The sequence below is a fragment of the Pygocentrus nattereri genome, chromosome 11 (assembly GCF_015220715.1).
Source record: "Pygocentrus nattereri isolate fPygNat1 chromosome 11, fPygNat1.pri, whole genome shotgun sequence".
Classification (NCBI taxonomy): domain Eukaryota; kingdom Metazoa; phylum Chordata; class Actinopteri; order Characiformes; family Serrasalmidae; genus Pygocentrus; species Pygocentrus nattereri.
Genome location: NC_051221.1, coordinates 28,993,548 through 29,101,724, shown reverse-complemented (window position 1 = coordinate 29,101,724; position 108,177 = coordinate 28,993,548). Strand labels below are relative to the sequence as shown.

Genomic DNA, 108,177 nt, shown 5'->3' with positions numbered 1-108,177 from the left:
AGGAGCACATTCAGTGCAAGACTCATTCTACCAAAATGCACCACAGTGCTCCACAGGAAGTCATTCTTACCTGTGGCCATCAAACTCTATAACACCTCCCTCAATGTGTGAGACTATGGTTCATCTGTGCAATGCTCAATACTAAACTGTCTTGTTAATATGTGTAATAATAATAAGTATGTGTGCAATAACTCATAGGTGCAATAATTTGAACTGCTTTATACAGTATGTCTCTTATTTATTATCACAGTCACTGCCACTTTACTATATTCATAAGAACTTAAATCTCATGTACATATTGCTCTTTAAATAAATAAAATAAATGTCTCTTTTTTGTTTGAAATTATTAAAGTGTTTATTCTTTAACATAAAAGGCTGCAACCGTAATAACTGCAATTTCCCTCTGGGGTCAATAAGGTATTCTAATTGTGATTATAATGAATCTTTTAGCTGTAGCCATGGTCTGTAAAAAGTCCTATAGTCTTGACAGTTTTGAAGATATCTGCAGCCCCTTTGTTCTGTATTACTACTATAATAAATTTGTCCCTTTTTTTAGATATTTCACTAAATCTGGTGCCAATAAAAGCAAGATTACAACTTGTTCATTAAGAATTAAACAGTAAGTCCCAGCATTGTTTCCACTGTGATGCTTAATTTAAAACAGTAAAGAGAGCACATATTATAGATTCTATTCACACACTCCTGAATATGTAAACAACCCCTTACCAATAATTGTTTTAAATATATGTATACTATAGGTGACACTGTACCTTGTATTGAAGTTTTGCCTCTCCTTGAGATGGGAAAGGTTTTTCAGGAGGTATGAACACCCTTTAAAGTCAGATGATTACAACTTTTAAAGTTGTGGGCTGTACACATTTCCCAATTCACACTCTCAAAATATGGAAATTAAGGCACAAAAACATTCTGATTTGGATATACTGTTTCGGTGATGCCATGAAAACTGACGTGTTTGCATTTATCTACTTATTTTGCCTACATTACTTTAGCCCCACCCTTTGGCATAAAAATTGTAATAATAAAAATATATATGAATTTATATAATAATTGTAACCTGAACATTCCATAGTCAGTCAGACATCATGTACAAATATCAGTCTTAAAGGCACAGAAACAAAAAAGATTCTGGGGGGATAACAACAGATTGTTAATAGTGATGTACAAATGAATTATGACTGTATTTGGTACAAAAACCACAAACATTTTCTAAGTGGACCTTGAAGAAAAAAAATTAAAGACAAGGAAATTGCAGACTACAGTATGTTTAAGTGCAAGTTATTTATTTTACAACCCTGTTTCCAAAAAAGCTTGCTGTCTAAAATAAAAACGGAATGCAACGATGTGCAAATTATTTAAACCCTGTATTTAATTGAAAATAATACAAAGACAATGTAGCAAATCCTGAAACTTAATTTTATTGTTTTGGTTTTTTAAAATATGTTTACCACTGAAACTAAATCACTTCTTCTTTTAACAACACTCTGTAAGCATTTGGGAACTGAGGAAACCAACTGCTGTAGTCTTGATAGTGAAATGTTTCCCCATTCCTGCTTGATATATGATTTCAGCTCAACAGTTTGGGGTCTCCTTTATTGTTCTTTTTTTTGTTTCATAATGCACCATATATTTTTAATGTGTGGCAGGACTGAACTGCAGGCATACGGTGGCCGAGAAGATCCTATTCACAGTACAATTAAAAACATGTTGCTGCTGTTGATGCAACTCATTAACACACTGCAAACAGAGAACACATGCTGAAATTACTACATCTCAACTGCATTTTACGAACGCACTGCAAATACAGAAAACACTTTCAAATTTTAATTTTTTGGTTGACGGAACACTTTTCCACTTTTCAATGTACTTTAAATGAGCTTGAGCCCAGAGAAGGTGGCAGTGTTTCCGGATCCTGTGTCATGCATTTGACTCCTTAATCGGATTCGAACTCCAACTCCCAGAATGCGCTGGGAGATCATGTGACTCTGGACTAAAGCTTGCACTCCTATCAGCACTCAGTGTCCAGAATTTTAACTATCACCTGTGTCTCGTTATAGCTTAGAGTACAAAAGCCTGGGCTTTAGAAACGTCCAGTGTGAGGTATTGTTTTTCACCTGAAACTATTGAATGTTCTCTCTGTATGATTATTTGTTTGACTGTGTTTATGACCTTTTTGCTTCGTGTTTTGTCTACGTCTTTTTCCTTTCCCTTTTGGTACTTCTGCTGGTTGTTTTGACTTGTGTTTTGACATTTGGCCTGAACTCTGACTACTCTTTTGTGTTTTGTCCATTTTGGCTTTGGCTGCTTGGTTATTGAGCCAAGCCATCTCTCATCCGCAAGCGTCTGGGTTTCTGTCACTATGTAACATCCTGTATAAATGTGATTTCTTCTTTGTATCGTAAAGCTTTAATTTGCATTTGTGGATGTAGTGACAAACTGTTCACAGACAGTGGTTTTTGCAAGTGTTCCTAAACTCATGGAGTGGTTTTTCTTTTTACAGAATTGTTTGTTTTTAATGTTTTTTGACCTTGTCTCTTGCACGCAGAGGTTTCTCTGGATTCTATGAATCTTATATTATGTACCACAAATGATGAAATCGAATGAATTGATGCACTATTTGCTCTTGCACTCTTTCACAGAGTGATGAAATCTTCACTCCCCGTCTTCACTTCTGAAAGACTCTCTGGGGTGCTCTTTTTATACCCAATGATGACCTGCTGCCAGTTAACCTAATTAGTCGTGAGATGTCCTACCAGGTGTATATTTTTTTTATGCATTACACAACTTTCCCAGTCTTTTGTTTCCCCGTCCTGACTTTTTTTCATGTGCAACTGATTGACCCATTTGAGTTATGTAAATTCAAAGCACCTTTTTTCAGTATATTTGCATAGCATTTGACCTGAGTGTAACTACTGTAATTAGTTCTCAAGCCAGGGGTGACCACACATTTGCATGCAAGTATCCCTATTCATATCTGAAATATTTGTGAGGCTTTAGGAAAGCTTAAATAGCAAAAAAAAACTTGTTTCAAAGGGGTAGAAATATGACCAAACATCTTTACTCATCCAATAACATGGAGAAGGTTGGAGAATACACAGGTAAATTAAGGCAAAACATCAGAAATAAGGCAAAGTCTATAAAAATAGCTTCACACCTGCAAATGCCCATGTACACTAGGGATCTGGATGAAGCTGCCTGAAATGGATGCAGGTGTATTTTGCCACTGTACACACAGTCAGGAGGTTTGAAAGGCAAAGCTGCCTCTAATCATCATTTAGACAATCACAGGATTCGGGGGCTCACCAAGTCTCTAAAATTACAAGTAGATGCCACCACCATCCAAACTACTTGTAAGGTTTGTTAGGTGATGTAGGGAGTTTCAATACTTTTTTCTTCTGAATGCAAAGCCATATGCAGTTTGGTACACTTGATCATGTGTGAAAGCTGGTTAAACTTCATGTTTCAAGTTCTTCTTTCTCTTTATTTATACAAGATGGGTCAAATAATATTTTGTACATGCACAATGCAAACATCCCACAGGTGTACTTACACAAGACATGCGAAACAACCACTAATATAGTATATATTATACTTATATAATAACCACTGAGTTCGTCACACCTCAGCTGCTAGTAGAGTACAGAACTGGGCAACAGATCCACAGTACCAAAGGATTTCTCATTGAGTATTATGAGAGAAGACTGTGCTGACTCAGGTAAGGCAAGAAAACATATTTTTGAGATAAAAAGGTCATTATTTTATGAATTACAACCTCTGTGAAGATTATATTTCTCTAACATGTTCAGTGTAAGATAAACCATGAATGTTTTTCTTTTCTGTTTATTATCGCTATACCCTTTAAATAGGACATCACAAACCACAATGGGCAAAAACCATCAAGCATGTTTTGTTATATGCTAAAATGAGTATAAAATGACAAGCAATTTTGATCGTTAAACTTTTTAGCTCAGAGCTAAAAACATTGCATAGCATACAGCACAGTAAAGTGTTGAATCGATGACTTGAGTGGCCACCAACAAATGAATAAATAAAATCAGAACAGTCAAACACAGTTTAAATTAGTTTTAAAACTTTAGCAAGTATAGGGGAATAGTAACCATTGCAGTGGGTTAAATTTACTGTACAACGATTATAGGCAGCATCTTCACAATCAGACAAACACAGCAACACTAACTTTCCAACTCCAGCTTTGACAGTGTCTGCTACAAGGCATCAAAGAGCAGTATGCAAAGTACTCACCACCCCAACCTAAGCATACTATTCAAACACAAGTGACAACTATCTTAGGAGCATTAACAGCAGGACCAGAGACTTGACTATATAACTGAACTATAAGCAGCATAAATAATAAACAAACAAATCAAAGTGAAAAGTGTAAAACTATTTCAAACATTAATCAAAAATAAATATTTCAGTAGAAGCCCAAGAGTTCATAAAGTAACAATAATAATTGTATGAATCTTGTGATCTATTTTTGTAAGCATTATTTATATAAATAGATCACAAAGCCATATGTTTTGTGTTTGCAAAAATCAAGACATCATGCAGATGGGCTCGGTTGGGGTTGACAGCAGCCTTCATACAATCTCATGCAGTGAGTAATGATGATGACAATCATGATGACATGGCAGTGACAAAATTTCAACATATGCTTTACTGGGGCGTTCAGCTCTAATAATGGACAAATATCAAGACGTTTCAGCAGTCATTATAAAGGCATGGGGGCAGTGCCCTGTCCCATGCATTTAACCAGTATCACTTACGTAGAACAGCAATGGATTCAGGTGGCTAGCAATATGTATATATAAATATGGTTTTAATAACCCAATTCCCTTATTAGTTATAAAGTTAACAAAACTGGGACTCCACATCTCCAGGTGACTTGGTGTCATCACTTTTCAACTGATCATCTATTCCTTAGAGAACAGATTATGTTTTTCTAAAGTTAATTTAACTTGTATCAACATAACGGAAAAGGCTGCTCTAGAGGTTCTCTAAAAATTGTATGATTAGTGCAATAGCATTGAGCTGATGATCAGGGATATGGTGCTGCTCAGCACTAGTATGACCCTATGGCTGAAGGGCCTAGGCTTCTCTCCACCTCCTCTGAAAGACTCATCACCACTGCTGCGGTCTTGGATCTGCTTCTGAGCGTGATGCTCTGCATAAGCCATGTAAAGTTCAATACAGCGTCGTGCTTTCAGTTGCTCAATCAGCGCTGGATAGCCGATCTCCATTATGCTTACAGTATCATCTTCCTCCCTGTCCTCACGAGGTTGAGGTGGTGGCTCGGTAGCACCAGTAAGCTTTGCAGCAACGGGTAGAGGGCTATCTGTACTGTTAGCGGATTTGCTCTCTATTCCAGGGCTCTCACTTTGTGCACTGCTATCTGACACCTGAACCTCTGCTGCTCCAGCTGGTTTCTCCCCTTGTGTGATGTTTGGATCACCTCCTTGAACACTGTCTGATGCCCTCAGTGGCTGTGTATCTTCAACAGCTCTCTTACTTCTGCCAGCCTGTTGCCCTCGCACTAAGTCTGTTCTATTCATACAGTGATCCATGTATGTGTCATACGACTGCGGTGGAGGATTCTGGAAGATACTGTAAGCATCGCTGACTCCTGCGCTTGATCCAGAGCTTGTGGAGCTTGATCCAGAATCACCTGCTCCACCACCTGGAGAGCTGGGGTTCGTGTTACTGTCAGAGGGTCTAGTGCCGTAACGTCTGTACATGTAGTGGTTATAGTAATATTCTTCCTGTGGGTTGTGAAATGCAAAATGTGGGCGCGGGAAACTGCCCAGGCCATAACCTAATGCCATGCCTGCCACAGCACCAACTCCAGCGGCCATTACTGCTTGCCTTCCAAAGCCCTTTGACTGTATAGAGGGCCTCATACCCATATTATGCACAGACTGAGCAAAAGGAGAGCCTCCAGCTCCAGCATATCCATAACCACCATGCCCAAAGTTTCCACCATAACGAGGGCTGATAATTTTATTATTAGGGTTCCAGTAGGGGTACTGTGCTGCTTCAGGGTATCCTCCTGCACCTGCCACACCACCATACTGGTTGGGAGCGGAACCAGGATAAGATGCGCCTCGTACTGGGTAACCAGGATAAGATGCGCCTCGTACTGGGTAACCAGGGTAAGAGCCTCCTTGAGGATAAGGGTTGCCCCCACGTCCTGGGTAGTTGTTGGGGTATGAACCTGCACCTGGATATGATCCTGCTCCTGGATAACCTCCTTGACTTGGATAGCGTCCTTGTCCAGGATATCCTCCTGGATTAGGGTAGCCTCCTTGATTGGGGTAGCCTCCTTGATTGGGGTACCCTCCCTGATTGGGGTACCCTCCCTGATTGGGGTACCCTCCTTGATTGGGGTATCTTCCCTGACTGGGGTACCCTCCCTGGTTGGGGTACCCTCCCACACCACCTCTTCCTGGGTAGGAGCCTGGGTACCCTCCACCAGTGCCAGGATATGGTGGTGGATTTTGGTTAGGCACTTGAGGTTGACGAGGGTAATTTGCTGGTTGTGAGCGTGTTCCGCTTGATGATGACCCTTTAGTGCCGGTTCCTTTACTACTTGAGCTACCTCCTTTGCCCCAGCTGAAACCCCCTTTAAAGCCACCACCTCCTCCTCGTCTTGCCATGACTGAAGCCACCAAAGCCAGGCAAATGCACACCACTCCAAAACGATTCATCTGTAGAGAGAGAGGAAGATTTAGTTTGGAAAAATGTGAGCAGAACATCTGAACATTAGAATAGTAAGAATTACATGTAAAAATGACAAAATTCAGAAGAACAAAATATTTCTATTATATAAAGTCAATATTGCGGCATGTGCAATATTGGCTTTATATTATTCTAATGACACAATTAATTATATAAGTTAAAAACAAAACTGGCAAAAAAGTATAAAAAAGTGAATAATGAACATAGCTGTAGATGTAAGGGTGGGCAAGATGCCAAAACTACAACTGGGGGAGGGGTATTTTCACAACACATGTCTCACAACAATGCCTCACGATATTTCATTTTTCAGAATTTTATCAAGTTGGAAAAGACAAAATAGAACCTGTCGTGTCACATTTACTCTACCACTACAATGACAGCCCAGCTTGGCTTAATGTTAGCCAATTAATTATCTCCTTAAAGTGTTGGTAATGAAACTTACATTAATATAAGGGAAAACTGTTAAGGTATTTTAGCTACTCTCCTAACCACATTAGCTACTGTAAAATGTTCCTTCAAAATAAAAGAGCTTTATTTTACAAATACAGCACAATTTCTCTGAAACAATTTATTAACAAACTTTTATTCAGCTAACAAACTTGTACCCAGTGTTAATGTCAGCTACGTCATCTGGGCTTTAGCTTCAGTGCTCTTGCTAACTAATTGGCTAACTTCTGCCCAAGCTGTGCCTTTGTCTAGCATGGGTCTTGGTCAGCAGGGCTACAGCTTGATGTCGTTCAAAATTAAGGCTGGCCCAGTTGTATATTACATGATTCAAATACTCATTGTTGGTTCCGCAGCAATAAAGGTTTTAAAGGTATTATTACTTTAATAAATTATATATTATTATTAATTATTATATATATACCACAAGCATTTAAATGCATATCCTGACATGTTGTGCAAATACCAAATAAACTTGTAACTTACTACCATTAAAACAGTAACATTTAAGTTTCATAATTCAGCTTGATTTTAAGTATATTCATTACTGCAGTTCAAAAAATATATAGTAGTAAACAATGATGTATTAGTCTATACCTCTGATAATGCAAAGACAAGGATCATTAAATCAAATCAAATCAAATTTATTTGTATAGCACTTTTTACAACGGATGTTGTCACAAAGCAGCTTTACAGAATTTCGGAAAAGACAAAGTTTCAACAGGACTGTAAGAATGTACAGAAACCCCCTGGTGGGCAAGCGGGCAATTAAGTGGGCAATTACACTTAGGCCTACATATATAATGATAAAAGCTCCGCAATTATTGGCCCCTTTATTGAATGGAGATTAAGGTCATGAAAAAATGTTTATTTAGATCAATTGCACACTGAAAATATGAAAGAAATGTAACTGACAAAAAAACGTCTAAAAGCATCACCTCGTCCCCGGAGAAATTCCTCTCAACAAAATGAACTAAAAGGAAACCTATGTCCACTTGTATTTCTCCTTTATTTCTTCTTATGTGGTCATCACGAATGTCCTGTTTCATTGGAATATAAGTATGAGAAGAGGAAGAGGCCAAATTCCCTTTCCATGTATCAACATGAGGAGTAGACAAAATTGTGCTAACCTTTATAAATCATCCAGTGGTTATGAAAACATAGCTACGCTCCTGGAAGCGCCGTATTCACTGTTATGGTAATTGGAGCTTTGAAGGCGCCACAGAAGGGTAAACTGTATTTACATTGGCATAGTTGAATAAGGGGAGCTCGATATAACCTCAAACAATGTTGTAGAAATGCTGCATTTATAAACGAGGGGGTCAGAGGTCAGATTATAACAGCCTAAAATGTTATGTAACAGTTTTGACTCATTAATTCAAGCTACAGCTTGTACAGGCACTAGAATATAACTGTGGGACCATGTAATAAAAATTTGCAAAACAAGCTGGCAAACAGGAAGCCAGCTTCAGCCTCGTTTAAAGATAAACACCAGTCCCCACATTTTAACAGGATCCTGGACAACTCTGAAATTTTTTAGTTTGCTCTGCACATTTCACTCTGAACAGCTTCTTAAACCTTGGAAGATATCGAGCAGGCTTTGCTCAGCGTTTCACACTGTGAAGACTGAATAGGGGGCAGTTCCAACTTTATTAGCATCACAGCTCCCAACAGCAACCTGTAAATAGCCACGAAGCCAGACCATCTTAAATGTAAAGTTTCATAGTGAGCGAATAACTTTAATTTACAATCCCTTTTCAATAAAGTTGAGACCCTGTAAATGTAAATAAAAACTATATTTATTTGAAAATAGTATCAACACAACATATGAAATGCTAAGCAACACGTTCCAAAAAAAAAAGTTGGGACAGAGGCATGTTTACCTCTGTGTTTCATCAACTCTTCTTTTAACAGCGTTTGAGAACTGAGGAAATCAACTGCTGTGGTTATGAAAGTAAAATGTTTTCTCATTCTTGTTTGATATAGGATTTCAACTGCTCAACAGTTCTGGGTCTGTTTTGCTGCATTTCTAGTTTCATAAAGTGCCCCATGTTTTCAGTGGTGACAGATCTGGATTGCAGGCAGACTCTTTTACTAAGCCATACTGTTATCACACATGCAGAATGTGGTTTGGCACTGTCTTACTGCAATAATCAAGGCCTTTCCTGAAAAAGACATCATCTGATTGCAAAGTGTTGCCAAAATCTGTTTATATCATTCAGCATTAATTTGTCTTTACAGATGTGCCAGTCACCCATGCCACATGCTCTAATGCCCCCCAACACCATCACGGATGCTGGCTTTTGAACTGTGTTCATAACAAACCTGATAAGTCTTCAGCCCGGAGGATGCAGTGTCCATGATTTCCAAGGATTTAAATTTTAGATTTAGCAGACCACAGAACACTTTTCCACTTCGCCTCAGTCCATTTTAAATGAGCTCAGGCCCAGAAAAGGTGGCAGCATTTCTGGGTCCTGTTTATATATGATTTTTTCTTTGCAGAGTTTTAACTTGCATTTATGGATGGGGTGATGAACCGTGTTCACAGTCAGTGTTTTTCAGAAGCCCATGCAGTGATTTCCACTATAGAATCATGTCCATTTTTAATGCAGTGCCTCCTTAGGGCCCATAGTTCTTGGCCAGCCAATACTAGTTTTCAGCCTTATCCCGTGCATAGATTGCAGAGATTTCTCCAGATTCTCTTAAATTGTTTAATGATATTATGTACTGTAGATAATGAAAAGCAAAAGTTATTTGGTATTTTACATTAAGAAACATTACTCGAGTTGTTGTACTATTTACCTACGCAGTCTTTCACAAAGTGGTGAACCCCTCCTCATCTTTATTTCTGACTTTGCTTCTCTGGGGTGCTTTTTAAACCCAATCATGTTACTGACCCATTGCCAATTAACCTTCAGGTGTTCTTTTAGCATTAAACAACTTTACCAGCCTTTTGTTGCCACATCCCAACTTTTTGGAATATGTTGCTGCCATTAAATTTAAAATGGGCAAATATTTAAAAAAAATATTTTCAGTTTTAATATTTGATATGTTGTATTGCAGTATTTGCAACTAAACACTGGGTTTAAATCATTTGCACATCATTGCATTTTGTTTTTATTTACATTTTGCACAGCATCCCAGCTTTTTTGGAAATGGGGTTGTACATCAAAGAACTGTTTAAAATGCTGAATAAATGCATTTAATGGCACCTTTAATACAATCAGAACGAACAGAATAGTGAACTGGACTGGAAGCAAAAATAAGCAAAAATTCTTTAAGGACAATGACTGGACATCAGCAGAAGTAATACTTTAAGTAGGTTGTAGGGAAGAATCATTTAAATGAACAAAGTACTTAGTGTTACAAAGGTGTTGGAAATAGCACCTCAGTTATGGGTCCCCAGGAGCGGGGGAAAAAGAAACACTCCTCTGTAGCAAATTGTTTAAAACCATTTGAGCGATATGTGTTTATGCTTGTAAATTTCTTGTGTTCAGGAAAAAAGACAACTATGTTGTGAGCTAGTCAGAACACCACAGGTTTGGTTCCCAACCTTGATGCCCCTGGCCACTACATTAATTGGATCAACTTTACCAACTAGAATTCATACTGGTCTGACACGAGGGGAGGTTAAGAAATGGTCAAACAGACACACAAACACACTGACATACATGAATACATGACTAAGTGCATTAAATGTTAGTACTTATTCTAATATTCTAACAATATTGTGTTTTTCTAATCAAATAAGTACTTACGGCCCAATGAAACCGAATAAGGAATACCTCGTACTGTCAAAGCGTGATCAGGATAGGTTAGCAAAAATGCAATTTAAAAAAAAGACATTGTTTTATAAAAAATTCTTATTGTTTCACATTATTGGGTTCTTTTTAAATACACACTGTGTAGTTATTATTGAATACATTCACAAAAAAGCATCAAAACGCCGAGTGATTCCACGTTTGGGCCTCGAGGTAACGGATCACAGGAGGGAGCTGCGTTAATATTCACCACTAAGAACTATTTAAAATACCTAGACAGGTTACGCACCAGGAATATTTGGTTGTTGTCCTCACAATATTATCGGTCCCACCCGCGAATGGGCCACATACATCAAAAGATAAGGCTTGCTAATGAAATACTAGAATAATGCAGAATGGCTTGCTATATAAGCATTGCACGGGGATTCACATGTATTCATTGCAGACTTTTTCGAACAGTATACGTAACCGTTTGACTCGTTCTAGAACAATCGCCGTTTAAAAACTACATGTCCCATAAACACCAGCACTGTACCCTGGCTCGCGTGGCTAATCGTACCACGATTGACAGATTTATTGAGTACATTCACTGAGAGCAGTCAGGGACAACGCAGGGTCACAGCTCTAATTCTGTACCACTGTTTAATTCAAACTGTATCTTCATGGTGGTTGTAGCGTAGCCTAACTGCTTGTTATCTATCATCGTCTTTAGCTATAGCTAGGGTAACTACATGCACAACGCCCGGATGAAACAGCGGTATCCGATTTGTTCAAACCACGCCCATTTTGGTTTATGGGATGTGTAGTTTGTTTGCGAAGTTGACTACCAAAAGAACTACAATTCTTACATATTTACATTGACGAACATATGTATATAAACGTTAGTCGAGTCAAGATGTAACGTACTGTTACACCACACGGGTTAATCCCGAAACTATAGCTCGTCTGCTTTCGAGTGACAGTAGATATCTGAAGCCTATTTATGCATCTCGTGCTAATTTCACTCGCATGGTGCTCTAACGGGCAAGCCCCTGTTTATGACCCATTAACCGATGTCAGCTACCAAGACAACGGCATCTCAACAGTTCGGTAAACAACTGTGTTCTTCATCTGACCCTCTGAAGCTAATTAAAGCAGCAGCTACGCGACCACTCGTTAATAACACTGGTAGCACTCATCCTTTTCAGTGTAGCCGACAGAGACTGGGGTTACATTACTAACAGACCAGTCCGTTACTTAATGTTACAGAGCAAATAGTGGTGAAAAAACAGCTAGGTTAGCGTTGTTTCCCTCCAAACACACCACATACGTATTAAAACATAATATCCGGACCAGTCTTAGCGGATTAGGAGGCTTACGTTATAGCAAATGTAGTTAACTTGCCCAGAAAGCTGTAAAGCTGGCTTTTTCACCCACCTCTGCAGTTAGCTAAAGTGACGCTCTGTCCTCCAAAGGCTGCTGTCCCTGGACGAATGAAGTTATGAACTGAAAGAAAATAAAGCTCTTCAGTGTAAAACCTCTCCGAAGGCCAGAGAGCCCGTCAGTGCTTAGCAGGTCTCCGAGTGACTATTCTCAGATGCGTTAAGTGCGGCGATTGGTCAGAAAGCCTGGACCAGCGTGAATTAATCCGCCCTAGGTCCTTTAAAACTGCACAGCTAAAGTGTTTGACGTTACAGAACAGTAGCAGGTACTAGTAAAGCAGTGGAAATATTATTTTAAAGTAATCATTCAGAGCCGCAGAATCAGCTGTGACTGGATGGGTTTGTTGCACCAAGAAACATAACGTGCCACTACGAGAGAGCAGCGCGAGCGCGCCGACGGCATGACGTACATTTTTCCGTCTGACCAGACACACTTACCGGAAATGTCAATTCACTGCATTTACCAGCAGAAGGGCTGGACGCTGCCACACCTTTAAAACAGGCCGAGTCAAAGAAATGTCAGACTAGTAAATAAAAACCAGCTAAAAGAAAAACGTCCAGGCAAATCAGTTCTTCTGTAATAAGTAGAAAGCTCGTCTGTACAGCCAGTTCATACCACAACAAAACCGACCATCAAAACTTCTCACCGCACTGAGAGGAGCACCTCTCAATTAGGCATTTAACGAATTAATTGTTAAAAAAAAAAAAAAAAAAAAAAAAAAAAAAGGTTCGGCAGGTGCAGCATTAGGAAAGAAAAACAGGGAAAAGAAGGGGGAAGGCTTTAGGGGTCAGAGCTGTTTTGCTGAATGGAACGGAGCCTTTTCTAGTGCTAGTGAAGTTGCGCATACCATACCACGAACTCTAAAGGTTTGGCCAGAAAAGCTCCAGATATCTTTATGAAGTGTAAAAATACCGTCCAGACAGGGTTTCTATTTTAAACCCTGAACACATTCCAAACACTCAGGAAAAAATAGATTAGTGTTAAGTACTGTAAATCCTGCATATACTTCAAAATCACAAACAGGTTTTAATGTAAAGGTACTGTTGCCATTACCAAATCTATGAGTACAGAACGTAGATCAGGTTCTAAAAAGTATTTACACAGCCTCATTTAACAAAAAAATAAAAATAAAAAAGATATACAAAACAGGAACTCATCAAGTAAAATCTGTCTGCTTCACTCCTTTTCAGCAACTCAAAGCTATTGTTTATTATACAGGTTTTGAGGAGGGAACTTACATGCAAGCCTTAGTGAATTTTTTTTGTCTCACAAGATTACGGGCCAAAGTGTCTCCTCTTGTGACCATCTGAATGTCATTAATAGCAGCTCCAATGTGAAGGCCATATTCCAGTGCAGGTAGGGCTAATTCACAAATTCCCATTAAAGAATCAAGAGATCAGAAAGAAACACCTTAAAAACCTAACAAATGAGGGAGACGGGGAGGGGGGAGAAAAAAAAAGAAAAAAGCTGGCTGCAAAACCGTTGATTTTGAATATATGATCCTTTTTTCACTACTCTAACTTCATATACATTTTTATAGCGCTTTATTAAAGTGAAATCCAGAGGTTTATATAAAACAAATGCAAAGTGTTTACATATAAGGTAAAAGTAAAATAGAAGACAACAGTAAGACATCTCTCTGCTAGTTGGGCATGTTACCCATACGTGGAGGGGAGTGCCAGACAGCAGAGCTAGTACGTTTGAAGAAACGTGGTTTGGTCTTTTGAAATATTTTCTCCAGCCTGGGCTGTTCAATTTCCCCAAAGTAGGAGTCCAGATCTAGTGGGTCATAATATCGCTTCATGATTGCCTGCTGAAGCTGCATACCTGTGAACAGAAATATGCTTCATTATATATAAAAAATATGCTTCGCTATATTTTGACACCATAAAATGTGCATGTGTACTAGGACAATGAAAAAGGCAGAGATTCATTCATTTTTGAAAACTAATCTAATCAAATTTCCTGTTTTGTCTCGTAAAAATAAAATCTATGTAAACCCATTTATCATTTAAAACATATTTAAATTTTTTTTATTAATTGTGATTAATGTGTACATGTTTGTTTGGGTCAACTAATTTTTGCAGTCACCCAATAGCTAGTTGGATAATAAACCCTTACATTATTACATTTAACTAAGTCACATCTGTTGCTCATGGAATTGAACAAATCCATGCAATGGCTAGAGTGCACTGGGAAGCCATGAATGGTACCAAAAGTACCCTATTAATCAAGATAAATAATTCTATACCAGTGAATACTATGTTTCTTACCCTCAGCCCAGGAAGGGATGGGTTTCCTGGGTGCTGATTCATCATCGGTCGAGTCATCACTGTTCTGGTCCATCCCGTAGTCCTCTGGATTCACTAAAACGTCGATCTTCTTCCCTTTAGGTGTAATCTGGTAGGACTGAGGAGATTGCTGTAGGAGGTTTATATATTTAACACACACACACACAAAAAGAGTGATTCAAGTGCATCCAGTCATGGCTGCACCCACCAATTTTTTTTTGAGGATATTTGTCAACACATAATTAATCGATATTTGTGTAAAAAGGTATCACTCCTTAGATTTGACCGATATTAAAATCAGCTTTGATTATGTATTTATCATTCTACAGAAACTCCCAAGGCCAGGTATGTAATCCTTTCAGGTTTCAGCTTGTGTTTGGCTATGTTTTGACAGCAGAGGGCAGCACTGTACTTCACACCCAATCCAGTTCTCAGGGTTTCCAGATTCCAGGTCCACATTTTAATTCTGTTCCTGTGTTTTTTTTTGTTGTGTTGGAGCAAAAATGTGGACCATCTGGTGGTCGCTGAGGACAGGTTTCTCTAAAAAGACATTTAGATGTCTGGTAACCAGCATCTTTTTTTGGTATTCTTGTAGGGCATCCCAACTGCACAGCTATCTGGGTGATCCAGCAGGCATCAACTCAAGGGTGTTGATGGAGGAAAGACGCTTTCCTCGTACAAGAACGCAAGTATTTTCTCTGTTAAAAAAATATCATTCAAGGGTTCTTAGTTTAATGTCATTTCAGTGCATTATGGTTGTTTTTTTTCATAACAAGCAAAAAACAAAAAAAAGCTAGCTAGCTAACTCTCATATTCCACCTTAGGTAGTCCAGCTGTGTTGATGCCTGAAGTGCCAGAATGTAACTGCTGCACCGTTTAAAGTAGAACGGGACAATTCGAACAAGAGGCTGGTGAACAGCTGACTTCAGCTTCATACAAATCGCCAAAGAATTAGTGGTGGGCGATAAATAATTGACTAATTGAATAACCCCTTTTTGACAGCGTATAATGCGTTAAATGTAACCAAAGACGAGCAGCAAGGGTGCTGAACTTTTCCCTTCTCCGCCGTCACTGAAGACAGGCCGGCTCACCTACAGAGCACCACTAGTATCCTGTTAAAACCTGTTAAAGAAGCAGGTTTTTATTTTATTTTTTTGTGGGGTATCCCATTTCATAGGGCAACATTTCAACCACTAACACTTATAACTGTTCCAAGGGGTTAGGGTGACCAAAAAAAAAAAAAAAAAAAAAAAAAAAAAAAAGTGTGAAGAGAAGAAATGGGATTGGGTCCCAAGTGTGCAATTGTATTAGCTGGCTCAGCTGTTCAGTAACCTCTGTTCTTTATTCTAAAATGATGTATTAAACACATGTTCAGAGACATATTTAACTTACTTCTACATCTACAGTGACATTCAGCCCTGCTCCCTTGTCTATCATGTCAGCTGCTCCTTTGCTGACAGGGGTCTTCATGACCGAGTGCTGAAAAAGGAAAAAAATGATAACTACACAAACTATTTAACAGCAAGACCTCTATAGGACGTGAACAATAAATAAGATATGACATTCAAAATGGCAAGAACCTTACCTCAATATCTACAGTAACATTTAGTGCAGGACTGGGTGCAATTGTGGCATTGAGAGCTTTGGTAATGGGTATTTTCATAACAGAAGTCTATGAAAAGAGTGGAAAAGTGTTTACTGTAATAGGCAGTAGTTGCAAGGTAGAAATTAGGATTAATAAAATCAGTACTGTACATTGACTGTAGGGGCCACAGCAGCAGCATGTTTCTGTTGGGCAGCCCTCTCCTCTTCAGCCCTCCTCTGCTCTTCTTCCTAAAAGAGCAGATATACACTTGGATGAACATCCAACATACAATTACAATTTGGACAGTGGGTAAAAGTGCCAATTAAAATTAAACAAAAAATTAGTTTTAATTTAAAATTATTATTTTTGTACTAAATTTGAAAAGAATTAACATCTTCCAAAATAGCCAGTCACGTTTACCACTATATCTGCTTTTTCTTCTTTGTAACCAAAACCAAATTCCATGTATGCATAGCACACCTGGCCAATAAAGCTTGATTCTGATTCTTTAAATGAATTGCTTGGAAGACAACTGTTGTAGTTGTGAAAGTGGACACCCCACACCCACGTGCTTCATAATGCATTACTTTATTTATTTATTTTTGTTTCCTTTTTAAATAGGAGACACGTTTGGAACGCAGGCAACCCAGTCTAGGGCCTGCACTCACTCCAAAGTCATACTCTCGTAACACAGAGGTCCAATGGTACGAACACACAGTCATACCATGACGGATGCTGGATTCTGAACTTTGCGTTTGTTTCTGGGCAATGCTGATATATGGCTTCTGCTATTTTAGTAGTCTTAACTTACATTTGTGGATGCAGCAATGAACTGTAATTTACTGACAAGGTTTTTCTAATAATTCCTGAACCTATATGGTTATAGGCATTGCAGCAACATGTATTTCATTGCAGTGTCAGAGGAATCAAAGGTCACATGCATTCAATATTTCTGCAGATTTTCTGAATCTCTTAAATTATATTTTGCACCATAGAGGGTGTGATACCTAAAATCTTTGCATATGCTTATGGAAGAACGTTGTTCTTAAACTGTTACTACATTTGTGTGTTACAGTGGCGAGCCCAGTCCTTGTTCATAAAAGCATGTGTGATTACATGTGTGAACACGCCAAAAGAACTCCGACCCCTCTAAACGGCCCCAAAAGTGTTCAGCTCAATTTTCAGCTGCTTTCACACTGAATGAATGAAACTTTGCTGGGTGGACTCCGTGAGGAACACAGCCAAAACGGAGCCAATCTGGGCAGATCCACAGGACCATTTTTCCTAATTTTGCCTGATGCACTTCCGCCAATCATTTCAGCGCAGCCAATAGGAGAGCAGCAGGTGGGTCTAGTGGTTATTCTATTCTCCTGATAAATCCAACTTAGAGAACGCTGCGCATATCCTGAGTGCTACGAAAGGGGGTCAGAGTTCTAAAGGAGTTGTGGTCTGAGATGAAGGACCACAAACAAAACCAAGTCCTAGTTACAGTTCACTTACAGTGTGAACACAAAAGGAACTGAGGCCATTTGCAGTTGGTTCCCTCCCAGGTTCACTTTAACAGAACTCTGTTTGGTTCTTTGAAAATGAACTACATGTGAAAACACTAAGCCTCTCCTTTTATATCCAAGTATCAACATAAAGATGTTTATAAATAAAGTGTAGCACTGGAAACGGCCAGTTAAGCCAAGGAAGAAACACACATGTAGCCAAAGAACAAAAGACTGGCCGGGGGTGAGCGAGACCACCACACAAAACAGTGGTTAAGTGGATTACTCTCAACACAGTGAGTAAGATACCTACCCTCTTCTTCTCCAGTTCTCTTCTTTCTTTCTCTTTAGCAGCTCTGTCCAGCTCCTTCTGAAGAGCAATGGCCTTCTCCCGCTCCACTCTCTCCCTGCAACAAACAATTCAAAACAAATCCACTAGCTCAGTGGATTGCTTGGTTTTGCTTAAGGAAATGCAAGCAAACTGTATTACAATCTGAAAACGCTCAAGTACTAACATGTAATCCACGTTAAAAAAAAAAAAAAAAAAAAAAAAAAAAAAAAAGAGGGGGGTGGCTGTTTGAAAAAACAAAGCAAACAACTAATGACATACTACCTTTCAGCAGCAGCCTGCCTTTCCCGCTCTCGTTCCCTCTCTTGCTCCTTCTTGAGCTCCAAGGCGCGGGCAGCCTCTGCTTGTTTGCGTGCCTTTTCTCGTTCCTCTTCAGCCTTCCGCTTGGCCAACAGCTCTTGATGCCGTCTCTCCTCATCCTCCTGAGAGGGCAAAGTCGTTACTGGTTACATTATTAAGACAGTGGATTTTGCAAGTAATGTTCTTTATCACCAGATCAGAAAGAGCTGCATGAGAACAGTAGTAAGTAAAAAAGGAACACCACTCCATTCCACACAGGTGCACTTAAGTGATATCTGGATATGGTTGATATGAAATACAACATAAACCAATGCTGGAAAAATGCAAAATGTTGAAATATCTTTTCAAGAGGACACATGTATGAGGTAGCTTACAGCTTGCTGCAGCTTCTTTTTTCGGGCTGCTTCTTCTTGTTTCCTACGAAGTTCCAGTTCTTCTTGACGTTTGGTTGCAACCTTTTTCTTGGCTTTCTCCTCTGCTAGCCGCTCTACACGCAGCTGTGGAAGAACGTGTTAAAGATTTCCATGGTAAATGCATATATTTTGCCAATAGCAATTCACCTAAGTTTTCAAAATCCCAAAACAGTTAAGAGTATCTCAAAAGTGGCCCACAAGATGACCCAATATGACGACTGCACTACTGTTACTGAGATTGCTTGAACTACAAAATATAAATAAATCCATCAACTGATCAATGTCTTTGGCGGTTTTCACAAGCACAAGTAACATGTCTGAAGTACTTAAATTGAAGTCTATTTGGTTAGACTAATTAAGTTGAATGGATTTACCTTTTTTTTGTGGAAAAATTAAATTTTTTTTTACCGTTTTAAGTACTATGTGTAAAAAGATTAGGTTCTAGACCTCTCTTTGCTATTATCCAGAATAACAAGCACAAAAACACCAACCAGGTCATGTTTCTTCTCTATTTGTGCCATTTTCTCTTCAATTTTCTTTTTCTTTTCCTGCTCCTTCTCCTTCTCTCCTTTGACCCGGGCCTCCACAACTCGCTTTAAACGCTCATCTCGTTTTCTAAAGACAAGCAAATTATTTAGTTATTCCACAAAACCCAAGACAGGCCAGAACATATAATTTCAATAAATACGCATACAAAATTGAGTTAATAGCCTTCACACTTTTTCATCTCTTCTTGTTTCTTTCTTCTTTCCTCTTCCAACCTTTTCTTTCTTTCATTTTCTTGTTCAATCTTTTTGTTTAGTGCATCCCACTTCTGCCGCTCCCGCTCCTGACAAAACAAAAGTTATTTTAGTGCAACTACAATCTCGCTACAAACAGCAGTTTTGGTCTGAGAAGCACAGTGACAAACTGTAGATGCCAGGTGATTTTAGTGATTACATTAGAGGGACAGAAATAAGGGCTTGGGCTAAGAAGAGTTTCTCCCCGCCCCCAACACAGCATTTTGTTATAGTAGGGGTGGACAACATGACAATATAAAAATCATGATGGTACAAAATCAGACAATTGGCATCACTTTTTTTCTGAGCCTGAAAAAAAGAAAGAAAAAGAAAACAGAAAAGGCTACAAAACAAATACAAATCCCTTCTTTTCATACTAAACCAAATCCATCCACTTAGACAGGCGTTAATTTGCTCCCTTTAGAATGAAACCTGCAGTTGGTCAGTGTGGACGTTAAAATACTGACTATCCTTTGATAATTTATCACAATAATGTTAGATCACATTGTCCACCCCCTCAGGTTCTTATGTATTATAGTACGACCTCAGGAAGAAATCTGTAACATACACTATTAAGATAAACTTAAAGTACTTAGATACAGAATGAACCCTATCCCACAGCTCTACAGGTTAGATGGCAGAAGGAAAGTGACCCAGTGCACGCACAAGTGATAAGGTTACAATGGCTTACGTACTGACATCAGAGTTTGCACTTACCACTGAGCCAGTACTCAACTGAGGGGACAAACAGGAGCATGATTACTAACCCAGAAAGCAACATACATTTATTCATATCCTCTGTTTACCAGTGATCAGATGTCTAATTCTGCACTATACTTCAGTCAAAATGTTTTTTTTCCTGCACATAATGACAGTCCAGCCAGACAAGCAAAGTCAGATGCAAGTAAACACCACAAAAGGCCATGCAAATTCAACGATGCAAACTTGACATTGCTATCCTATTGTAGGGAATTTTGACTGCAGTCACAAAACTTGTCAGCTTGCCTGTGTGAACATATTAACTGTGTTGTGTGAGAGAGAAACAGGCTCACCTTGATGTCGGTTTTTCCAGTCTGTTTGATGAAGCTCTTCATGATGGAGCTGCGGCCCAGTGAGCTTGGAGTCATCATCAGCAGCTGGTTCTTCTGGACAGTTTGAAGGAAGCGCATGCTAGGTGTGATGCTCTAAAGGAGCAAAACAGGACTTTAAGAAACCTTCTAACAAAAATTACACAGCTTCCACAAAAACAGATACCTGAGTGTAGAAGGTTTCCAATTACAAGTAAATCAAAGCTTAAGACATCAAATGCATATCACATGACAAAACCCAAGTGAATTATTAGATACTAATAACAACTAATAATAATCTAATTTCCTTTTTAAAAACATCCAATTTAGCATCACTCATACATTAATTGAAAGCTCAATTGTATGTAATATGACAAGCTGTTCCATGATCAAACATACGCTGTGTCAAACAAAACACTTTTTTTTAGGATTTTAGACAAGAATCATAATTTTACTTTTATAGTAAATTTGTAGCAAACTAGCCAGCTCTCTCACCTCAGGCTATTACACTAGCAGCTACTAGGTTAAGATTTTGATGGCAAAATAATTATATATCGAGAGCCTTAATAAGCATCCGCATAAGGTTCCATTTTGACTAAAATTATGCCTAGGTAAGCCGTGAGGGAAAATAAGCATTAAAATAAAACAAATATTTCTGACTTCACAATTTACGTGTGGCCTACTGGGATGCCCACTTAGACAGAACTACAGACAGAAAGTTGTATTGTGTGTCTTACAGTCATGCATTTCTTGGGAGGGGAGTGCTTCTTCTTGGGTGTGCTGAGTGCTATTGCTGCTGACTCTGCTGCACGGCGTTTGGAGCCGGAGCGAGAAGCCCTGAAAGAGACACTGATTAAACTTTAGAATGCACCAGTCAAGAAAGCAATGCAATAATAGTATTACAATTAGGTTAAAAGAATAGTTTCAAAAGTCAACTCACCGTACATCGTCCTGAGACTTTTTCCCACTGGAATCTACAGACACAAAAGGAACACACCTTTAATAAGATAATCCACATTCAGCTATCCACTAGCCTTAAAAGAGGTGTTACTTGGACATTCTGGGAAGATGTGAAATTTCTTCTAAACAAAGCCATAAGATAAACTATTGTCTGCTGTACTTTTCCCTACTCCAGAGGGGACATATAGAATGTGCTTTCAGTCTGGGCTACAGTACCTTGGCATATTTGCTTCCAAAGCATTAAAGCCAAACAATGCCATAACGAGTTTATTCATTTAAAAAAAAAAAAAAAAAAAAAAAAGTAGTATGATGATGAAAAATGGGACTGCATTTACTCTTTGCTGCTGTGCCTGAGCTTAACAGGTATTAAATCATGTATGAACCATGACCACACAATTCCTGAATTCCATTTTGACCCAGTATATTTGGTACCTACTGATGAAAAATACTCTGCCTCTGATTTCAGTTAGTCAACTTGCTATTAACATGGTTTCAGGTCCTATTTGTACAATACTTGTTGCTGTTTCACAATCAGCATGAGTTTGTGTTCACAGCAGTTACTTGTCACATCAGCACCTGATTCCGACAGCCGAGCCATGGATCGTGTGAAACGACAATTTTCCTCAGCAGTGGGAGTTGAGGGCTTCTCCTCCTCATTTGGCATCAGTGCTCTGTCTTCTACTGGTTTCTTGGGCTCAGGATCCTGTGTAAGCACAACCACAAGAGAAAACTGTGAAATGCTAAACAAATCCTTATTTGTTACACAAAGGCTTTCAGTATCTTAGGTGAACTAAAGTAATAATTAATTTTGCAATCCAGTAACCCGTTGCTGTTATCTTACCCCAGGCTGGGTTATCTGTGCTTCAGCACGGACTTCAGCTGCTGGTTCTGCTAGCTCTTCCTCAGAAAGCATTCTACACAATAAGGTAATTAATGTCTGATAAATCAGCACTACTTACAAATAAAATGTAATCCTTACTTGTAATACGATAATGAAGTAGAGGAAAGTAGATTTACTCACTGTTTAACCCCGTTCTCCATCACTACATCATTCTCCTCCATTTCCACATCCATAGAAACATCCCCTACAAAAAAAAGATTTTTTTTTTTTTTAAATGCTGAACAATATCAGAACTATTCATTCAAAACAAAAAAATAAAAGCATGTGAGATATAGATAGATGTGTGTGAATTTCATTTATTACACTGCATTACAGTACAACGGGACATTTCTCTTGAATAAATGTTTATGCATCAGCAGATACGTACATAAAAACATCGGACATCAACATTCGGCCACAATTCTCACATTGGTGAATCCCTAAAAAACACACCGACGTAAGAATTGTTACCGAATGTTGATATCCGATGTGGGATACACATATTGTGGCTGAATGTTGGTATCCACATTACCACATCGGTGTGTTTGAAGGATAGACCAATGTGGGAATTGTGACCGACTGTTGTCATTGTTGTATGCCTAGAACACACCAAAGTGTTGACTGGCCACAGGTGTGCATAAAAGTATCAGATATCAACATGCAGCCACAATTCCCACATCAGTGTATCCCTAGAATACATGCTAGCTGCCACACATCTGACAGTATTTTAAATAGCTTCACAATTTACCTTAGCATCTGCAATGCTCAAGAATTTACCTTTGTTTACTGTAAGTAGGGCTGAACACCAGATCTCAGAATTGGTAATAAGCTGATAAAGGTACTTTATTAATAAATAAGTAAATAAATAAATAAATAAATAAATAAATAAATAAAATAATAATAAAAAAAAAAAAAAAATCACACTAACAACACCTCTACTACTAAAAAATAAATCAATTAAATTTATAAGCATTGGCCAGACCTTCGATTTAACCAACTAATCTGACTGATACGGCAAACTAAAATCTGACGACATACTTATTGTATTGTACTATATAAGCAGACTGTTTAGGCACAGCTAGACCTCTCAGTTTACATTGCATATTCTTGATAGAACTCTTGTTCTCAAATTACTGCTAAAACAGTCAAATGCAAAAAATATGAACGTCCTGTGTAAACTTAACCTCTTGATTGTCTGAGCAAAGTAGTAATACATTTGCCACAATAAACAGACTTAATTGACAAAAAAAAAAGAGCACAACTTCTATTTTTGCATACTTTAACAAATTAAAATAAGTATAAAAAGCGCAAAATATGCCATAATGTTAGTACAGGCCTTTTGCATACAACTGTAATCTTTCAAAACCAAAGACATGCCTTTAGTCTTGGAATAGATTTTGTTCCAATTTCTTTTCTATACAGAGAAAAGAATGGGCTAATCAAAAACTAGTCAAAACCAGAAACATAGGATATCCTATGACACTCATCCCTAACTGTATTCTGTACACTATCTTTACTGGACCTTTACATATTATGCCAATTTCATCACTGTGTGCATTTTTGCATGTGTGGAGTCTCACCACTGACGGAGCTGCTGCACGTGGAGTTGCCCAGTCTGGCTTTCTTCTTCAGGAAGGAGCGTCGAGAGGCACGGCGGACTGCTTCCTGTGTCATGCTGTGTCTGAGGCCCACAAGAGAGTGCCGCAGCACCAGAGAACGCCGGACCGAGGTCCGTGAGGAGGCCTGAGCCCCGGCAGCTGCGATGGTAATTTTATTAGCAGAACGGCCTGGAGAGGGCCCTGACTCCAGCAGTTTATTAGCAGACAGGCGCTCAGCTGAGGGGATTTTCACCACAGCTTGGGACAGTAGTGTCTGCACCGGAGATGAAGAGCTGTTTGACTCCTTCACTTCCAGAACATTTTCAGGGACATCAGGTGGCTGAGGAGCATCAGCCACTGCTGCAACTTCTACTGCTTCCTCCTCCATCACCTCTGCCTGCTCCTTTGCTTTACCAGCTGCTTTGTTGCGTGTGCTACGTTTGACAGGCTCACTGTCTGCTGCTGCAGCTTTATTACGCCTGGTACGGCGAACAGGCTCCTCAGCCACAGTGTCCGGGCTGCTACTGGGGGCATGTGAAACTACCAATTCCGAAATTGAATTTAGAGTATTCTGGACCGAAGAACGACGCAAGTTGCTGCGCTTTCCCTTAGAGAAACTGGACAGAAGGAAAAGTGATGCAAACGAATTAAGGCTCAAAAAAAGGTCATTAAAATTTGAAGTCATATGAATCACATAAGAGAAACATTCTAGATAACAATTTTTGTACAGAACAGCAAACGTTTTGTTCTGCAGCATGTTCAAGCATATACATTCACTTTATTTAAAAAACAAAAACAATTTCCTGCTACTGACCTGCCTCTGATGCTATCGCTCAATAACTAACAACACCTACAAAAACCTTACAGATTCTCTGCTGGATTACTACAAGCACACCTCAATTCATGAAATAAAAGCACAAATATAATCTAAAAACATTATTCTTCTCAACCTGCCACTGACCGTACAAACTAAAGGTTCTTACCGTCTTTTGCTACGACTTTCATTGAGCTCCACAGAGACCCGTTTCCTGCGGCTTGTCTTCTTCTGTGATGGAGTTTTGGGCATAAGCTCTGGTTCTGTGCTAAAATCACTGTAACACAACTAGAACAATTAATCTCTAAAGCAAACAGCAACACGAGTAGACACTTGAAGTCATGTCGCATATTACACACCTGGAGAACATGCGCTGAGCCTCCTGCTGAATCTCCTCCAGCCACAACATGTGAACATTTTCAACCTCATCAGTAAAGTCCTGCAGTTTCCCAGTGAAAACCTGCGTTAGGGAACGCATGGCTTCCGGCAAGGAACTCATGGCTGTGTCCCTAAAAGCCAAAGTGAAGGTGTGCAGAAGGATGAGATGAAAAAAATGTACTACATGAAAATACAGAAATAAGTCATGCTAGTGATCTTATTCTGGTTAGCAACAGGACAGCATACATTATTGCTGAATGCCACGCATAATGTATAGCTATTTGACGCAAAAACTAAAAATGTACGTTTTAAAACGCATTAAAAGGTGAAGTGGTACAACTCAGAAGACATGTGGGTAAATCTGAACAGCAGTTTCAATGGCAATTTTAAACAGCATATATAATGAGGCTGTAGACATTACAGTACAACATTTGACACCAAATCTATGAATCGTTTGGTTCACATCTCATGACTTTTACAGAAATTAGGAAAATTTTCTTTGAAAGCAGGTCCCACCCATTTAAAAGTCAACATAAAAACAAAACTATCTGCTCAACAAACCTAAGATTTCTGGAGTTGTATGTGCAATGCCAGTGTGCAAAATGTAACCTTAATTACAACTGTTCATGCTTCTTGCTGTACTCTAACACGGAAGACAACATGAACAGCCAGATTCAGAATAAGTTTGGACTTGATTCACGTCGAACAACGCCCAGGCTTTGGTCTTTGGCCAAGAATCGCCATTATCAACCAAATAGGTAACGTCAGTATCTCATTTCCGCGCCTATCCAGACCTGCAGTACATCATTTTTAGCAGCTGGCCCTTGTCAATTCAATTTATAAGCAAATCGATTCTTAGAGCGATCAGGTAATCCACTCTGCAAAACTAATTTTGCGCGGCTAAAAGCAATCCGGCCACTTTCATTAGCTAGTTAGCTAACTTAGCTAGCCGTAGACCTAGCTCATGTCAGTTATTTACCTTGCTCTCGCAGGGATTTCACGAACGCTCATTCAGGCATAGCTGACGTAAATAAAATAAGTTGCCAGCTTCTTGTTCAGTGGTAACCTGTTAGTTAACATTAGCTAGCGTTATCTGAGTTAACACTGAATAACACACGTTGATGTGGAGCTCAAATTACGGACACAAAAACCTTAACCTGCCAAACCGTAAATACAGATAATACCCATAAAAAACACTGCTCGACTGACACTATGAAGCTTAAAGGATTAGACTAAAATGCTAAAACAATTGGCCAGACATGAAAACATCGCTCGTTAGCTAACTAGTTAGTTAGATAGCTAACCTAGCATTTCAACCACAATCGCTTAGCCAGCACAAAGCAACTACGTTAACTACATTTTGATAACATAAAAAATCGCTAGTTTACCTTCCTGTTTCAAAAAGTAAGCTTAACAGATCACTCGAATTCTTCTCCTGCCCTGTTGTTCCTTTCTGATCAACATTCAGGTCTGACTGATTTTCCACTACAAAAACACCCTGCTCGGTGCAAACTTCGAGCTGCCCGCTCAAAACGGTTTAAGTAGTTTAAATTTCTGAGCGCACCAATCACTGGTTGCGCGACACATCATTGGTTGCAACCACTGTCCTTCCAACTCAATCTGTCCAATAAAAACCATTAAAGCACAAGCTGCCAAAAGATGGGCGGGTCCTACGGGAGAAGTGTGAGAAACCCATCATTTGTTTGGACGATTTCAACGTCAATCAATTTTTAAACCGCCCAAAGCCAACGGTCAGCTCCGCCCTCAGGCTCTTTTTCCGTATGGAAACAACAACCATAACCTAACGTAGTTCCGATGTCACTCGATCTACGATAGTTGGTTAATATCACTGGCGATGTTATTTTGCCGAATCGGAGTACTTAAAAACAAGCTCTCAAAAGCTGTAATGCCATAGTGTGTGCTTCGGGGGTTAACCAGCCTACTAACCAGCAAGCTCGTACGTGTCACTAAAGGCTTTCCTTTTCTATAGCCCAGAATTAACAATAATTTAACGTAAATATTATCGTCATATTATAATTAATGGAACATGAAGTAACCGAGAGAGACTATTGCTGCCAAGTTTCACTCCAGTCTACCCGCCTCAAAGCACCGCAGCAGCTCTCGCAGCCGCTTGAATGTGATGGTCACGCAGGCGCTGTTCCGTTGCCTTGGTTACCGAGCTAGCCTAGCGTGGGCTCAACGGTTTCCAATGGGTGGTAAGCTAGCAAACTAGCCAAAGAGGGAGAGACAAAGTTATGCGCTGCTAGTTAGCTGGCTTATCGATACATTTATTATATATATATTTTATTGCTTCTTGGGTCTTATGACCAGGACTTTACGCTTTGGACCGAAGAGGATCTTTTCAAACAGCCTGTTGATGAAGGTGAGGGAGGAATGTTAATGTTAACGCTGCGTAGCTCGCGGACTAGCCTGTAGTTTAACTGGCTGGATTAATGTCAGCTAGCTAGGGTTAGCCAGTTGGCTAACAAACCCCGCAAAGGTAACCTACTTTACCAAGAAGAACATAGTTGAAGAAATAGCTTGGGAAGGATATATTTTATGTTTTCTCGACTCGGTTAAGGTGCAGAAACTACTTGCCTTGTAACGTTAGCTGGATTGTTGTCATGATTAGCCATCGTGGTACCACTTCATCTACTCAGTTAGCTACATTAACAGTTTTTCTTTAAGATATTGTTCTACACCGAGTTTACAGCTGTTAACAGGAAGACTTGGAAATCAGCCACTTGTACTGACACATTTATTGTTCCCATAGATACTGATTTTCCAGCGTTATGTGTTGGGGCTAATAAATTGCTTAATCCGCTTTGCACGTTTTATTTTTAGGAGATGGGGAAGGTGCGGTGATCCTATGTCGGCACCTGAATCTCAGGTATACTTCTCAGGAGGGCAATGCAGGCTTGCTCCTGTCAGCAGCAGTGCTCTATACAATGAAGAAAATCTTCAACTTCACCAAAAAAAAGAAAGGCTCCCCCAGTGCGTCTGACACGGGGAGTGTGCTTTCTGTGGGGTATGACCTGAAAGAGAAAGACTTGGGAAAGGTGCAGAAGGCTGCATTCACTGGCGATGTGGCAAAATTAAGACAGCTTGCGAAAAAGAATGATTTAAATCAGCTTGATAAAGAGAACAGGTGAGTTTGGATAACTTAAATCCTATCATTGGCTGTAAGAACCGCTAATTTGTGTACTATGCTTTTCAACATAGACAGCTATTTTCTTACATAATTTTCATAGTTTCTTACAACATTTTCACTTCTAATCTAATCGGCCCTTATTTTCAGTTGGTTTGTTTTTCTAGCATTTGGAGCAAAGACTCTTCTGCCTCCTCCTATTATTGTTGTTATTGTTATTATTATTGTAGTTATTACATACGCATTTTAGTCTGTGTAGCTCTGCTGTATGCTTATATTTAAACTCCAGCTCTGTCAGTTATGGTACTGATTTTATAGAATAATAAACTCAGGAAAACAACAAAAAAAGAAAGCTATATTTGTTTATCCCTTATTATACTTGCAGAACTGCATTACATATAGCCTGCGTTCATGGACATGCAGAGGTGGTTCAGTTTTTGGTGGAAAGCAAAGTTAAGCTCAACCTATGTGACAATCAAAACCGCTCCGCCTTAATGAAGGTACGATTTGTTGTCCTGATCACTAAGCTTTTGTATTATAGCTTAGTTGTTATTTATTATATTTGTTAATATTATTATTGTTGAAATAATAATTTTACAACATGTGTAGTTCTTTTCAGGGCATTAGCTCCCTACTTCTTTTTTTTCTCCAGGAGTGCTAGAAAAATGAGAGTTTGTTCTATGTGATAGTGTCTGTCTCACTGATCGTGTTTGTTGAGTTGTTGAGCTGTGGGTCTTGGCAGGCGGTGCAATGCCAACAGGATCGATGCGTATCCATCCTTCTGGAGCATGAGGCAGATCCAAACATGGTGGACATCAATGGCAACACAGCACTGCACTTGGCTGCTCGGATCCCCTCCCTTTCTGTGGCCTTGCAGCTCCTAGAACACAAGGCTAACATCAACGCCCAGAACAAGGTGAAGCCTCAGCAGGGATCTCACCAGGACTCCAGATTACCTTTATCTTTATCCCAACGCAACAGGTGTCGGATACGTGGTGAGGGATAAGTTTCTGTTAGTGGATCCGAGGAGCTTGGCAGCATGAAATTATATCCCCATGAAGCAACAGTTGATTGATCAGAGGGATGTTTAAGTTCCATTCTAACAACTACCCATCTATTATAATAACATATAAAAGTATCTTTTCAAATATACTAGACATCTGTTGGTTAGATAAAGAGACAAAAATGAATGTATTTTATTGGCTTAATCCAGGGCTGTTCATTGGCTTTATAGGAAGGCAACACTCCCTTAATTCTCTCAGTGGAGGAAAACCATGCAGAGATGGCTGAACTTTTACTCAAGGAGGGGGCAGACGTCAATATCAAGAACCAGGAACAACGGTAAGGGTGATAGTTGCTCACATAAAATATTGCCAAAGTATCAGCTGGCACTCCAGATGTGTTAGAATCTATATGAAATATTTAACTATATTCAGTATTCATTTGGAATGTGGAAATGTAGAAGTAATAATGTGTGAATAAACAAGAGTTTGCATTTTCACTTCTTGTAGTCCTTTCAAACACTTTTGTCCACATAACATATATTTGCATAGCTGAGAACATTGTTGATTTCTGTTGACTTGTTGATAAATTACAATGTCAATTCTTTCAGTTTCAGCCAAATAGAAATTATTAATAACTGCTGAATAACAGTAAAATGTTTTTTTTTCACATCCCTCTTTTTCACACCCCCCTTTTTTCCCCTCCCTCTTTCAATGTTTTGCTGTTAAGGCCCCCTCTGATGATAGCTGCTTGCAATGGACACATCAACATGGTGCGACTGCTCTTGCAGTACAATGTTGACATCACTGTGAAAGACATTAAAGGATGGTCTTCTGATGACTATGCTGTAATGAATGGGCACCATGCGTAAGCACGTCATTTATTTACCTATACAAAGTTCAAATTTGTTCTCATTGTGTGCTGGTTGAGTATAGAGCGATCTCTAATTATTCACATTTTCAGATGTTCACATCTGATCATTGAGCATGGAACAAAGAAGAAATCCTTGCAGTCCCCCTCCCATCTTGCCCCGGGTAAAAAGAAGCAGGCTTCTATGCTGGGCAGTCCTGAGGCAGGCTTCTCTCTTGGAGGTCCAGCTCTAGACAAAGATGGTGAGTGCTTGAGTTTTCTGAGCATATGATTCATCTCATGTAATATATTAGACCCGAGGAAACGGTACCTTTCTTTACAGTCATGTGCCAAAGCATGATTTTCTAAGTGAAAATAAGTTAACGAATCCTTTACATTTTAATGCACAGTTACTGTTTATTTGTTCAATTTAACATATTAGAAAAAAACATGGCCTGTGCAAAAGTTATGTCATGTTTTATGTTATGTTTTATTTTTTACAGTATGTTAAACTCAGCAAGTAAACAAAAATTGTGCAGTATTGTATTTATTCTACATATTTAAAGTTCTCCATAGAGAATTATTCAATTATTTTCACTTAGAAAATCAATAAAGTAATGTAATTTGACCAGGCATATCTGAAAACACTGAAACTCATTTTCACTTCATGTCATGATGACACATTTGGGAGCGATCATCCAGCATTTCATAATGCTTCCATTTTTGTGTTCTCATCTGTGATCAATAATGCTTTTATTATTGTACTGTGCAATGTCCTGTCTGAGGTCTTTTTATTTTCCTCCCATTCATATTGCTTGCATTTTTTGTCAATGGATAGCTGCAGAAGGAACCTCCAAAGAAGCAGGGAAAGGTACTGCAAGTATTATCAAAAGTGTTGAAGTGCCACAGCAGAGGCACAACATTCTTTACCATCTCTTAACCAAGCACTTAAATTAGAACAAGATTATACCATTGAATGTAACGGGAGTTCTTAAAAATTGTTGATGGTGAACCATGCTGTGTCATACATGTGTTAGTGAGACGTAATATTTCCTTTCTGTATTGGTTAGTCTGGTCTCTAGACTTCTTGTAGAAATATTCTAGTAACATTTTTTTTTATATGCTTTGATTCAGTGCAGTTTTATGACTGATGCTTGCTTAGTTAACAAGTGTGCAGACAAATATCACCTGAAATTGTCAAATGGTGTTTTAGTTCCTTGGTGATATTTCACTTACATATCACAAATTATGTCCATGAATATGCATTGAGAAATGTTTTATGAACCTGAAATTTACAGCATGCATCATTAAAATGCCTCCATATGTAACTTTTATTTTTCCAGATACAGAGGACAATTCTCATGCAGACTCCATTAGTAGGTAAGAAAATATACAGACATGCCTGGTACTGTGGTACAGTAATTAATCTGTGATGCTGGTAGATGTGTGTGTATGAAATTAACTTGATAATAAACCTGAATGTTTAGAGCATCAAGAAGTGGTCCTGCTGATTCCTGGCCCTCTACAGATGAAGATGATGAGTTAGATTTGAGCCCAAAGGTATTTCCTATAGCTATGCAAAGATTCAAATGATGTGAAATTTGCTTATGAACAAAGCTTTAATGTATGTTTTAGTGCACTTCCACAATGGGAACACTTTTAGCTGTAACTAATAGCTGCCTTGTTGTTGTGGGGAAGTGTGAAACAATACTGTATAATGAAGCATACATTGTGCCCAGAAACAGATAACCTGCTATAGAAAATTGTGAAGACTTGCTTTGCACAGAGTAAAATACATGCTACAGTGATTTGGCTCATTTGTGGCATATAATAGCTGGTTATATACAGACACCTATAATATTAACTTGTGTGTCCCTTATGTTCATAACATAATACATTCATAACATCACTATAAGATAATATCTGTTCTGTATGTGCAGAAACCTCAAAAGGTAAACTTAAAGAAGCTCATGAATGCCTCCAAAAGAGAACAGAAAGAGGGTAAGTATCAAGTCAGATGTCCAGAGTAATTTCCTTTTAGCTTGTGGCTGTGCTTTAACATGAAACCCCTGCCCTGTAGTCGTTGTGGATCAGGATCCAAAGAAATCTTGGAGTGGAAGTGAGTCTGAGCCCAACAGCGAGGGCAATGCCATAGAACACCGAGCATTCGCCATGGCTCTCCCTGCCAGCAGTACCTCCCCCCAGAACCCTGTAGCTCCCACACCCATCTCCTTTTCCAAATCTCCCCAGATGAACTCCACACCCCTCATCAGCTCCCATAAGGTAACTCGCCAGTAGTTCTCTCAAGGCCTTCTAACTGTTTTGCTTCTTTATATTTTTTTTGCGCTGTCCATTCCATCAACCACTTTGGGGTAGGTGATGAAGCAGGTCTCTCAGAGATGCCTTGTGGCAGCCAGCAGGATCCAGAGAGCAGTGAAAGCCCTGCGGAAGAATCAGACGAAGGTGAAGATGATGAAGATGAGGAGAACGATGACGAAGAAGAAGAAGAAGAGGATGATGATGATGAAGAAGAAGAAGAAGATGAGGAGGAGGAGGAGGAGGAGGAAGATGAAGACAACTGTTGTGACGAAGATGAGGAAGAAGAAGACAGCAATGGTGAAAAAGAGGAAGAGGAGGAGGCAAATGTTGCATTAGCACAAGAAGCTAATAAAGGGATAGAGGATCCTGATGTGGCAAAAATCACAGCCATAAAGGGAAGTGAAGACATCCCTGATCAGATGAAGCTGGGTGAGAATGCTGAATCTCAAGTACAGCCTGAGCAGTCAGATGTATTGCTAGAAGAAAGTGTTTCCAGGATTACTCAGTCTAGTGTGGTGGAGGAAGACATCTCAGAGAACAATGCTCTTGAAGAAAGAGCAGAATCAGAACACATGGGGAAAGAGGATTCAGAGAAAATAATGATTTCAGAAATCACAAGTGATGTCATGGAGATGGTTGAAGTTTATGCTAGTCCAATTCCACGACCTTTAGATGTACAGGATGACTGTCTTGTGTCAGCCATCAGGGTTGAGTCAAGGATCTCAGATGAAGAGGAAAGTGAAGCACTTTCAGATAAAAACACAGGTCCCACAGGAGCTTTCAGAACACCTCTACAAAGTGTAGGCAGTGTAACAAGGAACACAAGAAATGAGGGTAATTATGAGGAAGAAGAGGAGGAGGAGGAGGATGAAGAGGACTGGGATGATGAGGAGGATGAGGAACTCTTGGAAGTTGAGAAAAGCAGTGCTGTTGATGACACACATTTTGAGACAGATACCCCAGTATTTCAGGAACCAAATGTTTCATCCCCTCAGGGTGATAACACAGTATCTAAACAGTTTGCTGGAACAGGTGATGAAGGACATTCCACCAGTGATATAAATGAGGATTCACATAGATCCTCTGTGTTATCTAAGGTGAAGTGTGATGACAATGATAATGACCAAGAGGAAATGAAACATGAAACAAAACTGCCAAAATTACTTCTGACACAGCTGAGACCAAAAGAAGAACCTGAAAGCTTTGAAGACTCTTGGGAATCTGGCTCGGATAGTGAAAAAGATGGAGAAGTGGAAGGTGAAACATCAAATGTGGAGCCAGTTATTTCTAAGGGAGATGACACAAGTATAGATGGTTTGCTTAAAGATAGCAGTTCCCCTAAAGAAGCAAGAATGAGAGCTGAGGACTGGACAGTGGAGAATCAGGATGATGATGAGAATATGCCAGTATCCATGATTGTTGGGAGTGATGACCAAAATGAAGATTTAGAACACAATATGAATGAAAGTGACAAAGAGGATGACAAGAATCAGGATTCTGATAGTGATGTTCAACAAATGGAGTATGACTTTGCAAGTGGAACAGTCAAAATTAGTGAAAAGAGTGTTAACTCAGATGATTCCCTGGTTGAAGATGCTAATGGAAATAGATTTGAGAGTGGTGACATAAAAAGTGAAGGCCAAGAGGATAACCACAAGAAAATGGATGAATCCTTTTCTGAAAGCAGACTTTCAGTCTCTGGTTCACCAAGTCCAGTACATTCTGCCCAACACAGCCCATCACCTTCAAAAGCTATACATTGTCCTTCAGAGGACAACGACCAAGAGTCACAGATAACAGTTATTGATCGATTTGTTGGGACAGAACATACCAATCCAAGCCCAAGTTCTTTTGATGACATAGACGAGTGTATCAAGTTAGCTGACGAAGGCGAGAATGACATGAATATTGCTGAAGAAGGCCAAGTGTCATGTCACGAAGAAATTCCTCACACAGTCATTGATGACGTTGATTTGACTTCTCACTCTGATGATGATGCTAAACAGGAAGAACACACAAATTTAAAGATGCAGGAGCATCTAGATGAGTCTGCCGTTTGCCAAACTATTTCAGAGCAAGGATCATTGCAGGTAACCTGGGAAGCATTTAGTAGTTGTACATTGTGGAATTATAGGTGTAGTTGTTTGTGATAGCTGTGTAGATTAATTTAGGCAGTGATAAAGTATGTATGTGGTGTTGAGTTGCAGCAGCCTTGAATGTGGTAAGTTGTATATTGTAGCAGAAGAAAACCTCTTCCTTCTTTCCCTTTTTTGTCCTTCCAGTGCCTAATAAGTCCTTCTTCTCAATATAATTTGATATTTATTTTGTGTTTATTACTGTTTTATTTTTATGATCTATTATGAATAAACTAGAATGTAATACTAATTGGCTTTTTTGGAAAATACTTTGTCCCAAATCAGGAGAAAGCATCTTCAGAAGATGAATATGAGGAGGACAATGTAGAAGAGGAATTTGATAAAGCAGAAACTGAAAAATTAGAGGGGTCTGACCATGATGAAGAGATTGAGCAGCCTCAAAACACTGAAAAGTCTCAAGACAGGAAAAGGGGTGTGTGTTTTTTCTGGTTCTCAGACAAATTAACCAAAGTTGGTTGAAAGATATTTTCTTTCAGTGTTTTTTCTTAATATTTTTCAATAATCACCTTTCAGATTTTATGTCAGAACTGGGTATTGAAAAGGAGGATGACGAGGAAGATTCACCTTGGGACTCAGAGGTTAGTACCTAGATCTCTCTCTCGCCTACTAAATTAACTCCTGAAGAGGCAGCATCTGTTCTCATCCTGTGCAAAAATCTACCGATGTCCCTCTTTTTGAATAATAAAATAAAAGTATACACAATAAAGTGTGTGCTGTTATAGTTTTGTGCAACAAAGCTGTAGCAGCACACCTAAAATGGTAAGCTTACCACCCTGTATTCTTTTCTGTCAAAATCCCTGTTTTTTTTCTCCTTTTAATTTCGTTCCTTGCAGTTAACCAGATATCTGTTCATGAAATCTAACAGACACTTGAATTTCAAGATTACACTCTGTGCACAATTATTAGGCAAGTGAGTATTTTGACCATAATAAGATTTTTAGGCATATTTTCTAACTCCAAGCTGGATAAACTTGATTGCTTAATGGATTTAAGCATAGCAGGTGATGTGTATCTGTGTAATGAGGGAGGGTGTGGCCTAAGGAGGTCAACACGCTATATCAAGGTGTTAATAATTATTAGGCAGCTTTTTTCTTTAGGCAAAATGGGCCAAAAAAGAGATTTAACTGACTCTGAAAAGTCAAAAATGACCAAAAGTCTCTCAGAGGGATGCAGCAGTCTTGAAATTGCTAAGATATTGGGGTGTGATCACAGAACCATCAAACGTTTTGTTGCAAACAGTCAGCAGGTTCGCAAGAAACGTGCTGAGAAAAAAAGATGCAAATTAACTGCCAAGGATTTGAGAAGAATCAAGCATGAAGCTACCAGGAACCCATTATCTTCCAGTTCTGCCATATTCCAGAACTGCAACCTACCTGGAGTACCAAGAAGTACAAGATGTTCAGTGCTCAGAGACATGGCCAAGGTAAGGAAGGCTGAAACCTGACCACCACTGAACAAGACACATAAGCTGAAGCATCTAGACTAGTCCAAGAAATATCTGAAGACAGATTTTTCAAAGGTTTTATGGACTGATGAAATGAGAGTGACTCTTGACGGACCAGATGAATGGGCCCTTGGCTCGATCAGTAATGGGCACAGAGCTCCACTTCGAGTCAGACGACAGCAAGATAAGCTGGTTGGACCTTTGCGTGTTGAAAATGGGCTCAAAATCAACTCCCAAGCCTACTTACCTGTTTTTAGAAGACACTTCCTTTAAGCAGTGGTACAGGAAGAAGTCTGCATCTTTCAAAAAGACAATGATTTTTATGCAGGACAATGCTCCGTCACATGCATCCAAGTACTCCTCTGCATGGCTCGCCAGTAAAGGCATTAAAGATGAAAAACTTATGACATGGCCCCCTTCCTCACCTGATCTGAACCCAACTGAGAACTTGTGGGCAATTCTTAAACGGGAGATTTACAGTGAAGGAAAACAGTACACCTCTCTGAACAGGGTCTGGGAGGCTGTGGTTACTGCTGCACAAAAAGTTGATCGTCAACAGATCAAGAAACTGACAGACTCCATGAATGGAAGGCTTATCACTGTTATTGAAAAGAAGGGCGTCTATATTGGTCACTGATTTTTTTTATATATATCAGAAATGTTTATTGGAAAGTTTTGAGTTGTTTGTTTATAATTCTTACTTGAACAGATGAAAATAAAAAAGTGAGATGGGATAATGTGTGTTTTTCATTTAGCTGCGTAATAATTTTGCGCAATAATAGTTGCCCAATAATTGTGCACATATAGATATTCTCCTTAGAAAGCCAAAACCTCACTTTTACTTACTTAAACATTCATGTTTGAGGTTTATTAACATTTTGGATTAACCGAGAGCACTGTAGTTGGTCATTAATAAAAATAATCCTCAAAAATAAGATTTGCGTAATAATTGTGCACACATTGTAGTCAGAATGCACATTCTTAATGCTTATAGATGAAAAACCTGTGCATCACAAAGGAAAGTACATCAAACTGACAATATGAATGTAGGTGGATTTAAATAACAAAGATTCCGGAACCCATGTTTGCACTAGTTATAATTTATCAAGATAAGAAAGATAAGCTGTGAAAAGCTAATTTAGTTAGCTAACTTGTCTTAATATTGGTACACTATATTTCCAAAAGTATTCACTCACCCATCCAAATAATTGAATTCAAGTGTTCCAATCACTTTCATGGCCACAGGTGTATACACCCAAGCACCTAGGCATGCAGACTGCTTCTACAGACATTTGTGAAAGAATGGGTTGCTCTCAGGAGCTCCAGCGTGGTACTGTGATAGGATGCCATGTGTGCAAGTCCAGTTGTGAAATTTCCTTGCTACTAAATATTCCACAGTCAACTATCAGTGGTATTATAACAAAGTGGAAGCGATTGGGAATGACAGCAACTCAATCACAAAGTGGTAGGTCACGTAAAATGACAGAGCGGGGTCAGCGAATGCTGAGGTGCATAGTGCACAGAGGTCACCAACTTTCTGTGTCAGTCACTACAGACCTCCAAACTTCTTGTGGCCTTCAGATTAGCGGAAGAACAGTGTAGAGAGCTTCATGGAATGGGTTTCCATGGCGGAGCAGCTGCCCAAGCCTTACATCACCAAGCGTAACCTAAAGTGTCAAATGCAGTGGTGTAAAGCACCGCTCCTGACCTCTAGAGCAGTGGAGACGTGTTCAACGGAGAGATGAATCACACTTCTCTGTCTGGCAATCCGATGAACGAGTCTGGGTTTGGCTGTTACTGGGAGAACGGTACTTGTCTGACTGCATTGTGCCATGTGTAAAGTTTGGGGGGAGGAGGTGTTTGTGGGAACAGTTTGGGGACGGCAATTTCCTGTTCCAGCATGGCTGCGCACCCGTGCAAAAATCAAGGTCCATAAAGACATGGATGAGCGAGTTTGGTGTGGAAGAACTTGACTGGCCTGCACAGAGTCCTGACCTCAACCCAATAGAACACCTTTGAGATGTATTAGAGCGGAGACTGCGAGTCAGGCCTTCTTGTCCAACATCAGTGTCTGACCTCACAAATGCGCTTCTGGAAGAATGGTCAAAAATTTCCGTGAACACATTCCTAACCCTTGTGGAAAGCCTTCCCAGAAGAGTTGAAGCTGTTATAGCTGCAAAGGGTGGGCCAACATCATATTAAACCCTATGGATTAAGTCATTTAAATTCATATGCGTGTGAAGGCAGATGAGCCAATGCTTTGGAAATATAGTGTATATAACATTATAATAAGAGGTCACATTAAAACATGACATTTGCAAGTACCTGTACATGTTGGGCTGTGAATGTGGTCCTCCCAATAGGTTATTTCAGTTTAATCTGTGATGTTTTAGACAGGTTTGCGAATCGGTTTAAGCCGATTCATACTTTTCTCTTTCAGTCTGGCTCAGACAGTCCCAGCAAAAAGCAGCAACATGGGTCAAACTCCCTTAACAAGTCACATAAAGCCATGGCCAGTATTTGTGAGGAGAGCAATGAAGGTACGTAGGCTTCAGGCAGTTCTTGTATTTTATTTCATGCTTATTATTTTGTAATGGCAGTTCTAACTGAAAAGCATTAAAGCTTTGCCCCAGTAAGCCACCTCTGCAACCATTTCATGCCTTGGGAAACATTCAAAGCTGAAAATACATTTTTGATGTGGTTCATTGCTTTTGCTTTTTATCAGCAGACAACATTCAGACAGTTCATGCTGGCTGTTGACATGTTAACATTGTAGTTCCACTTACAATGGACAGCTCTTCTTATGAGAACATTGTAATTTTTACTAAAATATATATTCTCTGTCTATCGGACTTTGACACAAACAGTTAAACAGGTACTGTTGTTTTATTATGTAGTCATTGTTAATTGAATTCCTTTTTAGCCCTGCTTTATATTCCATCTTTCTTAAGAGGATCGAAGCACAGTAGTGTATTCAGGAGTGTTGGTTGGCCTGGAGGTCAGAAGGCAGTGGGTATGCCAATTAAATTGCTGCACGTTCTCCTGTTCTCCTCCAGGGCGAAATATAACCCATAACCCCTTACTCACCACATCACATCCCATTTCTTTTACGTCAGTTACGGGTGTCAGTCTGTAATAGTTTTCTTATGTCTGCGTATCTGTTGTCAGTATTCATGTTGAACACATCAATCTATGTGGCTTGCTTTATATTAAGATGAAGAATTAGAATTGAGCTTCTACTCCACTACCCTTGGTACATACCAACTGATGGTTACAAATAAAGTATGATGGGCTATTTAAATTATACATATTTGTAGGCCTAAAAATAAAGTCATGTGGACTACGATAGCTTCTTGACCAAGCATTGAGGCTAAATTAAATAAATTTTGCTTTAGTTCGCAGTCTGCTAATTTAAAAGACACTATGTAGCCTGTGATGCTGCCAGTGCAGTTGGTATTGATGTCTATGAAATTACTAATTTACCCTCAGTACTTTCCTTGCACATCGGATATGAGCTCATATGCATTAAGCATATTAATACATTATGCATGTGCATGTCTGCAGGCTGGCTGTACTTAGAGGCTTGTGCACTGGTTGTCTGTGTGAATTTTGTTTTCTGCTAAACTTGTTCCATATTTTTCCTTGATGTGTATCAGACTTTCCATTTTCTCTCTCTTTGCAGTTTTAAGGACCACTAAGGGTGAGGAGGAGAAGGATAAGGAGGAGGAGGATGATATTATTGATGATGATGATGATGATGATGATGATGATGATGATGATGATGATGAACCAGAAGAGGAGAAACCAGAAAAGCAGGTGAACTTTCTAAAGAACGTTTAGTTTTATTGTTATTTTATACTATTATTTTATTTAGATGGCATCAGAATTTAGTGTTTTTAATGTTAATATAACAAGTATTTTTCTTTCCTATTTCAGCAAACTGTAATTCATAGAGAGCCAGTGTCCATATTAAGTAAATTAATGGATTCCAAAGATGCTGAAAAGAAGACAGGTAATATCACAGAGGACAGTGCTTGCTTTACTGTTCCAATTCATTCTTTATTATTATTGCATAACAGCGTGTTTAATGGTGACGTTTTGCTTACAGACTTTATGGAGGAACTCGGATTAGGGGATGTTGATGATCTGGAAGGTAATTTTGGGCTGTTACTTTCTGGAGTAATTCTGGAGTTAAATAGCTGACTAGCTATTAAAATGGAGTCTTATATGTTATTCCGATATTTTGTAGTGTCAGCAATAAATTGGAATGTCTTTTTTTATGCCGAAGAAAATCATTAATACTCAGCAGAACACATAGTCTGATTGTTTCAGCCATGTTAGGACCATCTTCTTAGTTTTTGGTACGAGTGTATTTCTCAACACAGATGCCTCTGACTGGGACTCAGCTAGTACCACCAGTAAGGCCAGTAAGAACATCCCAGCCTACAAACTTGAGGAAGAGCTAGCAGGTGAAACCCAGGTGGCTCTGCCTGTCCTCCCAGAGCAGGAGCTAGATACCTCCAGCCCAGAGGCACAGGAAGCTGCCAGCACAGAAAGAAGTAGACCCTCTCCTACAGCAACTCCTCCCCTGCCAAGCCCACGGTCCTTCACAGCAATCACTGGAGTACAGTCCCAGCCACAACCTCAGCCACGCATCCGCAAAAACTCAGCCCAGAAACCAGAGAGTGATGAAGGTGAGCGCTTACATTTTGGTGACTGAAACTTTAGAAGAAAATATTGTGTGAATTTATATCTAGATATCAATAAATGCTAGAGTTAAGAGTTATTTTTTTCTTCAGAGTCAGACTGGGACACAGACAACAACTCCAATCCAACAAAAGTGATGACTCCACTGCTGAACATTGCAGAGACTGAAGCAGGTAAGTAGATCAATTCACTGTATTACTCATACTAGCTTAACCAAAAGTCCTCAAGACAAATAATGTCCTGTTGTCCCTCTGATGCCCCAGAAATTCCACCAGAAGATGGAGCAAGTGATAGTAACTCTGAAGCCAGTGGACATCCAGACCAGGTGGGTAGAGATCACAATCTTGTGCACATACTTACAGTTCATGCCTCAGATTCCAAACACTAATAATAACTCACTAGATTGATCATCAAATTGTCTGTTTTTGTTATATAGGGATGTCTTGTTGTTGGTGGTGGTGGTGTTGTTGTTTTGCTTGTTTTTGATAACCAGTGACAGCTTGCATAAAACATCTTAAGTTTTTATCCTCATGTTTTCCCTTTATCTTAAGTGAACTGCTTAAAATCTCTGTTTACGTTTCAGCACTTATGTTTTTGACAGAATTTTAAATTTTGTTGTACAGTTTAAAATTTATCCCTTAAGCATTTAACTTAAGATATGTAATTAATATGTTTTGTGCAATTGCCGCAGCTCTTTATTACCAAAGGTATGATTTGTTTTTGCGGCTTTGATACTTTCATTGGTAGGTTTGTCAGATGTATCATGACCATGTTTCTGTAGAAATTGTCTTTGGTCCCATTTTAATACAGAATACTTGGTTCCTGTTGTTTGGATTTTCAGTGTTAATTGTATTTTTTGTCCACCCATGCAATCAAAGGAGAGAGAGACATTAGATGCACCTGACTTAGACGTAATTAGTCCATGTCAACTATCTGATTATCAGCCATCTGAGCTTGAAAAGGAAGATTTGAACAAGACCACCTGGGAGGAACGTTATGAGAAGATCTGGGTGGAGAGTGATAAAAAGGAGACGAAATCCCAGTACAAAAATGTGGCTGCTGAGCTTAAAGAAAGATTTGGAGAAATAGAGCAGAAGAAATCATGTGAGTCTGACGAGGATGTAGAGGTCAAAGAAGGACAAGAGAAAGAAGAGGGAAAAAAAGAGTTGAAGAGAGAGACAGACGTCCCTGAGAGTGCATTAGAAGAAGACTCGAGTGAAGATGAGGGAGAGCCAATAGTGCGACCCACTGCCCGGGCTAGGACTGTAAAGCTGTTACCGATCCCAGAGCAGAGGGAGTCTGGGCTGGAGGAGTCCTGCTCTGAGGAACCTAAAGAAGCACCCTGCCACACCACTAGTGATGAAGGCAGTGAGGCAGATCTTCCTCATGATGACTTCACTAAAGAACAGCTACCTTCTCCGAAGCCCCTCAAAGAAGCACAAAACTCTGTCTATGGGTCTGGTCACAGTGTAGCTCATTCCTCTAATGTAAATGAAAATAAAGGAAATTATGGCTCAGCTGGTGTGTGTGATCAGGGAGCTGAATTTAAGACAAGTCCAGAATCTTCAAAAGAAGCTGGTAGAAGCCAGTTGCTTTTTGTTGGAGAACTGGAAATTCCTTCCTCAAAGTCAGAAGCACTCTCTCCCAACTCAGATGAAGAGGCTGAGGTAGAGGCCCAACAGAGATGCATGACTGAGGTAGGGAATGGAGAACTGCATGCCTGGATAAGGCGAAGGAAAATGCAACTTTGTAGAAATGATGTCATGTCATTATTTTGTCTCTCTCTCCTCGTTTTTCATTCATTCACTAATACTATGGCTGCTTGTTGGAGAATCTTTGTTCCCTTTCAATACTTTAACATGTCAATGTTTTACATCATCCAAACCACTATTGCAGCTTAAGAACCTGCTAACTTTATTGTTTTTAGTCTTACCTTAGTCTTATAGTGACTATCATCTGTTTTCCTTAGTATTTCCCATGCTGTGAATATCACTTCATTATTGTATTCTTTTCTTGGGTATCTTACTTCCTATGTTTCACGACAGAATGTATAAACAGTAGTTATAATATTGACATTGGGATTTTGGCAATGAGGTTTTCAGTTGCAATTAATCATAATTGTTATGACCCACTCTATTAAAACACATAAGGTACTGAGGCCACTATTTTAACACAACAATTTTTATTACAAATAACGTTATCAGCATAACAATTTTTTGAAGAAAAAGTAGAATCTTTTGAAGTATTTACGTGAATTTCAGAGTTTCCCAATATTGGCACTGTCCCCCCTTTTGCTTTAAGGGCCAATATTCTACAATTATCATATTTTTGTCTCCTAAGGTCGACTTGACACATTTTTGTGGTTTAATGTACCATAAAATGCTCCAACCTGTGTTTATCCGTTAAAATTAAATCGGATGTAGCAAATGCTATTTGTAAATGAGCTCTCTTCTGTTTGGCTGTCCTACATTATGCTTATTTCAAACATCTGTCTAAGTTGAAACAGTTATAACTTCAGCTTGAGTGGGAGGAGCTAAACTGCTAAATACTGTATAAGGAGATGTATGGATGTGCACTGGTTTCATGACATCATAGAAACAGTGACTTAAAAATGGGCTATTTTTGTGACTTTGTTTCCCCAAATTGACTGTATGGACTGGGGAGTGAAAGGATGTGTTTTGGAACTTAAAGTTTATGTAGTATCTTACATTTTTAAGTTATAAAAAAGAAAATTTGGTTTTCCATAAAATGGAATTTGTGCATTTAGGTTGGCGTGCACTCCATAAGTTTGTGTAAAAGCCTCCTTTGGACATAGCTTAGTGAAAGACCTTTTTGTGTAAAGGCCTTAACAGAATTTACTGAGTTTTGAAAAGTGTCCTAGTAATAATGCAAAATTTCTTCATTTTACTCATTACTTTTCTTTCACCTTTTTTTCCAAGCCAATCTTGTAGATTAAGAACCTGATAACATCACAATTTTGCTGAATTTTGAATAGTGTCCTAGAATTAGTGCTGAATCTTGAACGTTTCTTAACTTTACCTTAATTTTCAACTTTCAATTTAAATAATAATAAAAAAAAATCAGTGTGTTCTCTTTTGGACCCCACTGTATGTTTCCTTTGCATAAATTATAACTGCATCTATCCGAATATATCACAGAACATTGAGGTGGACTGTCAGTCACTCGGCCTGTGTACTTAAAGCATATGCAACAGAAATTGAAACTATTGATGTTGGTGAAGTGACAGAGAAGCCACAAAATAAAAAGCATTGTTCCAGGTTGTGGCCTTTTGTAAAAAATATTATACTAGTGGTCAGAATTAACTGATTAATTGTCCAAGCCTAGGCCTGTCTTACCTTTTTAATAGATTAGTGGGTCCTGAACTGCACTTGTTTTGTTTCCCATCTTGAGGTCAGCCTGATTAAAAATTAACAGCTTGATTTCTGCCCTGGTGTCAGGTTATCCAATGGCACACCTTAGCCTCTCTTTCAGGCATCTTCTCACACTTCAGCTGTTGTGTGTCACTCATCATTTCCTTCAGCTGCCTGACGAACACCTCTCATCTTTCCTAAGTAGTAGCTATTTCATGTCTGTGTGTTTGGTCTTGTTGGTATTGCTTGGTTTGTTGTGGGTTTGAATTATGTGTCCTTATTAGCGCTTCTTTTTACATTTGAAAAAGAAGACTGCTCTGGTATAAACTGTTAACTATTAACTCTCTTGTTAACGTGTGTACTTTATGCATTTTTGCATAATTTTGCATATTTTTACAACATTTTTGCATAAATTTTACATCAAACTAAATCCTTGGAAATGTTTTTAAGCAAGCTAACTCATCCATACACGTATCATACTTGTAACATATCTATTATGCACAAATGTTAAAGTTTCATGATCTCAATGATGAGCATTTCTCCTGTTATTAGAGTACTGTGGCAAAGACTGATGACATGAGAGAGAGGCCTAAAAGCTCTGCTTTATGGAACTCTGGTGGATCCAGGAAACAAACTGACGCTGACCAAGGAAAAGGAAAGAAAGCAGACACTAACCCTGGCAAACAAAAACCTGAACAGGAAGGGAAGTCTGAAGTCAGTGGATCTCATCAGAAGGATGATGGGCTTGAGAAAAGGGATAGTGTTTCGCCAAGATGGCAGACAAGAAGTCCAAGGAGGTAAGATTCTTTGAGAGGTAAATTAGAGTTGACAGCTTTAACAGTCTTCTTTAAAAATAACAACCTCAAGAGTTCTGCCTTCATCCATCCACATATTTTTGCCATGTGATGCATACGTATAACCAGTTAAATATAACTAGCAACAAATTCAGCAGGTTCTTACATTCTTAAGTTTTTTAAAAAGTAAATCCAAGTATTAGATTGAATTCTTAAAAGCCAAATTACATGCACAATAATCATTGTTAACAATTATTAAGGTAAAAATACATTTTGAATGAAAAAAGAGAAGTCATTATGTCAGCTATTTTAAGGAGATACATTATCCTAGTCCTGTTTAATACCATTGAGGGTGTAAGTGTCAAGGTTATTTAAGACTTTTGGATTAGAGCCTAAGTAGTATTTAGCTCTTCTACTGTTCCAAATTTGACATTCAGACTGAAGGAAAATTTTGTCACTTGTGCTGTTGCACAGTCTGGAGAATAAATATTATTAAGTTAAGGAACAACACAACCAAGAGTTTCTCACAATTTTTGGATTGAATTGGATGAAAAAAAAATCTTTTTAGGATTTTTACAGAAGAATTCACAAATTCAGTAAAATTCAGTGTTTTGTTTTTCTCTGAAAGTCAGTTGAGTTAGGGGTATAAATCTCTGACTTGACAATTTTACTTAAATACTCTAGGAAATTATTTTGTGCATCATGCCAATGTAAATTCAATTCAGTAACATTTTGGTACACAAGTCAGAAACCACACTGAAAACACATGTGACTTGAGGAACTATTTGCACAGTAGTGAGACAAAGACAATAAAAGCAATACAAAATAGTTTTTTGTTTGTTTTATTAAAATTTTTACTTTTAAATATAGACCATAAAATCTGTCAAGGGTGATGACAAAACATATACATTTATAAAAACATATATAATCTGCTCTTCCAGCATACAGTAACTATATCATCAAATATCAGTGTGAACTACTTGTCAAACGTAAACATCTGTCCAATGGCAATAATTTTTTTAAGCATTTGTCTGCTGATGATGCTGTGAGTCCAAGATCATTGTGCACCCTATGATATTTAATCAATTATATTAATTGATTTATGACATTATATAATGGATGGAGCCAGCTTCCTCCAATTCATTTTACAGCCCTAAGGATACGTAAATACCTTATGTTCTTTGTCATGTCCTGCTATTATGCTTTCACTTCATCAGAAACACTCACCCTGCTGTTACACTGTTAGTATGTCCTTGATTGATGGCTGGTGGTGGCCAGCTGTTGAAAAAGCACTATATCCTCATGATAAATGATGAGGTCTGTGATCCCCAGCACTAACCGGAGTACAACGGAAGATGAAGATGAACAGAGGAGGACTTTTGGTAGCCAGGGGAACCTTCTACATGTCCCTGTTCCACGGCAGGCTAGACCTCCCTTCCCTGTGAACCACCATAATGGAGATCCCCTGTCTGTGTTTGACGATAGTTCTTTAAGTGAGGTGTCAGAAGATGAAGGAAGGTACATATGCAGTATGCCACTGTTTTCACACTCTTAATGAATATTTACATGACTTGGACTTTTTTACTGTACACTGAAGTGCCGTATAGTACTAAATTGTAGCTGTTTTGGAAGCCACACAAATGTGTGGTGCAGAGAGAAGTATTGAACAGATACTGCATTGTACCATCAAACGTTGATAGACAGTGTCTCCCTACTGCCCAGTGTTACGCACAAAGAGCAGATATAAGCCTAGTTGACTAAAATTATTGCTGTTTTGTTGTTTTTTTTTATTCTGAAAAGGTACCCGTCGTCAAGGCATAAAACTGAGAAGGTAAGCTCTTGACATGATATTGTATAAAATAATGTGATACTTGCACTGCTATTGGTAAGGTATTTTATTATCTTAAACTTGACGAATTAGTACTTGCTAAACGTTTCTGGGCATATCATGGGAAATCATTGGTAATAAAAAACCATTGTAACTGGTCGCATACGGTCGAATTTTAAAAAATTACTCTACATATAGTTTTTGATAGCATATTTAAAATGTGGAGCATTGCTGCAACCTCACAAATCTCAGAAAAACAAAATACACTCACTGGCCATTAAATACTCCGGCAATGTGGTTAAAATATTTTATCGTTATTGTGAAAATTACATCATAGACTTTCTAAGCTTATTATGGATATTTTCAGTACTTAAAGAGCACTGACTAACTGCAACGATAGCATAATTATCCTTTATTATTGAGTGTGTTACAATGTGTGAAATGTTGAATAAAAATCATGGTTTTTTAGTCATTTTTAAAATGTGACTTCTGGTTTTGTCTGTTCCAACTTACCAAACCCAGGGAAAAAAACAACATATTATGTGGTGCATATTATGCATTGTGAAAATGTGTTACATATATTACAGATATATTACATTTTTGCATTTCCCACACCTACTTAAATTTATAGTTTAGTCGTTAAATTTAAGACTTTATATTCAGTAACTTCTTTTAAATATTTGGTAAATCTCTGAAACTAGTGAGTTTTTTATGAGAGTAAGGAACTGAATTGCATGCCCACATTTTCAGGTAAACTAAGTACTTAATTGAAATGTTACATTTTGTGACACTTTCATCTGTGTCCTGTGTAGAGTGGCGGAGAGTTGGAAATGGCAGATGATTTTGAAGACCTTACACAATCTTCAGACACAGCCACTGAGGAGCTGGACTCCATTGCATCAAGCTACCGTCATGCCACTCTGCTCATCAACCAGCTGGACGCCAGCTCTATAGGTAAGACTTTTTCAACTACCGCTAAAAAAAGCCGTTCAGCCAAGAGTTTCTTAATGCACTTTTTACAAGATACTCTTTTTTTTGTACAAGTGTCTAGACTTTAAGCTGTTACGTTACCTCTCCTTACAGATTCAGTTAGCATGGTGAAGCTGCAGAACATATTCCGTGATTATGAACACACTATCCAGAAGGAGCGCGACAGGCACAGCCGGCTAGTTGACAAGAACTCTCAGCTGGAGCAAGAGCGGACTGACCTTCGGCTCCTGCTTGAGGAGACCAGAGAGAGCAGATCCAGCCTAGAGCACCTCCGCTTAGAACTGGAGACAGACCTCAATAACCTCAAGTTAGCCACAGTCTGACCTCTAATCACTTAGATTCCTGGAATTTACTCTTTTTACAGTTTGAAAAGTTGTTGGCCCATTAATTGGTATTGTAATATTATTTTTACTTTATCTTTTCAGATACTAATCAATATCTGAAAAGAAAAATATATTATATTAATGATTATGTTTGCTACCACCAAGTATTGTAATTAAAGTAGTCTTCTCTCCCTCTTTCCACTCTAGATTTCTATTAAAGCAGGAACAGGAGAAACATCAGAGTGCATCCATGCTGTACGATAAAACCCGTGAGCAATTGAGGAGGAAAGAGGAGGAGCACCGGGCTGAGGCAGAGGAGAGGCAGAAAGTGGAGCTTAACATGCGCAACTTTGAGCTGGAGATGAGGGCTCTGATGAACACCATGAAACAGGTAATTATCTGGGAGAAGCAAAAATTGGGAAGTGATGTAAATAAATGTAACCCCAGTCATGTGTAGTCTAGTATGTCATAGTTTTTGTATTAGCTAAATATCTTATTGTCTGTCTTGCTTTTCAAAACTCTATTCTTTCTAGACTTAAAAATGTATTGTTATTTGAGTAAGTTAACCCAAGTGCAAGTAGCACCACTAATGTCGAAAAGCCACGTTTACTATACAAGTTCTGAAATGGTAAGCTTTGTGTAACAAGTATATGTTGAATGCTGCATAGCTGGAGGAGGACAGGAATGAAACTCAGCGTCTTTTGGCCCATGAGCGAAGTGCCCGGGTTTTACAGGAGGAGTTGCTAAACAGCCACCTGCGCAAGCAGCAGGACATTGAGGAAGAGAACCTCAAGAGCCTAAACAAGAGCAATGAGGTAATATTAAAACCTCTCACATTTGACCTTAGTCACCTCAGGAACCTTTAAATAGGTCTTCTTATATTTTTATTGAAAAGAGAAAACAAATTGAAGACCGCAGTGTGGATTAGTACTGGGGAAAAGAACTGTTACAAGACCAATGCACTGAAATCTCTTTTGTGATTTTAGAATCTCAGTGCTTCAATCCCCCTTGCCCTTACTGAAGGTGTTGAGAACAGTTTTTAGGCCACAACTGAATGAACTTTTAAGACATGCCACTGTTTTTGCTGTGCCCTAAGCTCTTTTAGTTATGACCCCATGCATTTTTGTGTTCATAGAAGCAATAGGTCTTAATTGTACATTATACGTAGTATGATGTAGATTGGACATATTAAATTGCTTACCTGTGTTGTTGTCCAGGTCATGTCCCAACTGACAGAGGCCAGTGATCGTGAGAGGGAACTGCAGCAGCAGGTCAGCTCTCTGCAGGAAGAGTTGAGCTGTGTGCGGGCCGAGCTGGAGCGCGCACACTCCCACAGCCAGCAGGAGGAGAGCAGACTGACTGAAGAGAGGGACGCTCTGCGGGAGAGGCTGGAGGATGCTCGACGTGACCTGAAGCTGAGTGAGGAGGCTCTGGCCCAGACTGTCTTTCAGTACAACGGGCAGCTGAGCGCACTAAAAGCAGAATGCTCGGTGGCTAGTGCCAAACTTGAGCACGAAAGGCAGGCACGGCAGCAGCTGGAGGCTGAGGCAGAGGCTAGCAGGGCACGGCTACAGGCAGCATTGCAGGAGACAGAAAGGTGTCAGGTCAGTATGTGTGTTTTGTGTGCTGTATTTTTTCCAGACCTTTCAGCTGATAAAACCACCTTTTAACCTTCAAATTTTTAACATGTGATTTTAGCAACAGTTTGAGAAGGAAAAGTGTCTGTTATTATTTAGGCAAAACTTACATTTCATACACAGTAAGAAGCATTTGTGAAAATAAAAGGTGAGCACAATATACCCATTATATTTTAAGTAATAATTAGATGTTTGTTAAAGGTAGGGTGTCTCCCTCTCCAGGGTGTATCCTGCCTTCTGCCCAATGACAGCTGGGATAGGCTCCAGCAAGCCCCATGACCTAGAAGGATAAGGTTTAGATGATGTGTGTATGTGTCCCAAGGCAGGCAGTCTGTGTTTGTAGATATGAGACTGTACAGCATGAGCTTATCTGTTGATGTAGTGGCCAGATGTAGTACCCATAAAGAGCAATGACACTGTTGCATGTAAGCGCTCTTTTCCCCTCTCTTCCTCAGGTGGCACGTGCAGATGCAGAACGCCTTCTGCAGCGTGAGCGGGATGAACACCACCGAGCTCAGGACAAGCGCTCTGTGGAGTCCGGTTCACAGCGTGACACTATTCAGTCCTTATCACAGAAACTGAGCAAAGCAGAGGCCCGTGCCAACAGTCTGGAGAATGAATGCCACCGCACATCGCTGAGTGTGGCTGAGAAGAGCGTGCTGCTGGAGACGGCGGTGCGGGAGCGGGAGCAGGCCCAGGCGCGTGTGAAGGAGCTGGAATCAGTGCTGCAGAACGAGCGAGAACAGGCCAGCCGGACCACCGCCAGGCATGAGGCTGTGCAAGAAAGGCTGGCCCAGGCACAGAGCGAGGCAGCGCTGCTCAGGCAACAGCTCGAGGAGGCCCACAACAAAGGCACAGCCAAGGAGCGGGCAGCCACGGACGCTCAGGAGCGCTTCGCTGACGTGCTGAACCAGCTGCGGGCTGACGGCGAGGATAGAGTGCAGCTGGTAGAGGAGAGGAACAAAGAGCTGGTAGCCAAAAATGCTGAGCTCAGAGAGCAGAACTACAAACTCGAGCAGGAGAAAGGCGAGAGAGAGGTGTGTTAGGCTGCTTACAGTAACTTTGTAATACATTATTGTAACATTAATGTAATACATTAAAAGGTAATATTTTAGACTCGTTCCAGATGCATACTTACATTTAAAAATATAATTGAATATCCCCTTGACTTTTCACTATTAAACCTAACACACACTGTAACCCCAAACTTCTAACACTAAACTTCAACTCAGAACATAATCCTTAATCTGTCTAGTTACAACACAAACTGTAACATTGTTGAGACTAAACAGTTTCACCAGATAGTTTGATAATGTTAATTGGTAGATCATCTAGGACTACACAAATAAAGTAGAACCAGGTATAAAGATGAGTTAGAACCTGACAAATGGTTTATTTTCTGCTAGCTAAATGTTATATCTGTTGATTATGTGCGGACATCTTAATAATTTACCTGTTTTTTTAATAACTCTAAACTGGCGTATGTGGGTGGATAATGTAGTAAAGTGCTTTTATGTCCATGGCAGAGCTCTTTGAGGCAGCTGCAGCAGGAACTGGCAGATTCTCTAAAGAAATTGTCCATGTGTGAGGCATCTTTGGAAGTAAACACTCGCTACCGCAGTGACCTGGAGGAGGAGAAAACACGCTCTCAGAAGGACTTGGACAGGCTCAGGGGAAAGGTACCCAAACGCATCTTCCAAAACATTCTTATTTATAATGAGACATTCCAGGTGACGATGTTGGTCATTACATAAACTAAAATTTTGGGGTTTGGCTAGAATGCAAGTCTCTTACAGTCAGGTGAAGAAATAATTACACCTCATGAAAACTTGTTCACGGTATTCAGACATACAGGCCTTTGGTCTTCAAACAACGCTGATAGACACAGGTTATATAATTTAACAAGTGACACTTCAATTAACAAAATAGTTCATTTTAAGTCAGACTCTTAGGCCATGTCTTAATGAACTTTTAAGTCACGCTGCTGTTTTTTCTGTGCTCGAAGCCCTTTTAGACCCCATGCATTTCCAAGTTAACAAAAAGCATATATTGGGGAAATATATATATATATATATATATGATGATACCACACACTCCAATGCTAAAGTACAAACCAGTGTAGATATCATTCAATTTGGGTTTATGTAGGACAGGTTCCTCCAAGAAATTCTCTAATGCTATTAACTGATCAGATGCACCCGACACAACTGAAGAAATGATATATGTGTAGTGGTGTACTTACCTTTTCCACATAAGTAAACAGCATTTCTGTCATACATTTGATTTATATATATATATATATATATATATATATATATATATATATATATATATATATGTGTGTGTGTGTGTGTGTGTGTGTGTGTGTGTGTGTGTGTGTGTGTGTGTATATATATATATATATATATATATATATATATATATATATATATATATATATATATATATATATATATATATAAAGACTTATTTTACCACCAAATGTGCTAGTGTAGCCTGGCCTGGACATGTTTGCAGTGGCTTTAAACCTTCTCTACTTGAAGATGATATCTGATCTAGGCATGATGATACCACACGCTCCAATACTAAAGTATATATATATATAAATATAAATAAAAGAAGTCTTTAAGAACCTAAAAAAGTATTAAAAGATCTGCAGGTAGCTCTCGCCACTGTGGATGTCACAGTGCATGCATCCACTATTAAAAGAAACTGCTCAAATTTGACCTACATGAGAGATGCACCAGGAAGAAACAGTTGCTGTCTAAAATGATCTCACCAAGATTGAAGTTTGCTAATGAACCTCTGGAATGTGCTATGGCCAACTTGCAGTCACAAGATGATGGAATATGAATTCTCTTTCATACCAGAGAGTGTTTGAGTAGAATGTGAATCCATCTGTAAAAAAGTTGAAAAAATAAACATAAATTCACCCAGCAGCTTTCTAGTTGATGCACTGATAGCACAGAGTTGATCAAACCAGTGTTGTGATGCTTCTGTTTGTTTTAACTTCAGCTGCAGGAGACTGAGGAGCAGTACATGCAGGCAGAGAGGCGCATCAACAGTTTAAAGGGCAGTCTTGATGAGAAGGAGCGAGAGGTCATCAGCACTAGCCAGAAATTGCAGGAGATGCTAGCTGCTTCAGCATGCACAGACCAAACTGTTAAACAGCTGGAGGAGGCAGTGCAGAGGTACAGCAATATAAATTCTGCAAATGCAGGATTTGTGTGTTTAAGCTTGGTACTACATTAAGGCTGTTTTGTGAAGTGTGTAATCTAAGTCTCAAGATGTTGTAATTCTTCAAATTGTTCATTATGTTTGATGGCTGAGTGTGATCTAAAGGGTTACAGTGGCTAAAGTACCTGGAGAAAGAGCTTAATGTGATTATGACCTCACCACAGGTTGGAGATTGAGAACGCCAGACTGGAGGCAGCAGCCAAACAGCAGACCAACCGCATTGAAGTGCTTCAGAAGGAAGCCCAAGAAGCTAATGTGGTGAGTAGCAGTTAACTCATAACTAAACTGTTAAGTTCACTGATTATAAGCAGTACTAAGGCTCTTAGTAGCTTTCCACCATTTTTAATGTTGAATTGTCCTCTACTTATAGTAGCTAATTAAGATTGTGTAGCTTATGTAGAGCTCTTTGGTTAAGCCTCTCAGTACCCTATTGTTTCCTTGTAAGTCACAGTAGGAGTGACTCTGTATTTAAACCCATAAAAGCACTGTTGTACAAACCCAAAGATCAGTTTATTGAGGTGGATCATATTGAAGTGATCATACAGGAAAGCTTTCTGAAGACTTCCACTAACATTGTGATAATTTAAAATATAGGAATTTGGATGTTTATTAATGACTGTTTACGGCTGCCGTAAACTGATCGCCTAAGTATTCTTTTCACAGCCATCAGACTCATCACCAAGAGGAGGGGTTGGTATCTTTCATGTAGCTGTGATGCTAGCAGCCCCTTTCACTGATTCCTTGTTGATCAAGAGATTTACTGAGTGTGGTATCTGTTATTAATTGCATTATTGTATTCAGTATTGTCCAGATTCAACCCAAAATAATATACATGATTAGAAAACAGTATCTATTATTGTAAATAGGGCTGGGCAATAAAAGTCAGTAATTATTGTTGTTTTGGCTCTATACTCTAGCTCATAGGATTCGAAATGAAATGGTATTTATATTTATGAGTGTAGAATTTCAGCTTTAATTCAAGCGCATTTATCTATACTGGAAGAACTATTTAGTAATCATAGCCATTGAATTAAAGCAAACTTCTGTACATTTTAATCACTTCATTTCATTTTAACCCATTTCAAATCCTTTGAGTACAGAGCTAAAACATCAAAAACTGTTATTAATCAGTTACTTACAGGCTGTGTTGTGTATGTGCAATCCCTATTTTCTTAATCCAACAGCAATATTATATATACATTTTGTGACTGTACAATATGTACAAGGTGTTTTTTGTGAAATACCTGTAAGCTATATCGCCCAACCCTACTTGTATGACAGCGATTCTTAAGTAGTTTCCACAAAATATTAAATCCTCTCAGGAAAATGTGTTTCATTTACATTGATTTACTATACAGTTGGGTTGTATATGGATCGTTTCTGCTACTGGTGGTGGTATTTCTATTCAAATTCAACTTGTTTCATTTGATTCAGCTTGCTGTCAAATGAACTCTCTACTCCCGCTTTAGCAATGGTTTCTTGGATCTCACGAGCACTTTAGTCTTGATTTGCCATGAAAATGCCTTTAGATCTGCATGAAGCATGTTAACAGTCTAGATATTTCAAAGTACTTGTCTTTGTTTTTCTTGTGGAGTGTGCAGAGTGACCTTTACATGCTTTTGCTTGACTTCCATTGTTTTAAAATCTTTGCAGGTGCGGCATCGATTAGAAGATTTGGTCACAAATCTACAAAGCAGCAAGATGACTCTGGAGGATCAGCTCAGTCGTGAGGTAGAGCTTTTATCCCTCTGCCTCAATTTTAAAAGTCTTGGGCTGACTTGGGTCTTGAGTAATAGCTATGATGATAAGTATGTTAACGTTGTGCCTTCTCAAGTAAGTATAGCATGGCTCCTGTAACTAACTTCTAGTGGCATGTAGATAGACTTGTACAATCCACAGGATTACAGAAATATGAAAAAAAGAAATTGTGACAGGATAATACAGCACTGTATTATTTTTATTATTCAGAATGCGCAAGAGAGGAGTTCCTTAAATTTAGCATCCAAGAGTGCTTGAAAAAGAAACATGTAGAAATCATATTATTATAATCACCACACCTCTTAAAATTTTTTTGTTCTAAAATGGCCAGGGTGCCTTGCAAAAAGATGTGTATGTGCCCAAGTTAAAAAGCTTAAAACAGCTTAAAAATGCTGAAAACAGAAAAAAGCTGGAGATGATTTTAACAGGAAAGAACAGCTCACTATAGTAATGAATTAAGAATTTTAACATGGATTATATTGGAGAATCCCGATTGGGACAGTACATGATTGTCATACCCTTTCTGCATTTAAATGAGAAAGCATAATGATCGTGTTCCTAGGGTTTGTGCTAGGTGTTGTTTTAAAATGCTGGTATGAGTAAAATCTTAAATTTGATTGTACTGGTCCTCTTCATAGGTGCAGAAGCAGAGCATGCTATCCCACAATGCCCAGGACTCACAGGCTCTGTGGGAGGAGGAGCTAAAGAGCCGGTCACGGATTGGACTGCGACTTGCTGAACTGGAGAAGGAGAAAGGAGAGCTCAGCAACCAGGTAATATTGAAACAAGCCACACTTTTGTCCTTTTTTTTTCATGTCATGCTTAAATGCAAAAGCACTGCTTGAATTGTTTACAATGGAGTATCCCTGTAAAGGCCATCATTGCACCTCTAAAAAAACAAACAAACAAAAAACAAATAACTGATTCCAATGTGAATTACATCACTACACATTTATGTAATGTTCTAGTTTTTTGTTTTTAGGATATAATATGCATTATATCCTACATACAATATACATACATACAACGGGATGTAATTTGGCAAGTGAATACATCTGTGTATTGTATTAAATACAATACAATTAATGTATTCATTAAATCTAGTATTTCTCAATATGAGATTATTCTAAGAATATATGATGATTTGCCTTTTTTTCTGGACATTTTTTTTTTGTTTTAAGTCATTTTTTTCCAGAGAAATTGTCTTTTGACAGATGATTTTGACATAATGCAGATAATTTGCTTGTTTTAAGAAATAATGCCAGCAAATCTACCTGCCAAAAGATAGGTTTAAAAAAATGATTAAAATGGTAAAACATGTATATAAATACTTTTATACTATTGAAGTAATTTCAAATTAGGAACTATAAGATATATTGACTAGATTTTAGATGATTTCAGTATATGAATTTTTTTGAAGTGTACAGATTAAAAAGCATTTAAGAGTCTTACCATATTATTCTCTGCATACGCCAGATGGAGCTCGAGAAGAAAAAGGTCAAGAAGATAGCAGAGCAGAAGAAAGCTGTGGATGCCCGGCTGGACCAGGAGATGAAGAGAAACACTGAGCTACAGAAAGAAATGTACAGGTGACACTTTAATCTCTTCTGCAGTGCTGAGAGACCCAGCTGTAGACGTGTTTGAGTACGTAGCCCCTGTCTGCATGGTGGTATTTAATGTGCAGTAGGTGGTATTGCTACACTGTGCTGATTGATTTGTATAAAACCAAGACCCTGATTTGATCAAGCTACTGAAACGTGTTTATTGCACATGATAAACATAGACTAAGACTAAGAAGTATGAATTAATATAATTATATCTGAAGAGATTGTTATTTTGCAGTTTGTGAAAGCATTGAACAACCGTTTTAAGAACTGGTGCCTCTAACTGTCATATTTTTTTCAATTCTTATGCACAGAAACTATGATTATAAGTGTACTTCTGTATGTTAGATGAGTGAATGTTACTGTGTGTACATGTTAGGTTGCGAACTTTGGTGAAGACAGCTAAGAAGAAGCTGCGGGAGCAGGATGGAGCAGAGCTGGGTTCTCCTCTGGGCAGTCTGAGAGGAGAACTGGGCCATAGGCATAGTGAGGCAGAGGGAGCCATCAGCAGGATGAAGACAAAAGTATGTTTCCACCTACACAGCTCCGCTTATCTTCAAAGATGTTACACACATAAACATCTAAATCATTATACTGTATGATGTACTTTAACAGTTGTTAAGATGTTATATACACAACCAACCATTCTTCTAGTTTCTTCTTGCATCATTTTGGCTGCTCCATCTACAGGTGGATGAACTGCAGGTACAGCTGGAGAAGGAGGCGTCACGCTGCTCCAGGCTGGAGGAGGTGAACAGGCAGTTGAAGGAGCAGCTCGGCTCGCTGAAGAGCCTGAACCGCAGCCATGAGCGTTTGGAGCGCAGCAAGCGTCAGCTTGAAGAGGAGGTGACGGGCCTGCGCAGACAAGTAGAGGCCGGGCTCATGGACCAGAGCCAGGCTGAGCAGTACCGGAGAGAGACAGAAGAGAGAGCCAGACAGGAGATACGCCACAAATTGGAGGAGGTCAACCTCTTTCTGCAGGTAGAGGGAGCTTTATATAATAGTATATTAGGAGAAGAGATAGATGTGTTTTGGAAAATGTTTACATCTTTAGAATTATTTTTCTTTTCAGATTCATTCGTGTTGTGATTTCCATTGTATGGTTTCTTGTTATTCTCTTTTATACAGTAGGACTATCTCAGTCTAGTTTTTCTAGGTATCATGTCTTGATAAAAGGTAGATGGCTTAATGCAGTTGCAGTCAAAATACAAGCGTTTCAGATATTAAAAGTTTTTATTTTCCACTTTAATAATCACACATTTACAACTTCTAACCTGAAAATGTGCTACACTGCTGCCACTTGAGGACGATGTCTTAATAACAATATATTAATATATTATAACAATAATCTGGTATATTATGCATCTGTAAAACCCTAACATTATTTATCATTAGTATATTTTTATGGAATTTCTAATGGTAACTGTCAGAGAACAGTATTCACCCTCCTCTATCAACTGTTAAAAGTTCTTCTCAGTACTGCTGCTACTCACAGAAACGCTTAACACTTCAGGCAAAATCTGCTGTGATGTTTCTACTAACCCCATTACTTTCACTGGAACTATTCCAAACGTAGCTATAGCCTATAACATTATGAGAGAGAGGGAGAGAGAGAGAGGCAGAGCGAGAATGAAATTTATATAGTCACAACTTTCAACTACAACTTCTACTTAAACGATCACTCATAGATAAACATGTCCAAGCCTGACCCAAGCCTGGCATTGGATATGAGTAATCGGGCTTCCAGCCTAAAACCCATTGTTTTGTCAGGCCCTCTCAGGTCAGGCAGCAGAATATTGATACATCAAAATATGTCTTGATTAGTTTTGATATAAATCTTTAAAATAAGATTGGGACAACCCTACTACACAGTATATACAGTATCTTGGTAACGAAATTAAGCCATTAAAGCACTAATTGTAGCCTGTTGTTTGTTCCCAGACGCAGGCTGCATCTCAGGAGGCTCTGGAGCAGATAAAGGCTGCTAACGAAGCCAGTCAGAGAGCTCAGCTGGAGCAACGCATTAAGGAGCTGGAGGGAGAACTGAGTTGTGTACGCAGTAACCAGCAGGACAGCCTGGTGCAGAGAGACTCCAGCCGCACTGAGCTTGAGCGCTACAGACAACTGTACACTGAGGAGCTGAGACTCCGCAAAAGCCTGGCTGCTAAGCTGGAGAGGTAAGGCTCACAAGGAAATGTCTGAGATAATGAAATAAATGTTGAAAATATGTCCTCTGTTTCACCACAGTACCACTGCTCTGACATACTTTTTTTCTCCTGCATATGCAGCGTTTTTGAGAACTTGCTCTACCAGACATGAAACGCCTCAACTGTATTATATATTTCATACGGGCAGAGGAAGCTAGCGACCCTGTTTATACCTGACTGATTCATTAGAACAGGATCATCCAGTCTTAAATCAGAGGCACACCTCATTAATTGTCTGAAGACTAATAGACTATTAAACAAGTGCAGATGTGCTGCAGCATATTTGATTTGGACACCCCTGGTATTGAGTATTATGGTTCCATCTGGATATGGTTTATCCACATGAAAATGCAGGTGTAAATGCACTAAAGACACATTGTACATTTGAGACCTAAACATCAAGCTTGACCTTCTTTTTTAGCCGATTTTCTTAATAAGATGAGTGCAAGCTCTGAAAAACACTCCCCCAAAATCCAAGCCAGCACCTCTGACTTTTGAATGATTATTTCAAGCTTTACAGTATAACCATATTTTAGTTTGTTTTTTGTGCTGACCCTTAAAATTTTAACAAAATATGCCACATAGTGCAGCTTTGAACTCTTTATCAGGGTATAGTTCAGATAAAAATTGCTTTAAATGATAAGGTATAAACCTTTCCCAGCATAAATGAGATACCAATCTGTGTCCTTACGTACCTTTACACTTATGCTAGTAAATACATGAAACAGCTGTGACTCAAACCTAAAGCCAAGTGGTAAGGCACTCTCACATTGTGAGTTTATTGATTGTAAGTTTTCTTTTTCAGGTCTAATGAGCGGCTTGCAGATGCCAACACTAAGCTACTAAGTGAGCGGCAGCGTAGCAAGTCTCTGCTCACTAGCAGCCTAATGAACGGCAGTCTGGCAGGACCAGCACTGGACGCAGCCTCTTTAGGCTCTGTGGGGGCGTATGGGGCCTCGCTGGGACCCCTCAACAGAAGCCTGGGTCTGGGATCCCCTCTGATGGGGTCTGTGGGGGAACCACAGAGCAATCGTGTAGAGGCTTACCTGGCAAAGGTGAGCTGTAGTAGGCTTGAGTCATTGTTGAGCAGGTGTCACTATAATTTGTCACTACAAACAACAAATTTGCAAAAATTTGCAATTTCCTGGCTAGTCAGTTATATATCTAGTCTCCATTCTACAGCAAGGAATCTTCCCTTTCCTTTCAACATCTGCAGCTAAATCTCAACCTTTTCACTTTTTAACACTTTCATCCCTCTGTTTCTGTCATATCCTTGTTTCTTGAGTTTCCTGTAGAGGGACTGTGCACATATAACCTCTTCTGTTTCTTGCTCTCCTTCAGCTCCTAGCTCAAAAGTCTGTCTCTCACCTCTCCTCGATTCAGCCTGATTCATAAGCAGGTGTGTAGCTGTGTGTAGCTCACTGGCATACAGTACTTTCTCACCGCATTACCCGTTGAATTAGCTGCTGCAAAGAGCATGTTCTTGCACAGTCTCAAATAAACTATTAACTGAGGTGAGATGTTAAACACAGCTAAACATAATGTACTCATGTTAAGAACTGCTTCGCTAGGTCAGGTTCTATGTTTGATATTATTGCAAGGATTAGGAATAGTAACTCTGGGATTAGTAAACTCAATTTTTTCCCCATTTATTTCATTTATGACACGTTCTTATACAAAATATTTTGATTGTTATGTGTAACATACATGTGTTTAGAATTTAAATCTTCTCATTCCAAATGCACTCATTCCATAATAATGTGCGTGAACATAGAGGTGGGCATGACAAATTGTCTTCAAGATGTTTTTACCGTAAATTATATCACAATATTTATTTTTCTAGCATCTGATGAGTTGCAACAGACAAAATAGTGCCACATTTTAAAAGAATAACATCAAAAACTATGAACCCAATGGTTTGTTTTCAACATTTTACACATTGTTCTGCACTAAACAAATTGTGTTGTTAATTGAACATACAATATCTACAATATGCTTGGATAAGAATAATGTAACATAATTTGTGACAGTAACGCCAATATTGTCAGATTGTCCAGCCCTACTTGAAGCTTTGTGATGGTTATATTTCATGCTCTGTATGAAGATTAGTGCTGTTTGTATTCATTTGAATGTCAAAGCAAAGTTACAATGTCAAAACTCAGTAAGTAAAAACCTATCAAATGCTGAACACAGTTATCCTGTAGCTGTAACTTGGACCATTCATTCAGGTAAACATTTGATCACAATTCAGCACTGATTTGAAATGTAACCACACAAACACTTGTTACAAAAAAAACCCAACATATTAAAGCAACATGTCAAAAAATGTCAGCCCAAGCTTTTCTCTTTATGATGTCTGAAAAGAAAGGTTCTGATAAATAAAGTACATTCAGTGCTGATTCATTTGCCCCCCCCATGTAGATGCAGTCTGAACTGGAGAAAACCATATCAAAGGAGTTGGACTATGGTGAGTGCTTCTACTCATGTGCAGTACTGTGTATCCTAATACTGTCCAGTATAATTGATTTTCTCATTTTCCACCTGTAATCTTTGTCTTTCTCTCAGCCTCTGCTGAGATGGAGGGCCACTCGGCACGGATGTCTCCAGTGGGTTCTGCCTGTGGCTCTCAGAAGAATCTGAATTTAAATCTGAACATGGAGCAGCAGGACCCATTGAGCAGAGCCACCCAGCAGTACTTGGAGGTTCTTAAGAAGAACTACATGATCTGACCATACAACGAGTGTGCATTACACACTATGAAGAGCCAATGGGGCTGAATGCTTAGCACAATAACTATGACTGAAAGATGCAGAGGGTATGGGAAGATGAAAGTGTTGTTTATTTTTTCATTGCTAGAGAAATAACAGTAATTGGTCAGTGTATTTGTGTATAGAGAGATGAGTTATTCATTTTTACTGCTCATCTTGAAAAGATGACGGACGTTATTGTTATAGTGCTAAGAAACACCCCTTACAGCTTTGATACACAATTCTGCATGTAGGCTTTGAGCTCACTACAGAAATGAAATCAGTCCAGAAATGTAATGGAATAAATCAGATATTGAAAGAAGACATTTCTTATACCAGCAAGAGACGTGAAAAGCAAGAGACAGGCAGTTAGACAGATGGGACCTCTACAAGCCTTCAGGAAGAATTGTTCATTACTGCCATTTATGGCATTTAGCAGATGCTCTTATCCAGAGCGACTACCACACTACCACCGAAAAGGGCCAAAGCATAAACACTACCACTCCACTGTTTTAATTATTTTTAGATAATATTGACAATGCACTTTGTACCTCAGATACTCAGGAGCTAAATGAAAAGTTTTAAAACTTTTTCCTTTAAAATTGGTGGAAGCCATAACGGTTTTGATGAATGGGCATGTGCAGAGTGCAGCTTTAAGAACCCCTTTTGCTGCTACATTTTTATGTCTGTTACAGCTTGATGTTACCTTTAGTTTGTATTCATTAATGCTGTTTTGTAGTGGATGCATTTTTTTAAGGAAAAAAGTATTGGATTTGGTACCATGACTATTATTGCCAAGTAATAACAGTGGTACATTCAGTCCTCTGGTGCAATATATTTGTCAGCTGTCTTAATTTGTGCAGATAACGCTCTAAATTTGGGAATTGTTTCATTTTGTTAAATGTGTTATACTTGAATTGAGACAAAACTAGAGACCTTTCCTGGTCTCTGATGGTGGACCAAGTCCAAGCTAATACAAGCAGCATACTGTATTGTGCGGTACATATTTGTGTCGTGTGCTTTTTGTGTCGATTCCAATCATTTCAGTATTGTTATGTTTAAAGAGCTGAAATATTGAACAAAATCCTCAATTAAAGGGAACAGCATTGTTTGTGTTTTTGTCAGTCTGTTTGAAAGGTGTTCTTATTACAGTCTTACCTTGCTATAAAGTATATAGATGTAAAAGGGGGTAGCAGTGTGGCATGAGGTGGGGCTTGTAAAACAGCTGTTATTCATTCTGTTTGTTTGAGTCTAGATTGTATGACTGTTTAAATAAGGCATCCAAGTTTTTTTGTAATCAGTATTTTTAGTGTGGCTTAAGACTGAAAATTGTTATAAAGACTAAAGAGAGAGACTATTCAGGTACTGAAGAATGTGAAAAAATGTTCTCGGACACTTTTCATTATTGAGACATTGCTGGAAAACAAGACCTTGTGACAAAGAATTCCCAACTGCTGAAGAAATCAGACGTTTAAGAAATAAAACTAAATTTCACGATACACTATATTTCCAAAAGTATTCACTGGTCTACCTTCACACACATATGAACTTGAGTGATATCCCATTCTTAATCCATAGGGTTTAATATGATGTCGGCCCACCCTTTGCAGCTATAACAGCTTCAACTCTTCTGGGAAGGCTTTCCACAAGGGTTAGGAGTTTATGAAGTTTAGAGGTCTGTAGTGATTGACTCCTTCAGGATCCACTGACCCCATCTGTCATTTTACATGGCCTACCACTTTGTGGCTGAGTTGCTGTCGTTCCCAATCTCTTTCACTTTGTTATAACGCCACTGACAGTTGACGGTGGAATATTTAGTAGTGAGGAAATTTCATGGCTTGACTTGTTGCATAGGTGGCATCCTATCACGGTACCACGCTGGAATTCACTGAGCTCCTGAGAGCGACCCATTCTTTTACAAATGTTTGTAGAAGCAGTCTGCATGCCTAGGTACTTGAATTTATACACCTGTAGCCATGGAAGTGATTGGAACACCTGAATTCAATTATTTGGTTGGGTGAGTGAATGTAATGTAGTTCTACTTGATGTAAAGAAATAATTCTGTAAAATGTACCAAACGAATGTATCCATATTGCTGAACCTCTCCTTATTGAAACAGCTTGATCTACTTCTTAGATGACCCGCATCACCAATGCTGCAGGCAAGAAACATTTCAGGCTACATGATGAGTATCTTACCATTGATGGTGTCTACCCATTTGGAAAATGTAGAGGCTGTCACCTCCAAACAAAAGCAGGAAATGAGCACACTGAACATATGAATTAAGTTCTAAGGATGTTACAAGAGCTTCGCTTCGCAATCCTTGTCATAAGATTAGTTACTGAGTAATGTCTGATCTTTGTGACTTCCACAGTGGTCTCACTGTCATCCCTAAACTCATCAATGATAAAACTTAGCCCTAGCTATGACCAGAAAACAGATGGAGCCTCATAGGACTGAAGGGGGGGCCCTGACTCTTTTCATTGTACAGATTGGTCATAGTGTGTCATTCACAGTCTACTGAGGCCAAGTTGGATTTTGCCTCTTTAACAGCTACATACATAATTGGATGTTTACATGCTCATTCAAAAAAGATCACAAAGACAAACCTTGTACCACAATATGATGATGTCAAGGTACCAGACACATCACCATAGTTACAACTGCCCCACGCCTTTAGATGAGACGCTTAAGCTAGCTTTGGAAGGAATGCTCACACCTGTAAGAAATCATTGGTGGACATAATCTTACTTACCTGATCAACCTCTTGGGGGGGGGGGAATTCTCCATCAGCAGTTTTTGTTGAAAGAATAAAGAGAACTGACTAGTGGATTACGCTGCATGCATTTATAGAAATCTAAAGTAACTGTGTCTTTGATACTTAATGTATATGGTGTACCGATTTTAATGCTTCTTTTGTCTTATAACCCCTTAGGACGGTATGTTTCAGAGAGGGGGGAGGTATTAAGGCAGCAGGGCACAGACCACAGAAAAAGACAGTTTGGATGGTGACAGGACCTAGCATGCGGGCTCAGAGAACAGAGGGTAATCTAGAGGCTGTGAGAAGCCGAGCGATTGTTTAAAGTATTTCCTTTTTTTGTGTTTTTTCTGTCCCTTATTTTTTTTGTAAACTTTAATAAATTGAAAAGATTTGATGGATCCTCACTTCTGCATCCCCCTGAAGTTTATGCTGAAGCCTTGTCTCATCCACCACACATGGTCACTCTACCACACACATACAATTTTAAAAATTATAAAGGCAAGACAAAGAAGAGGAAAAAACAGATAAAAATGATCTATGACATGAAGGCCACAGACCAGTGGTCACAAGCCATGTTCCTAGAGATCTACATTCCTGTGAAATCTAGTTCTAACCACAATCTGCCACACTTGATCCAGCTAATTAACTTCTTCAAAAGTCCTTGATTGGTTAGATTAGGCACATTATTGTTGAGTGAGGGGAGGGGCAGCATGTTAGATGCAAGTGTGAACTACAGTACAAGGAACTACAAGGAAAATCTCTAGAAAGAAGGTTGGTGACCATTGCCATGGACTCGAAAGAATGAATCCCAGATAACTGTAGAATTACATTAATGAACTGTGGTCATAAAAAATCAGCAAAGATAGTGAGCACAAAATTCATATTATAGCAAAATCATTCTCTAATCTTAACAACTGAAAGCATGAAACTTTCATGCTTATTGGAGGACCTAACTACATACAGGCAGAGTTCATTTGATGAACACTCATCCTCAGACTGGTGCTGTTCCAACAGGTTTGATAGCAACAAATGCCTTATCTGTGCTGAATGTCTCATATCTGGTTTTCAGTTACCTCACTGGTCAAAAAAAGTTTTAGAACATGCATCATTGATTAGTGTGTAACAGTGTGATCTCAAGCAGCGTTGCCACCTCAGCTCTGTAAAATTCCTGGACACTCAAATCAGTGTCTTGATTTTTCACTAATTTAAGTGAACAGGTAGCTGTCAGTTGCAGTACCTAATGCTCTCAGTTATCAACACTGCAGTGCAGTGCCAACAGTGCACCTTGCCAAAACAATAGTGCCTATGTCAAAGGTAATCTGAATTTCTCTGCATGCAAATGGTTTTACTGGATTTCTTTTTTTTTCATTTGGAATTATTTTATTTCTGGATAGGCACCTAAAAACCTGGACAATTCAGAGAAGGGTGACAGCGCTACTCTGAAGGTGATGTTTCTCTGCTTCTCTTCCACATCTATTTTTAAATGTGCATTTTCATGGTTTATATATTAAGTATGCTATGCTGTTTTGATATTTTAGATACAAAATGCAACAGGAAGTAAATGCATTGCAGAAATGGACGCAGAAAATATACTCCTGAATGGAAGTTAAATGAATTTGATGCCCCAAACACACTTTTCAGACCAAGTCTGGAATGTACCAGTAAAAACAAAATTCCCTTTATTTAAAATCATCCTTAGAAATGAATATATACAGTCTCATTTAAATGACAGCAATGCAACATGCCACACAATTTTCCACTAATGCCAATGCTGCTAGCATTTGGACATTAACAAAATATAAACACCCTCAGATTACTGCACTTAAAATACCTCCCATCTGCATAGCTTTAGTCCTCAGTGTGAGATGCAGACATTGTGCACTAATGATTTGACTGAGGACCATCACTAACAAAAGGCATAACGTACCTCTAACATAACTGTCACCTTGATGAAAGGGAACATTTCATTTTAAATCTAATATAATTTACTTATTAAAGAACTTGAAAGTTCTTCACACTTCAGAAATCAGCTGAATCTCAGCTCATTTTCCAGTCCATATATCTTTGCTTTTAGGGTTTTTAGTTCCCCCTGGATTTTCTTGGTACGAGCATTTGACTGTCGGACTTCATGTAGGATGGCCAGGTCTTGATCAGGTCCCACATTAAGAGTCACCTAAAAACAAAAGAAACTGATAAGTGCTTTCTGCTAAACTTAAACCTCCTGCTGTCATGAGGTGAAACAACCTTAAAATCTTATTTTTTGTCTATTTAAATGTATAAAAAAAAAGAAAAATGACTCTCCCCGTCACATGTTCTGTTGGACACATAAATGGATAAACAAACTCCTCAGACAAAGCCTACTTCAAAATGTCTACTAGATTTTCTTGTAATTATATGTTTACGCTCATTTGTACTTATTTGTCAGAAGTTGTGAAACTACCACCTCAGCTATTAGTCGGTCTATTTCTTTTTTTTTACCTAATAGCAAGCTACTTAAAATAACCATTTAAAAAATATATTATCCAGTTACTTTGCTGTAGTTTAACTAATTGTCTTCATGAGAACTGACTAATTTCAAGTTGGTTGAGCACCTTAAAGAGCTGTTTCTCCACATCTTTAAGCTTCTGTCGCAGATGTTTTATATCAGTCTTGAAACCTTCCACCTCCATAGCACGTCTCTTTTCCAAAGCCTCATAACGCTGGGTCATTAACTGAAGACGCTTGGCCATTTTGTCTGAGCGCTCCTACAAACAGAAACCAAATACATATGACATGCAAATCACCTAAAATCACCACACATAACAAGTACCACGTCTTCACATTTGACCAAAGTAGGTTTTAAAAGCAGCTTACTTTAAAGATCTCTCTGCCTACATCTCCTTCCTCTCGGATTTGCGCCAGATCTGTCTCCAGACCAACACACTGTTCTCTGTACATGTCTGCCAACTTATGGACTTGCTTTAGCTCCTCTTGTAGTGCCTATGTAAGAGACATGAGAGCATATAAGGTCAATTACTGACATCAACAATGTTACAACATTGGTTCTACAGTTGATTTGTTTGCTGTATTTACTTTATAGGGATTTTGCTAATGCTGCAATGTCAAACACTCAGAGGCGGGGTTATAAAGTCATGAACTGCACAGAAAGTTCCATGATTTATAGGGAGAATAATCCAGTGGAGGGCAAGAGAGCACAGTTCTTTTCTGTTCTTACCCTGATCTCCTCTCGATGCATCTGGTTGCTCTCTGGTGCAGGCTGGGTGAGAAGCAAGGGGGCTGCAGAGGGTCCTGGCTGATCTGGGAATTTGTGTGATTCCCTTAGCCTCTCTTGGCAGGCGTCCAGCTCTCTCAGCAGCCTGTCCTTCTCCACCATCCAGCTCTTTTCATGCCCTCGGCTTTCAAACTTGAGCTGCAGGATATCCCTGGTGCTCACATAGAGGAGGTTCTGTGTGCGCTGAAGTCTGGATGGGAGATAGAGGATGGTAAGCAAAATTCAATGAGCAAGACATATTCAAGACAGATCATTTTTTAAGACACAAAGTCTCAGATGAGATTATACTGATGTACTGCTCCTAAATGTGTAATTTTGTGAATATTTAGTAAATTGGTCAAAGCCTTTAAAACATGAGGCATATTACAATGACTTAGTCATAGGGATCAACACGTGACAAACAAAGTGAGCACAAATATTTTTTAGAAAGAAGGAGCTACTTCTCAGTGAGGGCAGTGATTCTCTCCTGGTCTCTCTGATGCTGGACCTGTCCCTCCTCCATGTGAATTCGCCTGTCCTCCAGCAGGGCCTCCACTTGCTCTTTAGCCAGCCGAGTTTGCTCTTCCAACTGTGCCTGTAGCGCCTCCACCTGACAAACACAGGCTTAGCATGCAGATCATACCTGGGATATTTTGTCTTAAAAATAGAGTGCATAAATTGAAGGCTGCAATTTTCTAATACAAATCATTCTTCTATTAGACATCAAGAGACCTTTATACACACCTGTAGCAACAGTGTCTGGTTATCTTTCCTGTACTGCTCTGAGCATGTGCTGTTTCCTCCATCCTTGGACGTCTTCTTGCTCCCCTCTACATGACAACAAAACAAAATGGTGAACTGAGGCAAATACTAGAGCAGCAGGCCAAATTAATCTCAACAGATAAGCTGATTAGTAGAGATAAGAACTGAACTCCATGGATTTTCATCAGGATTTAAGGAGTCTGGGATGTAATCTGATACATAAATGGATTTACCTTTTACTGATCCAGGCTTTGGTTTTGCTACTTTTCCATAATCCTGGGTTCTGGGCTGGAGCTTCTTTTGAGGAATTGTGACCTAAGAAAAAGTTGCACAGGAAGCAAATCTATATTGCTGTCTTTTAACTTTTGTAAAAAAATAAAGACTTTCACAATATTTTCTAACCATGTGTGGAGGCTCTTTGTGAAAATAGGTGATTTCGCCTGCATCTGGACCCACAAGGGCTAAGAGGTGCTGAATCTTCTTCCGATCTTCAAGTTCCCTGGGCAGAAAGCCTACAGTGTTAAAACTTTCATTTTGTCTGCATTACTTTATATGCAGTGAGGGTGGAAAAGTGGTGATCCACTGCACAGTTTAATGCCGCTTGTGGATGCAGAACAAGCCAAATCTTGAACAAATTAGTGTGTCACATATATCAAGTGTATCTCTGACTGACAAAAGCAGAAAATTCTCACTTGATCTTTAGGCGGTCATTTTCTGCATACAGACGGAGAGCCTGCTCTCGCTCTTGGAAAAGGTAGACCTGCATGTCACTCAGAGCTTTTTGCAGCTCTGCTATCTCCTCTTCTCGCTGACGCACCTCCCACTGCAGCTTGTGCTACAGAAACACAGTTTTACTTGCACAAACACACACTCAATAAATACTGCAGTTCACAGTGCAAGAAATCCACATACACATATCAATTTCAAGACATATATCCTAACATATACACTCTGTTCTGATAATGGTGGCCTACCTGGTCCTCTGTAGTGCTCCTGTACTTTTCTAGCAGCTGCAGCAGGTCATCGTGTTCTCCATCAAACTGGGCCACTTTCTGCCTATAGAACTCCAGCAGTTCGCGAGATGGACGCAGATAGGCCAGGCGCTCTGAAATGGGGGGCAGTGGGGAGTCCGCCTCCTGCCTGGCCTCACAGCTAATTCCCAGAGAGGATTAAAGAAACAGGCAAAGGAGATAGGTCCCAATATATTATTTGTATTTTGAAATGGAGGAAACACTTAATAAAATCTTAAATCTACCTTTGACACAAGTTTGTTTAAAGGCAAATATGAAAGAGAACTGGTCAAAGAGTGATGGTCTTGAACTATATTATACATATATGCCAACAAAAGCCTCTATCTTGGATAAAAATGAGTTAATTGCAAATAACCCTGGGGTCTTTCTTATGTGATTACAACTCAAAACGCTTTATTGTCTTGGAATACTCCAGCTCTGATTTTATGTACTTTATCAGCCGAACAAAGTTTGATGTATTTCTACAATAATGCCTCAATTCAAGGTATAAAAGTAGTGCTGTTTATGGACTTGTTAGTTTTATAAGTGCCAGAGCCCTACAACTCTTCCCATGGTGTTTTAGAACAGACCGACATGTGCATCTTATAATTCTGTACATAAAAAATACTATGTAAAACCGTTTGCTGTGATTTTACTATAGATCCTTATTGTTCCTACTGTTGGCCCCCGGACAGCCCACATTATTGCTCCAATCCCACGTGCCACACAAGAGGATGAAGAAAAAATGCGGACCATTCTGGGTGATTTGAGGACTGGGCTAAGAGCCACTATTTTTAAAAATGAGGCTGCAACTTAATTGTTCTGAAATCATTTAAGCATATATAGCACAAAATAACTATAATAACGGAACAAGGCAGAATTTCTCATTCAACCAAAAACAAGTTAGATGACGTATTTGACATTTGTTAAAAATTCCTGCTTAGTGACCTCCTCAGTTACATTTGCGTGAAGTGTGTCAGAGGAGAGACCAGGCTACAGAATTGTGTTTGGACTGAAGACAAAAACACCTACCCCTCTCTGATACGCTGGGAAGGAGAGTCCATCTCACTGTTTAATACCTGCAAAAAGCAGGTCAATTTTTCAATCAGCAACAAGTTTGACGCACACCAAAAGTATTAAAAGTAGCTAACACAGCAAAATAAATACGATCTGAATTTGATATTCCTGGTTAGCAATAAAGTAAGATACACAACGAGCAATTGAATTAGCTAGAATGTATAATATACCAGGTTCTGCATGATAAAGCATCAGATAACATATATGTGATGTAGCATCATAAAACAGCCCAGATTAGACCACATAATTAAACTGGACATGTAACATTAAGGACCACTTGTTGAGCGGCGGTGGTCAGGAAGCTCCACGGTGACGGAGGGAAATTTGAACGGACAGAAGATGAGCAAGAAGAGCAGCGCAGGATAACCAGCTGGACGAGCATGTAGAAGATACGGCTGTGATCTGTGTGATTAAAGGCTAGTTACTGAACTCTGACCAACCTGCACTTTGAACACGGATCATTACAGTTATAGGCATAGTGTGTTTGCTAACTAGCTACGCTAACCTAGCTAGAAACGCTCGGCTTCCAGCGAGATAGGGCTCTACAGCAAACTAGGCTTTCTGGCATGTAGACCAATTGAACGGACGATTATTTATCAATATGTGTGTTTTACAATTCCCTAAGTAAAATGTGTAAAAGGCTTCCATCGTTTCTTTTACCTTAAACAGGACTGAAAGTCGTGCTTTTGTTTGCTAGTTTGCTTGGGAACGGAAGGCGTTACTGGGGGTCAACACGGCGTCAACGATGCGCAGCTTATGCGCAAACACACAGCGAGAAGTCTCTGGCTGGGGTTGAGGTAGCCGGCCGGCGGAAAAGCTCGGTTTTTTTGTTTGACATATACTTGTTTTTATTCTGTCTGTATATTTGTTATCTTATCTTTTATCATATCAAAGACAAGTAATACTTCTATCAGGACCGTCGCTCGGTTTCTACAGTAACATCACGGCGGTGTTAAGCTATTGGTTTCCAGAGGACTTCACACTTTCATGAACGATGTTATGCTAACGCTGGATAGCCAGACCAGCTATCGGTCAACGGGTAAACCGATGAAGGATCGCTCTCAGGACACTGTGAGGTGTTTACTGCGTTGTATTACAGCATATCACTCAACAGCGACAGGATGGCAGAGTTCATTCCTCGGTTCAACGTGCTTAAACTGGGATGGAGAGCTTTGCGACTCAGGAAAACACCGCTAACCGCCGCAGCCCCGCAGATCCGCCGTTTCAACAGCAGCGTGAGTGGATTTCGACTGAAAGTACTTCACTGGCTGTGACAGTCGTGTGTTTTCTGTATGGTGTGGTGGCTAACAGTCGGGAACAATAGTGAATCTCTTCTGAAGCTAGTGTAGGGCTCCCGTTGCTAGTCGGTTCACATCAGGTCAGCTTTGTGTTGTCAGTGTGAGCGTCTCTAAAATTACAGGGATACCGGTCAGTCATGCTAGATGGAGTTGGCTGGGGAAGGGCTACTAGACGATTTCATGGTCTTTAACCTGATTCTCCCCCTCCTCCCCTAATGCAGTACTTTGACATAGTACAAATAAAACTAAAGTAAATAATCATCTCTTCTAATGAGGACTGTTTGTTTATTTATGTTCGCTTGTATCAGAGTATCCCTTACAAAATGATTTGCTAAAAAAAAAAAAATTATACATACTGTTGCATAATAGTAATTATAATACACAGTATATTCAACTCTTACACTATAACTTAAAGTAGTCTGTAATGGTTGTAAAGTGCCCTGTTTACTTGCTGTAAGATAGGAGTCATGTAGGAATTCCTGTAGTTTCACTATAGATCTCTTTTATTAGGGACTTTAAAGTCCTTCTCATGCTGAATGTTTTTGACCCTCTAAACAAGTTGCCAGCATTGTCTTGTTAATCACTTGGTATGGTAATCATATGCTTTATTCTTTTTATAATATCTGAGCAATTTTTGAGATCTTTTTTCTTTAAACCTTCTTAGTGTGGACCCAACTCATTTGGGCTACTTTTCGACATTGATGGGGTCCTGGTCCGTGGAAGGACTCCAATTCCAGCAGCTAAGCAGTGCTTTAGGAAGCTGGTGGATGGAAATGGAAAGTATAAAGTCCCTGTGGTTTTTGTGACCAATGCAGGGAACTGTGTCCGGCAGACCAAAGCTGAGCAATTGTCTCATCTTCTAGAAGTGGAGGTAAGAGTTTCATTTACATACATTCACATTTATTAATTTGACAGCTGCTTTTTATCCAAAGCAACTCGCAGTTCAAGTGAGCCAAGTGCAGCCCAAATTGCAGATTGTCAAAATGTTTTGTCCTGATTAATCTGTTAATGTTTTTTTTCCTTAAGGTGTCACCAGATCAGGTCATGTTGTCCCACAGTCCTTTGCGGGTCTTTAGTCAGTTCCATAAGATGTGTGTGTTGGTGTCTGGTCAGGGGCCAGTCTTGGAAGTTGCGCATAAGTATCCTCTAAATTGCTGTTTATTTTCACTCATCAATCCACTTAAACTTCTGTATGTTACAAAAGCATCTCAGTACAAAATGTGCTGACAGATAGGAGTCTTATGCTATTGCAGCACTTTTAACTAGGACCCTCACCTTTATTAAGGTCCAACAAGTGAAGAGCTGCACATACTGTATAGCTGCTTGAATGGCAAATGGATGTATTTTTCTTTACACAAAGAAAGAAAAACAGAACATGAATTTAATGTTATTGTTTTGTCATGTTTGTTGAGGTAATGTTATTAAATCCTACAGCTCAGCTGGAAATGTTTTACAGTTAAGCTAACATTTAGGTACATTTGTGCTCTTTATATGCGTCTTTTGAAATTATGCAGGATACAGTCAGAAACATGTAAACACTGACAATCAGAAAATACAGAATTCATCTTTGAAAGTGTTGGCATATCTTTTCACAGTTGACCTTAACAAATTCCTCTCCAGTTTGGGTTTTCAAAATGCTCTCACCATAGATATGCTGCGAGAGGCCTACCCTCTTTTGGACGTGGTGGATCACAATCGCAGACCCAAAGATGTGGTAAGTTCCATTTCCAATAATTGTGAACAGTTCACCCACAGTTACAATTTTTAGATTAGATTCATATGAAGACCATTTTTTGGTCTAAGATATAAAACAAAAGTGATATTTTTTGCCACAGAGGTATATTTATATATTTAAATGACAGGTTCTTTTCTGTGTTCTTCCTACATGAGTGTAAATTGTAATATGATACAATATATTTCAGGTTCCGCCTTCCAAGGAATTACCACAAATTGAGGGTAAGTGCTGTTACTTTGCACCAACATGCACTAAAGTTTCCCTTTCTCCTAATTATTAGGTCATTGCCTGCAAGTCCAGTTCCACATGGTTTCACTGAATGTTTTCATTTTCAGCTGTCGTTCTCTTTGGTGAGCCGATCAGGTGGGAGACTAATCTACAGCTGATTGTGGATGTTCTCCTGACTAATGGAAGGCCAGGAAACACTGTGACTTCAATTAAATACCCACATATCCCCGTGTTGGCCTGCAATATGGACCTGTTGTGGATGGCAGAAGCAAAGAACCCTCGGTCGGTTTTTTTCTTTTGTGGTTGATTAATGTAGTCTTTGACAGCATGTGTATAACAACCATGGCCACTTTGCTAATGATGCTATTGAACATAGAAGACAGGAGTATTGCATTAGGACTAATGCTCATTTCAAATCGCAAAAGATTTGTTATGTTTATTTTATAGATTTGGTCACGGAATGTTCCTTGTCTGTCTGGAGAGCATCTATAAGAAGATCACAGGTTATGACCTGCAGTATGAGGCTCTGATTGGGAAGCCCAGTGTGGTAACTTACAACTATGCTGAGCTGCTGATTAGACAGCAGGCAGAGAGTCTGGGCTGGACTGAACCTGTCCAGAGACTTTATGCCATTGGGTGAGTTACTTTTTGTAACAATCTTTTTTTATCTTGCCAGTTTCTTTAGTGTTTTATGTTATAAATGTTTTACTTATCCTTAAACATATAGGCCTTTATTGATGCATACCTCTAATACAGACCTGTCTTACACAGGGACAACCCAATGGCTGACATCTATGGTGCAAACCTTTATAACCGCTACCTACAGTCGATGCACCATGCCAGGGCTCAGGTGCAGGCTCAGGGAGGCTCGGCTAGTCAGGTAGCAGGTGATATTCAGTGTGAAACAGTTGATGATGCTAAAAACTCAGGTAAGGTGATGGTTGGGGGGTCATATGAGCATCGTCTGCCAGAGGGCTGTAGTTCCATCCTGGTCTGCACAGGCGTGTACAATCGAGATCAGCAGGACCTTCCTCCTGACCAGACGGTCACAGAGCAGCGCATCTTCCACGGGCACCGGGACTTTCGCTTTGACCCAAACCTGACCCAGCCCTCCTATGTGGTTCATGATGTACTAGAGGCTGTGGAGCTGGTCTTCCAGCAAGAGGGCTGGCCTCTAGAGTAAACCGGAGGCTGTTCAGGCCCACCAAGATAGATTACCTCACACACTGGAGGGGTGGGCAGGACAAACTTTGCACATGAAGAAATGCAGTATGCTTCTAGGTCAGCTAAAGCAAGAACTTGAACAATTTTTAACTGTAACAGCAAATACAGAGTATAGGATAACACATTCAAATACTAGGATTTTTAGTAGAACTGGAATTTTTTTATAGTTTATCCTGTTTAAATGAAGCCATATTAGTTGGGGAAGTGAGACGAAAGGAACTTAAAGAGCAGGCTTTTTGTTTAACTGTCATGTAACAGTTTTGCCTGTTCTAGTCTATTTAATATGAAACCACTCATCTGTGTGGTGTGTCTTTTAATTAAGGCATCAAGTTTACTGTTGTTTCAGCATTGTAGTAATGAAAGTCTTATAGAAGGGTTGTGGATTTTAAATTTTTTGATAAAAAGGCTTTTAATATTGTATGCAACATGTCACATATCCTATGATCAGCCATGCAATGCAGTATACTATGTTTTTGTTTTTTGTTTGCTTTTAAAAAGGGAAAAACATATCTGATAAATATTTGCCTTTGTTTTATTTAATTGTTTTTTGCCAGTCACTGTGTTTAAAGTTGACATTTGTCTTTGCTTGCTCTCATGCCAAATAAATGTAATAGAAAATACTTGGTCACAAACCATTGCATTTTTCTAATTTTCACTTTATTTTACATCCTGTGTTAACATGAGGAGCATAACTGAAATTTAAGTTAATTTATAAGTTAAATGTTAAGTTAAATGTGGCTGCACATATGATTCCTTGTGCACTGACTACAACATGTGACAGTCTGGTTTTTGTCAGTACGTGCAAAAAGTACCAAAGTCTTTATCACTGGAGTGCATCTATAGACATTTCTCCTCCTGGTTGCAGATGTCCGATGGCTTTTCCCAGTACTAATGTAGTTAATGGGCTTAGTGAATGTCAGTCAAGTAGTAAGAAGTTCCTGAAAAGGCACGGTCCCTCAACTTTAGCAGTCACATGACTTCTTCTTTAGAGACTCCACTTCATCTATTGGGTGAGAGTCATAATATAGGAGAGGATTTGGAGGGTCTAATTGGACTTCCTGATGAACCAGGCATCCATTTCGCACTATTAGCTCCCGTGCCATAAGCTCAAAGGCCTCTTGTACGTTGCGGTTCTCTTTGGCAGACGTCTCCAAGGCTGCCAAGGCCCCTGTCTGTTCTGCCAGTGTACAGGCATCTTCGAAGAGTACCTGCCTCTGAGGGGCCAGGTCACACTTGTTACCTGAGGAAAAAAGTAGGAAAAGAGGAGGAGGATGAGGCGCCTATTTATTTGATCATTTCTGGTGGGAATGAATGACTGACTTTGATTTGTTCAAGGTCAAAAAAGTCCTGAAAGTCATAGCAATTCCATGTAGGATGCACCATTTGTCCAAAGGTTTGCAGACACCTGCTTATCCAACATTTCTTCTGTAATCAAGGGTATTAATAGGGAGTTTGTGCCTCCTTTGCTGCAGTCTCTTTTCTTCAGTCTCTTTTCTTCTGGGAAGTCTTGATACTAGATGTTGGAACATTGTGAGGGTCTGACTGCATTCAGCTGCAAGAGCATTAGTCAGGTCAGGGACTGATGTTGGATGATTAATTGTGGATCATAAATGACACTCCAGCTCATCTCAAAAGTGTTGGAGCTCCACTTCAGAGAACACAGTTCCACTGCTACACAGCCCAAATCTAAGGGCATTATAACCCGCTAGTCAACATTTCCCATTGTGCATGGTGACCTTGGGCTCAGGTGTGGCTGGTCCAAAGTAGTCCATTCTATTGGAAATGCTTTTCTGTGGATATTACACAAGTTGTGTGTGTAAAACTAAATACCTGTGTCAGAAATGGGAGCTTAAAGTAGCTGAATTCACTAATTATAAGGATTATCTCTGCTGAAAAAACAGGACAGACCAGCAGGAATTTCACTAGGCTTGTCTATGCTGTTTATGTTGGCTAGTGAAGGTCTGGTTCTGGATTAGTTGGTCACCCTAGCATGGTCATGCTGTTTTTTCTAAAAGGGATCTTAATACGTCATCAGCACATGCACATACCTATAAGAACGAAGACTACATTGGCAGCTCCATATTGCTCTACAGCCTGTATCCAATGAGGCAGTGAGTCAAAGGTGGAGCGACGTGTCAGGTCATAGGCGATCATGGCCCCATGGGCACTGCGATAGTAACTTTGAGTGATGGTGCGGAAACGCTCCTGTCCGGCCGTGTCCCATATCTGCATCTGCAACAGGGCGTAGACTTTTTATACAGATGTTGTAGAATAAAATGCATTAAATTTATGTTTGGGAATGAAATTCTGCAGAATTTTGCACTCACAGTATTTTACAGTAACATATTAGGGTTGCTGATCAGCTAGGGGAATAGAATTTCTTGGGGGAAAAAAATTCTGGAAATTTCTGTGGGCTTGGTCTTTAATGAGTAACAGTCTAACTGGAAATGGTCTGCATTCTGGGAAAATAGTGCAACAGCCTGTCTGTAACAAGGTCAGTGTTTAGTCTTTAATGCAAAATAGGGGTCTTTGATCATAAATGTGACAGAATGCTCTTTATCAGACATTATCAGATGACATCTAATAACCCAAGAACATAAAATAAGAGATAAACGAGAGAGTACTTATTAGGAATATAGTACTGTGTAGAAGTCATACACCACCCTTCATTTATGTCATTTCCAGTCACAATGACTGTTACATGCAACATTCATTTTTCATTCACATAAAAGCAGGAAAAATATATTTAACTGAAGATTACACAGAAGCCTCAACAACTGTCAGTGCCTCATGCGTTAACACTTTGCCTTTATACAGCTTCCATTCTTTTTTAGAGACTTGCTGTAGGGGATGTTTTTCCACACCTCCAAAGTTTACATTTACAATTTGCTTGTATTTACTTCTCAGATTCCAATTAATCCCAAACACATTCAGTGATGTTGAGGTCTGGACTCGCGACCACTGGCGAGGTCAGTCCACTGTTCTGAGAAAACCAGCAGCTTCTTTGTTTGCTTTGCAGATTTTCTGTATTTTTGTTTGTTTCCTTTTCTCAGTAACAATTTCTTGACAGCTACACATCCTTTCAGACTCATAGTGCTGCATTGTCTTCTCAGGGTGGAAGGATGGACAGAAACACCTGTGTATGTTTTCAGATCTGAAGTAAGAGGGGAGCTTGATTTTTTTTCTCTCAAAGATGAAAGCTTTAAGTGCTGTTTATCTGATGGTGACAGTTCTGGTTGTCTACCAGGTCTCACAAGAGAGATGATAGGATTTTCTTTCTCTCTGTATCTTTTAATGATTTTTTTACTTTTCTCTCTTCCTTATGCAAGTGGATTACGTTACATTTAATCTCCTCCGAAATATCTCTTGAAAAATAAATAACTTGTATGGCTTTTTTGACTGGAAATAAATGAAGGGTGGTCTCTAACTTTTGCACAGTACTGTATGTAAAATTGTATATGAAGCATACACATTTTAGGTTTGCAAGAAATGCCCACCTGCCCATTCATTCATTTTAGTTTTGCCTGGTTTATTTCAGTTTTAACTGGTGCTTTGAAAAAATTTCACTGAGACAATGTGACTGAAGATTATTTTACATGTATTTGTCATTCTACTGTCAATCATAACATCATTACCTTTGCATCTGGAAAAACATAAATACTGATTCACCTGCTTCTTGGTGACAATAACAATTCAGTGTACTCACCTTTACTTTCTTGCCATCAATATCCATGGAATGCACAGTGAAGTCTACACCAATAGTGCTGTGGATATCTCTGAACTCCCCAGACTTGAAGCTGTGGATAACACAAGTCTTTCCCACGTTGCTGTCTCCAAGGAAGATGATTTTAAAGAGGAACTCACAGGCATCCTCTTCCTGGGCTCCTGTGGACTGTGTGGTCATGATGAACACTGAGATGGGTATCACACCAAGATCTTCCACACACTAATCCCTGTTTCTGCTTAGATATGTCTGAAAGGCTTTTCTGTTATACTGATCAGTGTTTAGAATGCAATGTCCATCATTCTGACAATACACAGGACTAAGTGCCCCTCTCTGACTGTTAAAAACTCAGTATTATTTAAAAGAAACCAAGATATCTAACAGATCTTTGAATTACTGGTCTGGCAACTACATTATAATCATTGAGCATTGCTGTCTTCCTCCTGTGCTTTGCCTCTCCCCCTTCTCACTGACTAAAATGTACACAAACACACCTCTTACCTGTCCTTGTAGGCGAGATTTCCAGTTGCCTGCCCACTTGCACCACTGCATCTCCTGGAAAGGGTTTTAGGCAAATTTTGGTTCCTAGCAGAGCAGAACACCTTTTGATATGCAAAAACAAAGTAATGTAAAACAGGTGAAAATGTACTATCCAATCTCTGTCTACCATTCCTGAAAGAGCAGTCATACAGCACATCCTGCAATATAAACACACAATAGCACACATACACACACACATTTTCAAGTTCTTGAGAGGTGACCTTTGGTCGACATGTAAACACATAACTCGCTGTAGCGTGCTCAGTCTCGCTCTAATAGCTTTCTGTCCTTATAAGCCGACCATAGGATCAGTTTACATAAGTACATTCAATTCTTTGACGCACTGAGCCAAAGCGTTGCAGGAGATCCAGAGCAGCCAAAGTTGTCCATTCAGTCTGGCTGCCCTTCCCGTCTGTCAACTCCCAAATTAGTCACACCAAACTCATTCCAATGAACAAAACCTGACAGTATGGCAGCACAGTGTTAAACAGCTGAAAGAGAGAATGTACGTTTTACATTACCTCTAGTCCAGTAAGGAGTTTCTCTGGGTAATAAGCTGTGATGATGCGGGTGTAGGAACATTCAAGGCCCCCTTCTCATCTCTTCCTATTCATCCACCCACATACACCCACTCGCACAGCCCTGGCGTCAACATAGAGAGCCACAAGGCACTGCCGGACACTGGACAATACACATGAGTGTGTGCAGAACACATCTGGCATTCAGCCCTGTCTTTGAGTCAGAAGCCTTTTGTGTCGTCACAAGATGACTTTACAAATAAAGACACAGATTCAGAAAAAAGTGAAATCTAATGGAATCTAAAAGTACGTTTGGTGACTAAATCTAACAGCTGATATTTAGTCAATGCTGTGCAATGAATGAGATTTTTAAACTCTAGTTTCACTGCTAGGTAGTGAGCAAAACAATAATGCACTCAAATTCTCTTTTGATAATAACCAAAAAAATAAAAACTTATAATCATGAACGGTTTTAGTTTTTCACTAGACTCCCTTGAATATGGGCTGCTTAGAACATGCAAGCTGAGACAGAGATGTCTTTGTGCAACATTCTTTGTGAGACAAGTGTAGGAGTAAGCCATGTATGGTGCGTGTATATATAAACAACTATCAAGACCCATTAACGACAATGCTTATTATCACACTTTCAACAAGCCTGCTCTTTCCCTGCTTTCTTGGAACGCTGACGTTACACACAACTGAATGCAAAACATTAGAGTGAGAGAGGCAAATACAGGCCCCTTACTGTTTCTGTTTTGGCTTTGTTAGATAAACAGTATGGTGCAAAAGTTCATGCATCATTTAATTAACCTGCAATCAAAAGAACCATTAATTACAAGTAATGTATTTCTGGTGGTCAGAAAAAGAGCAGAAGGCATATTTAACAGAAAATGACACAGAAGCCTCAACAACTAAAGTGTTTGCCTTTGTTAACTTACATTTATTACAGGAGGCTTGCTTTTAGTTTTATAAAGCTTTTCCACACCACCGAAGTTCAGTCTCAGAAATTGGTTGCATTTTCTGCGTCTCATGATCCAATTAATCCCCAACACACTCAGTGACATTGAGGTCTGGACTCTGGGGTGGTCAGTCCACTGTTTTGAGAACACCAGCAGCTTCTATGTTAGACACGTACATAGGTTTCTGTAATATGTAATATTTTCAGTAGCAAGTTTGACTTTGTAACGTTCACAACTTTTCTATCACACAGTGTTCACAATCATTGGTACCGTTTCCAAACAATGTTTTATTTTTGAATGAAAAATATTACAGTTTTCAAAAATGAAACTACTTAATCACACCTCTCTATTCATTCTGCCAAAAAACTACAGTTATTAAACATATTTGTGACATTCATTGATGCGAGTAACGTGTATCAGTAACATGAAAAACTAAAGGGTGTATGAACCATAAATCATGGTAAGTGTTCAGTTCATGGAGGAGTGTACTGTACATATGCAGATAACTGTCTAGATAAACCACAAATATTTCTCCCATCATAACTCCAGTCCCTAAAATGACAAATGCCCTCTGAGTTGATCCACCTTAATCAGAGTAAAGGCTAATGTTTGCCTTTGACCACAGGATGTCACCTCCTTTTGCATGCAAAACTAATAGTGTCTTTAGGTTTGTAACTAAGGCACGGAGTTGATCGATACTTTGGTAGACCTGGCTGCTTCTTCTGCGGCATGTTCTTCCTGGGTGTTCTGTTTTGCTGGGGAATGTGAATGGGCTTCCAGGGGATAGGGTTCACAAAAGTAGGTGAAGGGTAGTTCAGATTGTCATAGCCACCTAAAAACAAGAAAAACGTATTTGAAAAATTTGACATCATAATATCAGTGAGTCAGGTAATACAAGCTTCAAACACTATCTTTCAGGGTAAAATGTCAAGCCAGGTTAACAGTAATTCCTCCCAACAGTGATGCCATCCCTACATTTAGTGAGGGCAAAACAAAGGCTCTGTTTCCCTTCTGTGTTGTAATGTCTCATGTCTTCAGACAAGCAGACAAGTTCAGACAAGTGACTAAACTCTGAAATTCATGAAGATTATAGTGATGATTTGAGTCTGTAATTTTCACAAACTGTACTTAAAAGTCTGTTAGACTGAATAACTCAGTAACTGCTGCAAACATCTAAGTTATCTGAATTTTTTAACCCACTCACCAGCTGGACATGTTGACGACTGACATTGTCTGTCTTTGTCCTTTATGTTTTTAAGCCATTCTTTAAACATCTCCTCTGCCCTCTCTTTCCGTTCTCTCTCCTCCTTTTCTCTTCTGGCTATTTCTTCCTTTTAGGCATATGAAAATTAAAAATAAATGTAATGTAATACTTGATTTTTTTTTGTTTAGAATTTATTTTGCAATAATTTTGGATGCATCTAATAAACGTACCTGCTCCTTTAACTTCCTCACCATTTCCTCTTGTTTTTTCTGTCTAAGCCACTCTTTATATTTTTCTTGGGCTTTTCTTTCGATTTCCAGCCGTTTCTGTTCTTCATACAGCATTTTTTTAGTCTTCTGGGACTCCCTGCAAAGCTTTTCCTGTTTTTCCTGGTGAAGAAGAATTTGATAGCTTCCATTAGGAATATAATTAAATGTCATGGAACTTTAAAGATTAACAGATTTATTTTTCATTGTAGCATAACAAATTAGTTACACATCTCTGATCCTGTGGTATGCTTTATTTATCTTTAAATTATAAGATGTGAAAAAGAAAACTACCTGTTCCTTTTTCATTTGGAGCCACTCTTGAATTTTACACACACTCACTGCCTTTTTCCTCTGTTGTTCCTTTTCTTCTTTGGCCTCCTTTTCTTTTAAAGCTTCTTGCTGAAATACAATGTTTAGGTTATTTTACAGGTTTGTGATAAAGTGAAATATTTATGATGGCACCTGTGTTTGGTTATCTATTGGGTGACAAAAGATTGTTTAAACCATTTTATACAACAAAACACCATTTCTATTACGAGTCAGGTTTTCAGCATTACATAAAAACTGTAGAAAAGGACTGAATGACCATACTGTTGTCAGTGATCTCAATGGAAGAACATACTTCTAAGGCTTTTTGTTGCATTTTCATCCGTTCCTCTTTAGCTTTGCTCACAACCCACTGTTCCCATGCACTCAGGTTTAATGTTCCGGTAGAAGCATCTTGTGCATGAAGTGACTCCAGTGTCTCATTCCTGAAAATACAAAACTCAAAAAATATTGCTTTCTGGCACTGAAATTCTTGCAACTGACAGTGTTATGCTAATTAATACAGAAGTGTCTTGCATAGTAATTGAGACAAATATACCTGGTTGGACTGACTGATAATCCATCTTCATGCACTGTGAGAGAGGAGTTGTCAGCAGGCTGATACTGTTTTGGTGCTTCTTCATTATCTTCATCCGAAAAATCAAAGCTATCATGGTAAATGGGTGAGAGCAAGGAGTAGGTTGAGTCGCCTGTTGACTCCACGCTCTTGCTTCTAGGGATGCTCCTTGGGATAGTAGATTTACTTTTGAGTGGTGTTGAGGTAAAACTTTTAGAAGAGGCAGACTGAGGGGCTGACATCACAAGCCTGAGAGGTCAAGAAACATGTATTAAGACAATATGTCTAACTAGAAATCTTGTCTTAATAATAGCTAAACCTATTGAGAGACATCTAGCTACTGCACTGCATTGGTTAGCTACAACCCTGACACGGGCAATGGAAGTCTAACATTAGGGGTGTATGGAATATATATAGGGGTATATTACTTTTTATGACAGTAAAACTCAACAGGGCAATGGTTAGGCAGCTCAGTAGTCCAGACAAACACATACAAATACATACTCACTCCAGTTCCGAACTAAAGCACTGTTTATGCAGTGTAATTTAGTCTTCAACGTTGTCACTGGAGCGTCTAGAAGGGCCACAGCAGTAAATAACAGTATATACTATGATTTAATACAGCTCACTCAGTACACCAGCTCGTCAAACCCTTCATTAAGTGAACGATTAGCTAGTAAAGTGAACAGTATAGAAATAGAAAACAGTGTTTTCTATGCGGGCGGATAACAACAGCAAAACAGAAAGTCCAGGCTACCTAGCTAAACGCTAACGTTAGCCACCCAACGTTGTAGGTTAAGTTAAAAACTGCTAGCAAAACAAAGAAACCTCGCCCGAGCTACAGCTAATGAAACACATACCTAAGCTACTCTAGAAGCCACAATGAGCACGAATGTAAGTTTTGTAACTCACAAGTATTTTAAGTACCTGATTCAATAGCAGCGCTCTCTCGGATTGTTGTGTGCGAGTTCAGCCTGCCTGCTTGTTTGTAGTCCCGCCCCCCGCACTGAGCTCACACCACACACACGTCAATCATGTCGGAGAGGACTCTGATTGGCTCCTCGCTGTAACCATGCACGCCGTTATGAGAGCGTTTCTCCTAACAACGGAGGCGTCCGCACGCCGAGGGAAACGCCACGAGAATGATGAACTTCTAACAATAGTAAAAAAAAAGAATAGCCTTTTGGTTTCTACCCGACTGACAAAGCTTTGAATTAATTCAGTCGTCTATTATGTAGAGGACATTAGTACAGCGAGGAGTTTCTTCATTCACTGTCTATATCACAGTTACGCACTGGAGTCGAATCTGACTGCGTGCTTTGAGCTAAGCAGACAAACGAAGAAAGCAAATATCAGCAGTAAAGCAACGATTAGAAACTTCCTGAATTTTGAAGTTTGTGTTTGACCATTTTGTAGTGTTTAGGGGTGGGAACCGCTAAAGGCCCTACGATAGGATATCATCACGATACTTATGCACGATACGATATTATTGCGATTTTAGATATATTGCAACAAATTGAGATTTATTACTTTCTTTCAACTGCAAATACAACCATCTAGTTTTTGTTGGCAGTTTTGCATACACGTGCTATATTTTGCAGGAGATCTGCAATGTTTGTCCCAGTATGACATTCCTGTACTGCTCTAGGTTGGAGAACATGAGATAATGAGATAATGAGAACGTGAGATAATGCGCTGATACAGTGACATAGGAATCCACTGCCCTTGATGTCCATGCATTGCACATTAATGCAATAATTTCTGCTGTATTCAAAGATTCCTCTAAGCTTGACAAACAATGTAAAGAGCAACAGGCATTTTCAAATTATGCCAAAAACTGAAAAAAAAGGTTTTTATCCGACAGCTGCGATATATCTATATCTATCTATACACTGAGAACACTTGTACAAATGTCTGAGACATCTGGCATTAAAAAAAGTGTTAAACATTCCCCTTTCTTGTTATCTCATATTTTTAGCCTATCTGTTAATGAATAGCTCGCTTATCGTGCCTGAATAAATCAATACTGCCTTAGGCTCACATTTTTTCAGTGAATTTTGTGTTGCGTCCTTCTCAATTAAAAAAGAAAAATAGATATTTTAATTTAAAAATATATATGTTAATGACATCCTACTCTATTTCCACCAATTTTGTAACTACTATGTAATTGTTTAAGTTGCTTTTTTATGGCCCATCTATGTAATAAATACTGAAAGGTATTCAAGCCCAGTGAGCTGAAATAAATGCTGTTGCTGCATGAACTAAAGAAATGAGCATAAATATAAATAACATAAATAAGAAAAAAACAAAATTAAAAGCCAAAGATGTCTGATCTAAATAAGCACAGCAAACATATTTGTCTCATCAGTATGTGAGGGCAATAAAGGCTATCTGGTCTGAACTGACAGAAGGGCTACTGTGGCACAAGTCACAGAAATATTTAATGATGGTAACCAGAGGAATATGTCACAACACAGTGCATGGCACCCTCCTGCAGAGCTGCTTAGCTGTAGGCTGGTCAGAGTGCCTAAGCAGACCTTGGTCCACCATTGAAAACACATAGATTACCTGGGAAAGTGATGGCAGGATACACTGTAGGATGAAGACAAGGTACACTCACTCATGCTGATGGCATTGGTCTCTTTCAGCAGTATAAGGTGCCCTGCCATACTGCACACACTGTTCAGAAATGAAAGGAATTAGACTTGAAGGTTTTGCCCAGCCTCCAAATTCCCCAGATTTTAATCTCATTGAGCATCTACAGGACAGGGTGTGCTGGAAAAACAAGTCCAATCCCCAGTGGTTCCACCTCATAACTTTCAGGATATAAAGGCTCTGCTGCTAATGTCTTGGTTCCAGATACCACAGAGCACTTTCACACATATCCAATTTGCTCACAGATTTTCACAATATGTTAATTCTCTTAGACGGAGATAGGATCTTCCACTTCACAGTAACAGCACTTACATCTGACAGGGCAACTTTGGCATGGCAGAAATTTGACAAACTGACTTGGAGAGGCATCCTCTGAAAGAAACTTTAAAAGTTACTTAGCTCTTCATGGAGACTGATACAAATCCTTGTATCAATCTATATTAACCAATAGACTGCTATGGTAATTTTCTGGGTCAGTGTGATTGGCTCTGAGAAAAAAGGTCTGTTGAAGGTAATAGGTATAATCCAAAAACAACCTGTTGAAAACATAAATAAAACACAGTAATGAAATAAATAAAGCACGTTAAGACATAGAACAATAATGTGACAATAAAAAAATAGTAATAAAAGTGAAACAATAGGTAAAACATAGCAAAATCATATAAAAGTTAACTAAAATAAAGTAAAATAGTTGCAGGCTGAGAGGAGGACACCAGTGAGAGAAGCTCTAGAGTTTACTTTAATGAATTTCAGGATGTTGGTCCACTGCAGCTAAAAACAGATTTTCCCCAGTTCAGTAAAATCTCTCGGCACCTGAAGGGGGATCCAGGCACTGGAACAAATCTGGTAAAATGCATTAATTTCACTGAGCATTTCTGTGATGTATGATGGTGTGCGACCAGTAAGTTCTTTATAGATAAAGACAAGCCAATGTGTTTACCAACGCACAGACAGAGATGACCAGCCAACCTTTTCATATAGTACAGAATAATGGGTATTGCATAGGTCATGAGTAATGAATCAAAGTGGTATACAGAGTCTAGAGATTTCAGAGTAGTTGCAGATGCATATCTGTATATCACATCACCATAATTCAGGACAGACAGCAGTCATGCTGGGGAGAACTGTGATTGGCTGTAGAAAAAAAGACTTTGTTGCTTGTCTATACTTCAGGAAAAATGAATGTAATGAATGAATCTAGAAAACAGTTTGTGTTTATGTTTCACTCTTATGTAACATAGGCCTAGACATATATTGTCTTATGACCTTAAATGTCTACCCTGTAATGGACTGCCAGTTTAGATCATGAATGAATGAATGACCTTGTATGTGGGTGGCATGGTGGCACAGTATGTAGTGCTGACAGCAAGGAAGACCTGGGTTTGATTCCCTGACCGGGTGACAAGGGTTTCTGTGTGGAGTTCTCCCCTGGGTCTGTGTAGGCTTGCTCTCACAGTCCAAAGACATGCAGTCAGGTCAATTGCAGATACTAAATTGCCCTTATGTGTGAATGTGTGTCTGCCCTGCTACGGACTGGTGGACTGTCCAGGGTGTTTCCTGCCTTCCGCCCAGTGACCACTGGGATAACCTCCAGGATGGTAGGCGGCTTAGATGATGAATGAATGACCTTAAATGTTCCCCTCTCCTATTATCTTATTTTTTAGTCTATCTGTTTCAAAATAACTCACTTATCATATCTGAATAAATCAATACTGTCCAAGGCTGAACAGTGAATTTTTTGCAGCTTCCTTCTCAATTGAAAAGAAACAAATAAATTGCTTTGTGCACATACATCATATCATAATCACATCCTACTCTATGCTAACTGATTTTGAACTAAGCTATTACATAGTTATTTAAGTTGTTTTTCTTGGTTTATTTATGGAATAAATGTTTCTACATGAACTAAAGAAATAAATAACAAAAGAAAGGCTTAATATTAAAAAGAAAGATCGGATTTAAATAGCAAGCAAACATGTTGATCCTAGCAAGCAAACATATTGAACATAAAGCTGACAAGGGTTTATTTATTTTTAATCCCAGTGACCTCCTTAAATGAAAACACGAAAGACTTTTTGCTAACGTGGCAGTAGTTTTCCAAAGCAATCCTAAATTTGCAGCATGGGAATAAATTGCTCTGATAAGACTGATGAAACAGGTGGAGCTGGTATTATATTGGCGTGGTTTAACAAGATGTGCTGAATTCAAGGCTGCATAAGCCTTATAAAAACCTTCAATCCATTTTAGCTACAGCAAACTAAAACCATGGCTCTCCTATGGATTCTCTCCTGTCTCGCCTTCATTGGCACAGCATATGGTATGTAACTTAAAACGATGTAACGTTCTCTCAGTATTCAGGGTCCTTCTGGGTACCTGCCAATGTATAGAATAATGCTGCTTTTACATGAAAAATACCTCACATTTCTGAAATGGTAACTTTTCAGGGGAAAAAAGTTTCTAATAAAAAAAAAATAGTTACAAGGATTTATCAAAAGTGCTACTGCATTCATCTGTGCTGCATGTCATGTTATTGTATATTATTCAGGCAAAATGTGGATTAATTATAACCAATAGATAAAACAAACAAAAAAATTGTCTGTATCTCTCTGATAGAAATTTGGTAAAAACAAAATTTTTAGCTCCAAGCTTTAAGGTCATGATGACACAGACACGGTGTTATTGTCACTCAGTGCTGACAGGAATATTGATTAAAATGATTAATACTCATTAAGAGAGAATTGTTTGTGTGATATTTTTAGGCTGCGGTGTTCCTGCCATCTCCCCTGTGATCACTGGATATGCCAGGATTGTGAATGGTGAGGAAGCAGTGCCCCACTCCTGGCCCTGGCAGGTGTCTCTACAGGTGAGACTGAGACTTATTTTTTTGTCTCTCAGTATCACTGAGCTGACTTTAACAGTTATTGCTTTAAACAATTCTCCTCTCAAACACCTCTCTTCTCAGGACAGCACAGGTTTCCACTTCTGTGGTGGCTCCCTCCTCAACCAGTACTGGGTGGTGACCGCTGCTCACTGTGGTGTCAGGTAACAACAGAAATTTCCTTTAGAAGTTTATTTAGAAGCTAAAGGCACCACACTACAATGTGAAAACAACTAAGAATTGACACTAGTACATGTAAACATAACTCAAGTGTTGAACAATGTATCTTGCGCAACAGTATATGACAAATACTCAATCTCAATGCAAAAAAAAATTATCTAGAAGTTAAACTGTACCCTATTCACTAGAGGTTCATGTACTAGGGGGGTCTGGGGGCATGGTCCTCAAAGAGAATATTTAATGGCCCTAAAATGTTTTTAAAGCACTTTTAGAGTAGCAACAGTCAGAAAATGTCAAGTTTGTCTGCTGTGTTAAGTATATCAAAAAATGGTTATTTGGTCACATTAGCACACAGTAGACCTGTCTCTTAGTTGTTTGTATTAAGCACAGGCACAGATCAAGCAAAGGTACTGATGTCACGCAATGCTCTCTTAGATGAGCCGCAAAGTCCTAAATATATTATTCAAACACAAACTATAGATAAGTTCAGTCTGATTTTGCTTTGTAAGCATGTTTAATAAGCTAGGTGGCAGAATTTCATGGTGGTGGTGACAAACATTATCTTTTCTTAGTTAAACTACATTTAGTTTTAATTTTAACTAAATTTATTTACAACCCTCCTTCACTATCTTCTTGATTATTAACCTTAAGCAAATCTGCTCCTTCGGTCCTGTTAGACTCCTTCAGCTTCTTTCTCCCCCTCTCTTCATCTGTTTAATAATATATCAATCTTATTAAACTCAGATTTACAAGAACTCAATGAAATAATGACCGATCAATTAAATTTTTTATAGTTTTAACAGATAAAAATCTTACCTGACTGGCCTTCAATGGAGCTGCTGCCTCTTAATTTCCATGTTGATTGCTGGAGCCTATCCCAGCAGTCATCGGGTGGTAGGCAGGATACACCCTGGACACGTCGCCAGTCCATTGCACTTTCAATGATGTTAACTTACTGTAAACAACAATATGAGGCAAACATCCATTCATTTGTGTTGGAGCCTATCCTAGCAGTCACAGACAGTCACTCACACACTCACACCCAAGGGCAATTTAACATGTCCAATCGGCCTGACTGCATGTCTTTGGACCATGGGAGGAAACCGGAGAACCCAGAGGAAACCCACGCAGACACAGGGAGAACATGTATGTGGCAAACACTGGTGTGATTTTTTCCGAGCACTGAAGAGAAATCTAAAAACAAAGAATACAGAGAGCTGTCAGCAACGTTATGCCCATGTGTCTTGTTTGTTCACTCTCAAACTCACTATGAAGAGAGGTTCAACTAGTTGGCTTATCAGCTAGTTAACCCAATGTTTTTTAATTAACCCTTTCATCCTCATTGAAACCCAAAGTCAGCTAACTAGAGTTAACAAGCAACAAAAAATCAGATATCCAACTATACTGACTACATATTGTAGGTGGATTTATACAGTTTCACACTGTTTCACTCTGAATATTGTGGATTTTAAATAAGGTCTACTGTTTATTTTTGTTAGCTGCCAAACTCCTGTCTTCAGCTCGATTAACAATTACTTTGCTGTGTTTTAAATAGACCATCTCCCAGGTTTAATACGATTGGCTTATGAGGCTAACATATGAGGTTTGATTTGATTTGCTGAATGTTACATTAGGGAAGCAGCAGCACCTCCCCCAAGTCGCACCCTGCTATTACAGTACATTGTAAATGACAAATAACTATAGATGATTTGGACTAGTAATGCATATTTACCATGGCACTATTATATTTGCCTGGTCCTGTTTGAAAGAGCTTTTAATCTAAATGTTTTGTTTTTGGCATTAAAAAACACAAACACGTTCTGTATTTACAGTGAACTGGAACTGTTCTAATATCTCGTTTTGCAGAACATCTCATAGGGTTATCCTTGGAGAGCATGACCGCTCCTCTAACGCTGAGGCTATCCAGACCTTGGCTGTGGCAAAGGTTTGTATTGTGCTTATACACTGCCAGACAATCTGTACCGTACATTTTAGTCCAATAAAGGTACTAACAATTAAAATGACATGGATCTTAACGTTACAAAACAGTCCCTAAGACTCACCTGTGTAATTTAAATAAGTTTTAAGGTTACACTACATTCACTATCCCAGGTGAAAAGGACACATTTTACCTTTTCATAACTTCACTGTTTTTAACTTGTAAAAAAGCCTAGAATCAAGTACCAATTTGGTACAGTTAGGTTTGTTAGATGGTACCACCCCAGTGACTTTTTTCCCCACTTTTTCTGACACAGTACAGAAATGATGCCGTATGTAATCTCTCTCTCTCTCTCTCTCTGTCTCTCTCACCAATGCAGGTTATCCAGCACCCCAACTACAATGCATACACCATTAACAATGACATCACCCTGGTCAGGCTGGCCTCTGCTGCCCAGCTCAACAACCGCGTGTCTGTTGTGTGTTTGCCTGAAAGCAGCGACAACTTTGCAGGTGGCTTGAAGTGTGTTACAACTGGCTGGGGCCTGACCAGATACAATGGTAACAGATTACATGTGATCATATACTGAATCTGTATGAGACAGATCTATGTATCAGGTTAAACTGTGTTTTAAAAAGACTTTACTATCATTGTTTTGTATTACATTTTGTTGGACCAGCTTTCCAAAAGTGCTCAAAGACAAACCAAACCAATCTCTGAAATTTCACATCACTCTTTCTCTTCTAGCTGCTACCACTCCTTCTCGTCTGCAGCAGGCAGCTCTGCCTCTACTGACTAACAGCAACTGCCAGAAATACTGGGGCTCCAGTGTCACTGACGTCATGATCTGCGCTGGAGCTTCTGGAGTTTCTTCCTGCATGGTAACACAGATCAGTATAAGAACAGACCCACAGCAAGTCTAAATGAGGGGTCTGACAGCACAAGAGAATAATAAAAAAAACACTAATATGTAATATCAAAGAAGGCATAAAAGAACCAACCCTACTCATGTGTGTGACTCCTTTCTCAGGGTGACTCTGGTGGCCCTCTGGTCTGTCAAAAGTCTGGAGCTTGGACCTTGGTGGGTATTGTTTCCTGGGGTAGCGGCACCTGCAGTACATCCACACCTGCAGCATACACTCGTGTCACCAAGTTTCGCTCATGGATCGACCAGACCATCGCTTCTAACTAAAGCTTTCAGAGCCATGGCAACCAGAAGCAGTTCTTGGCTTCTTCCACCTGATCAATAAAGATTGTTTCAATGCACATCTTGGTGTTCTTTTTAATTTAACAGCTGTCAGTCTGTTCATTGTACACTGATCACAATCAGAACTGTCATGTGAAACATGCAATTCTCAGAGGAAAAAATTATCAATACAGATCACATTTCTGTAGGGCTGTTGAGATTCAGTCAGTCATTTAATGCGTTGCCTATTATATTTCACTTACTGACCGTGTAGTTCACACCTACAATAGAACACTCTGGGTCATTTCGTCTTTTTACTATTACCCCTTGTTTTCATATGCTTTCAAAGAGGGGCTATAAGACAAGCATTTATTATCGCCCACTCCTAATTCTTTGGTGATACGAAGCTGAAGTCAGCTATTCGCCAGCTTCTTGTTGGAATTTTCCCGTTCCACCTTAAATGGTGCAGCAGACCCATTCTGGCGCTTCAGGCGTCAGAACTGCTGGACTATTTAAGGTGGAACGGGAAAGTTAGCTAGCTAGCTAGTCATCAGCATGCTATTAGAGAGTTTTTGTGCTTTTTTTATGAAGGAAACGACCGTAATACACCGAAACAGCTCTAAACTAAAAATAATACGATGGTTATCACATTTTTAACGGAGAAAATACTTCTATCTGTGGGTTTCTTTGGTTTGGTTCTTTTGGTTTCTTGTCGGTTTTTCTTTTTTTCTCATGACACTCCGTTTGGAGTGAGCCTCTGAAAAACCTCCGTTTGGAGATTTGTTAGCCCTAACACTTCAACCTAGCCCTCAGTCTCAACAAAAATTGGGACACCCTTACCCTAGACGTGAACGAGCAGAACGGAGGGCTAAGGGCTTAATGATAGGGGCGAGGGGTGAAATGGGATTGGGCCTTACAGTTAAGCGCTTAAGTTGACGTTACATCGGTATTCTGTGCTGACCCTGCCTACTCTACTGAGGGTGGGCGAGCCTGGTATAAAAGCTATATTAGCCCAGGTTTCAGTGGAGGTCTAACAGTGAAACAAATAAGAACGTTTAGCGTCCTGTTGTTGGAATAACAACAGCACAGACACACAACCTAACCAAGCTATCAAGCTGTCTGCACTGCGGCGATTTACACGTAAAACATGAGGGGGTAAATTTGACATATCACCACGGACAAAGCTCACGCTACGTCACAGGGAAACTACACGATAGATATACACAATTATACCTAAAATATACACGGTTACAATGTTAACAGTCTGAATTAGTGACAGAAGTTAGGTCACATTTACCGTTAACGTTATGCCCTTCAGGCTACTACAGCTAATTCAGCTAGCTAATGTTAGCTAGCGTTAGCTAACCTGCCTCCCTTATCTAGTTAGCTAACCGGAGGAAAAGCTGAAAGACGTCAAAGAGAATTTTGTATTCGTTGAAATATTGAATGTAACGATGATAAACCTCGACTATGTGGAAACCAGAGAGAACGGATACGATAGGTTCTTACTCTGAAATTAAGTACTTCTGTCTCATGACGTATGGGCGCCGTGGCTTAGTTGGTTAAAGCGCCTGTCTAGTAAACAGGAGATCCTGGGTTCGAATCCCAGCGGTGCCTTTTACCGTCACAGCCCGAACTACCTACATCATAAAGCAGCGTGGAGTCGGGTGAAGCAGCGTTATTCACTCTTTATTCACTGGGCTGTAACTGTTAAACCATTCATTTCATTTACAAAAAGATGAAGAACCAGTAAACATCTAGTTAAACATGAAGGTGCCTCTTCCACTGTAAATACACTTTACAAATAATTTATGTTATCAAATCTCATTTCAAGCCCCTGCAAATTCAAATTTATCAAAGTCTGCATAGGCAAAAATGAGCAGGTTGCAAAAACGTACAACTTAGAAGAAACCTATAAAGTGCAATATGTCCCTTGATTTCTGTGCAGAGCTTGAAAGCGCAGTGTTCCTTTGCTTATTACATATTTAATCAAGACAACTGTAAAACCTAGTTTATCCATTCCAGGGGCTCCGCGAGACTATTTACAGCAAACTGACTACAGGTGGTCTTGTAACCGGCAGTGCTGGAGGAGACAGGTGGAGAATAAGGCTTACATGATAAAGCTTTCTGTGACAGGGTGCTGACATCAGAAAATATATATCAATCAGAATATATAACATATTATACACAGTTAGATATTAGAACATGCTATCATTTAGCATTTTTGATGCGTGCAGTGTGCATCGGTTAGTGCAATTTGATGTTTCCACAGCTGCCCAACACTTGCATGTGCAGGCATATGGCAATGCTATACAAAGGGATGCTACTCAAAGGCATTACCAGAAACTACATAAACATTAGAACATGTACAGTACAGGATACAAATTAGAAACATCAGTTTAGAAAGTAAATAACGAGTTCTTCCACAAAAAAAAACAACTTATAAAATGTGACTTATGCAGCTGGTCATACATACTCAAACTATGTTGAACTGTTGAACACTGATATTAGTTGGGAATAGTGATGCTGAGTTCTTTCACAAGACTGCAAACGCATCCCTGAACACTAGATTTCTAGGTGTACTTTAAAGAGGTAACAGATGCTGCAAACAGTGACAGGAGCATTTTAGCACCTCTCTCAAGTCTTTCAGACTTTGTTAAATGACATATAGCAATAAATATCTTGAGCCCTAGTCCTTATTGGTCTTCAATTTTTGTATACTTTCAAGTTCTTGATCAACATGAAAATACTAAAATACCTGGTATGAAAAAAGTTGATGTGCTCATAGCTCCTCAGCTAAAAGAGTGACAATAAATCTGAGCATATAAATCCAGTTACTTCTGAGGAACTAACTGCAGTCTATCTTCCCTGGTAAGGCACAATAACAGCATAGGTTAAACCAAATGGGCATTTAAGTATATCAAACAGGCTGTTAGAAATACTTTAAATGTATATAAATGTACATCTACAGGAAGCATTAACATACTGACTTTAAATTGCATTAAACATGTACATACAAAAATTATGTAAGGTCCATGAATTAACAAATGGACATTTGCATTTGAAAGTGTACCCAAGAACCAAATTCTAGGGCTTTATAATAAGGGGACCCATTTCTAAGGTCTAATTAAAAAACAAAACAAAAGACCTTGAAACAATTAAGAGAGTAAACAGTCATACACAAATATAAAAGTCAAACCGGTCCAGAGGCCTTGCTTGTGATGGAAGACTTGTCAGTCCATTCTGTTGGTGTTGCGGTTTCAGTTGGGTCAATGTGGGGAAAAACCACAAAAAACACTCTCTGACCCAAATACGTGGCCCACTCTGTAACAGAGATAACAGACTCGATCATGTACAGGAGCTGTAAACACTTCCAAAGCTACAGTTAATACATTATGGCAACAAATTCCACTTTTGGATTATTCAGATTTGGAGTAAACAGATAAATAGTTGGCTGCATAAATATGAACACACAAAACCTATTTCTCTTTATTATCTAACATTAGTAGACTTTATAACAATGTTGATTCTTGCAATACTTGATCTGCCACTTAGAGCTGATGTCCAACTTTTCTCACAATATGCAGTATTTTACTAATATACTCTATATAGTCTAACCTAATACAGTTAATGTGGCATATATCACTGTACATAGTCTAAAGGAGCAAGACTGGTCAAGATATATGCTGCATTGTAGGGTTGTGGATTTATTTATTTATTTTTAAAACAGTTTCATCATCAGATAAATTACAGAAATATATATATATATATATATATATATATATATATATATATATATATATATATATATATATATATATAGACACACACACACACACACACACATATACACACACACTCTTAAAAGGGGGTTGATAATTTACTGATAACCCGAGTTAGGTCAGAGAATACACCAAATAGTACAACCAATTGATTGAGATTTAAAGTTCAAACCAGGCACTGGATGATTACTACAAATAGTACTAGGCTTCCTTGAGGATAAGCTGGGAAATGGTTAAGTGAACACATTGACACACATAACATCACTGCTTATTCTTAATTTTAATTATGGTGTCTGCATTTATTTAATAATAGTGTTTTTTTCTGAGTGAATAAACTTACTGCTCTCAGAAGTAGCTTTTTAAAATCTACTTTTGCACAGTACTGTGTGCTAAAGTGTTGTCCTTTACAAATCATTTATATTGTGAAGATACTTCCTAACTGAAGCATGCGGTCTACTTATTATTACATCGAACAATGAATCCTGAATGACTCCGTTTACATCTCAACCACTGAATTATGCTTTTCCGAAAAAGCAGCAGAGTACGTCTTTAACCTACCAATGAAGTCATAGATACACTTTGGCTTGTCTTTCCAGTGCACTCCCAGAAAGTAGACAGGTACTCCAGTGAGCATGATGACCAAACCCACCCCACAGACCACAGGCTCTGAGTGCAGGCTGAAGCCCAGCAGCAGCGCCCAGAAGAGCAGGTAACACACAGGAACCAGCAAACTCACCTGTGGAGAGGAAAGGGAATAAGCCTGAGTGTGAGAACATGCAATCAGAGCAGAGTGTAGTTCAAACCTCACCAGAGGAGCTATGGTGAGTGTGCTGTTGTGGTGGTATTACTATTCACTTCCTGAGATCCCGAATGAGTTATCATTTGATCACCTCCGCAAATGATGTCAAACTGCTAATGCTACCAAAAAGCCAGGAGACATGAAGCCTTGCAACAGTATTTTATGAGTAGTCATGGTGGTTTTGGTTTGTGTGATGATACCTTGATAGGCCTGTACAGGTTTGGCTTCTTCCATCTATAATACAGCAAGCCAGCAATGGTGACTCCATAGGAGAGGTAGTTGATGAAGGATACATAGTTGATAAGATTATGTGTTTCACCAATGCACATGATTACGATTGTGGCAGTGCACTGAGGAACAAGATGTGGGAAAAACAGTAAGGAAGAGACAAACAAAGAGATGCAGATAGATAAAGAGAAAAATAATGTAACCCTGCTTGAAAAAATGCATATTAATTGACCTTTAGAAATTTTGCAGTGCTAATTAAAAAAGTAATTATGTAATTAAGTACATAGTTTTATGATTAAATGTACTGACATAATCCATTACGTGGTTTGGTTATTAATCACATTTACATTTCATTAACATTCTGTGGTGACAGCTTTAAGTATGCATTTTCAACTTTTTCTGTTTGTTTTGACATTAAAAAAAATGACTGAGTTGCAGTAAAAAAAGATGTTTTTCGTTCAGCTAAATATATACAGTTGTATGTAAAAGCAATGGTCAAATTACATGTTTTGTTGTTTTTTTTCTAAATGAAGATAAATGAACACATCCTCTATGAGGAATAAACTTAAATGTCACTTTCTGCAAATATTAGCGCACAATTTCTATTGGAAATTTTTACCTATTGGAAAAAATAAAACATATAAAATGTTTTCATATTTCGCTGGTTACTTTGGTGACTATGTGACAATAAAGGCTTCATATCTATCTTCATATGTGCCATAACTTTATCAAGGTCAGCCAGACTTTTGCATAAGGCTGTATATACCAATAACAAAAGATCAAAATAAAACATCTCCTATTATATGTATTAACAGAAAGAAGTTATTTGGTTGCTTGTTTATGTAAGCTAAGAGTGAGAAATAAATAAACATAACGTAAGAGGCATTCAATGTGGGGGACCCAGGATGGTTAACCACTTTTAATCTATGAACCAATAATGGTATACCAACTCACACAGACAAGCAGAGCTGGGATTGGGGTGCAGCTTTTACAGTGAATCATAGCCAGTAAGCTGGGTAAGTGTCCTTCTCTTGCACCTGAGAAACACAGCCTTAGGGGGCACAAAAACCCACAAAGCATCAGAGATTAGGAATACAGGAGAATTAGCATGAGCTTTTTCCTGTTGTGGCTGAGGACAGTATGGAATAAATTGAATTTCAATAAATTGAAATTACCATGGTACATATTGTTGCTGCCCACGCAAATGGCAACTTCACAGGAGAAGGCAAAAACATGCTTAAATTGTAATGCATGTCAATGAAAATAGGTTATTTTATTCCAAGTGATTCTGGAGCGTTTTTATGTAAAGAGCAGCACGTGTGGTTAAGCGAAAATAAAATTTAAATAAAATAAATATAAATGAAATAAAATTGGAAAAAACAGAAATACTTGGATTTTTTTTTTGGACCGTGACAATTAAATTTTTTTAAATCAGACCAAATTAAAAATAGTGCTTTTGCCATTTTATTCACCAGTGAACGTGCATAATAGATGATGGGGTGACAGCTGATTCTACAACAGCGCTCTAATTTTACATTTGCACTCAGGTTGTTCAGAACTAATCAAGAGCATTGAATGTCCAGAAGGGGGCAGTAAAGTATCATCATATATCATATCATATATACTGTTCAGCAGGCTTTCAATAGAAAGTGCATCACTTTTCTAAATATCTCTTGGGAGGTTTGGTCTAACCTGGATGAGGTGAAGAGGTAGCCATTAATGCCTCCAAATGTGGAGAGTGCCACAGAGATGGGCATGATGGTGGAGAACATTCCAAGCAACTTCTCCCCAAACGTCTGTTAAACATAAGTTCAGAATTCAGCACAACGCAAAAACAGTCACAAATCGGGCATTAAATTATTCCTTGCCAATGTGATATGCCTTGCCTTGTAAACTTTAGTGGATAAACTGAAATAATAGAAACTCCCACTGGGAGAGTGAAGAACTTTCGTTCATACCCTAATTTAGTGTTTCTAAATTCTACACACTGATAATGTTGGTTACGCCTAGTCCCTTTTACCTACACTATACCATTTAATCAGATATCAGGTATGCCTATCATATAGGTGCCTTTGTAGATCTACTGTAGGTCTACAAAGGCACTGTAGCTCATCCATTGCTGGACTTGTCAGTCACTCGCTACCCCATTTATCGTTGGAAAGGGACCACCATAAGATCACCAGGCCCAGAAAGGGAACACCATAGGACCAGCTATTACATTTATGTGTATGCATTTGACAGACGCTCTTACCCAGAGTGATTACAATTTAATCATACGACAGGGTAACACGAGGAGTCTTGTTATACCCTAGTATAGGGTGGTGTGCTTGTTCAGGAGGGAAATCAAACCCTAGCCCACAACACTGCATTACCCACCACACTATATTATTTGGGTGGTGGCCTATCCTTAGTTACACCAAGGATAGAGTTGCACTGCTGCAAATGTATCAGGTACAGCAATGTTGCCATGATTTTTAAAAAGTGTACACACATCCTCATAGCACCAGTGTTGGCTGGCCAATATTTATTTATATATATATATATATATATATATATATATATATATATATATATATATATATATATATATATATATATATATATATATATATATATATATAATAAAACAGTTGTGTAAAAACACCAGCAATGTCACTGTGCCTGACACACGCGTACCAATGCTATACTACCATGCCAGTGCTATCTCAGTGTGTCTGCTGTGCTGAGAAAAGTCCACTATTCAAATAATATCTAGTCAGCAGTGGTCCTATGACAGTTCCTTTTAACTGAGGGTGGAGTGTGGTTGATTGAGCAGCAACAGATGGGCTACAGTCTGTAATAGTGAACCTACAAAATGCACTTATAGTAGCTGTACCTGACAGAATGTTCAATGTTTGTAGGTACATGTGTACCTAATAAATTGGTAACGGTGATGATCATATTAGACCTGAGCCTTTACACTTAGCTGCTACATACAAACTCTGCCTGAGCAAAGTATAGAAAAAAGGGTGTGTATTACTTACTACAGCTACAGCATTGGAGGACAGCAGCTCCTCTGGAGACATGGAGGAGAAGTAGGCGATGTTGGTGAGTGTGTAGACAAAAGTCACCAAGGGAATGGAGATGTAAATAGCACGAGGAAGGTTCCTGATGAAACACCATGTTTAAAAGAGTACAGTGATAACTGCTGGGTTTGTTCATAGGGTGCACAGAACCCAGATACAATACAAGCTGTCAGTCATAAGCAAGCTTTGAGGCTAAGTTCATGGCTATTAGACCAGCCTCTGTTGTTGTATGCCAGGAGCCAGAGTGCACAGAATTCAATAGTGATATTATATCAATGAATAGATGTCCTAGAGAGCTACAACTGGCAATATGTAATACACAGATTACAGAACTGCAGCATGTTGGCATAATGCATGTTGACAAAATGCATCTTGAGCACTGCAGATGTCACATATCGTTGTTAAACCAAGCAATGAGAAAGAAGTTTATTCTCACCTCCTAGGGTCCACCACCTCTTCTGTGACATAATTGAGAAAGTTCCATCCACTGAAGGCAAAGGAGGCCTGAAGGAAGGCCAGAGCAATCTGCCCCACTGATGGAGTCTTATAAAACTCAAATGCTATTTGTGGAGTAAGACCTTCATAGTTACCTGAGAAAACAGATACTCTTTACATAATTAAACTAATTAGACATATACATACAGTACTGTGAAAAAAATGTCAATTTCTTGTATTTTTGCTAATTTGTCAACTTTGAATACTTCAGATCATCCAAATAATTTTAATATAAGATAAAGATAACGCAAGTAAACCCAGAATGCAGCTTTTAAATGAAAATTCCATTTATTTAAGATATAGGTTTTGAAAAATCTTCATCACCCATGTGAAAAAGTAAACCTAAACCTAATAACTGGTTGTGCCACAGTTGGCAAAAACAACTACAATCAAACATTTGAGATAACTTGCGAGTCTTTTACATCATGGTTGAGAAGTTTTGGACAACTCTTCTTTGCAGAACTTAATTCAGCTACATTGGAGGACTTTTGACCATGAGCTGCCCATTTCAGATTTTGCCACAGCAACTTAACAGGAGTCAAATCAGGACTTTGACTTGGCCACTCCAAAACCTTTTTTTTTTTTTTTTTTTTTTAAACCATTCAGAGGTGGATTCAGATCACTGTCCTGCTGCATAACCTGGGTGGGTGGACATTCAGGATTTCCATCAGGATTTTCTTATAGAGAGTGGAATGCATGGTTCCATCTATAATAATAATAATAATAATAATAATAATAATAATAATAATAATAATAATGTCCTCCAGGTCCTGCACAAGTAAAGCAGCCCCAGACATTACACCACTACTACTACTATGTTTGACTGCGGTCATGACGTTCTTATGGTGGAATGCGATCTTAGCTTTATGCAAGTGTAATGGGACCCATTTCTTCCAAAAAGTACATTGACCTTAACTGAGGCAAGTGAGGCCTGCAGTTCCTTAGATGTTAATCTGGGTTCTTTTGTGATGAATCGTCGATGCGCTTTTTGGTAAACATTTTGGTATGCCAGCCACTCTTAGGAAGGTTCACCACTGTTCGTCTCTATGGCTCTTACTGTGTTTAGCTGGAGTCCCAGAGCCTTAGCAATGGCTTTGCAACGTTTTACGGACTGGTAGATTTCAATGACATCGTTTTGCATCTTTATTTGCATCTCTTTAGAATGTGGCATCATATCCTGCTTTTTCAGACTTTATAGCCTGCTTCACATTGCCAGGCAGGGAGTGATATTTAGATTCAAAAGGCCTAGCAATAATAGTGCCTGGGTGTGGCTACCTTGAACCCAACATCCAACTGAATTTGGTTAACTGCTTCATTTAGTTGCTGAGGGGGCAATTACTTTTTCACACGGGACCAGGTAGGGCTGAACAGCATTTTTCCTCATTTAAAAACAGCAGTTTGTGTTTACTTGGGTTATTTTTATCTAATATTGAAAGTAGTTAGATCACCTGAAACATTTAAGTGTGACAAATTTGCAAAGACAGAACAAACTAGAAAGGGGCAAATACTTTTTCACAGCACTGTTTTAAAACATACTGTTCACTCCGCAGTCAATATATGGAAACTAAGCTGCAAAAATAGCCCAGTTTGAATTTTGTGTTGATGACTTAAGAGATACCAGCCTACTCATTTATTCCTTTCACACTTGAAGTTATATGTGTTTTAGGCCAGAGTGCTTTTTGAACAGGGCACAATAAGAGGCAATTTACATATGAGTTTTAAAGGCATAGTAACAAAACAGGGTGGGGTTTACCAAAAGCATCTTAGCACAAAGATGATTCTTGAATGGCAGAGCGAGCATCACGCTAAACACTCTCTCTACCAATTAAGATGATCTTAACACCGAGATGATTTTGGAAAACAGGACCCAGACTGAAGGGATAAAGAGAGATACAAGAAAATGCATGAGAATACAAGGACTTTAAGGAGCGTTATGTCCAGCACACAGTTCTTCAGATGCACATGTGGTCTGCCATCATTTTTATTTAAAAACTAAACTCTACTAAATTAAGTAACTTAAATGACCATCATGACTTAGGATTTCACTTCTCACTCAAAATAAAACAAAATAACCCTCCCCCCCTTTACTGACTGGACGATAGTCTCACCTTTATAGATCTGGAGCAGTCCTACTGCTATGATGAGGCCCAGTGCCAGCAGCTTCCCCACAGTAAAGATATCCTGGATACGTGTGGCTAAACGTACACTAGAGCAGTTCACCCATGTCAGAAATACTACAAATACAGAGACCAACAGAACACAATCAAACACACAAGTATTAGACTCAAGGCAAACTGTAATTTATTTACCAAATACTGTAGTTCAATACTGAAATGTTGTGTATATAGTATGAATGAAAGTATGATTTCATTGTCTTTAATGGAAAATGTGGATAGGCAAATTTGGACGCCAAGTTTTTTTTCCCAGTTGAAGTAATCTTGTGATGCCAAGGCACGTTAGGAGAAATATGATTGCAGGGCCTTTAAGATGGACTGGTGTGGGATCGATGTGTTAAGAGCTATTGATGTAGATTCACTACAGCACATGAATGTGGGAATGCTAAGGAAAAGAGGAGTAGAACTGTAATTCTGTCTGCCTATCCATCACCGTCATGTTCTTCCTTTCCTTCTGTGAAAAATAAGGCTGTCCCATTAGTCCCAACTAACAAATTGCCTCCTGTAGTAACAGAACAAAGACAGAGGCCGATGAGCAGGTCCGTGAAAAGACAGAGCGCCTCTCCTTTTTTCAGGACTCTTCTGTCCCCAGACAAGAGTGAATAATAAGAGCTAATGCAATAATCACACGCTGCAGGCCCAGCCAGCACAGTCAAGTGCTGCAGACTTGCGGCTCATGGCCCCCATGAGTGGTTAGTGCCTAGTAAGGGATCAGTGTGCTTTGCATGTTTACATCATCTTATGTCTTCTTCTGGTGTTGTTGGTGTTTACAATGTCAGAAGACATTCATTTGGTTCAGATGAAAATACTTTTCCTAACTCTTCATAGTTCTGAGCTCCAAATGCATTGATGTTTCATGGAGGGGAGCTACTGTAACTGTGGGAATGCAGAGCTGCTGAGTAGGCAATTAGGAGAGTTGGCATGTCTAGAGAACACAGAGCCAAGAACAGTAACGTTTACTCTTTAGTGCTTCACGGTTTCTTAGGCTGGGTTAATGAGCCGAACCCATTAGCACCTGATATGCTCCTTAGTGTCTTTGTGTGCCACAATATGGAACAAATAGTGCAGTCCTGTGGCATTCAATCAAAACATCTTAATTAATGCTATAAAATGCAAACTTACAAGGCTGATTTTCATAAGGCTTATTATTCTTATTTTCCATGAGTGTATGTAAATGCCTAATACAAATAAAAATTAGTGCTTGGAAGTGCTTGGAATCAACAGGCCTCATTCATACGAACAGATTTTTTCTGCATTGTACAAGCAATTTTTTAAGCAAAACTCATTATCAATACATCACTGTATTTGCTGCCAGGGCATCAACTTCTGTGTACCCAAGGGCCCTACTGTACTCTGTCTTGTGCAGGTAAAGTTAGACTCTAGCTTGCTTTCACACTTTATTGTTTCCCATTCAAATACCATTTAATTCACACACAAAAGTGCATGTGTGAAAGGGGGTTCAGATAGGTTATGAATGAGGACAAGTGGGACTGGGGGCATCAACTGTGCAAATTCACAATTCACCTGCATGTTCATTTACAAACAGGTTATGCTAATCACACATATGAAAAAATATAAAAACCTTCAGTGTGCACAATAACAAAAATGCATGCAAGACTTAAAGGGGCATTCTGGACTAAAACTAGCATTTAATATGTTCTTTGCTGTGTTATGTAATGTAAGCACGGCATCTCTCAGCCTCATTGGATTGCCAGAATTCATGATTTTGTATCCTTTTGTGTTTTCATCACTACAATATCCAGCATACATTACGCAAATACAAAACCCTCCAGAGTGATAAGGAAATTCTGACTGCTAGCATAGCCACTATTGTAGAGGCTTACTATTACAAACATGATACTCAGCTTCCTAAAAAAATCTTGCTCTAGAGCCTCTAACAGCACCGCTGTAAGAGATGAGTAGGTGTGTTTAGAAGTAGCGATGGTTACATTTTTAATTTTGGCCAGCATGTCCATTTAAGACAAAACAATAATTGTTTTGTCTTAAACATAAAATGAAAATGTTCTTGCATGAGACCCATTTCACCAGCTCTTAAACTTATCTGACCTTTCTGTGCAGTTCCTTATACTTCTACAGCATCTCAGACACAACATACATATTTTATTATCACGTTGGCTCTGAATTACATAAGACAGCACCCTCTCTGCTAAAACCTCTTCCACCCACAAATTATTATAATGTTTAACTCTGTCTAAAGACAGAAGTGTACTAACAAGAATAGGAAATCTATAGCCACATGCAAAAAGGAAGTGAAAGGAGTAAAGAGAATCTGGCATTAGGTATAAGATGTACTCACTTATGCAGGTGGCGGAGAGCATTCGTGTGGCCATATAGGGAGGCACACAGTTAGGAAAGGCAGGCTGTAGGACATAGTTGGAGAAGGTGAGGGCTATGACAGCCAGAGTGGTAGGGTACATGATGAGCACAGCACTCCATAACAGAAGGAAGCTGGAGAGGTGAAGAGATGGGGAAAAATGTTTTTTTTGTTGTACATTTTTAAGAGTTAATTTTATAATTGAGTTAATGAGACTGTCTATAATTTGTAAATTCATTTAGGGCAAATGCTTGACTGGTACAGTATTGTAGACACATTTCTGGTCTAAAAATAGTTTTAGTGAATATGAGTTTTGTTTCAGACTTTACTGTGTGACTTATTGGGGACCATATGAAACTGAGTGCTGATCTTTTAAAATGATTTTAAAGACAAAACATCATGGTACGTCTTGGGCTTACCCCACAAGGCCTCCAAAAATCTCTGTAACATATGAGTAGTCTCCCCCTGATTTGGGGATTGTGACTCCGAGTTCAGCATAGCAGAGGGACCCCAGGGCAGCTATGCCCCCACCCAGCACCCACACCACCAGTGCCAAGCCAACAGAGCCTGAGTGCTCCAGAACCCCTTTAGGAGAGATGAAGATTCCTGAACCAATGATGTTACCTGCAGGGGGGGTAGGATAAAAAACAAACAAACAAAAAAAAAAAAAAAAAAAAAAAAAAAAAAAACACAACTCAACTGCATTAAACAATACCTGGAAATGCAGCAATTCTGAAACTTACTGTCAGGTCAGAAATACTTAATAACATTTCATGTTAAATTATGCTTTGATTATATTTGTGAATTATTGGAAGTGGCTGTGGTGGCTTGATCTCGGCAACTATAAAATAAATTAGGGATGCACTGATCACAAATGTTCATGGCGGATTCAAAAGCAGTACCACCAGAACCGAGCCAAATTATTTTGGCAGATTTTTATTTGATTTTTTTAAATCTGTAGCTCCTGTGTGGGATACAATGGATACATGAAACTAACAGTTTTAGTAATATTTATAGCTAAACTGGCAATATAAACTACACTGTTTGCTCTTTAACAGGACAAACTGGAATTGATTTTTTAAAATTAATTCAATTGAATTAAATAGTATGATTCAACAGGCTACATTGAAAGTCAGAGGAAAGCAGCTATTTGGCACAATGGATTGTGCATAATTATGACTTGTTGGTATAGGTGTAGTAGATTTGCTAATTCCTATGCTGGCTCATTCAAATACAGTCCAACTGCACTTACCTGCCTCCCGTTATTTACATTAGAAAACTGCAACACAGTTCGGCCAAAATCATAACATCACACTGTCTGATTGTCAAGTTCATGTTTTGAGTGAAAATCTGCTGCTTCCTATGTCGGCTAATTGCAATAGTGCATCCCTACAATAAACTGTACAGTAAAACTGATAAAAGTACTGTAATGGCTTAAAATGGCAGGTTTGTGTTTTATTTATGTCCTTTAACAAAGAGACACGGAATACCATCAATAACATGCTCAAAAGAAAAATGACATGATAGACCAGGATTTTACAGTAAGCCTGCATCTCAACTGAACAGAGATAAAGGAGATTTTTCTTTTTAAACATAACTCTCATTTTTATCATTTGTTCTTGTGCAGGATTCTCTTTTTGAGGTTGACCTGTGTGAGAACTTTCTGCCCTGATTGAAACCCATCCAAGTCCAAAACTTGCATGTGATTTGAAAAGGCTAGAAATACACATACAGAGGTTAACCCCCCTCAAGCAACATCTCTCCAACACAGAACACCGCAAATGGGAGAGAATCGCCTCACGCTTGCCTCCCTGGCAGCCAAGTGGCACACAACGAGATTACATAAGAGCAGGAATAAATCATTTACTCCACTGTGTCGACAGCTCAGGCTGCCACGAGGAGCGGATCCCACTGCCCACAACACCGGGAGATTCTGAAGAAACCACAGCAGCCTGCACATCATCTGAGATGTAATTTTTTTCATTATTCACATTTTTTTTCAAAACAGAAACAGCTGAAAGGACTGGGAAAGACCTGCTGACCACCCTGTGATGATCTTAGTCTGCCAGTGAGCAGGTTGCTAACACATTCATAGATCAAATCATTTTGTCAAAAAGCCTCATTAATAAGAGGGATGACAGCAGGAAAAATAGTTCAGCACCTTAATACCAAGCAAGAAGACTAATGGATCATAGTCAACAATCCACCTATGACAATATTGTAATATTAAAGTATATATTATGGTAAACATTATAGATTAATTTATAATGGCTAGTGTAGTTATATCTCTTACTTATACCAAACATTTTTATGTTCCAGTTGAAAGTGGGTGACACAGAAGAAACTGGCTCCAACCTCATAGAACTAGAAAAGGCATGAAATAAACGGATTAGAAGAGGATGGGAACAGTCCTCCACTTTAACAGAGTTTAGCTAACTTGTCAGGCTCCAGCGTAAGAGAGCAATCCGATGACATAAATAGCTTAAAATGTACCAGGATTCTTGCACTGAAACTTTTCAAAGTTTTTTTTTCATTTATTCTTCTTATTCCTGCTTTAGTAAACAACTTCCTCTACCCCGGACTTACCTATGATAATAGTGCAGGCGCTCAGCAGTCCGATTTCTTTTTTGAGGGTCACTCTATCTGGCACCGTGTCCTCCTTTACCTTCCCGTCTTTCATGGTGCTCCTCGGAGCCTGTGGCTCTTGCCTGGCGCGGACGCCTCTTTTCCGCTCCGCTCCATCCATTTCAGCAGTCTGTAAGTAAAGCAGCCCCGGGGTCTCTCCCCTCAAACCCTTCACAGCATTCAGGCACGGTGAAAGGGACGCGCATGCGCAGCCTCCGCCGCTGCCCAGGACTGAATGCTAACTACCGCTAGACTGCTCTGTTAAAGACATGGCGCGTGATTGATTCAGGGACGAGTAGTTTGGGTTTAAAGGTTCACGTCCTGCCCAACTGACTCTTCTTTAGACTTTCAGGTGAAGCTTGTGGTGTTTGACCATCTGCAGAGACTGACTAGGGAGCTGCACTTGTGCATGCTTCTCATAACAAGGTGTGAAGCCCCTGCCTGCTTGACCACCAGTAAAACCAGGATATGCTGTGTCTTGGATGCTTGTTGGCAGCAAAGGGAATTATTATATTGATCAATAGCAAAACTAGCATATATTGTGTTTTGGATGCTGGTGCGCTGATCAACCAGCATGACCACACCACACCAGCACTAGATCAATGTGCATTCCATGTGCTATTTTTTCAGCCAGAACAGCTGCTGTAGGGATCAATCCCAGCATTACTTGTGACTTAAAAGTCATGATATGCATGTTACTTGAACCTTATAAACCACAACCCTCCACTGCTTCTAAGGTAGCAGTTCCCACATTTTCCTTCTTGTAGCACTTCTGATTAAACTCACTGACATCCTCTTATACTGGGTTTGGTGTGTTGCAGGAGTGAAAAGCCCTGTGCTGAGCATAGGGGTTATACCCAGGGCTAACTCTGGGGACCATAAGAATAAAGTTATCATGTTCTCTTGATGCAACTCCTGCAAGGACAGAAGCTCTCGATGGGGCTCCATACCAAGCAGGCAAAAAGGCAGGA

The 108,177-nt window shown here is 39.1% G+C and overlaps 9 protein-coding genes and 1 non-coding gene across 20 annotated transcripts; 4 read left to right on the top strand and 6 right to left on the bottom strand.

The window, feature by feature from the left end:
• Positions 1-3,060: 3,060 nt before the first annotated feature.
• prnprs3 (prion protein, related sequence 3) lies at positions 3,061-12,788 on the bottom strand. Its single transcript, XM_017699410.2, has 2 exons — positions 12,393-12,788; positions 3,061-6,740 (listed from the first exon to the last, which is right to left on the bottom strand). The coding sequence occupies exon 2, from the start codon at positions 6,738-6,740 to the stop codon at positions 5,049-5,051; it is 1,692 nt and encodes a 563-aa protein (XP_017554899.1). The 5' UTR covers positions 12,393-12,788; the 3' UTR covers positions 3,061-5,048.
• Positions 12,789-13,925: 1,137 nt separating this feature from the next.
• On the bottom strand, positions 13,926-26,802 carry LOC108428421 (inner centromere protein). Of its 3 annotated transcripts, none has more exons than XM_017699411.2 (21): positions 26,691-26,802; positions 25,284-25,433; positions 25,094-25,201; positions 24,093-24,727; positions 22,654-22,717; positions 22,474-22,546; positions 22,209-22,335; positions 21,613-21,646; positions 21,410-21,509; positions 20,658-20,789; positions 20,323-20,340; positions 19,546-19,655; positions 19,318-19,441; positions 18,788-18,910; positions 18,378-18,535; positions 18,078-18,171; positions 16,445-16,522; positions 16,275-16,361; positions 16,082-16,168; positions 14,672-14,819; positions 13,926-14,225 (listed from the first exon to the last, which is right to left on the bottom strand). In XM_017699411.2, the coding sequence occupies exons 2-21, from the start codon at positions 25,421-25,423 to the stop codon at positions 14,041-14,043; spliced, it is 2,625 nt and encodes an 874-aa protein (XP_017554900.1). In that variant the 5' UTR covers positions 25,424-25,433; positions 26,691-26,802; the 3' UTR covers positions 13,926-14,040. The 3 variants fall into 3 exon arrangements, with proteins under 3 accessions (XP_017554900.1, XP_017554901.1, XP_017554902.1); XM_017699412.2 differs by having other exon boundaries at positions 14,672-14,807; XM_017699413.2 differs by lacking the exon at positions 20,323-20,340.
• A 344-nt stretch (positions 26,803-27,146) lies between these two features.
• si:ch211-272n13.3 (ankyrin repeat domain-containing protein 26) lies at positions 27,147-62,547 on the top strand. Of its 3 annotated transcripts, none has more exons than XM_017699416.2 (45): positions 27,147-27,685; positions 28,147-28,450; positions 28,836-28,950; positions 29,193-29,366; positions 29,685-29,791; positions 30,182-30,319; positions 30,416-30,564; positions 31,140-31,172; positions 31,645-31,681; positions 31,789-31,861; positions 32,242-32,302; positions 32,678-34,710; positions 35,041-35,188; positions 35,290-35,354; positions 38,661-38,760; positions 39,144-39,233; positions 39,903-40,036; positions 40,157-40,232; positions 40,329-40,373; positions 40,606-40,914; positions 41,020-41,100; positions 41,191-41,252; positions 41,806-42,624; positions 44,851-45,095; positions 46,425-46,610; positions 46,893-46,923; positions 47,733-47,874; positions 48,004-48,217; positions 48,441-48,624; positions 48,902-49,048; positions 49,451-49,837; positions 50,326-50,907; positions 51,397-51,549; positions 52,886-53,061; positions 53,272-53,365; positions 53,771-53,797; positions 54,761-54,838; positions 55,504-55,638; positions 56,342-56,454; positions 56,849-56,993; positions 57,160-57,450; positions 58,411-58,646; positions 59,482-59,731; positions 61,098-61,143; positions 61,242-62,547. In XM_017699416.2, exons 2-45 carry the CDS (start codon positions 28,251-28,253, stop codon positions 61,403-61,405), a joined length of 9,075 nt encoding a protein of 3,024 aa, XP_017554905.2. In that variant the 5' UTR covers positions 27,147-27,685; positions 28,147-28,250; the 3' UTR covers positions 61,406-62,547. The 3 variants fall into 3 exon arrangements, with proteins under 3 accessions (XP_017554905.2, XP_017554906.2, XP_017554907.2); XM_017699418.2 differs by lacking the exon at positions 32,678-34,710 and adding an exon at positions 32,382-32,584 and having other exon boundaries at positions 27,151-27,685; XM_017699417.2 differs by lacking the exon at positions 39,144-39,233.
• A 3,286-nt stretch (positions 62,548-65,833) lies between these two features.
• Positions 65,834-71,025, bottom strand: ccdc77 (coiled-coil domain containing 77). Of its 5 annotated transcripts, none has more exons than XM_017699422.2 (12): positions 70,944-71,025; positions 70,239-70,285; positions 69,171-69,348; positions 68,889-69,031; positions 68,599-68,695; positions 68,430-68,511; positions 68,179-68,264; positions 67,896-68,044; positions 67,399-67,645; positions 67,038-67,163; positions 66,776-66,928; positions 65,834-66,357 (listed from the first exon to the last, which is right to left on the bottom strand). In XM_017699422.2, the coding sequence occupies exons 2-12, from the start codon at positions 70,268-70,270 to the stop codon at positions 66,211-66,213; spliced, it is 1,440 nt and encodes a 479-aa protein (XP_017554911.1). In that variant the 5' UTR covers positions 70,271-70,285; positions 70,944-71,025; the 3' UTR covers positions 65,834-66,210. The 5 variants fall into 5 exon arrangements, with proteins under 5 accessions (XP_017554911.1, XP_017554908.1, XP_017554909.1 ...); XM_017699419.2 differs by lacking the exon at positions 70,944-71,025 and adding an exon at positions 70,549-70,872; XM_017699420.2 differs by lacking the exon at positions 70,944-71,025 and adding an exon at positions 70,558-70,872.
• Positions 70,965-75,400, top strand: hdhd5 (haloacid dehalogenase like hydrolase domain containing 5). The gene is made up of 8 exons (XM_017699424.2): positions 70,965-71,518; positions 72,246-72,452; positions 72,608-72,720; positions 73,202-73,295; positions 73,504-73,537; positions 73,652-73,826; positions 73,992-74,180; positions 74,316-75,400. Exons 1-8 carry the CDS (start codon positions 71,405-71,407, stop codon positions 74,725-74,727), a joined length of 1,338 nt encoding a protein of 445 aa, XP_017554913.1. The 5' UTR covers positions 70,965-71,404; the 3' UTR covers positions 74,728-75,400.
• Positions 75,401-75,403: 3 nt separating this feature from the next.
• LOC108428426 (ras-related protein Rab-19) lies at positions 75,404-79,723 on the bottom strand. The gene is made up of 5 exons (XM_017699425.2): positions 79,554-79,723; positions 78,994-79,094; positions 78,475-78,660; positions 76,817-77,000; positions 75,404-76,008 (listed from the first exon to the last, which is right to left on the bottom strand). The coding sequence occupies exons 2-5, from the start codon at positions 79,042-79,044 to the stop codon at positions 75,731-75,733; spliced, it is 699 nt and encodes a 232-aa protein (XP_017554914.1). The 5' UTR covers positions 79,045-79,094; positions 79,554-79,723; the 3' UTR covers positions 75,404-75,730.
• A 1,053-nt stretch (positions 79,724-80,776) lies between these two features.
• Positions 80,777-84,194, bottom strand: zgc:153293 (uncharacterized protein LOC555710 homolog). 3 transcript variants are annotated; one of them, XM_017699298.2, is made up of 8 exons: positions 83,793-84,193; positions 83,374-83,439; positions 82,848-83,114; positions 82,605-82,734; positions 82,274-82,381; positions 81,944-82,102; positions 81,714-81,840; positions 80,777-81,341 (listed from the first exon to the last, which is right to left on the bottom strand). In XM_017699298.2, the coding sequence occupies exons 3-8, from the start codon at positions 83,105-83,107 to the stop codon at positions 81,139-81,141; spliced, it is 987 nt and encodes a 328-aa protein (XP_017554787.1). In that variant the 5' UTR covers positions 83,108-83,114; positions 83,374-83,439; positions 83,793-84,193; the 3' UTR covers positions 80,777-81,138. The 3 variants fall into 3 exon arrangements, with proteins under 3 accessions (XP_017554787.1, XP_017554788.1, XP_017554786.1); XM_017699299.2 differs by lacking the exon at positions 83,374-83,439 and having other exon boundaries at positions 83,778-84,194; XM_017699297.2 differs by lacking the exon at positions 83,374-83,439 and having other exon boundaries at positions 83,793-84,190.
• A 3,509-nt stretch (positions 84,195-87,703) lies between these two features.
• Positions 87,704-91,783, top strand: LOC108428427 (chymotrypsinogen 2-like). Its single transcript, XM_017699428.2, has 7 exons — positions 87,704-87,837; positions 88,280-88,383; positions 88,483-88,562; positions 90,445-90,523; positions 90,897-91,077; positions 91,265-91,398; positions 91,548-91,783. Exons 1-7 carry the CDS (start codon positions 87,786-87,788, stop codon positions 91,707-91,709), a joined length of 792 nt encoding a protein of 263 aa, XP_017554917.1. The 5' UTR covers positions 87,704-87,785; the 3' UTR covers positions 91,710-91,783.
• A 1,463-nt stretch (positions 91,784-93,246) lies between these two features.
• trnat-agu lies at positions 93,247-93,320 on the top strand. The gene has a single exon. It is a non-coding gene; the product is annotated as a tRNA-Thr (tRNA).
• Positions 93,321-93,376: 56 nt separating this feature from the next.
• Positions 93,377-107,476, bottom strand: slc7a10b (solute carrier family 7 member 10b). The gene is made up of 11 exons (XM_017699301.2): positions 107,168-107,476; positions 105,001-105,205; positions 104,564-104,715; positions 102,181-102,306; positions 100,014-100,167; positions 99,536-99,659; positions 98,205-98,308; positions 97,467-97,563; positions 96,485-96,634; positions 96,044-96,221; positions 93,377-95,027 (listed from the first exon to the last, which is right to left on the bottom strand). The coding sequence occupies exons 1-11, from the start codon at positions 107,325-107,327 to the stop codon at positions 94,897-94,899; spliced, it is 1,581 nt and encodes a 526-aa protein (XP_017554790.1). The 5' UTR covers positions 107,328-107,476; the 3' UTR covers positions 93,377-94,896.
• Positions 107,477-108,177: the final 701 nt, after the last annotated feature.

What these genes read in the sequence shown, in the direction of transcription:
- ccdc77 (XM_017699419.2), bottom strand. Translation starts at nt 70,665, where the DNA reads ATGCTCGTCCAGCTGGTTATCCTGCGCTGCTCTTCTTGCTCATCTTCT. An exon ending in AATGACCGCCTAAAGATCAA is followed by an intron (nt 68,696 to 68,888) that starts GTGAGAATTTTC and finishes CTTTCTGCCCAG; the next exon opens with GGAACTTGAAGATCGGAAGA. An exon ending in ACCAGACACTGTTGCTACAG is followed by an intron (nt 68,045 to 68,178) that starts GTGTGTATAAAG and finishes TGTGTTTGTCAG; the next exon opens with GTGGAGGCGCTACAGGCACA.
- si:ch211-272n13.3 (XM_017699416.2), top strand. Translation starts at nt 28,251, where the DNA reads ATGAAGAAAATCTTCAACTTCACCAAAAAAAAGAAAGGCTCCCCCAGT. An exon ending in TTGTGAGGAGAGCAATGAAG is followed by an intron (nt 38,761 to 39,143) that starts GTACGTAGGCTT and finishes ATTCCTTTTTAG; the next exon opens with CCCTGCTTTATATTCCATCT. An exon ending in CCAGTGGACATCCAGACCAG is followed by an intron (nt 41,253 to 41,805) that starts GTGGGTAGAGAT and finishes ATGCAATCAAAG; the next exon opens with GAGAGAGAGACATTAGATGC.
- hdhd5 (XM_017699424.2), top strand. Translation starts at nt 71,405, where the DNA reads ATGGCAGAGTTCATTCCTCGGTTCAACGTGCTTAAACTGGGATGGAGA. An exon ending in GTCTTGGAAGTTGCGCATAA is followed by an intron (nt 72,721 to 73,201) that starts GTATCCTCTAAA and finishes ATTCCTCTCCAG; the next exon opens with TTTGGGTTTTCAAAATGCTC. An exon ending in GGAATTACCACAAATTGAGG is followed by an intron (nt 73,538 to 73,651) that starts GTAAGTGCTGTT and finishes TTTCATTTTCAG; the next exon opens with CTGTCGTTCTCTTTGGTGAG.
- slc7a10b (XM_017699301.2), bottom strand. Translation starts at nt 107,327, where the DNA reads ATGGATGGAGCGGAGCGGAAAAGAGGCGTCCGCGCCAGGCAAGAGCCA. An exon ending in CGCCTGCACTATTATCATAG is followed by an intron (nt 105,206 to 107,167) that starts GTAAGTCCGGGG and finishes CCCCCCCTGCAG; the next exon opens with GTAACATCATTGGTTCAGGA. An exon ending in ACCTGTACAGGCCTATCAAG is followed by an intron (nt 96,222 to 96,484) that starts GTATCATCACAC and finishes TCCTCTCCACAG; the next exon opens with GTGAGTTTGCTGGTTCCTGT.
- prnprs3 (XM_017699410.2), bottom strand. Translation starts at nt 6,740, where the DNA reads ATGAATCGTTTTGGAGTGGTGTGCATTTGCCTGGCTTTGGTGGCTTCA.
- LOC108428427 (XM_017699428.2), top strand. Translation starts at nt 87,786, where the DNA reads ATGGCTCTCCTATGGATTCTCTCCTGTCTCGCCTTCATTGGCACAGCA. An exon ending in CCTGGCAGGTGTCTCTACAG is followed by an intron (nt 88,384 to 88,482) that starts GTGAGACTGAGA and finishes CTCTCTTCTCAG; the next exon opens with GACAGCACAGGTTTCCACTT. An exon ending in CTGGAGTTTCTTCCTGCATG is followed by an intron (nt 91,399 to 91,547) that starts GTAACACAGATC and finishes CTCCTTTCTCAG; the next exon opens with GGTGACTCTGGTGGCCCTCT.
- LOC108428421 (XM_017699411.2), bottom strand. Translation starts at nt 25,423, where the DNA reads ATGAGTTCCTTGCCGGAAGCCATGCGTTCCCTAACGCAGGTTTTCACT. An exon ending in AGGCAGGCTGCTGCTGAAAG is followed by an intron (nt 18,172 to 18,377) that starts GTAGTATGTCAT and finishes TGTTTGTTGCAG; the next exon opens with GGAGAGAGTGGAGCGGGAGA. An exon ending in ATGTCACTGTAGATGTAGAA is followed by an intron (nt 14,820 to 16,081) that starts GTAAGTTAAATA and finishes AACCTCCTACAG; the next exon opens with CAATCTCCTCAGTCCTACCA.
- LOC108428426 (XM_017699425.2), bottom strand. Translation starts at nt 79,044, where the DNA reads ATGCAGTGGTGCAAGTGGGCAGGCAACTGGAAATCTCGCCTACAAGGA. An exon ending in TTGATGGCAAGAAAGTAAAG is followed by an intron (nt 77,001 to 78,474) that starts GTGAGTACACTG and finishes GCCCTGTTGCAG; the next exon opens with ATGCAGATATGGGACACGGC. An exon ending in TGTAGTCTTCGTTCTTATAG is followed by an intron (nt 76,009 to 76,816) that starts GTATGTGCATGT and finishes TTTTTTCCTCAG; the next exon opens with GTAACAAGTGTGACCTGGCC.
- zgc:153293 (XM_017699299.2), bottom strand. Translation starts at nt 83,107, where the DNA reads ATGTCAGCCCCTCAGTCTGCCTCTTCTAAAAGTTTTACCTCAACACCA. An exon ending in TGCAACAAAAAGCCTTAGAA is followed by an intron (nt 82,382 to 82,604) that starts GTATGTTCTTCC and finishes ATTGTATTTCAG; the next exon opens with CAAGAAGCTTTAAAAGAAAA. An exon ending in GTCGTCAACATGTCCAGCTG is followed by an intron (nt 81,342 to 81,713) that starts GTGAGTGGGTTA and finishes TCTTGTTTTTAG; the next exon opens with GTGGCTATGACAATCTGAAC.